The sequence below is a fragment of the Pongo abelii genome, chromosome 17 (assembly GCF_028885655.2).
Source record: "Pongo abelii isolate AG06213 chromosome 17, NHGRI_mPonAbe1-v2.0_pri, whole genome shotgun sequence".
Classification (NCBI taxonomy): domain Eukaryota; kingdom Metazoa; phylum Chordata; class Mammalia; order Primates; family Hominidae; genus Pongo; species Pongo abelii.
The window spans coordinates 52,102,547-52,236,792 of NC_072002.2; the positions used below are offsets into that span (position 1 = coordinate 52,102,547).

The 134,246-nt window shown below is 41.5% G+C and overlaps 2 long non-coding RNA genes across 2 annotated transcripts; both read left to right on the forward strand.

Annotated features, from left to right (window-relative positions):
* Nucleotides 1-4,338: 4,338 nt before the first annotated feature.
* On the forward strand, nucleotides 4,339-61,022 carry LOC129051546 (uncharacterized). The gene is made up of 3 exons (XR_008515907.2): nucleotides 4,339-4,433; nucleotides 4,593-4,728; nucleotides 60,804-61,022. It is a non-coding gene; the product is annotated as an uncharacterized LOC129051546 (long non-coding RNA).
* A 52,928-nt stretch (nucleotides 61,023-113,950) lies between these two features.
* Nucleotides 113,951-115,021, forward strand: LOC129051547 (uncharacterized). Its single transcript, XR_008515908.2, has 3 exons — nucleotides 113,951-114,230; nucleotides 114,499-114,615; nucleotides 114,921-115,021. It is a non-coding gene; the product is annotated as an uncharacterized LOC129051547 (long non-coding RNA).
* Nucleotides 115,022-134,246: the final 19,225 nt, after the last annotated feature.

The window sequence follows — 134,246 nt, forward strand, 5'->3', positions numbered from 1 at the left end:
TGAGCACAGGCTGTTGTGTTCATACTTGTTGCCTCTGACCTTTGTAACAACAAGCATCTTGAGCCCTCCATCATGGAGCTAACCAAACACAGCTAGAGGAGCCAGTGGAACTAAGGAGAACCAAGGGAAGGGAGAGAACTTGCTCCATGCCAATGAAGTAAATAAACAGTTCAGCTATAATATGTGTGAGCTACAAAATGGCTACTGCTTCATTTCTGCCTCCCTATTCTCCAAATTCTCCGAAGAATTTCATTTGTGGCCCCACAATTAGAAACATACAATAAAGAACATTATGAAAAATGTAGTTCATCCTACCAAATCAAAACATAACGAAGCCATCAAACATATGCTTCAGTTACACCAACTGCACTTTCCTTATCATACTTTATATAACTGCGCTTTCCTTATCATGCTTTGTATAACTGTACTCTTTTCCTGGACTACCTCCCTTCTGCCTCCTATGTCTGCCCCAATCTGTGCCCCAGCACTAAGAGCCAGTCTTCTGTGAGCTAGTCCCAATATGTCTCCATAATACCTGATACTTTCATCACAGCAACAGTCACAAGATATGATTTTTGTTTATGTGTCTATCTTCCCCACTGAAGTCTATGCTCCTTAAAGTAATGGCCCGTATTTTCTCTTACATCCCCTGAAGTTAATGCCTAGCAGATAGTAGGTGCTTAGTGCTTAATAAGTTTAGATGAATGAAGTAAGTCACAATGTCTCTAATCCCTAGTGTGTTTTGCATGAAATGGCCTTGTAACTCATGAGGCCATTGTAACCATGAACTGTGATGGTGCATGTGCAAGTGCCCAGTTCTTGGTAGGTTATTACAGAAACTCCAGAACTTCCTGCTTGAACTTGGCCCTGTGGTGTGGCAGATGGCCTCTGGAGGCCCCTCCACCTTCAATACTTGCCCTGACAATGTCTTCATTCTGGAACCACCTAGGTCACAGAAATGGCAAAATCTTTAAGAGTGCTGTATATTTTTCAAATTCAGGGAAGAGATACACTGGTGAAATTCTCTCTTTGAGGAAAGAGATACATTCCTTGCACACACGGATTCCCCAGTCCGCTGGAGATAAACTGATCTTGACCTTGGAGGAACCATGGTCATAGGGATATGCTGTCTGTGTGCCTGAAGAGTTTGTGTGTCACTTAATCTAGATCATGCTCAGCGTAGTCAGCAGGTCAGGCTCAGATCCAGATAAGCAAGATGTTGTCTGGCTTTCTGTCATTTGTTTATTCAACACATGTATTGTGGACCCACAGTTTTCCTAGTGCTGTATTAATTGCTGAGAATACAGAGGAGTTAATACATGTAAAATGTTTAGAATAGTGCTTGGTGTCTATAAACCCAGTAAATATTTACTATTCTTCTTATTAAGTGATACATACAGTTCTCAGTTTCTGCTTGATCTTTGTAGATATGCAGGTGTTATCTGTTCTCTCTCTTTCTGTCTCTGAGCACTTGGTTGGTTTCCATGAAGTATCATTTGAACTGATCATCCAGCAGATGCTTGAGAAATTGTTATAATTTATTTTGTACTTATGTGCCAGGAACTGTGCTACATAAATTTTACAAGAGTTAAGATTTGTTTCAGCTGCATTTAACAGAAAAACACATTTGGTTTCTTTCAGTCTTCTAAAGGATGCCTAGAGGTAGTAGCCAGGGCTAGCATGGCGGTTCTACAATGCCATAATTTCATTACATACAATGCCAAGACTTTTTCTGTTTTTTTGTTTCGCTAGTTGCAAGGAAGACTGGGAAATGTAGTATATAGCTGGAGACATCATTGCCCTAAATAAAAATAGGACTCTATTACCAAGAAGGGAGAGGAGAATGGATATTGGGTGGCATCACAATCTCTCACACCTGAGCATCTGATTCTGTCAGAAGTTAAATGATGACCTCTCCTGTGGATCCCTGGGTTCTTATGAAGCATGAGTATAATACAAGATGTCAACAGGTATGGCAAAGGTAAAATCCTTGCTAAAAAATGGCTTAGTGGAGAGGCTAAGGGTGGCTTGCACATTGGTGTGCTGATTCAGGAATGGATTTAGATGATTGACTCATAGAAATCTCAGGTGTCCAGAGACAAAATATTGGCCAGACCTAATATTTCAGTTTACCTCTGCTCCAGCCATTGAGGGAGAAAATTTCTGCTCTGCATCAAAAGGGAGACAGATGTCAGTTTGCAAAGGAAAGAAACAGAGGGCCGGTAGGCACCTCTTGCTAGGACCTAATTCGCACTCAGGGAACATTTGATCCACTGGGCTCTGAGGGAAGTTTAATTGAAATGCAAAAACCAAAGGTCAAAACCATGTAAAATTTAAAGGCCATTTTTACTATTTGACAAGGTACAAATTGTAACTTTATATTGCTTTTAGATGCAATTTTGTTCAGTGAAATTAGATTATACTCAACTAAAGCACCTTCTTTAGAGCTTTTAGATTAAATATTAGAACTTATTAGCAGGACCTTGATTTCGTCAGTAAATACCAATGAAAATATTTGGTGGGAAATGCAGCTGCCTAATCTGCATTAATACAAACGAGAACTATTAAGCTTAGCTGATTAGCATATTCATATGTACTGTAGTCCCCATGTATTTAAAATAGATTCTGCTAGATTCTGATTACAAACTCAGTGTATGTATAACGCTGTGAACCACAGCCATGGCAATAGCGTGCCACTGATGAAGGGTGAGGAGCCCCAGCAGGAGGGAATTTTTGAGCAGAAAAATCTCAGAGTTGTTTCCATAACCAGCCTTGTCTCAAAGTCTCTGAGAAGCAGATGAACTGACAGACAGTAACCCAAGATAGAGCCTAGGTTCCTGGGGAACAAGATAGATAGGTCAGAACAAATGTGTGTGGTGTGTGTGTGTGTGTGTGTGTGTGTGTGTGTATGTTTAATTCATTTATTTGTTCATTTCTTCATTTGCACACCACATGTTTATTATTTACATATAATAAATGTATATTATGTATATTGTTTATATGTATATTCTATAATAATACATGCATATTATAGTAATACATATATAGTACAGAAATATATTTTTATGTTTATCTTGAGCCCATGATATTGCAGGCACTGGGGTGATGCTGGTGACTGGTGAGAATAAGGGCCACCCTGAGAACAGGGTTCGTCTCCTCAAGGAGCTGGAGGAAGGGAATCCTGGCTTGCCACATCTGGGGCTGATTTTTCTTTTTTTTTTTTTTTTTTATTATTATTATTATTATTATTATTATTATACTTTAGGTTTTATGGTACATGTGCGCAATGTGCAGGTAAGTTACATATGTATACATGTGCCATGCTGGTGCGCTGCACCCACCAACTGGGTGCTGGGAAAACTGGCTAGCCATATGTAGAAAGCTGAAACTGGATCCCTTCCTTACACCTTATACAAAAATCAATTCAAGATGGATTAAAGACTTAAATGTTAGACCTAAAACCATAAAAACCCTAGAAGAAAACCTAGGCATTACCATTCAGGACATAGGCATGGGCAAGGACTTCATGTCTGAAACACCAAAAGCAATGGCAACAAAAGCCAAAATTGACAAATGGGATCTCATTAAACTAAAGAGCTTCTGCACAGCAAAAGAAACTACCATCAGAGTGAACAGGCAACCTACACAATGGGAGAAAATTTTCGCAACCTACTCATCTGACAAAGGGCTAATATCCAGAATCTACAATGGGGCTGATTTTTCAAATTCCCGCCTGATTCCCTGACCTAGTCCTTTCATGGCTGGGAGTGCTGCTCCCATGGAAGGTTCCTCTCAATGTGGAGAGCCAGGGGCAGGGAATGGGGGACAGGGAAGAGCTGCCTGGCTGCTCCTGCCCTCATGGAGCCCACAGATGACCATAGGAAGGGCACTTTGTGTTCCCTGCTCTCCGCAAGTGCATTTCTTCTGAGTTTCCTGTTTCCAGTGACACAGCTTGAGGTAACTGTAGTTGATCAGTGAGGGGCTAATGTGCTTGGATGGGATGATGCAGATTGCTTACAGATAAGGTAGCTGTGCCTTTATATTTGAAGGTCAGTGTCCTCTGGGACGACAGCACTCTAAAGAACATGGTTACTTCCTTGTGCATGTGTCTGTCCAGGTCCCAGAGCATCCAGAGCAGGCCTGTGTTGAGGAAGTACCTTTTGGGATGGTGGGTGACGCTGGGGGTCCGGAGGACAGCAGGAAGGCAGTAAAGTATTCATTCTCCTGGCAACCCAGTTTATTTACTCTGCTCTTTTGTGCTGTCGTCTTTCTGTTGCCCAACATGTGGAATTCCAGAATTCTGGTGCTGAAAACAATTGTAGACATTATTCTATTCTGAAGACTAAGAAACTGAGGTTCAGGGGAGTCCTGAGACAGGCGGAAGTGATGCAGTCCAAACCAAATGCCATGTTTTCTGAACCTCAGACCAGCAGGTGAACTCCTGACAATGATTCCTAACATTTATTTAGTTTCCATTGATCCAAGCTGCCCTCTGCGTGCATTGTAACTAGATGTAACAGGTTTTTAAGCTTTCAGAACTCCACGTTTTGTGACTTTTCCTGAACCTGGCCATTCATTCATTCTTTCAACAGATACTTATGGAGCACCCCCATGTTTGAGGAGCTGTGCGAGGCCTTGGAGTTGAAGCCGTGAGTAGAAAGACAAAGGCTCTGAGCTCAGGAGATTATGTTCTAGTGAGAAGAGTGACAATGAAGATGCAGCTGCCAGGTAGGGATACCTGCTCTGAGAAAGGGTGTGGCAGGGTCAGGGGATGGAGAGTGACCACGCTGTTTGTCCTGAGAGTGGGTGTGGGGTAGCTTTATTTATTGAGCAGATAAGGTGACATTTGAGCAGCTGAAGGAAATAAGTAATGAGACATAGACTGTCTGGGGAGAGCATGTTTCATATAGAGGCACGGAGCCCAGCCTGTTGGGGAGGAAGGTGTTTACAATGTGGTACAAGGGAGGAGACAGCAGTAGAGAGCATGGAGAGGAATGAGGATCAGACTGGACATGTGCATGTTGTGGGGGACAGCATGCAGTTTATTATCCAGTCGGGGCCCTAGATAGTGAAAGGAGGTGCTGTTAGTAATTGCACTAGGATAGACGTGAGTGCCAGGGTCTAAGGCAGGCCAGGGTGTGTAGCCACCTGACAGGAAGGCCAGTATGAGGCGTTGGCTCTTTTTTTTTTTCATTTTTTAAAAAAATTATTATTATACTTTAAGTTTTAGGGTACGTGTGCACAACGTGCAGGTTAGTTACATATGTATACATGTGCCATGCTGGTGTGCTGCACCCATTAACTCGTCATTTAGCATTAGGTATATCTCCTAAAGCTATCCCTCCCCCCACCCCACAACAGTCCCCAGAGTGTGATGTTCCCCTTCCTGTGTCCATGTGTTCTCATTGTTCAATTCCCACCTATGAGTGAGAATATGCGGTGTTTGGTTTTTTGTTCTTGCGAGAGTTTACTGAGAATGATGATTTCCAATTTCATCCATGTCCCTACAAAGGACATGAACTCATCATTTTTTATGGCTGCATAGTATTCCATGGTGTATATGTGCCACATTTTCTTAATCCAGTCTATCATTGTTGGACATTTGGGTTGGTTCCAAGTCTTTGCTATTGTGAATAGTGCTGCAATAAACATACGTGTTGGCTCTTAACTCCAGGTGGGTGAGGAGCCTTGGAGGCTGTCAGCAGAGGGCAGGAGTGGTTGGATGTTAGGTCCGTATTGACTGGGAAGCTATCAGGTTTACTGGCAGATTGGATGGGGGCTGCGAGAGAAAAGGAGGGTTAAACATGACTCCACAGTCTGAGCAACCGGAAGACGGAGTTGCCTCTATGGAAGTGCCAGGAGACTGCTGGAAAATAATATCTGAGGAGAATTGGAAGAGTTTGGTTGTTCGTTACCTTTGATGCATGTTACCTTTGATGTTCTTATTTGACATTTGAGTGAAGGTGTCATATTTAGTTAGAAGCAGGAGTCTTCAGGAGATATCCATCTATCTATCTATTTTACTATCTATCTATCTATCTATCAGTCTATCTATCTGGTATTGGAAGCCCTCAGAGTAGGGTGAGATCTCTGAGAGAGTGAGTACAGAGAAGAGAGCAAGGACTGAGCACTGGGCCCTGCAAAATTTACAGATTAGAAGGACCAGCCCCAGAAAATAAGGCTGAGAAGAAACAGGCAGAGAGGTGGGAAGGAGGCAAATGGCATGATGTCCTAAGCCAAGTGAGAAAATATTTCCAGGATCTACCACAACCTGTACAGGATGTTTTGGGACAGCGATTTGGAGCAGCATTTGGTGGGAGAGGAGGGAAGCTGTGAGACGTCAGCTCTGAGCCCTGAGTCCAGGGCTGGTCCTGTGGAGACAGGGGTTGCTATGTCATGAGCAGTGTGTGTGTGAGTGTGAGGTGTGGGGGGAAAGTTAGTAAGAAGCTGAGAAAATGCCCCAAGCTGACCTCTCCCAAGGGAGTTGGAGCCATGAGTACCTGGGCAACCTGAGGTGAACACTCCTTGCTCTGTGGGTCACTAGTATCTAACAATAAGACCCCACCTGCACCTATTGATACACCCTGTCCTCAGGGTGAGAGGCAAAGAAACACCACTGGGAAACTACAGATACGCAATCAGGACTTTTTTCTAAAGTAAGGAGAACTTAGGGTCAGGATTCGAGGATCAAATCTAGCTTCCTTGTTTGGCATCTCTGAGTCTTTGTCCCTTTGCCTCTAAAATTGAGTATTTCCTTGCCTTATCTGAGCTTATGTAAGGGCTAAATGGGACATGCTGTACCAAAAACAATTTATGGAGACCCAGTTCATTATAAGAGTACAATGCATTCATCTTCTTCATCTTTGTAATTTTTGCTACTCCTTTCTGTTTAAATTGAAACAGATGTGGAGGCTTGTTTTCTAGAGGAACAACAATGAAAAAAACAAGCAACAGGGAAAGTAGTCTTTGGTTAGTGAGTATTCAGGAAATTTCAGGGCAAAACAAGGAAGGTGATTGGAACCTAATAAGATTGCTTCCAGCATAAGGATGACAGTGATGGCAGAGAGGAGACTTCATACTTGGACATAGCTTTGTGAGCTCCTAAAGAAGCCCAGCTCATAGTCTACCCTTCCAGATAGCCTGCTGAAGGAACAGTGAAGTCTGGAGCTGAAACAGCTTCCTGAGCAGAAATCTAGTTCATTTCCCCATGCTCAGGAGAGTGGCTTAGAAGCCACCATCTCTGCCTTTTTTTCCTCATGCTGTCTGTGGCTGACTGTGGCAGGTGGGAAGCTCTGGGAGCTCCAGCCCTGTCCTCTGTCCTTGCAGACACCCAGGGTGGGTGACCACAGCCTATGAAGTAAGCCAGTCCTTAATCCATGGAGCACATGCCCAGATACAGGGACATGGTGCCATAATGGACACTCCAAAATGCCTACTCCCCATGGTTGGACCACGTCCAGATGACTTTTTTGTTGTTGTTGTTGTTGTTTGTTTGTTTGTTTGTTTTTGAGACAGAGTTTCACTGTTGTCACCTAGGCTGGAGTGCAATGGCAAGATCTTGGCTCACTGCAACCTCCATCTCCTGGGTTCAAGTGATTCTCCTGCCTCAGCCTCCCGGGTAGCTGGGATTACAGGCACATGCCACCATGCTGGCTAATTTTTGTATTTTTAGTAGAGACGGGGTTTCACCATGTTGGCCAGGCTGGTCTCGAACTCCCGACTTCAGGTGATCTGCCCGCCTCAGCCTCCCAAAGTGCTGGGATTACAGGCATGAACCTCCGCGCGCGGCAGAGGTGACTTGTTTTTGATTAAAGGATGCTGCCTGTTCCTCTGCGATGAACCCACCCTCCAATCCTCATAGTCTCCACTTGACATCAGCAGGGTCACGAACGACTCAGATGACCAAGAGGGGGCTCTTCCTTGAGAAGGTGCAAGTAGAGGTATCACCTGCCTAAAGGTCCTGCCCAGGGATAGGTGCTTGCCGGGTGAGGGGACAGGGCAGGGGCGTTTCATTGTGGGAAGCAGGGAAGAGGGCTTGGTGGGGGACATGGCCTCTGGAGTTGGGGCAGCCTACCGCCTGAATGGTCCGAAGGTCAGGCTTGTAGCACGGGGTTCCTGGGGTGGGAGGAGGGTGGGGGCTGAGTTTGGTTTTTACTAACGTCCACTTTAGCCTGTGCCAGTCTTGCCCATGGCAGAGCCCCTGTTCGTGCCCTAAGTTTAGACATTTTCCAGAGCCAGCCTCAGGGCAGTGTTTCTCATGAGCACAGAGTTCTGGTTCAGCCTTCAGGTCCTTCAAGCTGAAGGACTGCTGAGAGCCTGCAGTGTGCTCCCTCAGGGCTGGCATTTTAACCACTTTTAGTGCTTAATTCTGCACAGCTTCCTACATTATCTCATGGGTCAAACTCCTCTCTTCAAGCTCCAGAAGCAACAGGTGTGTCTCCCACCCCCTCCCCCAGCCCTTCCCTTTCCCCTATTGACCTGCTCCAAGAAGAGCCTGGCCCAGGGGTCAGGAAGCACCAAAGGTGTTTCAGTGGTGATGCTCCACAGTGACAGTTCAGGCACCAGCAACCAAGTGACGGTGGTGGGGAGGTGCATCCCAGGCCCCATAGCCTCAAAAGTCAGCTCGCGTGGCCACCTCCCTTCTGCACCTGAGGCCTTGCGGCTGGCGCTGTCTCTGCTCAGGGGCCTGAATAAAGCCGAAAAAGGAAGGAGAGGCTGTTCGCCTTCCCAGATGGGACCACCAGGGGGCAGTGGAGCACACTCGCAGGCTGCAGGCTGCCGGCCGCCTCAGGACTAGGAAAAGGCGGCGGGAGCTGCTGTGGCAGGGGAAACAGGCGACCCTGGGGTCAGAAATCATCTTCAGAGCACCGGGTCTCCTCTCAGAGAATGACAGAACTGTGCATTGGCTTCAAACCAGCCAGCTTTTATCGTCACTCAGAAGCTGCCCAACCCTAACAACCCCATCATCATTTTGTTCTGAATCATCACCCTTATTTTACTGGCATGAAGAGCCCAGAGAGGTTGAGTAACTGCACTGAAGCCACACAGCCATGAAAGTGGTCGAGCACTGGATTTTCACAGTGGGATTTTTTTAACGCCAAGGATCTTCCTCATTGCTTCACAACGGTTAGTCCAGTTCTCACCTGGGAAGAAGATGCCCAGGCCCCCTTCACACCATTATCAGAATCTCTTGGAGGAGGGAAGGGTCTTGCCTGAATCTCAGGTTTTAACAACTTTCCCAGGTGATTCTGGCACGCATGTGGAATGGGAATCCTGCACTTGTAGCAACACCTGACCTGAACCCTACTGTAAAGGAAGCGCATTTTTCCCTTAGTCTCCTTCCCACCCACTCCCCACTCATGCTGAGCTTCCAGTCCCCCATCCCAGTCCCCAGCCCCAGCCCCAGCCCCAGCCCATGTCAATCATGCACCTCTGAAATCTCCCTCCCACCAAGGACTTGTCTGCATCCCTCCTGGCTTCCCCTCCTCGCCCTCTGACAGACACTGACACTGAGCTACCCTTTACCGCCATACCTTCCAAAGTGACAACAAGTTAATCTGATTAAAAAAATCAATTCTGGTGGGATTAAGATAGAAAGTTGCCCCAACAACCAGCCAATCCCAGGTATCATGGGAATTTAAAGCCGGACTTTATGGACATAAAATTGCAGTCTGAGCTTTTCATCCGGAAATGCTACAACGAGGGTGGGAATTTCAGGAAGAAGGGGGAGAAGCATTTGGAAAGATGGAGATCCTTGACTTTGGGGTCAGGGATTGAGGGGTGTTTTATCTATACTGTGAAGGTGACAAATGCCAGCCTCAGGTTTTTGTTTTATTGAAAGGAACACGTATTGGTTTTTCCATTATGGAGACAATAGATATGCATGCAAAATATCCAAGCAATATAGAAAATTGTAAAGGGAAATGAAAAGCACAATGATTCCTACCATCTAGCTGAGTTAAGATGCCAGATAACATCTGTTCTGACACTACTCTATGAGTATGATGAACAATTGCTAAACTTTATTGAACACCTACTATGTGTCAGACACAGTGCTGTGTGCTTCTCATAAACTCTGCCCTCTAATTCTCACATGTCCCTTAGGAAGAAGGAGATGGAGATTTTATAAATAAGGAAACTAGAGCTAGAGAAGTTGAATAGCTTGTCCAGAGTGAAATACTATGTGATAGAGCAGGAATCCAATTCAGGTTCATCTCACTCAGAACCGAAGTTCTTACTCAGCTTCTGATACTGGCTACGTGTGCAGACACAAATACAACTTGAAGACATACACACAGAATGCATGCACATACACCACCCCACAAAGCTCTCATATGCACCCCCAGACACACAGAACTCACATACATACACCACCCCGCAGAGTTCACACATGCACCCACAGACACACACACACAACTCACACACACCACCCCGCAGAGTTCACACATGCACCCCACAGACACATAGAACTTACACACACCACTCTGCAGAGTTCACACATGCATCCCACAGACACACAGAACTCACATACACCACCCCACAGAGTTCACACATGCACCCCACAGACACACACATAGAACTCACACACATATACCACCCCACAGAGTTCACACATACACCCCACAGACACACGCACAGAACTCACACACACCATCCCTCAGAGTTCACACGTGCACCCCACAGACACACAGAACTCACACACATACACAATCCCGCAGAGTTCACACATACACCCCACAGACACACACACAGAACTCACAAACATACACCACCCCACAAAGCTCTCACGTGCACCCCCAGACACACACACAGAACTCACACACACACACTACCCCGCAGAGTTCACACATGCACCCCACAGACACACACACATAACTCACACACATACACCACCCCGCAGAGTTCACACATGCACCCCCCCCACACACAGAACTCACACACATACACCACCCCGCAGAGTTCACACATGCACCCCCCCCACACACAGAACTCACACACATACACCACCCCGCAGAGTTCACACATGCACCCCCCCCACACACACAGAACTCACACACACACACCACCCTGCAGAGTTCACACATGCACCCCACAGACACACAGAACTCACACACATACACCACCCCGCAGAGTTCACACAGGCACCCCCCCACACACACAGAACTCACACACACACACACCACCCCACAGAGTTCACACATGCACCCTACAGACACACAGAACTCACACACATACACCACCTCGCAGAGTTCACACATGCACCCCACAGACACACACGGAACTCACGGAACTCATACATATACACCAGCCCACAGATCTCACACATGCACCCCCAGACACACACACAGAACTCACACACACTGCCTCACAGAGCTCACACATGTACCCCCAGACACACAGAACTCAACACACATACACTACCCCACAGAGTTCACACATGCACCCCACAGACACACAGAACTCACAAACATACACCACCCCACGGAGTTCACACATGTACCCCCAGACACACAGAACTCACACACATACACCACCCTGCAGAGTTCACACATGGACCCCCAGACACACACACGAAACTCATACACACACACCACCCCGCAGAGTTCACACATGCACCCCACAGACACACACACATAACTCACACACATACACCACCCCGCAGAGTTCACACATGCACCCCACAGACACACACACAGAACTCACACACATACACCACCCCGCAGAGTTCACACATGCACCCCACAGACACACACACAGAACTCACACAGACATACACTGCCCCACAGAGCTCACACACTCACCCCACAGACACACACACAGAGCTCACACACACACACACACCACCCCACAGAACTCAGACATTCATACGCTGCCCCACAGAGCTCACACATGCACCAAACAGACATACACAGAGCTCACGCACACATACACCACCCCGCAGAGCTCACACATGTACCCCACAGACACACACAGAACTCATACACATATACACTACCCCACAGTGCTCTCACATGCTCACTGCAGACACACAGAACTAACACACACATACACCCCCTGGCAGAGCTCACACATGCACCCCACAGACACACACACACACACATACACCACCCAACAGAGCTCACACATGCACCCCACAGACACACACACAGAGCTCACACATACATACACCACCCCACAGGGCTCACATACACCACTACACAGAACTCACCCATGCACCCCACAGACACCCACACACACACCACAACACAGAGCTCACACATGCACCCCACAGACACACACACATACACCACCCCACAGGGCTCACACACGCACCCCACAGACACACACACACACACACACATACACCACCCACAGAGCTCATACACATACCCCACAGACACACACAGAACTCACACGTACACTACCCACAGAGCTCACACATGCACTCCACAGATGCACAGAGCTCACACACACATACACCGCTCTGCAGAGCTCATATATGCCCCCCACAGACACACACACAGAACTCACATGCAAATACATCCCTCCACAGAACTCACAATGCACCCTATAGACACACATACACACACACAGAACTCCCACATAAATACACCATTACACAGAACTCACACACAAATATACCACACATGCACATAGAACTCACATGCAAATACATTCCCCCAGAAAGAACTCGCAGTGCACCCTGTAGAGACACACACACATATACACACACAGAACTCCCATATAAATATACCACACATGCAGAACTTATACCACACATGAACCTAGAACGCACATGCAAATATACCACACATACACAGAACTCATATGCATACATTGCGGACAGACAACCCACAGACACTCACAGAATGCACACACATACACTACTCCCATGTACTTCATATGCATTACCACTGACACACAGATCTCTTGCACACACATTGAAGGTATACACACAAAGCTCACACATATGCACACACTGCAGACAAACACAGAGAACCCACATGGACACACAAACCTCATAGATTTACACACAGGACTCACATTACATATGTACACACTAGACAGTGCACACCCACAACCATACAGACACATACACACATAAAGTCTGTCTTAGTTCATTTTCTGTTGCTACACAGAAACTTATGAAGAGGAGAAGTTTATTAAACTCAGGGTTCTGGAGAATGGGAAATCTAACAGCATGGCATCGGCGTCTGTGGAGGGCCTTTGTGCTGTGTTATGACACGGTGGAAGGTATGACATAGCAAGAATGAGGGAGCGTACATGCATGCATGCGTGTCCACTGAGGCCTCTTTCTCTTCTTATAAAACCCCCAGTTCCATCATGGGGTCTCCACTCTGATGATTTATCTAATCTTAATTACTTCCCAAAGGTCACACCTCCAGTCAATGTGTTAATTTTGGGATTCAGTTCCTAACGCGTGAAATTAAGGAGACACATTCAAAGCATAGCAGAAAAATAGACCCACACATACGTGCATGATCTGATTTTTTTCTTTTGATTCAATATGTACATAGAAGTTTTATTTTTTAAAAGCTTGCATAGGCCTGTGCAGTGGTTCACACCTGTAATCCCAGTGCTTTGGGAGGCTGAGGAGAGAGAATTGCTTGAATGCAAGAGTCTGAGACAAGCCTGGGAAACAGAAAGACTCTGTCTGTACAAAAAAATGAAAAAATAAAATTAGCCAGGCATGGTGGTGCATGCCTGTACTCTCAGTTACTCAGGAGGCAGAGGTGGGAGGATCGCTTGAGCCCAGAACTTTGAGGCTGCAGTGAGCCATGATTGCACCACTGCACTCCAGCCTGGTGACAGAGCGAGACCCTGTCTTAAAAAAAAAGAAAAGAAATAGAAAGCTTGTGTAGTATTCGATTGTGTAGATCAATCACATTGTAGCTAATCAAATCCTACTGGTGGTAATATGAGTTTATTTAAAATATTTGAATTAAAATAACAAAAAAGGAAAGCTATTGGTTTTTCATGATGTACCAGGCTACATGTATTACATAACTTAATCTTTACATCAACTCTGTAAGCAGAAACCGAAGTTCAAAGAATTTTAGAGCTTGTAAGTGCCAGAGCCAGGAACCAGAGCTAGGAAATCTGTCTCCAGACTTACCCTCAATATGGGTTGGCTTTCAATGAACATCCCTATAGATATATGTTGCTGTGGGAAAAACTCCTTGAAGAGGAATTCCAAGTTCAGGAGCATATACATTCTCTACTTTATACTCATTGCTGACCTGGTCTTTAGAGAAATGGACCAATGAGTGCATTTCTTATTTTCCTTCATTTTTGCCAGGACTGGGTATTTTTATCTTTGCTATTTGTTAGGTAAAAAAGTCATATCTAAGTATTAGACAATGCCCTTTAGGAAATCAAGTTTTGACTGGCATGGTTAGAGAAGGCTTTGTGGTGGAAGAAAACATCAACTTTGAAGGATAATTGGCTTTCCAGTAGCAGAGGATATCTTTCTTGAAGACAGGAACAGTGGCATTAGCCAATGTCCTGGGATTCTTAGTGGTCTTGGGGCTTCAAACCTACTGAATTGCATGGGGAAGTCTCTCAAAACTTGTTTGTCACAATGACACTTGGTCCTGAGGCTCAGCATTTGGAAGATTTGCCTCCTGTAGACATAGACACAGTTTAGTTTTAGGAGGTGGAGGAGAGAGTGTGCATGGTGCTGAGGAGTCTGCCTTCAACTGTGACACTGTACTAGGACTAGCTTTTGGAAACGGGCCACCTTAGAAATACAATGGTGGCAGATTTGGGACTCTGTGTGTGGATTATTTACCCTTGGTGGCTTCTCAGGCTTCCCATGCAAAGCAGGCATTATCAGAGCAGCTCTGTGGTGTCAGCTGCTTTTACCTTCCAGCCTGAGCTGGTCACTGCTAGAGGATTCAGTCTTGCTGTGTGTTTTAGGCCTAGATCTCACACAGGTAGCTGCTTGCTGCCTTACAAACCATGGCTCTTCCAGGTCCATGTTTTATTGGATCATGATAGAATGATGCAGGCATCTCTGGAGGTAAAACTGGGTCTGTGCCATATCCCCAGCCTGCTCCTTGCCTCCTCATCAGAGCTGCCTACAGCAGTCCTGCCCTGTCTCCATCACCACCTGCCAACAGCTCAGAGCCCGTAGAGCCAGGCAGTACCAGGCAGCTCCCGGAGTTCACTCAGCCGTTGCAGATTTGACACATGATCAAAACTGCAGCTATTCCTTTCTCAAATTCCACCTTCCTGAGTTATTTTAAAATCCAGCTTTTTCTTGCCTGAGAGATTGGATTTCCAGCTTCTGTTGTAAATTTGCTTCTAAGTGGGCTCCTTTCATATGGTGGAAAGGAGAACAAGAAAGAAAAAACCAACCAACAAACAAACAAAAACCACCACAGGGGAACTGCTCCTTCCAGAGCTAATGTGGCCTGAAGACTTTTGTTTCTACAGAGAAGTTTTTGTCCCAAGAGCTGGGGCTGAATAGAATAGAATAGGATAGAATAGAAGCTGAGTTATAGCCAGGAGAGAAAGGTGGATGGGCTCTTTCTCCAAGTCTGAAAAATCTGTCAGGGCCTAAAGAAAAGCAGGCAGCAGGAATACATAAAAGTAGTTGGCTTTATTTTCGCCTAGCACCTAATTTATAGGTGTCTCTGTGTCTGTTTACTCCTGGAGCCTTATCAGGGTTTCCCCTTGCCTAGCCTGTGCGCAAGGACCAACCTGTGGGCCGGAAGCCTGTCTGACTTCTCTTCTGGTCCAGTGAACTTCCGGCCACCCTGGTAGTTCCATACAGATCGGGAGACCAGAAAGGATGGAGTTAATTATGTTTGCCAAATACAACAGACACTGCTTATTTGCATGAATATTGTTCCCAATTTCTCTTTTATATCTTCTGTATTATTTTTATCATACATTTTACTTTTACATGTGTTGTAAACACAATACATTGCTGCTATTTTTGTGTTAGTTATCTTTTAGTGCTGTTAAAAATAAGAATGAAAGAAATTTTATTTTTCCTTCATTAATTCTGTTTTCATCCCTCTTAATTTTATTTTATGCTGATCTTAGTCTCTGATTTATCTTGTTATCATATTCTTTCTGCCTTTAAAACTTTAATATTTTGTATAATGTAGGTCTTCCGACAATGAGTTTTCACAGTTTTTTTTTCTTTTTTTGCTTGAAAAGTATTTATTTCTCCTTTGTTTCTTAAAGGCATTCCTTTTTTTTTCTGAGTATAGAGTTCTGAATATACATTTTTTTCCACCATTTCATTTTCTTCATTTGTATGGTTTCTGATGAGAAACTTACTATAATTCTTCTTTATTTTTCCCCTAAGTAAGGTATCATTTTTCTCGGGCTTCTCAAGATTTTTCTTTGTCTTTGGTTTCAAGTTGTTTGAATATGACATGCTTAGTTTGTTTCATTTTTTTCCGTTTAGTGTCATAACAATCATTAATTTTGAAAAATTCTCAGCCCTTATTTTTCCAAGTATTTCTTCAGACCTATAGTCTCTCTTTTCACCTTTTGAGAGCCTTATACATATGCTATACTTTTTGACAGTGTCCCATAGCTCTTGTGTGTTCAGTTCTTTTACTACTACTGCTATTACTACTACCACTATTTTCTTTTCTTTCTGTTTCGGTTTGGATCATTTGTCTTAATCTATTTTCAAGTTCATTACTTCTTTCCACAGCTGTGTCGTGTCTACTGTTGAGTCCATAAAAGGCTTTCTCCATGTCTGTTACTGTTTTCATTTATAGCATTTCCATTTGATTCTTTTATAGTTTCCATTTCTCTGCGGAAATTACCCATCTGATACTGCATAGTATCCATCCTTTCATTAGTGCCTTTAACATGTTAATTATAGTTATTTTAAATTCCTTGTCTGATAGTTCCAACATCTGTGTCATAAGTATCTGGTTCTGTTGATGGCATTGTCTCTTGACAGTGTTTTTTTTTTTTTTGTAAGTTTTTGTGGAAAGACACACAGCTTGTGTAGGACCTCTGAAGCTGAGGTAAATAGTTAATATGCTTGAAGATAGGCATGGCTTTCCTTCTGATGAAACTTTGGGAATTTGCATCAATTTACTTAGGAATTAAGCTGAATTTAAGATCAATTGTTGCCATGGTTACTAGCAATGCATCACCTGCTTCAAATTGCTCAAACACTACCTTGTCTTTAAGCTGGAGTTTCTTTTGCCATGCAGTTTTTCTCCATGTCTAGTTCACTCTTAGCTTTAGGTGTTCTATTTATACTATGATTTAGAGAGATTTTCTTTGTCTTTATTTTTATTATTTTTCATATTTTAAATTTCTATTTTTTGTGTGTTTATTGTACTTCAATTTCAATGTAAGAGATTTTTGAGGGTGTTTTGATTTAGAATATCATCTCTATAATAAGTTATTACTCTACTGTGAAGATAGAATGGGAGAAATGTTTCCCCTCAACTGTAATGGACAGTTTGGAGGAGCAAACACATAAAAGTGTCCCTATCCTTTTCCTTTTTTTTGATTTACAATGTTTAAGTTCAGGGGTACATGTTCAGGATGTGTAGGTTTGTTACATAGGTAAATGTGTGCCATGGTGGTTTTCTGCACAGATCATCCCATCACCTAGGTATTAAGCTTAGCATAGATTAGATATTCTTCCTGATGCTCTCCCTCCTCTCACCTGCCACCCTCCAACAGGCCCCAATGTGTGTTGTTCCCCTCCATGTGACCATATGTTCTCATCATTCAGCTCCCGCTTATAAGTGAGAACATGCAGTATTTGGTTTTCTGTTCCTGTGCTAGTTTGCTAAGGATAATGGATTTCAGTTCCATCCTTGTCCCTGCAAAGGACATGATCTCCTTACTTTTTATGGCTGCATAGGATTCCATGGTGTATATGTACCACATTTTCTTTATCCAGTCTATCACTGATAGTCATTTAGGTTGATTCCATGTATTTGCAATTGTGGATAGTACTGCAATGAACATATATGTACATGTATCATTGTAATAGAATAATGTATATTCCTTTGTTACATACCCAATAATGGGATTGCTGGGTCAAATGGTATTTCTGCCTCTAGATCTTTGAGGATTTCCCACACTGTCTTCCACTATGGTTGAACTACATTACACTCCCACAAACAGTGTAAAAGCATTCCTTTTTCTCCACACCCTCACCAGTATCTGTTGTTGTTGTTGTTGTTGTTGTTTTTGACTTTTTAGTAATAGCCATTCTGACTGGTGTGAGATGGTATCTTATTGTGGTTTTAATTTGCATTTCTCTAATGATCAGTGATGTTGAGCTTTTGTTCATGTTTGCTGGTCACATATATGTCTTCTTTTATGTCCTTTGCCCAGTTTTTTTAATGGGATTGTTTGTTTTTTTCTTATAAACTTGTTTCAGTTTCTTGTAGATGCTGGATATTAGACCTTTGTCAGATGGATAGATTGCAAAATTTTTCTCCCATTCTATAGGTTGTCTGTTCACTCTGATCATAGTTTCTTTGGCTATGCAGAAGTAGACAGAGGTTTTTTTTTTCATGCACTTGTCCCTGTCTTAGCAGAATTCCATTATTACTTGTTACTCAATGTTTCTTAGCCTTGTGGTGAGGAGCAGGTGTATTCTCTATTCTTCTAATTAAGCATCAGCCTTATATAGGCACTGTGCCTGGGCTTCAGGACTGTGGTCTTCTCAGTGTTCCTGTGCTTCTGCTGGGCATAATTCTGAGCCCGATTATATATTCCTGCACCTTCCCTAGAGCAGTTTTTTTTTTTTCTGTTCTCTTACCCTAGATGCAGTAGGCTTTCACTATTGCCTTGAATATGACAGTGCTTGTTGGCTTTCCTCCAGCAGTTTTGGCCTTATTATGAAGAGGAAAAAGGCAAGGAGAATCTGGGTGGGGTTTTATGCCTCTCCTGACACAGCCACTGTTCTTTTCCTTCAGGCTTGCATTGCAAGGGGATACTTCTTCAGGATTCTCATCAATCTGTTTTGTGATCACTGGTGAGTTGCATGTAGAAAAGGCTGTGAATGGGTGCAAGTTTTTCTTATATCTGCACCCTCAGGAGTACTTTGTTCTCCTGAGATCCATTGCTTGGCCTTAACAGTTCAATAACAATTTTAGCTAAATTCTTACCAGCATCTGGCAGCATCTGTCCTGGGTAATTGAGTGCTCATGTTCTATCTCTCCTTGCAGACACTTGCAAATACTTAGATTTCAGATTAGCTGTTTTTTTTTTTTTTCTGTAAACTCAGATCTCTGATGGGTTCGAGTAAAATTATAAATTTGTGGATTGTTTGGCATTTTTGTTGCAAGAGTTGAAGTGATGCTTTTTCTAGTTTTCTACATCTTAAGCAATAGCCAGAAGTAGCACTATTCTTAATACCCCAAACTGGAAACTGCCATAATGTCTATTAACAGTCAAATGGTTAAATATATTGTGGTATATTTATCCAAAGGACTACTATATAGCCATGAGAATGAGGGCACTTTAGCTATATAAAACAATATGGATATAACTCATAAATATAATGCTGAGCTAAGGAAGCCAGTCATGAATGAGTACGTGCTAGATAATCCCATTTACATAAAATGCAAAACTAATCAATGCTTTTGAAAATTAAGGAAGCAATGATCATTGGAAAGCCAGAGACTGGAATGGAGAACAAGAGGGGCTTCTGAGATACCAGCCATGTTCTGTTTGTTGATATGTTTGTTATTTCTATAACTTTGTATTTCTGAAAACAGAAATACATGTATAATTTACACTTTTCTGTACGTATATTATGATTCATCAAAAATATTTTAAAAATATCTATTAATAAAAGCATGGATTCATAACTTTTCAAATAGCTAACTAAATGCAGCTAAAACATAATCCAGCAAAAGAGAAAATCAAGGGAATGGCAAGAAAGCTGAGAAAATAAAGTGCTAAAGCCTAAGGACATGAATTATGGCAATAAATATAAATGCTTAACATTTTTCCCCATTAAAAGATAATAAAATACAATAAAACTCATATATGTTTTTAATGATGTACAAATGCAAAAGGACTATAGGTGAGCCCTTTCCCAAATAATTTCCTTTTTTTCTTCTTGAATTATATTTGTGCTATCACAATTATCTCCTTGAAACAATGTACCTAATCTATCCAGTGGTATTTGGGGCAAGAATATTTTGAAGACAGGTAGCAAAAGACAGGTCAGGGAGGGTAATAATTTGAGACATACAAAGGAAAAATGTATTTCCTGCAGATTAAAGTGGTTTTGAGCTGGACTATTCTCAGATAACTAAGGAAAATTGTTTATATTAATTTAGTATTAATCTCCAAACCTTAACCTCAGCTCATACACCCAGAACATTACCTGCATGACTTCAGAAAATTCTAGCTTCATGCATGAAGCTTGGCATCAGAGGACAATGCCACCCCGTCCTAGACCCCGGAAAGGAAGCACTTCATAGTGTGGCCACTATGTAAGAGAAGAGATGGAGAAATCAGGCCTGGGGGATTTGGCTGAAGGAGAATGGAGGCTTTGTATGGGAATTAAATAGAAGAGCTTGAAAATATTTTATTTTGAAAGCTTTGAGACATAAATATTTGATATTTTAAGATCTGGTATTTTAAGAATTGAACATATTTAATATATGCATTTTGATGGATTTGGATGTATGTATACACCATATTTAAGATAGTAAACATATCCATCACCTCCGAAAATTTCCTCATATTCCTTTGTGGGTTTTTTTTGTGTTCACATAGCTGAAAGGAGTCTATGGAAGTAGAAATAACAACTATTTCCATCAGGAATCTTTCCTTGAAGACAATGTGGGTTTGGGATATGTTGTCTTACAGGAATTCAAATAAATCTGAGAAAATGGAGACCTGTGGGTGAGGCTTTGATTAATAAATGGATCTTAAAATTTAACTACTCCTGGCTGGGGGTGGTGGCTCACATCTGTAATCCTAGCACTTTGGGAGGGCAAGGCAGATGAATCACTTGAGGTCAGAAGTTCGAGACCAGCCTGGCCAACACAGTGAAAACCCGTCTCTACTAAAAGTACAAAAATTAGCTGAGTGCATCTGTAATCCCAGCTACTCAAGAGGCTGAGGCAGGAGAACTGCTTGAACCCAGGAGGCGGAGGTTGCAGCCAAGATGGTGCCACTGCACTCCAACATGGGTGACAGAGCAAGATTCCGTCTCAATGACTCCATTTTGAAAATAGAAATAATTTGGAGAAAAATTTTCAAGACTTTAAAAAGATCTTACCTCACTATAGCTCATTATAACTTTCTAGAAAACTTCACATTTTTTATCTAATTGAAATTACATGAATTCTCTGTTTAAAGATGCCCAAATTGATGTGCATCTAAGATTTTATCTAGATTAAATTATCATATTATTATTCAACACATACATTTGAGACCCCAACTATGTGTTATATGCTATGTAAAGCCCAGAATAACAAGGTTCAATTTCTATTGTCACAAAGTTCAACATCTAATGACAGAGATAGACAGTTATAAGGTTAACAGGAACTCAGTGTTATAAAAACTATGATCACAGAATGTTCAGTGTGTTGGCAGATACTTCTCTATGGGTCTCTCAAGTTTCTGCACATCTAAGTGATGCACTAATTATCCCTTGTTTTAGACTGTCTTTTCAAAGATGTTATGTAACAGAAAATCTTGAAAGACAAAGATAATCTATTTTTCAGGAGCAAAAGTCAGGTGTGTTTACTACCCATTACAAAAGATTAGGCTTCTGTAAGCTCAGAATTCCTCTCCTATAACATGGTTCACAGTGTTTGTAGATGTCTTTTAGGCCCCTTCAAGTTATCCTATAGGAATTGGGAACTGGAACAAATGCTGATGCTCTGGCTCCTGCAATGCTATGAGGAATAAATTGTCTGTCTTCTCTGATTCAGTAGTCTTATATCTTCTACAAGCATCCATGAAACTATGGCAGGCTAGTCTCAGACCCTTCAAAGTTCTTGAAACTTGGGAATATGAAGAAGGCATACTTATGTAAGCAAATATAATAGCAATGGTATTGTGAGGTATGAAGAATCTAGGAAAATTGGGTCTGTGAGGATGTGGGGTGAGAAAAGACAGAAGTAAATGAGGAAAAAAATGAAGACACAGGTAGAGGGGATAGCATGAGCAAGGATGGGGTTGTGGAGATAGAGATGGTGAAGAATGTTTTAATATCACCCAAGAACATTAATGCTTTTATTAAGGCAATGCAGTTGAGGGCTACTAAGTAGAGGATGATATAATCAGATATAAGTTTTAGACATGTCAGTTTGGTAATAGTGGAAAATGACTTGAAATACAAGGATGGGAGGCAGGGAGCTCCAAAGACCAGCTAGGAACCATGGGAGCAATCCAGATGATGCATGATAAAAGTCTGAAATAGAGAAAGAAGATAGAGAAGCAAGACTTCACAACGTATTATGAAAGAAGGATCAAGTGGTTGTGTTGAAAAAATAGATTCTGGGGCTTCTATAGGCTGAATCCCAGTTTTTCTGTCTTTGATACCTGAGTAAATAAAGGTAACATCTATCATTATAGATGGTGGAAAAATAAGGAACCATAGCATATATAGGGGTGCTTGGACTTCACATACGTATGTAGGTATTTGGTTTAGAAAGAATGATCACTCTAGGTGGGCAGGATGTGTATTACTCTTGTTTGACAATTAATCCTAAGGATTAAGTGTATTGCTGAGGGTAATATGGTTAGTGAGTTAATAATGGAACTTGAATAAAATGACTGGTCCAGTGGCCTTTTTATTTTGCTTACTAGAGCCAATTTTCAGCACCAGTCATAGATCTCTTATCCACTCTCAAAGGATCTTGGTATCACCTGGGAGATGAAGGAAGCAGAAGGGAGAGGAAATTAGGGAGCTATATGTGCTTTTTTTATTTGAAAAATGTACCATACCTGTTAGTTCACTACTAAAAGAAAAGGAACCGAGGATTTATGTTTGACAATGTGAGTCTTCCTTGTTAATAAAATAGCTCAAAAATGTATATTCTTAGAGGCGTTTATCTTAGATGACTCAAGAAGAAATATGTTCTGCCGTAAGGTGGATGCTCATCTTTGAATCTCCAATCATTAGTCTAAACTTGTTCACAATAGCACAAGGCTAGAGCACTGACTTTGTGTCTATATAATCCTAAAACATCCCATCAGCCAGTTCAGTGAAAACCATGAAAAGCCATGTAAGTCAGTTTTCTTGTTTGATTTTTGCTGTTATAGAGAGAGGTTTTATCATTGGTTCCCAAATCAATTTTTGGTATGGTCTCAGAAACTGTCAGTTTTCTGCCTGGGCCTCAGTTTGGTGTCTGCAACACAGTATGTTCTCACATAATGTCCATGGAATCATAAGATCTTTTACCATCCTAATGATCTAAGAGTGTTTGAGAGTTTCAGGAAAGAGTATGAAAAGAATAGAGAGGACAAGTGAGGTCAGAATATTAAAGAAATCTACATTTAGGGACTAAAAAAAGGGCTAAAAAAAAAAAGAACTAGGGAAAGAGCCAGGGAAGAAATATTTTTAAAAAAATGTATTTCTGTCTGTCTTTTTCTAAAGGAAATCTCTATCTTAGGAATTAGTGAACTTTATGAGTTAGTTGGTGATGAGTTAGTTAGTTCTATGCTTGTACAGGGCCCTGTGAAGGAAAATTAAGGCATGAGAAATCTGAGTTGGGTATAAAAAATTTAAATTTCTGTTTAATATAAGGACAATGGGAAATCTTACTGTAAATTATCTGCAATATCTGTTGTAATATAGATACCTTTGAAATCCTTCAGTCCTGGTTGTGCCCATTACTCATTATCTATATTTTCATTACCATGTGTCTTGTCTCTTCAATGGATATGTCAGTTTCTTAGGAGCAGAGTGTCAGCACACATTGGATGAGCAATACATGTATTTTAATTTATTAGTTTAGAATAGTGTCAGTCTTCAGAGACTGACAGAGTCAAACCTGGAGTTGAAGACTCAAGAAGAGGGGAAATGTTTAGAGTTCTCTTGGCTAAAGGTGAGGTGCTTTCCAGGTCCTTCAGGCTCTGAGAGCATCTGAAATGTCTTAAGTGGACCTGAGAATCCAGAGTCTCAGCTTGTGCCCAAACTGCCCATCACCCTCTTGTCCTCTTTGCACCCATAATTCTGAGAAAGGCAGTTTGTTTTTTCACCTTGTAGGAAACACAGTCTCAGAAAACAGCTGCATTCAACTGTTGGATCCTAATGGTAAATATCACACTTGGTCTTTGGCAGGGGATGTCCTTGGCTCCCAATATAACCAACCTTAACCACAGGGTTAAGATTTCCCACAATTGAAGAGTACTGAGAGAATCAAATGCAAGAGAGTTGATAGACATTTAATCCCATTGTGCTCAACAATTTGGCTTTCCCTTGCAGTCACATTAGTGATGGCTACCAAAGCTTAACCTCTTAGGATCCAGGGTGATGAGGAGTCACGTAGAGACCTGCAACTTTGTGAGATATCTTGGCAAGTGAGGGAGAGTGGTCACATGCAGGATCACTGAGCCCAGTCTTTTAATTTGATTCATAAAATACAGCTATAGATAGTGCTGTCTTATACTTGGTCTGTTCCAACACATCAACCCACAGGGTTAACTGGAGAAAGACTTAGAATCAGTGAATATCTTTAAAGTTTTTGGTTTGCTGCTCTTAGATTACTTTCTGACACATTCCTCTATCTCTTCCTGGATATTTGGTGACTTACACTGTTTTTCCCTATAGTAAGCCGAAAGCGTTAGTCATTGCCCTAAGTGCTTCCGAACCCATTACCAACAAATCTGTGTGGGTTTAAAATCTTATTTATAAATTTTTAAATCTATGTGGATTTATCCTATTCCTTATCATTAGAAACATTCATTGTCTGTACTGTACCTATTTGCATTTCTTTATTTTCAATTCAGTGGTCATGCATTGTGGTGATGGTTAAGTGGATGCACAAATTTGTCAAAACTCACTGACTTGTACACCAAAAATGTTTGTAATTATAGGTAAATTATACCTTAATAAAAAGTTGATTTAAGGAGTGGAGGTAATCCTTTCTTCAGTTGAAGCTGACCTGTCAAGGACCAGGAGATTGTTTCCTTTTGACAATCAGCCCACCTATCACCGAGGTGGGGGCCATGCACATCCTGATTTGGCAATGAGGTACAGAATTTTACAAAATAGACCTCCACCTGAGAAACCTTAGCATCAACCTGGATGTGAAAAAACCTTCAGGTCAAACATTTGCAATGTGCAATTGTTAACAAAATCATGTACTTGTTTATGATAATAGAATTATTTTAGTTTATAATGTGAACTCTATATTGTATGTAACAATTAAAGTTCAACCACTTTATTTCATTTAAGCAAGGCAATTAAATATAAATCATGTGTTTTACTGAGTATAATTAAAATTATCAAAATAATTTTTTATTATAGTATATGAATCCCCACATTCTCACCATTGTATGTACCAACATTTGAAATTCAAATTATATTTCTATATACAAAGTCTCAGTCCAGAAGAATCCTAACTATTAGAACTCTGACTGATATCTCTGTTCCCTGGTCTGTGCCATTCTCACCGGGGTCGGCCATCCCAGAGGCTGCCCAGGGCCAGTCTGGAGCCACAGCATCTGTGAGGTGCCTCTGCTGCCTGTGCTATCCTCCTCAGGGAGTGCCTGCCACCCATCAGCTGACTTGCTGGATGCAATGAGTCTGCTATTGTCCACCTCCAGGCTTCTCAAAGACTTCTTGTCCAAATTCTGTGTGGTTGCTCCCTTCTACACGGTAAGCCCCAGCTGCCTGCCCATTGTGGTATATCTTTCCCACTTTCCTAATTTTCCTTCCCAGCTTGTTCCCAAACTTTCAATAACCCGACTGATCCCTTACTTAAAATAACGCATCATCTTCCTAATTCTGTTGACTACAGACGTTTTCTTGTAAAAAAACAATGCCAGTACTGTTGTCTGTCAGCCATGTGGATGTAAGTGAATTACCTAACCTCACTGGTGATTATATTAGCTCTTTATCTAAAGTTCTTGTGAGGATGAAATGGGTTGATCTTTGTAAAGCAGTTAGAATGGTGCCTGGCACCTAGGAAGTGGTAGATAAGTGTGCTGCTATTATCAGTATTAGAAAGCAAAGGCAAAACATACAGCTCCCTGCTGGGATGATGAATGAAAAATGGGTTGCATTAGGTAACCTTTTGATGCCTATCTGAGGTTGGCCACATGAAGGTTTTGGGAGTCCTTCAGAGACACAAGGGAGGAGGTGAATTTGGAGGGTAGAGCCCTAGAGAAGGGATGCAGGAAGGGGGTGATGCCACAGGAGAGGGAGGGGCATGAAAGTTTTGTGATTTTGTTTAGGGTCTTAACTTCAGTTATTTCTTATGTGTCACCAAGACTAATTTTTTCTTGTCACCTTCTGCCTTTGGGATAAATAGTTCTGATGCCTCCTCTGCTTTTATTAAAATTTCTTCTCACCAAATTCTGTCCTTGGCCCTGTAGGGCAGGTCCCCAAGCTGGGCCTGATTCATGACCACAACAGCAAGAAGATGTTATAGGAAGGAAATAAAGGAATCAGCCTTTGGTTGGCATGAGCAGAGTCATGTATGATATATTAAAACACAAATGGAGCCCTCAATGAAAAACCACAGTGCAAGATGTCCTGGGGAAGAGGAGGCAAGTGCTGTGAGCAACCTGCTGGGCCATGTTTATTGCATCTTTAGAGGAGGATGCATGTATTTGTGTGTCACTCAGCTAGTGAGTTGTGGTGTGTGACTCATGATGCTTCTCAGCTACCAGCAGTCCCTGCGGAAAGAAAAGTAAAGGCAACTTTCTGCAGGCAAGATACTTGGATACAGTTCAATGAACTGGTATTTAATAATGACTATCTGGGTAGAGCTTGGGCTTTAGCACTGAAGAGAAGGAGAAAGCAAGGTTTCTGCCCCCTTGGAGCCATCATTCTGTTGGAGATTCAAGATTTCCACATGTAAGCAAGTGTAGAATGACAGAACCTAGTGGGCATTTGGTGATTAGGAATCCACAGGTCCCAGGGAGAGAAATTAAGTTCAAGGCATAGTCATATACTGCATAATGATGTTTCCATCAATGATAGACCACATATATGATGGTGGTTCCATAAGATTATATCATATTTTTATGGCGCCTTTTCTATACTTAGGTATATTTAGATGTACTATTACCTTGTGTTACATTTGCCTACAGTAGTCAGTACAGTAACATACTGACTATACAGGTTTGTAGCCTAGGAGCAATAGGCTATACCATGCAGCCTAGGAGTAGGCTATACCATCTAGGTTTGTTCAGTATACTCTATAATGTTCACAACAAAATTGTCTAACAATATGTATTCCAACATTAAGTGATGCATGACTGTAGCTTAAGTGTAGAAGCTTAATTTATTGGCTACATAACTGAGAAAAACAGGAGTGCTTGTCCTTGGGGACTCCTGAGGTACATACAGCTCTCTGCCTCCTCATGTGTTGTCTTCATTCTATTCTGATTACATGAGCTGCTTCCGTGCAGTGGGAGTGGCCACTACTGCAGTTTCAGATTTGTATTTTGCCACCTTCATGTCATCAGAGGAAAGAGAAAGCTTCTCTTTTCAGAGAATGACCTAGATTGGAGCAGCTTGGGTCATGTGCTCATCCCTGGCCAATAACTGTAGTCAGAGGGCTGAGCTACTATGATGAGCAGCCTGGGGTATGTGACCACTCTTATGAACTAGAAAGGGGGGTTCTGCCTCACTACAGCCACATGGAGTGGGATGAAGACAATTCCCTGCAATTGGACTCTGGCCAGAGGGAGGGTCAAAGAGATCTGGGACATCTTGAAACAGCAGGTGTTCCATCTATAGGCCAGGGCTGCTTGGTGAGGCCCAGAATGGAAAGATGTAAAGGCTCAGCAAAGGAGCTGCACTGTGGGCTAGCCAGAGAAGGATGGCTCCCTGGGAAAAGCAGGACCTGAATGAAAGGTGTTTTGGAGAGGAAACTGCATCCTTCCTCTGTGCATGGAAAACAGAGGAAGAGCAGGAAACCGGGCTATGCTTGCTTCTGCAGGGTCCTCACTGTGAATGAGTGGTGGTTATCTAATAGGGGTCCCTGCCGAAGCCACTTAGCAGCACTCATGCTAAGGGGTGGTGATCTCCAACCCCAGAACTGGGGCGCTCTGGCAAAGGCAGCCCGTAACCACCCAGAGTGTAATTTGTCAGAGACATTAAGGTTAACATTTTTCTTCACAAAAACTATCTTTAATGGCCATCAGCAGTCAGGACCTCCGATTTCTGTCTCATTTGAAAGCTTTTAATGCTTTCAAAGGGATAGATGGGGTGACCTAATAGGACTTTTCCATCTCTGATTTTCTATGATTAATGAAGTTCAATTGTGCAGAATAAAATGGTGAGTTTCTCGGTGTCAGTTCAGCTGTATTCCTTTTCCCTCCCTCTTTCTTTCCTCATTTTTTTTTTTTTAGACAGGTGATAATCACGCACATTTTCTCTTAATGCTTCAGGGAAAAAAGGGACTTTTTCTTCTGAGCCAGGCTTTGAAAATATCAAGGTGGGTGTATTTATCTGTAGTGTAAATTGTTGCCAAATGTCGCTCCTCACTCCCCACCCCCAGGATAGATTGGGTGTCTGCATTAAAGGCAATATGAACATTGAAAATGTGGAGACAATCTCTGTTTATAGAGCTTATTAGACTTTTTTCCAAGTACCTTCATAAGAGACATTTGTTTAATCATGTCCTGACTTACTGTCTTCTGGGGTAGACATGAGGACTGTCTAACCTTCTTTTGTCTGAAGGGCAACTGAGGCCCAGGGAAGTTATGGGAAGTTATGGGATGTGTTCTGGGCTCCCTAGCCAGGTGAGGGGCAAGCCACCTGCAGGGCTTGTTGGATCCACTCTGCTCCATCTGGGATTACAGTGCAATTTTTAAGGTATCTCATGGGAAAATTCTAGAGGAATTCCGTTTCTCCTCTTGTTAGCCTGAAGTTTTTCCTAGGCTAAAAGTTCTGGGAATTACGAAGAAGCCAGGCCTCTAAAGAAGCGTCTTAGGAGCAGGAGGTTTTTCACTCTTATGCACTCTTTGCATTTGGAAGAAAGGCTGCAAGGATAGGATTTCCATGGGTTTGTGTGTTTAACCTCTTTTCTGGTTAAAGGACATAGATTATGCTTCTCTGAATTTCTGGATATATCGCTCAGCATGGAAGACAGTCAAAAGGGGGTCAGACAAAATTCCCTTTCAGGAGGAGCAAAGACTGTCAGTTTGACAATTCTGCTGCCTTGGAGTCCTGGGACAGTTCTTCAGAGAGACTACATGTTGATCCGTAAAAAGTCTAATCAATCCATTGAAATCCCCAAGTGACTGAATTTAGACTGCTTCTGTATTTCCAAGATCCTGGAAATTCACAAGAGAAAAAATAACTTCCAACATTGTCATCGGTAAAGGTCCTCTGGCCTGGATTATTGCAGATTCAAGTACATAGAGCACATACCCTGACTTTTAATTGACTCTCTTAAGTAATCCACGTGTGCTAGATACGTGCTAATAAGGGGCAATGGGGGCTGGCCCTGCAGCTGGCTTATGGCCTGGCAATTTCACCTATCTCCCTAGATGAGGGTAAAAAGCCTCTTCTGGGACCATATCGTGGAAGTAGTCATATTCTCTGCTCCCAAATCTCAGTCTTATGTTTTGTGATTTTGGAGTCACCCCTGTGTGAGCTATGTACCAGTGAAAGCTGCTCTCCATGGCCCCGCCCTTTCGAGGATTGGATTACAAAGGAAGCAGGTGTTGCTCCTTGAAGTTGAGCAGTAGGGTGGGTCTCATTTTAAGTTAGAAACAGACTCAATGGTGCTTGAGTGGGTTGGGTAAGGTCTAGTGAATGGAGCCCAGGATCCATGTAAATCCTCAGTGAACACTTTCTAACTGGAGATTTGGCAGCTGGTAAAACATGAAGGCCTGGTCTAGGGAAACAGGTACATTGGGAGGATTTTCTTATCCATATTGTAAGGCCTAGTTCAAGGGGAAGTTCAAATCTGCTACTTCTGTGAACCCTGCCTACAGTCTACACTTGCCTCTCCTCTCTGATCTATATTAGTAAGAATAGAGTTTCTCTGAATGAGTTCCTAGGACCATAGGCATTGCTATGGTTTGAATGTGTCCCCTTCAAAATTCAGGTGTTGCCAATGTGGTAGTATTAAGTGGTGGGGCCTTTAAGAGGTGGTTAGGCCATGAGGGTTCCTCTCTTGTGAATTGGATTGGTGCCCTCACAAAAGTATTTGATGGTGGGAGTTTATCCCTTTTCACCGTTTTGCCTTGCATCATGTGAGGACACAGCATTCCTCCTGTCCATAGGACACAGACTTCAAGATGTCAACTTGGAAGCAGAGACTGGACCTTCACCAGACACAAAACCTACTGTTGCCTTGATCTTATACTTCCTTCCCAGCCTCCAGAACTATGAGAAAATAAGTTTCTCTTTTTCATAAATTACCCAGTCTCAGGTATTCTGTTATAGGTGTGCAAAACAGACTAAGATGGGCGTTTTAATCAACTTGAGCTTCCTGAGACTCAGGATAGAGTGGCAGAGCTAGAATCCCTGGAGGTGAAACTCCAGGATCTGCATTTAGTCTGCCCACCTCTCCAAGGAACATTGCACACCCAGGTTTGGGAATAATGGCCAGGACTTTTTTGATTTTCTTTTTTTTTTTTTTTTTTTTAACTCTAAGTTCTGGGATACATGTGCAGAACGTGCAGTTTTGTTACATAGGTATACGTGTGCCATGGTGGTTTGCTGTCCCTTATCAACCTGTCATTTAGATTTTAAGCCCTGCATACATTAGCTATTTGTCCTGACACTCTCCCTCCCCTCAACCCCACCTCCTGACAGGCCCTGGGGTGTGTTTTTCCCCTCCCTATGTCCATGTGTTCTCACTGTTCAGGTCCCGCTTATGGGTGAGAACATGTGGTGTTTGGTTTTGGTTTTCTGTTCCTGTGTTAGTTTGCTGAGGATGATGGCTTCCAGCTTCATGTATGTCCCTGCAAAGGACATGATCTCATTCCTTTTTATGGCTGCATAGTATTCCATGATGTATATGTACCACATTTTCGTTTTTTGTTGTTGTTGTTGTTGTTTTGTTTTTCTGAGATGGAGTCTTGCTCTGTCACCCAGGCTGGAGTGCAGTGGTGTGATCTCAGCTCACTGCAACCTCCGCCTCCTGGGTTCAAGCGATTCTCCTGCCTCAGCCTCCTGAGTAGCTGGGATTACAAGTGCCCGCCACCATACCTGGTGAATTTTTGTATTTTTGGTAGAGATAGGGTTTCACCACATTGGCCAGGCTGGTCTCAAACTCCTGACCTCAAGTAATCCACCCTCCTCGACCTCCCAAAGTGCTGGGATTACAGGCATGAGCCACTGCACCTGCCCTCACATTTTCTTTATCCAGTCTATTACTGATGGGCATTTGAGTTGGTTCCATGTCTTTGCTATTGTAAACAGTGCTGCAATAAACATATGTGTGCATGTGTCTTTATAGTAGAATGATTATATTCCTTTGGGTATATACCCAGTAACAGGATTGCTGGGTCAAATGGTATTTTTGGTTCTAGATCCTTGGGGAATTGCCACACTGTCTTCCACAATGGTTGAACTAATTTGCGTTCCCACAACAGTGTAAAAGCATTCCTATTTCTCCACAGCCTCACCAACATCTATTGTTTCTTGACTTTTTAATAATCGCCATTCTGACTGGTGTGAGATGGTATCTTATTGTGGTTTTGATTTGCATTTCTCTAATGATCAGTGATATTGAGCTTTTTTTCATATGTTTGCTGGCCACATAAATGTCTTCTTTTGAGAAGTGTCTGTTCATATCCTTTGCCCACTTTTTGATGGGGTGGTTTATTTCTTATAAATTTGTTTAAGTTCCTTGTAGATTCTGAATATTAGACCTTTGTCAGATGGGTAGATTGCAAAAATTTTCTCCCATTCTGTAGATTGCCCATTCACTCTGATGATAATTTCTTTTGCTGTGCAGAAACTGTTTAGTTTAATTAGATCCCATTTGTCAATTTTAGCTTTTGTTGCAATTGCTTTTGGCTTTTTTGTCATGAAATCTTTGCCCATGCCTATATCCTGAATGGGATTGCCTAGGTTTTCTTCTAGGGTTTTTATGATTTTGGGCTTTACATTCAAGTCTTTAATCCATCATAAGTTAATTTTTGTATAAGTTGTAAGGAAGGGGTCCAGTTTCAGTTTTCTGCACATTGCTAGCCAGTTTTCCCATCACCATTTATTAAATAGGGAATCCTTTCCCCATTACTTGTTTTTGTCAGGTTTGTTGAAGATCAGATGGTTGTAAATGTATGGTGTTATTTCTGAAGTCTCTGTTCTGTTCTGTTGGTCTATATGTCTGTTTTTGTACCAGTACCATGCTGTTTTGGTTACTGTAGCCTTGTAGTATAGCTTGAAGTCAGGTAGCATGATGCATCCAGCTTTATTCTTTTTGCTTAGAATTGTCTTGGCTATACAGGCTATTTTTTGGTTATATATGAAATTTAAAGTAGTTTTTTCTAATTTTGTGAAGAATGTCAATGGTAGTTTGATGGGAATCTACAAATTACTTTGGGCAGTATGGCCATTTTCACAATATTGATTCTTCCTATCCATAAGGGTGGAATGTTTTTCCATTTGTTTGTGTCTTCTCTTATTTTCTTGAGCAGTGGTTTGTAGCTCTCCTTGAAGAGGTCCTTCAATTCCCTTGTTAGCTGTATTTCTAGATTATTTTATTCTGTTTGTAGCAATTGTGAATGGAGTAATGGAGTTCATTTGTGACTCAGCTCTTTGCATGTCTGTTTTTGGTGTATAGGAAAGCTCATGATTTTTGCACATTGATTTTGTATCCTGAGACTTTGCTGAAGTTTCTCATCAGCTTAAGGAGTTTTGGACTGAGACAATGGGGTTTTCTAAATATAGAATTATGTTGTTTTCAAACAGAGACAATTTGACTTCCTCCCTTCCTATTTGAATACCCTTTATTCCTTTCTCTTGCCTGATTGCCCTGGCCAGAACTTCCAATATTATGTTGAATAGGAGTGGTGAGAGAGGGAATCCTTGTCTTGTGCTGGTTTTCAAAAGGAATGCTTCCAGCTTTTGCCCAGTCAGTATGATATTGGCTGTGGGTTTGTCATAAATAGCTCTTATTATTTTGGGATATGTTCCATCAATACCCAGTTTATTGAGAGTTTTTAACATTACTTTTATTGAAGGAATGTTGAGTTTTATCGAAGGCCTTTTCTGCATCTATGGAGATAACCATGTGGTTCTTGTTATTGGTTCTGTTTATGTGATGGATTATGTTTATTGATTTGATTTATATATGTTGAATCAGCCTTGCATCCCAGGTATGAAGCTGACTTGATCATGGTGGATAAGCTTTTTGATGTGCTGCTGGATTCGGTTTGCCAGTATTTTATTGAGGATTTTCACATTGACATTCATCAGGGATACTGGCCTGAAGTTTTATTTTTGTTGTGTCTTTGACAGGTTTTGGTATCAGGATGATGCTGGCCTCATAAAATGAGTTAGGGAGGAGTCCCTCCTTTTCAATTGTTTGGAATAGTTTCAGAAGGAATGGTACCAACTCCTCTTTGTACTTCTGGTAGAATTTGGCTGTGAATCCATCTGGTCCTGGGCTTTTTTTGGTTGGTAGGCTATTAATTACTGCCTCAACTTCAGAACTCGTTATTGGTCTATTCAGGGATTGACTTCTTCCTGGTTTAGTCTTTGGAGGGTGTATGTGTCCAGGAATTTACCCATTTCTTCTAGATTTTCAAGTTTATTTGCATAGAGGTATTTATAGTATTATCTGATGGCAGTTTGTATTTCTGTGGAGTCAGTGGTGATATCCCCTTTATCATTTTTTATTGTGTCTATTAGATTCTTCTCTCTTTATTAGTCTAGCTAATAAATAGATAAAATAGATAGCAGTGTATCTATTTGTTAATTTTTTCAAAAAATCAGCTCCTGGAATCATTAATGTTTTTGAAGGGTTTTTGTGTCTCTATCTCCTTCAGTTCTGCTCTTAGTTATTTCTTGTCTTCTGCTGGCTTTTGGATTTGTTTGCTCTTGCTTCTCTAGCTCTTTTAATTGTGGTATTAGGGTGTTGATTTGAGATCTTTCTAGCTTTCTGATATGGGCATTTAGTGCTATAAATTTCCCTCTTAACACTGCTTTAGCTGTGTCCCAGAGATTCTGGTACATTGTCTCTTTGTTCTCAATGGTTTCAAAGAAGTTCTTAATTTCAGCCTTAATTTCACTATTTACCCAGGAGTCATTCAGGAGCAGGTTGTTCGATTTCCATGTAGTTGTGTGGTTTTGAGTGGGTTTCTTAATCCTGAGTTCTAGTTTGATTGCACTGTGGTCTGAGAGACTGTTATGATTTCAGCTCTTTCACATTTGCTGAGGAGTGCTTTACTTCCAATTATGTGATCAATTTTAGAACAAGTGCCATATGGCACTGAGAAGAATGTATATTCTGTTGATTTGGGGTGGAGAGTTCTGTAGATGTCTACTAGATCCACTGATCCAGAGCCTAGTTCACATCCTGAATATCCTTGTTAATTTTCTGTCTTGATAATCTGTCTAATATGACAGTGAGGTGTTAAAGTCTCCCACTATTATTGTGTAGAAGTCTAAGTCTCTTTGTAGGTCTCTAAGAACTTGTTTTATGAATCTGGGTGCTCCTCTATTGGGCATATATATATTTAGGATAGTTAGCTCTTCTTGTTGAATTGATCCCTTTACCATTATGTAATGCCTGTCTTTGTTTTTTTTTTGATCTTTGTTGGTTTAAAGTCTGTTTTCTCAGAGACTAGTATTGGAACCCCTGCTTATTTATTTATATATTTTTTTGCTTTCCATTTTCTTGGTAAATTTTTCTCCATCCCTTTATTTTGAGCCTGTTTGTGTCTTTGCATGTAAGATGGATCTCCTGAATACAGTACACCGATAGGTCTTGACTCCTTATCCAATTTGCCAGTTCGTGTCTTTGAATTGGGGCATTTAGCCCATTTACATTTAAGGTTAATGTTATTATGTGTGAATTTGATCCTGTTATCATGATACTATCTGGTTATTTTGCATACTAGTTCATGCAATTTCTTCATAGTGTCATTGGTCTTTATATTTTGGTGTGTTTTGTAGTGGCTGGTACTGGTTTTTTCTTTCCATATTTAGTGCTTCCTTCAGGAGCTCTCTTGTAAGGCAGGCCTGGTGGTGACGAAATCCCTCAGCATTTGCTTGTCTGAAAGGATTTTATTTCTCCTTCACTTATAAAGCTTAGTTTGGCTGGGTATAAAATTCTGGGTTGAAAATTTTTTTCTTTAAGAATGTTGAGGCCAGGCGTGGTGGCTCATGCCTGTAATCCCAGTGCTTTGGGAGGCCAAGGTGGGTGGATCACCTGAAGTCAGGAGTTCAAGACCAGCCTGGCCAACATGGTGAAACCCAGTCTCTACTAAATATACAAAAATTAGCTGGGCGTGGTGGTGCATGCTTGTAATCCCAGCTACTCGGGAGGCTGAGGCAGGAGAATCATCACTAGAACCTAGGAGGCAGAGGCTGCAGTGACCCGAGATCGCACCATTGCACTCCAGCCTGGGTGACAGAGTGAGACTCCGTCTCAAAAAAGAAAAAAAAATGTTGAATATTGGCCCGCAGTCTCTTCTGGCTTGTAGGGTTCCTGCCGAGAGACCTGCTGTTAGTCTATGGGCTTCCTTTTGTAGGTGACCTGGCCTTTTTCTCTGGCTGCCCTTAACACTTTTTCCTTCATTTTGACCTTGGAGAATCTGATGATTATGTGTCTTGCAGTTGATCTTCTCATGGAGTATCTTTGTGGTGTTCTCTGTATTTCCTGAATTTGAATGTTGACCTGTTTTGCTAGGTTGGGGAAGTTCTCCTGGATTACATCCCGGAGTGTATTTTCCAAGTTGGTTCCATTCTCCCTGTCTCTTTCAGGTTCTCCAATCAATCATAGGTTCGGTCTTTTTACATAGTCCCATATTTTTTGGAGGTTTTGTTTGTTCCTTTTCATTCTTTTTTCTTTAATCTTGTCTGCCTGCCTTATTTCAGCAAAATGGTCTTCAAACTCTGATGTCCTTTCTTCTGCTTGATTGATTTGGCTATTGATACTTGTGTATGCTTCACGAAGTTCTTGTGCTGTGTTTTCAGCTCCATCAGGTCATTTATGACCTCTAAACTGGCTATTCTAGTTAGCAACTCCTATAACCTTTTATGAAAGTTCTTAGCTTATTTGCATTGGATTAGAACATGCTCCTTTAGCTCAACGGAGTTTGTTATTACCCACCTTCTGAAGTCTACTTCTGTTAATTTGTCCATCTCACCCTCCATCCAGTTCTGCACCCTTGCTGGAGAGGCGTTGTGATCATTTGGAGGAGGAGAGGCACTCTGGCCTTTTGGGTTTTCAGTGTTTTTTCACTGATTCATTCTCATCTTCATGAGTTTGTCTAGTTTTGATCTTTGAGGTTGCTGACCCTTGGATGAGGTTTTTATGGGGACTTTTTTGTTGATGCTGTTGTTGCTTTCTGTTTGTTTTTTTTTTTTTCAATGGTCAGGTCCCTCTTCTGTAGGGCTGCTGCAGTTTTTTTTTGGGTTAACTTCAGGCCCTATTCATCTGGTTCACTCCCATGCCTGGAGATGTCACTCGAGGAGGCTGGAGAACAGCAAAGATGGGTGCCTGCTCCTTCCTCTGGGATCTCTGACCTCAAGGGGCACTGACCTGATGCCAGTAGAAATATTCCTATATAGGGTGTCTGACAACCCCTGTTGGAGGATCTCACCCAGCTGGGTGGCATGGAGAGCAGGACTCATTTAACAAAGCACTTTGGCTGTCCCTTGGTGGCAGGGGTTTGCTGTGCTAGGGGGAAACCCACTCATCTGGGTTGCCAGGATCCTTGTGGGTTGCCAGGATCCCTCAGAACTAGCAGGAGGAAAGACTAAGTCTGCTTGTCCGTGGAGACTATGGCCACTCCTCCCCCTAAGGTTCAGGCCCAGGGAGATCAGAGTTCTGTCCACGAGCCCCTGGCTGGAGTTGTTGGAGTTCCTGCAGTGAGGTCCCACCCAGTGAGGAGGTATGGGTCAGGGTCAGGCCTGGAGAGGCACTCTGGCTGCAGTATGCCACAGTTGGTATGTTAGGCTGTGGGGAATACCTCTTGGGACCAAGCCTTCCATCCTCCATGGCTCCAGCAGGAGAAAAGCGGGGCCTGGAGCTATAGAGATGGCTGCTACTTTTCCCTGCCCCTGGGAGCTTGGTGTGTTAGGCAGCTAGCAGTCACAGTGTTGGCTGCCACCTCTCTCCCAAGGAGCTCAAACGGCTTAGACAGCAGGCAGATGCAGCTGTGGTGCTGGCTGCCCCTCCCACTGGAAATTTGGCAGTCTTAAGAAGATTCTAGCTGAGTGGCTGTTGAGAATTGGCATGGTTCAGTGGTTGGGACCCTAGGCCCTGGTGGCGTGGGCTCATGAGTGGGATCTTCCAATGCATGGAATGCATAGTTCCATGGAAAAAGCACAGTTTCCCAGGCTGGGTAGCACGCTCACTCACTGCTTCCCTCGGCTGGGGAGTGGGGACTCCCCTGCCCCCTGTGGCTCTCAGGTGGGCCGCTGCACCACACTGCTCTTCCTTCCTCTCCATGGGTCACACCAGCCACCTAGTCAGTCCTGATGACAGGACCTGGATACCTCAGTTGCTGGTGCAGGATTCATACACTGTTAATGGTTCTTTTCCATGGGAGCCTCTGATTGCTGCTGCTTCTAGTTGACCATCTTAGACCTGCCTCTGATTGTTTTTTTAATTGTATTTTTTATTGTGGCAAAATATACATATTATAAATTAACTATTTTAACTATTTTTAAGTGTACACTTCAGTGGCATGAAGTATATTCATATTGTTCTACCACTTTCACCATTGTCATGTATTTCCAGAACTTTTTCATTTTCCTAAACTGAAACTCTGTATGCATTAATACTGACTCTATTTTCTTCCTCCTCTCAGTCCCTGGAACCCACCAATCTCCTGTCTCTATAAATTTGATCACTGTAGGAACCTCACATAAATAGAATCATACAATATTTATCCTTTTGTGACTAGCTGATTTCACTTAATGTCTCCAAGACTCATCCATGATGTAGCATGTGTCAGACATATTTTTTAAGGCTGAGAAATATTTCATGGTAGGTATATACCATATTTCAATTATCCATTCATCCATCCACAGACACTTGGGTTGATCCCACCTTTTGGCTCTTATGAATAATGCTGCCATGAACATAGGTGTACAAATATCCATTTGAGTCCCTGCCTTTAATTCTTTTGGGTATATACCAGAAGTGGGATTGCTGGATTATATGATAATTCTGTTTAATGTTTTGAAGAACCACCATACTGTTTTCTACAGTAGCTGTACCATTTAGTAATACCACCAGCAATGCACAGTATTCTAATTTCTTCATATCCTCATGAACACGTGTATTTTCTGCTATTTTGATAGTAGCTATCATAACAGTGTAAAGTTATGTCTCATTACAGTTTTGATTTGCATTTTTCTAATGATTAGTGATGTTTAACATCTTTTCATATGCTTATTGGGATGGCAGGGAGTTTTGACCACACACTCTAGCTCAACGGTTCTCAAAATTGTTTGCATGTTAGAATCTCTCTTGGGACTTTTAAAAAATGATGATGCCTGGGATCCAGTAACTAATTTGGAATCTTGGAAATTGAAGTCCAGGCATTTTTCCGCAAGTAGAATTGGGGTGCTCCAGTTCTTAAAATCTCAGGACTTAGATGGAGTCCTGATGTATTACTTGGCATTGTCCTGGTTTGGATGAACATACTTTTTTACCATCTGTGATAATAAGAAATATATATTCGGGCTTTGTGTCTGACACAGAGCTTATAAAACCTTTAGAATTTCCTGAGTGGTAGAGGTGATGGGAACATTTTTGTTATGCATAAGAGGCCTGATATGGTTTGGCTTTGTCCCCACCCAAATCTCATTTTGAATTATAATCTCCAATGTTGGAGGAGGCACCTGGTGGGAGGTGATTGGATCATGGGGATGAATTTCCCCCCTGCCGTTCTCATGATACTGAGTGAGTTCTCATGAGACCTGGTTGTTTGAAAGTGTGTAGCACTTCTCACTTCACTCCCTCTCTCTCCTGCTCTGGCATGGTAAGATGTGCTTGCTTCCCCTTTACCTTCCGCCATGATTGTAAGTTTTCTGAGGCCTCCCAGACATACTTCCTTTATAGCCTGAAGAACTGTGAGTCAATTAAACCTCTTTTATTCATAAATTACCCCATTTCAGGTAGTTCTTTATAGCAGTGTGAGAATGAACTAATACAAGGCCCCATTAAACCATATGTGAGTTTATGCCAATGAGGTAACTATTGAAGGGCCCCTAGATAACAGTTAGGATGGAGCTGGTTGCCAGAGGAATCAACCATGTGATTAGAGGGTTGAAACTTTTAGCCCCATTCCTTAACCTGGGAAGTGAGAAGGAAAGAGAGGCTGTAGGTTGAGTTCAGTCACCAGTGGTCAATATTTTAATCAATCATGCTAATGTAATAGAACTTTTATAAAATCCCTAAATCATGAGCATCTGAGTTGGTGAACACAGTGAGGTTCTGGGAGGGTGGCATGTCCAGAAAGGGCAAAGAAGCTCCACATTATTTCCCCCATACCTTGCCCTATACATTTCTTCCATTTGGCTGTTTCTGAGTTGTATCCTTTATAATAAACTAATAATAAAAAGTAAAAACACTATTTTTTGTTCTGTGAGCTGTTCTTGTAAATTATCAACCATAAGAAAGGGGTTGTAGGAACCTCCAATTTATAACCAATTTGTCAGAATTACAGGTGAAAACCTGTGACTTGTACCTGGTGCTAAGTGAGTCAGTCTTGTGAGACTTAGCCCTTAACCTGTGGGGTCTGCACAAACTCAGAGTAGTTAGTGTCAGAACTGAGTTGAATTGTAGGACACCTAGTTGGTGACTAGAGATCTGGAAAATTGTTTGGTGTGGGGAAAAAAATCCACACATTTGGCCAGAAATGTTGTGAATAAAAACAGTTCATATCTTTTTTTATCATAAAATTGGAATAATAATATCTACCTGGCAGCATGATTTTGAGGTTTGAATGAAATAATGTGACATAATAAAGAACGTTACTGTTAGCAGGTGCCTATCATGGAAGAAAAGGGAAGAGGCATCTGGGCCGTTCTCTGTGATTTGATAATAAACATGAGAGACATGCTCACTCTGGAACAGAGGGCAAGGCATGATGAAAAGGACCAAGAGCAGTGGCTGTCAGCCCTGGCTACTCATTAAAGTCATCTGGGATTTTAAACTCACCTGGGGAGTTGCCCATCTACCTACTTCCCACAGAAGGTTCATGGTTCAGGGCTCTGGGATCGGCTGGTCTTCACCTCCCAGGCCTGAAGAGGGAGAATTCATATTCTCTGCTGTCATAGGAGGTAGGTCATTGTAGAGTCACAGGAGGCAAAGGCTGCTTCAACCTTCACAGACCTCAACTCTAATCATAGCCTGAAAATAATAGGAAGGAAAAACAGTGCTGGGTGCCCTCTAAATCTCGTGGGCTTTAATGTGTGTTAGTAATAAAGCAGGTAAGTCATTGATTTAAACATATGATTTCTCACTTGATACAATGTTCCTTTAATTTCTAATCCCTACCCTGCAATGCTGGCTCATACGATTGGGATAATACCATCATTGTGTTCTTTCATCTTTTAGTATAACAGAGAATCAAATGCATGATTTTAATAAAAAAAATTAAGTTAAGGTTCTTTTCTCTGTTGCATGCATCCAGGAAGAAATTCCTTTGATATAATAAGACAATTTATTGGGCTTTAATTAAGTGATGGGTGATCATGAGAGCCATGATTTTTGAAGGGTTTTTTTTTAACTTCAGTTTCATAAAGCTTAAAAAATCTAAAATGCTTTTTGGCAAGCGCTATAATTTATATTCAACCAATAGAGAAACTCTTTCAAATATATTTTTTGGAATGCTAATCAGCATTAATCAAGCAGAAGCATGTTTTGAACTATCTTCTTCTGTAGCCCTATTTTTCTCTTTTCTGTGTTCAGTTTCTTTTGATTAAAAAAAAAAAAGTCTGTGCACATAGACTTGGATCAGACAGATCCTGGGGATGGAAGCTGTGCCCAGGAACAACTCTTGGTAAAATTGGAAAATGGGCTCTGTTGGCCTTCATCAAATACAACTAAACTCAACCTCCTGCACACTCCCTCATTCCTTGTTACCCACTCCCTGCAAGCCCGTAAAGCCCTAATCAGTGGTTTTCTTGTAGAACATTGCTTTTTAAAGCTCCAGTTTATAGTATTTACCTTTTTCCGTAGTTAAATACTTACACAGTGACTGATTGCAAGCTACCAACTTGAAGTCTCATTGAAGCAGGGAAGGAATATGCAAATTGAACTCCTGCAATCTGATCCAGTAGAAGCTAGCTCCTGCACATCACTTCCTCAATGCTGTCAGCTTCTCCTGCCATCTATGTCAAAACTCACCATCTGAACAGGATTGTATATCAGTCCCTTACACCTTTGTGAATTCCAGCCCCTGAGCTCCCTGCCTCAGAGAATGTGTCTTTCCATTTTGGAAAAGAAAACAGGCCTTTTCATGTCAAAATGAGCAGGGAGAGAAGATACTCCAGGGAAGAAGAGAAGACTGACTTCCAAAAGCACATATTCGTGTCATGAGAAGAACGTGGGAGAAGAAGGCATGAGGGCTGGGTTTTTGTCCTGAGCCTCTCACCTGTGTGACCTTGGGCAAGGCATACATACCTCTTCTCTGGTCCTTGGATTTTGCATGATAGGGTGAGCCAGCTGGCCTCCCCAAGCTCTCTCAGCCCTGATATGTTACCACTCCATGTGGCATCTGATGCCAACCATGCTTAATCACAAAACTAGGAGCAGGGATGAAGTGTGGCAATGAGGACCAACGAAATTGTTTTATCATGTTTGTCCAACCAATTGATATTAAAAAAGTGAAGAAGAATATGAAGGAGTTAATGAACCGCCTTAAGTGACAGAGACTCCACAAACTTTGGAATAGTTTTAGCCTTTCACCAGCATGTGTTAAAATTCAGAGCATCTATTCCTTGTAATAAAGTGGTATGTATTTATCATACAATCGTTACCTTATTAAGCTATAATAAATGCCCAGTGAAGTGCATATAGGCCATTTCTGTTGCAATTTAATTACCAGCACAGTTAATTAGGCAATATACTCCATCACCATTTTTATTTAAATGGTGTCTTGACTTTATTAAACAGTTTTGAGGAGGGATGGATGGACCCAAAGCCCTTGATCAGGATAGAGAGTGAAAACCATTAAGCATTACCGCCATTTATTGAGTGCCTACTATGTACTAGTACTTTACAAAAACCATCTCTGTATCCTCATGATGACTCATTTAAGGACCTCAGACATGGAAAATACTGACTAGAGTACTCATGGCCAGAGGGCCAGTGACACTTGCATCTTTCCAGTCCCCGGCAGCAGGTATGCTTGGGAACCACAGGGACAAGAGTTAGGTGCTCTGCACCTAATAGGTATCAGTGCCTCAGAGCTGCAGCCAGAAAGCCCTCACAAAGCTTTTTAGGAGTCCATTCCAGTGCCAAATTTACCTGAGGGGTGATTTTAGGAACCACTGAGAAAGCTCAAATTCATGAACATTTCTCATGTGGCTAGAGAAAAAACAGATAAAATTCCATCATTAAAATTTCTGGCCCTAGCTTAAAATTCTGAAAGATGTTCAATACACCTTCTCATAGGAAGCTTTGAATTTTCAGTGGTTGTTGATCCCTTGTACTTCAGACAGAATAGAAGACCTCAGGGAATAGATATTGGTTGATAGGGGAAAGGAATGAGGGTGGTGGGAGATTGGGTGTGGTGGGCAGAGAAAAATTTCCAGACTTGGGACTTGTGACTGTTCTGATAGAGCTTGGCAGAAAGGACATGTGAGAACTAGAAAATTTGTGGCAGGGGTTTTTCAGGAGACTAATAGAAGATATAAGATTTGGAATGTGATTATCATGTATTTGAATCTTCACTAGATTGCTAAAAGTGAAGGGATTATCTTCTGATACTTTGTTACCTCATTGTGAAATGAGGCTAGGAATGCCTTCTTCTTATGTCAGCAGTGAGGGGTAAATGAATCAATGTATACTTAGTGTACAGTATCTAAATTCTCCCTCCCAGCCCCAAGGCAGGTGCTCAGTAAACACAGGATAGATGTTAGTAGCATGTTCTCTGATTTGTTATTTTATAATGCATGTGACTTGGTGCTGTGTAGTTGGTTGCAAGGCCAGCAAGCAAAGGGGTGGCACCTTAACATTTTAAAATACTTAGAAGAGGACCCTACACACATATGAGCCGTTTATTAAATATATTGTTTGATGTGGTTTGGCTGTGTTCCCACCCAAATCTCATCTTGAATTGCAGCTCCCATACTTCTCACTTGTCATGGGTGGGATCTGGTGGGAGGTAATTGAATCATGGGGGCAGGTCTTTCCCCTGCTGTTCTCGTGATAGTGAGTAAGTCTCATGAGAGCTGATGGTTTTATAAAGGGGAGTGCCCCTGCACATGCTGTCTTGTCTGCCGCCATGTAAGACCTGACTTTGCTCTTCCTATGCCTTCCACCATAATTGTGAGTCCTCTCCAGGCATGTGGAATTGTGAGTTGATTAAACCTCTTTCCTTTATAAATTACCCAGTCTCAGGTATGTCTGTTAGCATCATGAGAACAGACTAATATACTGTACTTGAATTTGCTGATGGAATCGTAGGAGCCATCTTGATCACTTCATAATATGATCCATTATGTGCCATTTATAAACATTTTATTTTCTTTTTTTACTCAACAGCAATTTATTTCTGAACCATATTTATTTTACTTGTTAATTTTTTGGGGGAAGGAGGTGTCTGTCTACTCACTGGGCATTGGAGTAGGAATCTTGTATAACTTGCTGGACATTGTATCTTAAGTATCTCAACGCAATATCTGACACACAGTAGACATTCAATGAATATTTGTTAAATAAACGTACCTTTTTTTTCCTGGACTGACAAGTATGTAAAGGTCATGGGGTTTGTAGCTAATGGGAGAAAGAATGTACATATTTAAACATCTAACTTGAAGCCAAACTGACGAGATGGAGCATGCAAAGGGATTAGGTGCTGCCATTGTCCACCATGTACCAGGTGTGCTCTCTGCCCTGGGGACAGAGCAATGAATGAGCAAAAATGAAAAGCAAAAATCCCTGAGATGACAATATGTGGTAAATACGTAGAGAAGAAATAATGAGGTGTGACGATTAATTTTAGGTGTCAACTTGACCTACGGTAAGGGATACCCAGATAGCTTGTAAAGCATTATTCCTGAGTATATTTGTGAGAATGTTTCTGGAAGAGATTAGGATTTGAATCAGCTGACTAAGTAAGGAAGATCCACCCTCATTCAAAATAAGCAGGCACCATCCAATCAGTGGAAGGCCCAGATAGAAGAAAAAGACAGACAAAAAACAAATTCACACTCTCTTCTGGGACTCCCTTCTTCTCCTGACCTTAGACATCAGAACTCCAGGTTTTCTGGCCTTTGGACTCTGGGACTTGGGACTTGCACCAGCACTTCCTGCCTCCTCAGGTTCTCAGGCTTTCAGCCTTGAACTGAGAGTTACATTATCAGCTTCCTTGGGCCTCAGGTCTTCAGACTCGGACTGAGCTATGGCACTGGGCTCCCTGATTCTCCAGCTTGACAATGGCATACTGTGAGACTTCTCAGCCTCCATAATTGCATAAAGAAATTCCCATAATAAATGCCTCTTTATCTATCTATCTATCTATCTATCTATCATCTATCTATCTATCCATCCATCCATCCATCCATCCATCCATGCATCCTACTGGTTCTGTTTCTCTGGAGAATCCTAACACAGGAGGGGAAAAAAAATAAAGATGGATGAGAATGTGTGGGAGTGGGGATTACAATTATAGATAGGGTATCCAGGAAAGACCTCACCGAGAAGGGGACTTTTGAACAAATACCTGAAGGAAGTAAGAAAGTGAGCCATGAGGATATCTGGGAAAAGAGCACTTCTAATAGAATGAAGAGCAAGTGGAAAGACCCAGGGATAGAAACATGCCAGGCACATTGAGGAAACAGTGAGACAGCCAATGAACATGAAATGGAAGGAGTAAGGGGAAGAGTCGTAAGAGATGGGGGTCACAGAGATAACAGGAAACCAAGTCACATGGGGCCTCATAGGTCATTATAGGGACTTTGGGTTTTACCTTGAGTAAGATGGGGAAACAACTGAATTCTGAGGAGATGAATGATATACCTGACTTCCAGTTTAACAGGATCACTTGGACATAAGAATTGAGAACAGACAGGAGGGTAGATGGGTTTGGAAATTACAACCACAGTGAGAGATGATAATTCTAAGGTGGTAGCAGTGAAGATGGTGAGAAGTGGTGATAGGCTGGATATTCTTTCTTTCTTTTTTTTTTTTTGAGACGGAATTTCACTCTTGTTGCCTAGGCTGGAGTGCAATGGCGTGATCTCAGTTCACCGCAACCTCCGCCTCCCAGGTTCAAGTGATTATCCTGCCTTAGCCTCCCAAGTAGCTGGGATTACAGGGGTGTGCCGCCACCCCAGCTAATTTTGTATTTTTAGTAGAGACGGGGTTTCTCCATGTTGGTCAGGCTGGTCTTGAACTCCTGACCTCAGGTGATCCACCTGCCTCGGCCTCCCAAAGTGCTGGGATTACAGGCATGAGCCACTGTGCCCGGCGGCTAGATATTCTTTGAAGGCAGAGTAAATAGGATTCTCTGATTATGTGGTGTGTGAGTGAAAGAGAGGGGAAAAATGAGCCTAAGATTTCTGACTTGAACAATAAGAAGGATGAAGTTGCCATTTACTGAGATGGGGAAAATTGTAGAAGTACGCACATTTTGGATGATTGGGGAATTAAGAGTTCAGTTTTTATCTTAAATTTAAAATGCCATTTTAGTATCAAAGTGAAGATGTCAAGCAGGTAGTTGAGGGTATGAAATTGGAATCCAGTGAAGAGCTCTGGACTGGAGATATAAATTAGGAATTGAGCCATGAGGAAAGGTGAAGTCACCAAGGGTATTATTATAAACAGGCAAGGGAAGTAATCCAAAGACTGAACCCTGGGACCTATGAAAGCTGAGGAGAAATCAGGAAAAAGGACTGCAAAAGAAAATCAAGTATTGTAGGAGGAAATCTATAAGAAGTCCGTTCAAAGAAAATACTTCAGGAGGTAGGAGGGATCAACTGTGTCCAGTGCCGCTGATGGGTCGAGTAAGATGAGGACTGAGAATTAATCATTATATTCACTGTATTTAGCAAAGTAGATATCATTGGTATCCTTGTTAAGAGCATTTTTACAGAAACAGTGTGAAGAAAATCTTGATTGGTGTATGCTTAAAAAATGGGAAAGAAGATTTAAGAACAGAAAATTTTCAAGATATATTGCTGTAAGGGAGAGCAGAGAAATCAGGCTATCATGTAGATGGATGTGGTGTCAATGGCATTTTTTAAAGATGAGAGAAATAATAGCGTGTTTGTGTCCTAATAAACATGATCCAATAAAAATAAAGCAAATGAGTCAGGGGAGAGAGGGGAGAGTTAATGGAGAAGAATTATAGAGGAGAAGTGAAGGGATGGGTCCAGTGGACAAGCACATATAGAAGTGAAATATCTGACAACAAATGCACAGAGGGCAGAAGGATGATAATTGGAAATATACTTTCTTATGTTTTTTCATAAAGTAGGATAATGTTTTATAAAGATAAACTGTGATCAGTAAGAGATGAATAATAAATCTCCAGAACAACCCCTAAAACACACAAATATACCCAAAGAGGCCTAACTAAAATATCAATACAGGAAATAAAATGGAATTCTAAAATATATTAAATTAACCCAAAAGAAAATAATAAAGGAACTGATGAACAAAGATCAAGTGGCACAAATAGAAAATAAGTGCTCTTTGGGAGGCCGAGGCGGGCAGATCACAAGGTCAGGGGTTCGAGACCAGCCTGGCCAACATGGTGAAACCCTGTCTCTACTAAGGATACAAAAAATTAGCCAGGTGTGGTGGTGCACGCCTATAATCCCAGCTACTTGGGAAGCTGAGGCAGGAGAATCACTTGAATCTGGGAGGCAGAGATCACAGTAAGCCCAGATCGCATCAATGGACTCCAGCCTGGATGACAGGGTGAGACTCTCTCTCAAAAAAAACAAAAGGAAAACAAGCGCTGAGAAGGTGGAATTGAACCCAAATATAATATTACACTAAGCCCACATATAAAAATTACAATAATTACATTAATAAATTACATTTACTAAATGTAAATGGACTAATCACTCTTAGTGAAAGTGCAGAGATTGCCATACTAGATTACTAAAAATGATCTAGCTACATGCTGTTTATAATAAGCACACTTTAAACATCCAGCCACAAATGGTTAAAAGTAAAAGCATGAAAGAATATATACCATAAAAAAAGCTGGCTTGGCCATCTTAGTATCAGGTAAATTGTAGATACACTCTTAATCCAGATTTTATTCACAAATAGACTTTCAGATGAAGAGTATTATACCAGAAATAAAGAAGGACATTTCGTAATTATAAATAGATCAATTCATCAGGGAGACATAACCATCTCATATGTGTATACATTTAACAACAAAACTGTATAACACATGAAGCAAAAATGGACAGAACAAGGTTGATAAATAGACAAATCCACAATCAGGATAATTGATACAACAAATAAAAAGAAATCACTAAGGATATAATTTGAATAAAATTGTCAAACACTTGGCCAGATTTACATTGTATAGAACCCTAAACCCAACAACAATAAACATTCTTCTCAATCACACATGAATCATATGCCAAAACAGACCATATGCTTCGTAATTAAATAAGTCTCAATAAATTTCAAAGAAGTGAAATCATGTAGAATATATTTCCTAAAGACACATTAAATTATAAATCAATAACACAAAGATAGCTAGGTGTACAAATGTTTGGTAATTAAAAAACACACTTCTAAATAATTCATGGGCTAAAAAATAAACCTCAAAAATTTTACAAATATTTTGAACCTAATGGAGATCCAATATATCAAAATGTGTGCCCTATGGCTAAAACAGTACTAAGGAAAAGTTATAGCTTCAAATGCTTATATTATAGACAAAGAAAGTTATAAAAAGCAGTGATTTCTCCTTCCATATTAAGAAACTAAAAAAAGAAGAGCAAATCACAACCAGTCATTAGAAGAAAGGAAATAAAGATGACTGAATATTAACATAGTACAAAATGAACAAAAAATAGAGAAAATGAACAAACTTGGTTTCATAAAAGGATGGATAAACTTTATAATCCTCTAGCAAGATTATTCAAGGACAATGGAAAATAGAAATTATCAATATTAGGAATAAGTGAGAATTACTAAAAGTCTCACAGATATTAAAAGGATATTTTAAAAAGGCACAGTTTAAACTATATTATGTCAAAATAGTTGACAGTTTAGATATATTCAATGAAAAACCATAACTTTCAAAACTGATACAACAAAAACTTGAAAATCTATTTTCATTAGAGATATTTAATTTATAAATAAAAACCTTCTCACATCAAGAGAATGAGAAGGCAATCACAGACTGGGAGAAAATATTTGCAAAAGGCATTTCTGATAAAAGGCTATTATCCAACATAATAAATACATCTTAAAACTCAACATTAAGAAAACAAACAGCCTGATCAAAAGATGGGCCAATGGTCTTGACAGATACTCACCAAAGAAGTTATACAAATGACAAATAAACATATAAAAAATGCTCCAGCATCATATGTTGCTAGAGAAATGCAAATTAAAACAATACAAAGTACTACTACACATCTATTAGAATGTCCAAAATTCAGAACACTCACATGTTCAGTGTTCAGTGTCCAAAATTCAGAACACCAAATGTTGGTGAGGATGTGAAGCAACAGCAACTCTCATTCATTGTTGATAGGAATGCAAAATGGTACAACCACTTTAGACAATAGATTGGCAGTATCTTGCAAAACTAAACATATTCTTACCATGTGATCCAACAATTATGCTCCTTGGTATTTACCCAAAAGAGTTGAAAACTTATGTCCACACAGAAACCTGTGCACAGATGTTTATAGCAACTTAATTCATAATTGACAAAACTTAGAAGCAATCAAGATGTCCTTCAGTAAGTTAATGGATAAACTGTGGCACATCGAGACAATAGAATATTAAAATTTAGCACTAAAAGGAAATCAGCTTTCAAGCCATAAAAAGACATGGAGGAAGCCAAAGTGTTTATTACTGAGTGAAAGAATCCAATCAGAAAAGGCTACATACTATATGATTCCAACTATATGACATTCTCTAAATAACCATGGAGAGAGTAAAGTGATGAGGGATTGCTAGGGGATAGGCAGAAGGGAAGGATGAATAGGCAGCACAGAGGGTTTTTAGGGCAGTGAAACTACTCTGTATAATAATACTATAATGACAGATACATGCCATTATACAATCATTTAAACCCATAAAATGTAAAAACACCAAGAATGAACACTAATGTAAACTATGAAATTTTGGTGATGATGATATTTTAATGCAGGTTCACCAGTTGTAACAAAGGTACCAATTGTTAGGGCTACTGGTAATGGGAGAGGCTATGCATGTGTTGGCACAGGAAACATGAGAAATTATTGTACCTTCCTCCCATAAAATATAAAGCATAAAATTGTCCTTAAAGCCTATGTAAAAAAGAACAAACAAAGTAAACAAAAAAACCTTCCTTCAAATAAAATTCAGGGTTTAGATGTCTTGTTTAAATGAACTGTATCATACTTTGAAAGTATTTTACAAACTCTTTCAGAAGATAGAGAAGGGGACACGTCCTAATTCATTTCATGAGGTCAGTGTAACTCTGCTAACAAAACCAGTCAAGGACATTATGAAAAATGAAAATTACAAACCAATATTCTTAATGAATATAGACACAAAAATTGTTGACCAAATATTAGCAAATAGAATACAACAAAATATATAAAGAATAATCTTTTATGACCAAGTGAGTTTATCCCAGGAATGAAAGTTTGTTTAACATAAAAGCATCAACCAAAATAATTACATATATTAGCATTTCAAGGAGAGAAATCACATGATCTTTTAAATAATTCCAGATAAAGCATTTGATGCAAATTAATACCAATTTATTATTAAAAAAACTCTCAGTAGAATATAGCAGAAGGTAGCAAGAAAATGAAAAGAAACTTCCCACCAAAAGGCTGCTACAAAAAAAGACAAAAATATGAATGATACAACTGAACTCAAACTTACCAGTAATTACATAAACACGGGTTTAAATAATCAATTATAAGATGGAAACAAGCAGGGAGTGTACTGATCTGTGTAATGTGTCCTGAAATACACCAAACAGTAAGATGCACAGATAGTTATATAGAGGAATGAATCAAATAGATATATGATAAAATAAGTATGTTTAAATATTAAAAGTAGAGTATAGATGGTGATTATAAGGGCTTTCAATGCAAAATTCTTTCAGATTTGCTGTTTGAACGTTGTCATGATAAAATGTTGGCGGGAAAGGGAAAAATAAAGTTTACATTTATATAGCTGTTAATCATCAAAAAATAATAGCAACAACTGGATTTAATAGAAAGAAACAAAATTCTGAGAATACCTGCCTCTAAGTAACAAAAATGTATATTTTGTTTAAATATAAATAAAACAAAGAATTTTAAAATTAAGCAATGCAAAAGGACATTTTAAGCAAATACTAAGCAATTCTAATTCTTAAGCAGATTAAACATATACTAATTTTAGACCTTTATAGAGACAGTTAGAGATTTTATCTAAAGAAAATAGAAGGCCCAAATGAATGCAGAGGTATACTATGTTCTTAGGGGGAAGAGTCTGTTTCATAAAGGTGTCAATATACTCTTCAATACTCTGTAATTAAAACCATTTCAGTTGCAATCTTGACAGTGTTTTTCATGGAACTTGACAAGGTGCTCTTAAAATTCACATGGAAATAATCAAGGATATTTTAAGAATAATAAGTGAATCTTGCCCTTCAGCTATTAGGAATTAGTAGGAAGTTACAGTAATTAAAATAATGTGGTTTTGGCACAGAGATAAAAAAATACATCAAATGATAACCACAGCCTAGAAACAGACCCAAGTGTCTAACAAAGCTCTGTATATGATATTATAAAGCAACTGGGAAAGGGTACACTATTTAATAAATTGCACTGCCAGGAATGATTTTCCATGTGGAAATAAATTGGATCCCAATTTCATACCAAAAAGAAACAAAAATTCGTGTGGATTACAAACATAATAGGAAAAGCAAACTTTATTGCTTATAGAAGAGAGTATAGAAGCATATCTTTATAATATAGATGTTGGCAAAGATTCTTTAAACGAGACATACAAAGTAGAAATCAAAAAGAAAACATTCTATATTTTTCTCAAATTGAATCTTTTTTTTTTTATACTTTAAGTTTTAGGGTACATGTGCACAACGTGCAGGTTAGTTACATATGTATACATGTGCCATGTTGGTGTGCTGCACCCATTAATTCATCATTTAACATTAGGTATATCTCCTAATGCTATCCCTCCCCCCTCCCACCACCCCACAACAGGCCCCGGTGTGTGATGTTCCCCTTCCTGTGTCCATGTGTTCTCATTGTTCAATTCCCACCTATGAGTGAGAACATGCGGTATTTGTTTTTTTGTCCTTGCGATAGTTTGCTGAGAATGATGGTTTCCAGCTTCATCCATGTCCCTACAAAGGACATGAACTCATCATTTTTTATGGCTGCATAGTGTTCCATGGTGTATATGTGCCACATTTTCTTATTCCAGTCTATCATTGTTGGACATTTGGCTTGGTTCCAAGTCTTTGCTATTGTGAATAGTGCTGCAATAAACATACGTGTGCATGTGTCTTTATAGCAGCATGATTTATAATCCTTTGGGTATATACCCAGTAATGGGATGGCTGGGTCAAATGGTATTTCTAGTTCTAGGTCCCTGCAGAATCGCCACACTGACTTCCACAATGGTTGAACTAGTTTACAGTCCCACCAACAGTGTAAAAGTGTTCCTATTTCTCCACATCCTCTCCAGCACCTGTGGTTTCCTGACATTTTAATGATCGCCATACTAACTGGTATGAGATGGTATCTCATTGTGGTTTTGATTTGCACTTCTCTGATGGCCAGTGATGATGAACATTTTTTCATGTGTCTTTTGGCTGCATAAATATCTTCTTTTGAGAAGTGTCTGTTCATATCCTTCGCCCACTTTTTGATGGTGTTATTTGTTTTTTTCTTGTAAATTTGTTTGAGTTCATTGTAGATTCTGGATATTACCCCTTTGTCAGATGAGTAGATTGCAAAAATTTTCTCCCATTGTGTAGGTTGCCTGTTCACTCTGATGGTAGTTTCTTTTGCTGTGCAGAAGCTCTTTAGTTTAATTAGATCTCATTTGTCAATTTTGGCTTTTGTTTGCCATTGCTTTTGGTGTTTTAGACATGAAGTCCTTGCCCATGCCTATGTCCTGAATGGTATTGCCTAGGTTTTCTTCTAGGGTTTTTATGGTTTTAGGTCTAACATTTAAGTCTTTAATCCATCTTGAATTAATTTTTGTATAAGGTGTAAGGAAGGGATCCAGTTTCAGCTTTCTACATATGGCTAGCCAGTTTTCCCAGCACCATTTATTAAATAGAGAATTGTTTCCCCATTTCTTGTTTTTGTCAGGTTTGTCAAAGATCAGATGGTTGTAGATATGCGGCATTATTTCTGAGGGCTCTGTTCTATTCCATTGATCTATATCTCTGTTTTGGTACCAGTACCATGCTGTTTTGGTTACTGTAGCCTTGTAGTATAGTTTGAAGTCAGGTAGCATGATGCCCTTCAGCATTGTTCTCTTGGCTTAGGACTGATTTGGCAATGCGGGCTCTTTTTTGGTTCCATATGAACTTTAAAGTAGTTTTTTCCAATTCTGTGAAGAAAGTCATTGGTAGCACCCATTAACTCATCATGTAGCCTTAGGTATATCTCCTAATGGGTGCAGCACACCAACATGGCACAGGTATACATATGTAACAAACCTGCACGTTGTGCACACGTACCCTAAAACTTAAAGTAGAATAATAATAAAATTAAAAAAAAAAGAAAGTCATTGGTAGCTTGATGGGGATGGCATTGAATCTATGAATTACCTCAGGCAGTATGGCCATTTTCACGATATTGATTCTTCCTATCCATGAGCATGGAATGTTCTTCCATTTGTTTGTATCCTCTTTTATTTCACTGAGCAGTGGTTTGTTGTTCTCCTTGAAGAGATCCTTCACATCCCTTGTAAGTTGGATTCCTAGGTATTTTATTCTCTTTGAAGCAATTGTGAATGGGAGTTCACTCATGATTTGGCTCTCTGTTTGTCTGTTATTGGTGTATAAGAATGCTTGCGATTTTTGCACACTGATTTTGTATCCTGAGACTTTGCTGAAGTTGCCTATCAGCTTAAGGAGATTTTGGGCTGAGACGATGGGGTTTTCTAGATATACAATCATGTCATCTGCAAACAGGGACAATTTGACTTCCTCTTTTCCTAATTGAATACCCTTTATTTCCTTCTCCTGCCTAATTGCCCTGGCCAGAACTTCCAACACAATGTTGAATAGGAGTGGTGAGAGAAGGCATCCTTGTCTTGTGCCAGTTTTCAAAGGGAATGCTTCCAGTTTTTGCCCATTCAGTATGATATTGGCTGTGGGTTTGTCATAGATAGCTGTTATTATTTTGAGATACATCCCATCAATACCTAATTTATTGAGAGTTTTTAGCATGAAGGGTTGTTGAAGTTTGTCAAAGGCCTTTTCTGCATCTATTGAGATAATCATATGGTTTTTGTCATTGGTTCTGTTTACATGCTGGATTACGTTTATTGATTTGCGTATATTGAACCAGCCTTGCATCCCAGGGATGAAGCCCACTTGATCATTGTGGATAAGCTTTTTGATGCGCTGCTGGATTCAGTTTGCCAGTATTTTATTGAGGATTTTTGCATCGATGTTCATCAGGGATATTGGTCTAAAATTCTCTTTTTTTGTTGTGTCTCTGCCAGGCTTTGGTATCAGGATGATGCTGGCCTCATAAAATGAGTTAGGGAGGATTCCCTCTTTTTCTATTGATTGGAATAGTTTCAGAAGGAATGGACCGGCTCCTCCTTGTGTCTTTGGTAGAATTTGGCTGTAAATCCATCTGGTCCTGGACTTTTTTTGATTGGTAAGCTATTAATTATTGCCTCAATTTCAGAGCCTGTTATTGGTCTATTCAGAGATTCAACTTCATCCTGGTTTAGTCTTGGGAGGATATATGTGTTGAGGAATTTATCCGTTTCTTCTAGATTTTCTAGTTTATTTGCATAGAGATGTTTATAGTATTCTCTGATGGTAGTTTGTATTTCTGTGGTATTGGTGATGATATCCCCTTTATCATTTTTTATTGCGTCTGTTTGATTCTTCTCTCTTTTCTTCTTTATTAGTCTTGCTACCGGTCTATCAATTTTGTTGATCTTTTCAAAAAACCAGCTCCTGGATTCATTGGTTTTTTGAAAGGTTTTTTGTGTCTCTATTTCCTTCAGTTCTGCTCTGATCTTAGTTATTTCTTGCCTTCTGCTAGCTTTTGAATGTGCTCTTGTTTCTCTAGTTCTTTTAATTGTGATGTTAGGGTGTCAATTTTAGATCTTTCCTGCTTTCTCTTGTGGGTATTTAGTGCTATAAATTTTCCTCTACACACTGCTTTGAATGCATCCCAGAGATTCTGGTATGTTGTGTCTTTGTTCTCGTTGGTTTCAAAGAACATCTTTATTTCTGCCTTCATTTCATTATGTACCCAGTAGTTACTCAGGAGCAGGTTGTTCAGTTTCCATGTAGTTGAGTGGTTTTGAGTGAGTTTCTTAATCCTGAGTTCTAGTTTGATTGCACTGTGGTCTGAGAGACAGTTTGTTATAATTTCTGTTCTTTTACATTTGCTGAGGAGTGCTTTACTTCCAACTATGTGGTCAATTTAGGAATAGGTGTGGTGTGGTGCTGAAAAGAGTGTATATTCTGTTGATTTTGGGGTGGAGAGTTCTGTAGATGTCTATTAGGTCCGCTTGGTGCAGAGCTGAGTTCAATTCCTGGATATCCTTGTTAACTTTCTGTCTCGTTGATCATCTAATGTTGACAGTGGGGTGTTAAAGTCTCCCATTATTATTGTGTGGGAGTCTAAGTCTCTTTGTAGGTCTCTAAGGACTTGCTTTATGAATCTGGGTGCTCCTGTATTGGGTGCATATGTATTTAGGGTAGTTAGCTCTTCTTGTTGAATTGATCCCTTTACCATTATGTAATGGCCTTCTTTGTCTCTTTTGATCTTTGTTGGTTTAAAGTCTGTTTTATCCCAGACTAGGATTGCAACCCCTGCCTTTTTTTGTTTTCCATTTGCTTGGTAGATCTTCCTCCATCCCTTTATTTTGAGCCTATATGTGTCTCTGCACTTGAGATGGGTTTTCTGAATACAGCACACTGATGGGTCTTGAGTCTTTATCCAATTTGCCAGTCTGTGTCTTTTAATTGGAGCATTTAGCCCATTTACCTTTAAGGTTAATATTGTTATGTGTGAATTCGATTCTATCATTATGATGTTAGCTGGTTATTTTGCTCGTTAGTTGATGCAGTTTCTTCCTAGCATCAATGGTCTTTACAGTTTGGCATGTTTTTGCAGTGGCTGGTATTGATTGTTCCTTTCCATGTTTAGTACTTCCTTCAGGAACTCTTTTAGGGCAGGCCTGGTGATGACAAAATCTCTCAGCATTTGCTTGTCTGTAAAGGATTTTATTTCTCTTTCACTTATGAAGCTTAGTTTGGCTGGATATGAAATTCTAGGTTGAAAATTCTTTTCTTTAAGAATGTTGAATATTGGCCCCCACTCTCTTCTGGCTTGTAGAGTTTCTGCCGAGAGATCCACTGTTAGTCTGATGGGCTTCCCTTTGTGTGTAACCCGACCTTTCTCTCTGGCTGCCCTTAACATTTTTTCCTTCATTTCAACTTTCGTGAATCTCACAATTATGTGTCTTGGAGTTGTTCTTCTCAAGGAGTATCTTTGCGGTATTCTCTGCATTTCCTGAATTTGAATGTTGGCCTGCCTTGCTAGATTGGGGAAGTTCTCCTGGATAATATCCTGCAGAGTGTTTTCCAACTTGGTTCCATTCTGCCCGTCACTTTCAGGTACACCAATCAGACGTAGATTTGGTCTTTTCACATAGTCCCATATTTCTTGGAGGCTTTGCTCGTTTCTTTTTATTCTTTTTTCTCTAAACTTCTCTTCTCGCTTCATTTCATTCATTTCATCTTCCATCACTGATATCCTTTCTTCCAGTTGATTGAATGGGCTACTGAGGCTTGTGCATTCTTCATGTAGTTCTCGTGCCTTGGTTTTCAGCTCCATCAGGTCCATTAAGGACTTCTCTGCATTGGTTTTTCTAGTTAGCCATTCGTCTAAATTTTTTTCAAGGTTTTTGGCTTCTTTGCCATGGGTTCAAACTTCCTCCTTTAGCTCAGAGTAGTTTGATCGTCTAAAGCCTTCTTCTCTCAACTCGTCAAAGTCATTCTCCATCCAGCTTTGTTCTGCTGCTAGTGAGGAGCTGCGTTCCTTTGGAGGAGGAGAGGCACTCTGATTTTTAGAGTTTCCAGTTTTTCTGCTCTGTTTTTTCCCCATGTTTGTGGTTTTATCTACTTTTGGTCTTTGATGATGGTGATGTACAGATGGGGTTTTGGTGTGGATGTCCTTTCTGTTTGTTAGTTTTCCTTCTAACAGTCAGGACCCTCAGCTGCAGGTCTGTTGGAGTTTGCTGGAGGTCCACTCCAGACCCTGTTTGCCTGGGTATCAGCAGCGGAGGCTGCAGAACAGCGGATATTGGTGAACAGCAAATGTTGCTGCCTGATCATTCCTCTGGAAGTTTTGTCTCAGAGGAGTACCCGGCTGTGTGAGGTATCAGTCTGCCCCTACTGGGGGGTGCCTCCCAGTTAGGCTACTTGGGGAGGCAGTCTGTCTCTTCTCAGATCTCCACCTGCATGCTGAGAGAACCACTACTCTCTTCAAAGCTGTCAGACAGGGACATTTAAGTCTGCAGAGGATTCTGCTGCCTTTTGTTTGGATATGCCCTGCCCCCAGAGGTGGAGTCTACAGAGGCAGGCAGGCCTCCTTGAGCTGTGGTGGGCTCTACCCAGTTCGAGCTTCCCAGCCGCTTTGTTTACCTACTCAAGCCTCGGCAATGGCGGGCGCCCCTTCCCCAGCCTCACTGCCGACTTGCAGTTTGATCTCAGACTGCTGTGTTAGCAATGAGTGAGGCTCCGTGGGGATAGGACCCTCTGAGCCAGGCATGGGATATAATCTCCTGGTGTGCTGTTTGCTAAGACTGTTGGAAAGGCACAGTATTAGGGTGAGAGTGACCCAATTTTCCAGGTGCCGTCTGTCACCCCTTTCTTTGACTAGGAAAGGGAATTCCCTGACCCCTTGTGCTTCCCGGGTGAGACAATGCCTTGCTCTGCTTCGGCTCATGCTTGGTGCACTGCACCCACTGTCCTGTACCCACTTTCCAACACTCCCCAGTGAGATGAACCCGGTACCTCAGTTGGAAATGCAGAAATCATCCATCTTCTGTGTCACTCACGCTGGCAGCTGTAGATTGGAGCTGTTCCTATTCGGCCATCTTGGCTCCACCCTCTGAATCTTAAATCTTTTGTATGACTGAAGACACCATACACAAAATTCACAGCCAAGCCACATAGCCACACATACGGAGATGTTTCCAGTACCTTTAGTCAGCAAAGGAATGGTAACCAGAATATGTATGTAAATAAGTCTTACAAACCAATAAGAAAAGCTAAAGAATATAATGGGAACCTGAGCTAAGGAAAATAACCTGTCAATTCATTGAGAAGAAAACTCAGCCAGTAAACATTTGAATAGAAGTGCAAATGCATCAGTGATTAATAAGAAGCATTTGAAAACAAATTCCTTTTTACACATCAGGTAAAAAGTTTAATAATTCCAAGTCTTGGTGAAGCTTCAGAGAGACAGGGATTTTTGTACACTGTTGATACACGAATAAGTAGGTAACAGTGATTTTGGGGAGCAATTTAGCAATGTGCACTAAAGTCAAAGATGCTAATGCTTTATGACCTTAGAATTCTACTATTTGGTGTATATATACTAAAGATACTCAGACCCAGGTGCTGAACTGAGATCCCCACAAGGAAGTCTTTTTCAGCATGGTTTGTTGTAGCAAATTGAAAACAATATACATGTCTATCAATATGAGAGTGGATAAATAAATTGTATATTATAAATTGTATGTTCACCTGATACACCTGCACAGCTATTACAATGAATGAACTAGGAGTCCTGCACACATGTGGAGCATTTGAAAACCTTAATCTCATGTAAAGTGTGCAGTGCAGACAGCTGAAAAGCTTGCAAACAATGTCTATGTTTTTATGGCTATGCACATGTAGTAAAAGTAAAGTCACAGGAAGTGAGGTGGTTATACCTGGGGATAGATGCAGGTGAATGGGATTTGAAGGATTTATGAAAGGAACTTCAGCTGTTTCCATCTGCAACCATCTATTTTCTCAGAGAAAGTGTGATTTGAAGAAAACATGTCAAAATATTAATGTCTATTAGATCTAGATGGTGGGGAATACAAATGATTTTTTTCCCCTCAGGATATATCACAATTTGGATAAAGATGTGGTGAGTGAATAAGTTATAGGAATTTTAAAAAGAAAAAAATAGTGAAGAGTAGTAAGGGGCATTTAACAGCTAGACACCTCAGCCCTTATTCGTTCTTTCTCACAAATGAATGAATTTGCTGTCCCTGTGGGCTGCCGGGCAACTAAAAACCCTTTATCACAGATGCCAAAGCAGGGATTCTTGCTTTGGGTGAGCTTCTTTTAGACAACTTAGAACTTTAATTTTTTTACAGATTTAATGTGCTAGTGAATCTTTGACCAAAAATATTTGTCAGCATTCCAGGTGTGAATATGATAGTGGCCTTCGGAATGATTGTCTAGGTCAGTGGACCACAACCTTTTTGGCAGCAGGGACCACTTTCATGGAAGACAATTTTTCCAACAGGGTTTTGAGCTCCTATGGAAATCTAATGCCACCACTGATCTGACAGAAGGCAGAGCTCAGGCAGTAATGCTCTCTTGCCTGCTGCTCACTTCTTGCTGTGCCGCCTGGTTCCTAGCAGGCCACAGACCAGTACCACTCTGTGACCTGGGATTTGGGGACCCTGCTCTAGGGTGTTTTGAGGGTAGCAGTTGGCCTGGAGCAGGCATATGTGGAGTGCTGTCAGAATGAATGGGGCAACTTAGAAGAAAAGGCTTTGCTCTGGTCCTCTCCTTTCCCCTTGGTGGTCAGAGCCACTGCCTGGTGTGTTTCCTGCCACAATAAGTTCTGCTGACTGCCGTCCTCCCTGGGCACTCTGCATTGTCCAGTCTGCTATTTTCAGGTGCCTGGTGTATAGATCTTCATATTATCCTCCTTCAGGACTGTGTATCATTGTGTAAGGGGACTAAAGGCAGCTAAGTTAGAGACTGGAAACTCTTGAGTTACTGAATTCATCAGGACTCTTTGGTTGTAAATGACAGAAAACCAATTTAAACCAGCTTAAGTCAACAATAACATATGTGTATGGCAGGGGAGAGTTCTGTCTCTTTTGGCTTACATCATGAAATCCCAAGGAAAAGCAGGCCCGGAATAGAGCCTGCCTCAGGGTTGTGGGGTCAGACCTCACTGGGGCTCCCCATCTCTTCTCTAATTTTGGGGTGACAGCCCAACCAACCTTTTCTTAAGGCAAGAACTATGGCTGCAGGCAAATCCTGGCTTACATCCTTCCAAACTCACTACCAGAGAAAAAGGAGGACAGTGCAAATGGTCCCAAATGGCACTTCATTGGGCAGTGCAACCTTCACAAATTTACTTTCCCTGATTAAGTCTGGAAAAATCACAAGAAATTATTTCGATCAGCCTGGCTTAGGGTGCATCCGCACTCTAGCTGTGGGACCTTGACTTAATTTACCTAATTTCTCTTTGTTTTAATTTCCTTTACAAAGGAATAACAATAGAATAATTCTAAGAATAGAATATCCCTCATAAGGTTGTAGGGATGATCCATGCAAAGCATTTAGTACTGTGCTGGGCTCAGAGTAAACGATAAACACGGTACCAAACAAGCCTTAGGCTGATGTCACCAGGCTGGTGAAGAGCTATGAATGCCTAAGCCTGTCTGAAGATGCCTCGCCTAGTGCCAGGGGCTATGACCTGTTTGACAAGGATGCTAGGCAGAGCCAAAGGATGGGCACCCTGGTACTTACTCTGGGTTTTCCACTTCTGCTGCTGCAGATGCCCCCTTGGTTCTTGAAGAATGTTCAGGGCTCCAATGCCTCTCTTTCCTCTGATATCTGTGTGCTTAGCATTAGTTTTGTTTTGTTTGTTTGTTTTTTGGCAGGCCTTCAGGGGGTCTGATGCACTATTGTCCTGAACTCTACTGCTTCGCATGCATGGCTTGGTGGGTTATAGCTCCTTATCTGCTCCTTGAAGTGAGTGATAGCTACAAATGGTCCCTGGATTCAGGCATCCCTGGCCCATACATCTCTCCACCTAACCCTTAACCTCAGCTCCTAAGGCTTGACTGCTGAATGAATGTTCTGTCAACTGGATACCTCTGGTAAGATGAAACAAGGGGTGGAAGGGCATTCCTTTTGTCAAGGCACCCTGGGTAGACAAGTGTTTACTCACTTAACCAGAGAAGTATAGGCATTTATACGTATCTGTGCTGGAAAAGATTGCAGAAAGTTAAAGGTGTCAATTAAAAGTAAAATTTTAAGCCTCTCAATTACTGAACAGACCATCTCTTGGCCGAAGGGATGGCAGAGTAACCTTGAAAACTGAATTCTTTACCATGGGGGATGGGGAATCAGACATGCCTCATTATACCTCCTCCCTTGCTAACCATCATGAGTCTTTCTTCCCTAAGGGTTAAACAGAAACCGGCCCTTTCAAAAGACTCCACCACTGGTATCAATCAACTGCCTGATTCTGCCCCTCCTTTTTTGCCAGATAAGAGACCACTGGCCAGAGAGTGGTTTAGGCCAGTCTAAGGAGAATGCAAAGTAAGGCTTTTTATGACCCATGCCTCACCTATTGATGTCAGAGGGCCAAAAACTCTACCCTCAGATCATGAAAATGCTGCCATTTTTTGAACATGGGTCCCGTGGAGGGGCATGAAGCTGAATTGCACATGCACACATTTCTCCTTTTGTAAATATTAATGACTCCTCCTATAGCTTATTGAATACGTATTTTTGGCCACTGCTCTTAGCATAAATTCCTGTTCCCTTTGCCTCTTCCTTGAAGTGTCTGCTTTCGGCTTCTGGCCAGAGGCTATGCTTCCCAGCCTGTCAGAATGGCCAGCCTACAGCCTGCAACCCTTTATGAGAAATAAAGCTCTCATTTCCAAATTTATGAGCCTAATTCTCCAGTTGACAAAGGAAAAATCTGAAGCAGGAACAAAGAAACCTTTAGTGATTGTTTTTACTGCACTCCCACATCATCTTATTTAACTTTACAAAGAGCCTACAATGACAGTATGTATATTCTCATTTGTTGATGGAGAAATTAAGGCTCAGAGAAGATAACTTGCTCAAGGTTGCACACACTTTGCAGAAGAAAGGAAAAGAAAAAGAATGAGGATGAGGAAGTGTGGTTGTGGCAGCATGGTATACTTGACTTCAATTAGTTTTTCAATTATTTTCACTTACCTTTCAATTATTTATGTACTGTTCTCTGTGTGCTAACTATATGCTCAGCCCTGTGCCAGGTCATATGGAATAAGCAAACATTTTTCTGGTTCAGAAAACTGAAAGTCTATTGTGAAGACAGTTTGCAAAATCAAAAGAGAGGCCAGGCGCGGTGGCTCACGCCTGTTTGGGAGGCCAAGGTGGGTGGATCACGAGGTCAGGAGATCGAGACCATCCTGACCAATGTGGTGAAACCCTGTCTCTACTAAAAATACAAAAATTAGCTGGGCATGATGGCACGTGCCTGTAATCCCAGCTATTCCAGAGGCTGAGGCAGGAGAACCCCTTGAACCAGGGAGTCAGAGGTTGCAGTGAGCCGAGATTGTTTCACTGCACTCCAGCCTGGTGATAGAGCGAGACTCCATTTCAAAACAAAACATAACAGAAAACAAAATCAAAAGAGATGAGGGTAAGTTTAAAGTAATAGATAAAATGGGATCTACTATAGACAGGATGTTAGAACACCGGGCATTGGTCTCATGAGCTGGACAACAGCCAGGTGAGGCCTGGAGGGAGAAGGCTAGACCCTGGGTCACACATGTTGACGTAAGTGGAAAATAAAAAAAAAAAAAAAAAAAAAAGGAGGCAGCTCTATACAGACAGTTTATTGGGACCAAGTTTGAGAATTGTAACTCAGGAGCATAAATTCGAGTTGTCCTGAATATAGCCATAGTTACAAGTGGGTTTCTAAAGGTAAAGAAGAAGCAGTTTCTAAATTGCTTGCCAACAATTTACATAAAAATAACATAAGCTATTGATTGGCTATACATTGTTCTTTGTATCATAAATTCCAGGAACATGAAGATAAGCTAGTCAGGAACAAAATGCCTTTAAACAATTGTCCCGAGGCATGAGTGGGGAAGTGTGACTGAAGTCCCATACTCAGGTCTCCCTGGGCCTAATAAATTTTGCATACCTCACAGAGTTCAGACTGCCATGAGCTATTTTTATTTTCTCACACAAAACATACAGGTGGATATCCACTCTATTGAACCATTTGGTTTTGCAGAGGAAACCTCTCCTCTGCTTCTCTTAAATGTCCCTCTGGATGCAGCCCCCAGGCTATAAGCCTATCTAGTATTATCAATCCCAGGAAAGAGAGAGGAGATGGTATAGACATTCCATTTTTCATTGAGCTTCAAACTTCTGTTTTGCAAAAATGAAGGGCAACTTCCGTGGACCAAAAACTATTATTTTGCTGAGAAAGTGGTTTTTAAGACTAAAAATGCTGACTTTCCATGGGGGAAAAAAAAAGCCAAATTCATGCCTGCAAGCAAATTTGCAGAAAATATGTGTTTGTGTTGCCAAAGCAGAATTTTTTTTTCATCTCACCTTCCACCTTTTTATTTTCCCCCCATTTTCACCATAACATAACATATTATTTGGAGGGAAAATGATGTAACTAATCCCAGATCCAGTAAATAAAAGATTGAAAGTGACTCATCATTTTGAGTTGGTGATATGTTTCTCTGATTCTCTTAATGTACCCATGTAATCATGCATAGCACATGACCACTGTGGGGGTTAGGAGAATAGATTCCATGTACATTGCTAATTAGCTGTCAATTTGTGTGAGTCACTTTTATTTTCTGGGCCCTTTGCCTCACTGTGTCCCAATATGCAAAGTGGCTCTCTGGTTTTCAAACTCGGCTCTTCAGAGCCTTATTAGGGGTCACCCTGAGAGACAGGCAAGATGCAGGGGGTTAAGTACATGAGCCTCTAGACTCCTTCACTTCTAATCACTGCTTCAGACTAGATGCACTTTTATTCGTTTGAAAAATTTATACCTTCTGGTAAAATTTCAATGAAGAAAGCCTTTTGCTGATTGGTTTCATTCTAACACCCATGGCTTTAGGTCTTCAAACTGAGTGTCTCTAACACATTGGGACTTGCTGCTGCTCTGAAACAGATGCTGTTTTTTCTTCAACTGAATTCATCATCAAAGGCTAGGTTGGGGCTACCTATTTGGGCTTCAGAAAAGGGATGGAGTCTCAATATTTGGTGTAGTCCTAGCCTTATGGGAGAGGTAGAGATGTAACTGTAGGAGGTAATTTGTTAACACAAGTTAAATTCCTGCCATGGCAAGCTTAATCACAAGTGTAGCCTTGGTGGTGCTATGTGATGGATTTCAGGGAGTCCACACTGCCTCAGCAAGCTATCACCCTGCCCACCTGCCCGATTAATGATATTCTACCAGCAACATCCACCTTCAATGTCAATGGGAGTTGAGCTTTTAGGTTTAGGCTTTAACCCCCTTGGTCGAGTTAACAGCCTTGGGAGTGAGTCCCTAGACAGTGAAGCAGACACATGTTCTTTTTTACCTATTCAATAACTGAGAACATAGTTTTTCAGGGGTGCTTGAGCCAGTAAGATATCATGGGATCTGGGGGAGAACTGAAAGAAAAAAATGCCAAAAATGGATCTTTCCCCAGTTTTCTGGTTCCCGCTATATAGCCAAACTGCAGCTGTCAGAAAGTCATGGAATATCCAACAGAAAGACTTCTTGAGGCATGGACTCCAATTTCTGACCAGCACAGAAGTTTTTTCTACACTATCCAGACACATAGTGACCCTGATTTTGCATGCCCTCTTGATGGAAGTTGTTGAAAGATACAATTTTGACAAATTTAGTTTAAAGATCTCCTTGGCCTTTATTAGCATTTTATGAATGGAAGCAGCATCTTATTCTATAAAATAGAATAGGTGCTCCTACAAGCTAAGCAAAGGAAGTGGACTTTATGGCAGAAAAGGGCTGAAGAAAGCAGAAATTGGTAACAAAAGGAGGACTGATTGTTTCAGAGTTACTTTCAATATAGGGTTATAACAGAGGGGAATTCCTTATCAAGAGGATTCTTGTAAACTGGGCTTCTTCTGATTGACTGCAGTGAGTCTCTCTCTCTCTTTTTTTTTTTTTTAACTGGGCCATTTCAAGTTCAATTTGATTGGTGGCACATAGCATGAGTGACGATATTCTGGTTTGGTCTAGTATGTTGGGGCCTAGTATGGAGCTTAGGTCAAAACAATAGCTTCCCATACATTTTTGTTTAACAAAGAGAACTCATTGTTTCACAATCAAGACTAGTCCAGGTATGCTGCATCCTGGCTAAGAGGAAAGTTTTTCCTTATAATGACTTAAAACTCTGAGCATCTCAGTAATTTCCAGCCTTTATCCTGGGAGCTCTGCAGGATTAATCTGTTACTTCTCCGAAAACAGTCTCTCCAGGGGTTGAAATGGTAATATCTCTCATGTCCCCTGTTGATTACTCACCTATCACCATGTGGCTTTTCTCCTCTGGTTAAACATTTCACTTTTCTTCTTTCTTCTCTCATGACCGGGCTTCTAAGCCTCTCACCTCTCTGGCCTCACATCTGGATGCATCATGGTGACCCGTCCAGGTCCCTTTTAAGGTTCCAAGCCCAGAACGTAACACAATCACAATGAGCACAGGAAAATGGGACTGCTCCTCCACTGGCATGGACAGAGGGTTATACTTGCTATGTTAAAATTATCTCAGCTTTTCTAGTGTCTGCATCCAGCTGTTGATAGGTTTGTACTCAAGAAACATTTCTCAGTCCTTCTTCATGTGAATGGCTCTTGAATCCCTTTTCTCCAATCCTGCTCCCAAGGAGTTGATTTTTATTTTTATTTTTATTTTTTTTTGAGACAGAGTCTCACTCTGTCAACCAGGCTGGAGTGCAGTGGCGTGATCTTGGCTCACTGCAACTTTTGCCTCCCAGGTTCAAGCAATTCTCTGCCTCAGCCTCCCGAGTAGCTGGGATTACAGGCACCTGCCACCACGCCTAGCTAATTTTTGTATTTTTAGTAGAGATAGGGTTTCATCATGTTGGCCAGGATGGTCTTGAACTCCTGACCTCAGGATCCACCTGCCTCAGCGTTGCAAAGTGCTGGGATTACAGGCATGAGCCACCATGCCCGGCCCCCAAGGAGTTGATTTTTAAAACTTAGATGGAAGCCTGTACATTCTTCCTTGGTAATCTCAGTATTGTTAATCATTGGTCGATGTCTTCAGTTTAGGATTTGTTGCTTATCCTGTTCGCCACGTCTCTGGGTTCATTTCAGGAAGACACCTGAGGAGATCACTTGCTGGAACTCACTCTGCTTGCTGGAACATGGGTCCTGAGGCCCCAGGAGTAGTGCTTGGGCAGGGCAAGCCCTAAGCAAGTAATTGAATGAATGAATGAATGAATGACTAAGGTGAAGTAGAGCCTTTGTGGCCCACCCCAACGTTCTGTGGGGGTAGTCAACACATTTAGGCATAAATCTGCTTTCTGCATCCTTGGACTATATGTCATCCCATAGTTCTCTATCTCCTCTTCATACCGTAAGCTATTTTGTCAAATCACTTACAAAAATTAAGATACGTTTTATCTAAGAAGAAAATGAGACTATTTTTCCTTTTTGTGGCTAACTCACGCGTGATTTCTGTGACTGCTTTCTGATGTAAGAGATTCCAATCACTTTCTCCTCCCTGGGGTAGAGTTTTAGTTGGAGCCCAAAGACTTGAACTAATTTAAAGGGACTACATATTACAATTCTAATTAAATACACACACATACACAGGCACACACAGACTAATGGAGTGTTAGAGAAAATATGAGTAGTATTTAATAATGTTCAGCACTGAACATTATGGTTTGTGGCTGTTTGTAGAGGTTTATTTATTTCTTCTCTCTGCCTTTCACTTTTTTTCCAATTGGTTTACCATGTATATGAATTACCCATTTTATAATCAGACATAGAGATTTTTAAAAAGTGGATGTGTGTTTTGCCACCATCCTTTCAATTATATTGGGCTTTAATTTCATCTTAGCCATGTTATTCTGCTGTTCCAGTTAAAGTTCATTAACATTGTCAGAGGAAACAGAGCAAAATAAGAAGGGAGGAACTGAGATTTCACACTATTATCTCTTAACCTGATATTATCTTCAAAGACCGATAGGCTTATCCCTCCCCTAATGTCTTTACAATCACAGTTGTACTTCTTGTAAAAATCTTTAACGGCTTAAATCTCTTCCAAGCTGTAGCCTCCCTGATACCGTTTATATAAGTTCATGGGATGTATGAGGTATGTATGTGTTATATGTGCATATATATATATATAAAAAATATGTGTGTATACATATATAGTTGGAATGTGTATGTGTGTGTGTATATATGTATATTTATATGCACACATATATATGTATATATACACACACATACACACATATAAAAACAAAACTGATCAGGGTAAATAGTTATGGAGCATATGATCTGCTAAGCTTCAGGCTTATAGATGATTTAGGAAAAGAAAAGCTGTGGTCTCTGACCTCAGGAAGCATCCATTTTAATTGAGTGGTAGGACTTTCATATAGGGAGCTAGCATAGGCCATCCAACAGTGTGAGATTATATAAAGGAAGCTATAAATTTTCTCCAAAAACCATGATAAAGGGCACAGAAGGAAATATTAAATCCCAAGGCTAACATGAGCAAATTTTGGAGAGGGTTATGAATCTTTTCCTAACATCCTGATGTGAAAGAAGGCATAGCTTTGATTATTCTGATTCATTATATGAAGAAACTGAGACACAGAGAAAATATCTTAGTTGGTCAGTAATTATACACTGGCACATGTGGAACTAGAATTCAAGATTTTCAGCATAGGCTATTGCTGCCTCTCTCCTCTCTCTGTCTCTGAAGCACACACACATTCACACACAGTCTCTACCCCACACCCAATTCTGCTTCTTCACCTTCAAGTTCTGTGTCCTCTTGCCAGATGTTGTCACCTGTCTTTTCTCAGAAGGCCTTGGTAAAGTTACACAGCTGAGCCCAGCAGGCGCCTGCCCCAGGCAAAACAAACAAACAGAAGAGAAATCTTTCAGGCTGGACACCAGGGAAAAGTGATCTTGATGCCGTCCGTGGCATGAGCCGAGGCAATTGATGACTTGGCATTCTGTCCCCGAGTCATCAATCATACAGAATCAATCTCGGCTCCCTCAGGAGCTAGCCCCCGGCTCACATAATTCTCTCCCTGCCACCAACCTGAACAGTCTTATCCCAGTGGTGGGAACTGTTTTGTTCTGCGTTCAGCATTGATTCACTTGGCCTTCAGTAGTATTTTCTATATTCCCTAGAAATGTCACTTAATTTATCCTCTCAGAGGTGGCTAAGTTGCCTGGGCCTCACTGCATCAAATGGAGCATGCAAGCAAAGAAACGTGCTTGGCTTCTCACATCAAAGGCATGGGACTGAGGGCCCCTAGACCTGAAAATCAGTCTTAGGTTCCTCTGCTCAACACTGAGGATGGAGCAGGTGTTTAGCACAGAGGTCCAGGGCAAGGACTGTCAGTCAGAAGGCCCTGCTTCATTTCCATGACTTGGCTACTTCCTGGCTGTGTGATTTTGAATACGGTACCTAGTCACTGTCACTTAGTGCCTCAGCTTCCTCATCAGGTAAGTAGTGATAATAGTAGCACTTACCTCTTGGAGTTGTAGGATTGTATTAAATGAAGATATGAACCAAAAATAAAATCCCAAGCCCCCCCGGCCAACTGAATGGACCCCATCTGGGCCAAGAAAACCTGAAAAACTAAATTTCCAGTCATGTCAAGAAGGGAGGTCAGACACGCCTCGTTATATCCCCTTCCTTTTGGAGTTTAGGCACAGCTGACCAGCATTAACAATAACATAAAGATCCTAACACTCACAACAGACTCTTTGTGACAATAGACACCAAATTCCAACGGGACTCTGGGATAGCATTGCATGACAGATACAGGCCCTGAAGGCCATAAAAATATTTTACCCTCAAATATATTTCTTCGACATATTTTGAAATGGTCTTTCCAAGCTGTCTTGTGGGGGAAATTTATATCTGTTGAGAAACCCCTTCCCTTTCTAGATCTTTTGCAGATCCAGAAGATATTTAATTTTTTTTTTTTTTTTTTTTTGAGACAGGGTCTCCTTTTGTCACCCAGGCTGGAGTGCAGTGTCACGATCATAGCTCACCGCAGCCTCAGCCTCCTTGGCTCAAGCGATCATCCTGCCTCAGCCTCCGGAGTAGCTGGGACCATAGGTTTATGCCACCAGGAGAGATTTAACTGAGAGTCTGACACATTTTGAGGTCTGAGAAGAGAAATTAACCATCTATTCTCTCTGAAGCCTGCTACTAGGAGAGGCCTCTTTTACATAACAAGAACCTTGGCTTCCACAACCCCCCTTAACTCAAAACCTCTTTCTACTGACTTCAAGTCTTTATACAAAGCTTAACTCTTTTAACTAATTGCCAACCGGAAAATCTTTGAATCCACCTATGACCTGTAAGCCCCACACTTTGAGACATCCTGCCTTTCCAATCAAAACCAACGTATACCTTCCATATATTGACTTATGTCTTTGGCTGTAACTTCTGTCCCTCTAAAAATGTATGAAACTAAGTTGTAACCTGACCATCTGACCACTGCAGGCACACTTTTTCAGGACCTCTTTTTTTTTTTTTGAGGCAGGATCTCACTCTGTCACCCGGACTGGAGTGCAGTGGTGCGATCTTGGCTCACTGCAACCTCTGCCTCCCAGGCTCAAGCCATTCTCCTGCCTCAGCCTCCTGAGTAGCTGGGATTACAGGCACACCACTACTGCCCAGCTAATTTTTGTATTTTTAGTAGAGATGGGGTTTCACCATGTTGGCCATGCTGGCCTTGAACTCCTGATTTCAAATGATCCAGTCGCCTTGGTCTCCCAAAGTGCTGGGATTACAGGTGTGAGCCACTGCGCTCGGACTCAGGACCTCTTGAGACTATACCTCAGGCCATGGCCACTCTTACTGGCTCAGAATAAACCTCTTGAAATATTTTACAGAGTTTGTTTGTTTGTTTTTTATCAACAAGAGACATAAATGCTTCACACAGCTGTACAGAGGGCAAACATGTTCAATAAGTATGTTATTAATATTGCTATTGTTAGAACACACTTAGGATTTGTAGGGTTGACTATACATGTAATACAGTTGGTGGCCATGAGAGAAAAGGTTTTCAGAAATTGGCCTGTCCAGAAAGAACTAATTCTTTTTTTTTTCTTTTTGTTTTGAGACACAGTCTCACTTTGTCACCCAGGCTGGAGTGCAGTGGCACAATCTTGGCTCACTGTAACCTCTGCCTCCCGGGTTCAAGCAATTCTCTGCCTCAGCCCCTGAGTAGCTGGAATTACAGGTGCCCACCACCATGCCCCACTAATTTTTTGTATTTTTAGTAGAGATGGGGCTTCACCATCTTAGCCAGGCTGGTCTTGAACTCCTGACCTCATGATCCACCCACCTTAGCAGAACTATTCTTCTAACTTGTCTCAGAATCCAATAACTGACCAGTACTTAATCACTTCCATATCTGAAAACATAAGCCTTTCCTTCCCATACAATAGGAAGTGGGCCCCAAAGAAACTGGCTCTGCAGAGAGTGGTATGTGGGGGACGGAAGAGAAGGAGGAGATGGAGGAGGTTAAGATGCAACTTTGTGAACTCGATCAGTTTTCTGAAGGCCAGCTCAGAGGGATGTGCACAGATGAAGGGAGAGTCCTCATATCTTCCATGCAAAGACCTTCTCTTTATTCCATTTTGTAAAAGGAGCCTTTCTGATACGTGATACGGACTTGCTGGGACCAAGCAGGGAAAAGAGGAAAGGAAAGACAAAGGGCTCAGGAGTGAGTCAGGCTGCAATCTCTGGGAGGAAGCACTGCCCAGAGGGGTGTGGGATCCTGACAGGGAGCAGCCATGGAATTCATGGAACTTCCCTCCCAATCTAGATGTTGGGTGTCTCCACATCTGTCTGTCCCTCTCTCCTAGCAACTGGAATTGTCTTTTCCAAGAGATTTGGAGGGCTGCTTTATTTGTTATGAGACAAGAAGGCACTAATAAATTCCTCTGTGTGAGGTATTTAATTACATAATAATGTGTACACTAATCAGGGTAAATGTGTTTGTGAAAACACCTTGATATGGGAACAGTTAATCACCCAAGGCATTGCTTCTTAACACACCTTGGAAGTTAACTTAATTAAATTAATTAGAACAATGAAAAAATTGAACCGTTTATTGGTCCACAATGGCCTGAAGAAATGCTCCCCTCAAATGCAGGAACATCTCCCACACTGCAAACTACTTTTCCCCAAACCCTCAGACCTTATGGTTATGGTCACACCCCAGGAGCTTGCAGACGGCAAAGACTTCCCCTGTGCCTTACCCTGGAGTCATTTCCTGTTGGAGACATAAGACAATCAGTCTATGTGCCTGCCTGCATGCGTGCACACACACATACTCACATACACGCCCCTTTTGTGCACTTTACCAGAAGCTCAGGGAAACTGAATAAGTTTTTACCCAGGATTCCACAAGTGTGCAGTTTGTAGGAACCACTGTGAGGGCCAGCTTGTATATTCTAAAGGGAGGAGGGGAAGAATGATTTTTGAGAGATTTTTATAATTACCGTCACTGTCATTACCACATCATTGTTGTCTGTTAATAATGATGATGTTAATAATCTGAATTTGCCTATTGCTTTAAAAAAAATCCCACTATTTCTTAACCCCACTTCCCTCTCCACTTGGGCCTTGTAAAAAGTGATAGAAAAGGCAAGATGTCTGCCCCTGGGGGGTCTACAGACTGTGTTATCCAGCCCTGACAAGAACAAACGTAAAAGCCATTCTGACAACTGAACATTGAACAGTGTGCACGTTAAATCAATCATTGTCTTAGTCTGATGCTATAACAGAATACCACAGACTGTGTAATTTATAAAGCAAAGAGATTTATTTGGCTTATGCTTCTGAAGGCTGGAAAGTCCAAGATCAAGACGTTGCATCTGGTTAGGGCCTTCTTTTTGCATCATAACATGGTGGAGGGCATCCCATGTTGAGAAAGGGTGCTTTTGAGACAGAGCAAAAAATGGGCCTCATCCTTTTATCAGAAATCCACTCCCTTGCTAAGTAACCCACTCCAACTATAACAACATTAATCCATTTATAAGGGCAGGACTCTCACGACATAATCACCTCTTAAAGGTACTGCCTCTCAACACTGTTACAATGGTAATTAAATTTCAACATAAGTTTCAGAGGGGACTTTCAAATCATAGCAATCATTGAAGAGTGAGCTTCTTGCACAGTATAGAATCTGAGGACCCCGGGGGGAGAGAGTCTTTTTGGGAGAGGAGTGCTCAGGGTAATGAGGGTAATAGGACCCTAGAGATTGTCCCTCAAATCCAGGAACAGAAGGGCTCAACTATGTAGTGAGTTGCATACACCATTGTCAGCTTCTCCCTTAGGAAGCATTAGGTCAGCAACTTTCTTGACTTTGACAACCCCACAAAAGGACCTTCCTAAACACCTTGTAGCAAAACCACCTCCCTGATGGCAGCAAATAAGCACAAAGCTGCTTCTATAACCTGAAATTCCTGCTGCAAAAATAAGACTGGGTGATCTATAACCGGGAATTACATGTGCACTCTTTTTCTTTATTTCAAAAAATGAGAACAAGAATAAGTGAAAAAAACTCTCATGGGCTCAGCATAAACCTCCCTTTCTGAAGTTCCTATTAGCTCCAAAGTAAGAACATGGACCAGGGCAGAGTGCAGAGAAGAGGCCTCCTCCCACAATGTGCTGAAGGGCAGGGCCTGAGTTTGCCTTCTCTGAGATTTTTTGCTGTGCTTATCCTAAAGGTATGGATGCAGCTTTTCGAGTTGATTTGATTAGTCAAGATGGAAACTTAGGATTCTGAGCAAGTCCACAGGAGCAGGTCTTCAACTGACCCAAATACCCAAGTATCCCAGCATAACTTGGAGCCATCTCAGAGATAAGGCTGATCTTGGCTCTGGGAATATAAGTAGAAAAGTGATCATCCTGTTTCTCCCTGGGCATTTCTTTGGTCAGTGGGACCTTGTGTCATTCAGGGTCCTTGTAGGAAACGGGAATAGGAAACACCCAAAAGGGTAAGGGCTTGGCAGCATGAAGAAAAACCAACAAAAGCTGTCAAAGTGCCCCAAGGCAGGCAAGAGCAAGGGGGCATTACCAGCCTAGTGCCTGATGGAGCAAGGCATTGCTGGATCTGGAGAGACACATAGCTGAAGTTGCAGAAGAGGAGGCTTTGGTGGAGAAACAAAGGTCCTGCAAACCCACCGTCCTATAGGAAAGGAGCTGAGGGGCCAATGCCTTGACCACTCTCTCCTCTCACCCCCTAACCTCCTGCCAGGGCCTAGGGAAGCCAGTGGTCTATAGATTCTGGATAATTCTGTCCGTGAAAGTCAGCCTGGAGCAAAATAGCAAGAAAGAAGGTGGAGAGTGGAGCTGGAGGGATAAATGGAAAAAGTCCAGCTGAGACCAACTGATTCTAGCCCAAGAAAAATATTCTACTAAAGGAAAACAAATACAAAATACATCATGAATTTCATTTGGATGAATCCTTTGGCATTGGGATGATAACATTTATGTTCTATATTATTTAAAATCTCCATATATTGAAGCAGAGACTCCTGTTTAAGCTACTGCTAGGCCATGACTTCAGCTTTTACAACTTCCTTTGAAATTCTTCTCTCTTTGGGTTTGCATGGGAGTGTGTGTTAGGGAGAAACTTGCAGGTGGAGATTGTCATTGAATCTAGTAAGAAGGTTGGAATGTGGCCTGTGTTCAGCCTACAAAAGACACGTAAAAATGGGAGAAACTCATATGCGCCGCACAGCCATGCACTGGAGGGATTGGAATTGGACTTCACATTGCCAGGTTTTCACGTTTCTTATCTGTAAGATTTGCCAGGGGCGGTCAGACTTCCACCTACCAGGCAGTCCAAACATATCCCATCACTCATGAATAAATTAATCAACTAACCTGCACTAAATTTCTAATATGGGTGAGGTGCATTTTAGATCAGGCAAGTAAATAACACCAGCACAAGGCAATATATAATGCATGCCTTGAAAGGCATGAAGGCAACAGATTACCAGAGTTAAGAGGAAATGGAAGACACAGCTTATTTGCAGTGAAAGCTCCATGGATAAAGGGTGCGCAATAGGGGGTCTCAAAGGATGGAGGCTGCCAAAGGCATTTGTTCCCAGTGCCCCGTTCCCCTTGCCATGGTCACTTCAGTTTCTGGGACTTTGTTCTGTCATCACATTACCTGGAAGGCCCTGATCCATGTCTTTCTTTAAAAGGCATGTCTTCAAGACACAGATGAAATACTAGCTGTTCCAGGGAGTTTGTCCCCACTGAGCCAAGCCCCACTGGCTTCCAGGTTTTTGGACCCTCAGAAGCTGGGCCTCCCCCTTTACTATCACTTAGTCTTCATTGGGGTGAGATGTGTTTCTTCTGTCCACACTATGGGTGGGAACTAGGCCTTATTCATAAAGAGCTTCCACACTGCCTATGTGTCTTCTGAAGAGAGCACTTTCCAAAGAGGCCTTGGGGACAAATACTGCAGATTGCTGTTGTTTTGCTCAGAGAACTGCCCGAGTACCTCGAGAAGTGCACACACGGGGCAGTTGGATTTTCTGATGGTGGGGTGGTTCTGGATAAACTTAGCCCAGTTGCAGAGACTCCACACACACCAAGCAGATGATCTGAGGTTTTGGAGCCATTTACCCATCTCTAAGTTAATGTTTTTCTCAAAGATGATTATGGAGGAAAGATGCGAACGTAAGCAGAAAAGGTCCTCTGTGCCTCATCAGCTCAATCCCCCTGTAATTACAGCCCCATCAGATGGGAAGGACAAAGTGTTCCTGGAAGGGGATTTCTCAGCACTCCTCATTCATCATGGGCACTACTTAGCCTCCTGCCTTTCCCCTGCAGCCCCTCCTTCTCACTTCTGGCCGCCATTTGCTTCCTTTCCTGCTTTGTCTGGGACCTGCCACCAGGGCTGGAAGCCCCCAGCCCTGCCATGTGGCCATGGTGGGAATCTGAGTGCTGCTTATCCAGATTCAGGGAATCTGATGTTCTTTCTGTGTTATCACCATCATTTTATTCATGAATTCTTTTTTTTGTGATGGAGTCTCGCTCTGTCGCCAGGCTGGAGTGCAGTGGTGCCATCTCAGCTCACTGCACCCTCCGCCTCCCGGGTTCAAGAGATTCTCCTGACTCAGCCTCCTGAGTAGCTGGAACTACAGGCATGTGCCACCACACCTGGCTGATTTTTGTATTTTTAGTAGAGACGGGATTTCACCATGTTGACCAGGATGGTCTCGATTTCCTGACATTGTGATCTGCCCCCCTCAGCCTCCCAAAATGCTGGGATTACAGGTGTTATTAATGAATTCTTATTGCATTATGCCCCTCAAGAACCCCAAAAGGCCAAAAAAAAAGAGAAGAAAAATATCAAAAATATCTTCCATTTCTTCCATGCAGTTGGATACCTTCCATGGTAGAGTTCATACATAAAACCGTGAATAGCATGTGGGGCAGGGAGACACATTCCCAGAGGGAGCCACAGGCCAGTGCAGGAGGGGCTGACTCCTGGGACCCTAGATGGTTTATGTGGCAGTCACACACCTTTGCACGCCTTCTATGATGACACAAATTGTTGGAGAACTCGGATGTGTCTATGCAATTCTATGGCTCCAATCGGGCCAAAGCAGATCTAAAAGTCTGGGTGGAAGTTCCCATCTATTTAGGTGCATTTGGCTCACGTCTGTTCACTTGTCCATCTTGCAATTCAGTTCTGTTCATTTCATTTGATCTTATTAAATTCAAATGTATATTGAAGTCTGAGATCTGACCTTAAGAATCTTCATGTTCGTTTGCCCAATAGTTTCAGTGCCCCAAAGAAATAAAGCAGAAGGGCAGCTTGCTGCAACACAACCTGGTGCTTTCCTTTAATTCTGGGCAGATCTTGAGTCCTGAGTTCCTGCCTTTATTCCTAAGCTAGAAAAGTAGCTGAACAAACAGAGGAGAACTAGGATCCCTTTTACTTGGCCTTTCTATGGAAAGGCTGCACCTGAGACAGGTCCAGAATTCATTCATCCAGTTTGGAAATTCACTAATTGATTAGTCATTGCCTTATGGATCCAGGCAGTTCACTTTTATTGGTGGCAGTCACTGTGCTTAAGTGCTAAGGGTATCACATGAATGTGAGAAGGTTGTAATTTATAGAATTGGGGAAAATCCATGGATTTCTCTCTTTTCAACCAACTCTCCCCCTCCACCTGCCAAGGGACTTGCCGATCAGCCCCAACTTTTCAGCTCCTCCAGCTCACCTGGTTTTTAACTTCCTTATTTCTACCTGAAGTTGCATGCCATGCTCAGGTGTGTGGAATATGCCCTTAAGTGGAGGGGCAGGCCATAGTTTTTCCTCCCCCTAACTGAAGATACAGTTTTCTATCTTTAAGTCTTAGTTGATTGACAGCCACATAAAGCATCTTTTCCCTTTCGGAGTTGGCTCCTTCTACCCTCTCCCTCTTTGTATGCCCTCTGTTCTTCCAAGATTGCACTGCATGGAAGTCCAGGGAGTTAGTGATGCTCTCTTTGGGCTCACATTTACTTTTTACTGAGTATGTCTTACACCAAGAGCCAAGGGGGTAGAAGACTTGAGGATTAATAAGATCTAGAGTCTACTTCCAAGAAGCTTATAATTTAGGTGGAGGAAACACCTATACCCCAAGTAATTTTTAAAACAAAAAAGGAAATTAGTAACATAAAGAGTATACTTGACATTCTTTTTTAGTTTAGGATAAGTGGTGAGGCTTTTAAGGAATTTAGAGAGCTAGAATTTGCTCAGACCTTGAAGGATGCTTACCATCTAAGGAGAGAACACCTCCATCTTTCCATTCTTCTTCCTGTCAGGCATGCCTGCCTCCACTCATCTCTTCTTAGCTTCCTCTCTACCCCAACAAGGAAGAAGGATTAGCCCAATTGCATTAATTGAGTCTGGCATAATTGATTGGGTTGGGTTTACTGGTGGGCAGGGTCTCAGAGTTAAAAGGCATAGATCCTCGTGCAGCTGTTGATCTTTTTCTCAATACAAGGCTGGGTGGACTTGCTAGGCAAGTCAGGCCCTGGCCACTGCCTGGCTTGCCTTTCCTATCTCAATGGTGAATGGAGCCAGGATTAGCTGTGTCTCCACTCACCCTGCAGACCTAAACTTCATTCTTCCACTCTTTCTTCAAGTGACTTCCACTACATTTCCATCCAGGGAGTGACAAGATTCACCTCATATTATACTGGCATTATTTGGTGGGGGATGGGGGCAGTGGTTAACAGGCCCAATAGGTCTCCAGGCCAGAGCTATTTGCTTCACTGTGGGTTCGTAGGCACGTTACATTGGTGTATGCATATGTTATATACTGCCTGGTTTTGTAGACATTTGTGAAAAATCCTTTTACCCTCACCCCTGAAATGTGATTAGGATAATGTTTCATATTTTGTTTTGTTTACTTGTGTGTGTTTTTTTTTTTTTTTAAGCAAATGAGTGGAGCATTCAAGTATTGATCTATGGCCCCTGTTTCTCAGCATATGTGTGGATGCCCTCTGTACATGCACTCTTTGGGACCTCAGTAAATTGAAGTATATTTGTATCAGTTCACCATGCTCCCAGTTCTCCAGGCTTGATCTTGCTAGGTCACAGCAAACTACCTTCTTCTCTCACACTCCATACAGGGTTGGTCTCTAAGTTTGCCGAGTCTCTCTCCTCTTCCCATCTTGGTATGTCTGAATGTTGCAAAAGCCCTCATTCAAGCTGTCTACCTTAAGGCCTCCACTCCAAGCAGTCATGTCCAGCCCATGGCCTCCAGGTTAAATCCTCTTAATGCAATATGTTCACATTTGTACTCTTGGACTCCTCATTTTCGATAGTATTCTCCTAGTTTCTCCAGAATATGAATTTATTATTCTTATCGAAGTTTACTTTTCATTTTCCTCAGTATAAATGGCCAATTCTGTTCAACTTGGTCACAAACATTCTGCTAAAATCAGTGTATCTGTTGCTGTGAAAAATCTTCAAAAGTTTTTTTTTTTTAATTTTATTATTATTATACTTTAAGTTTTAGGGTACATGTGCACAATGTGCAGGTTAGTTACATATGTATACATGTGCCATGCTGGTGTGCTGCACCCATTAACTCGTCATTTAGCATTAGATATATCTCCTAAAGCTATCCCTCCCCCTACCCCACAACAGTCCCCAGAGTGTGATGTTCCCCTTCCTGTGTCCATGTGTTCTCATTGTTCAATTCCCACCTATGAGTGAGAATATGCGGTGTTTGGTTTTTTGTTCTTGCGATAGTTTACTGAGAATGATGATTTCCAGTTTCATCCATGTCCCTACAAAGGACATGAACTCATCATTTTTTATGGCTGCATAGTATTCCATGGTGTATATGTGCCACATTTTCTTAATCCAGTCTATCATTGTTGGACATTTGGGTTGGTTCCAAGTCTTTGCTATTGTGAATAGTGCCGCAATAAACATACGTGTACATGTGTCTTTATAGCAGCATGATTTATAGTCCTTTGGGTATATACCCAGAAATGGGATGGCTGGGTCAAATGGTATTTCTAGTTCTAGATCCCTGAGGAATCGCCACACTGACTTCCACAATGGTTGAACTAGTTTACAGTCCCACCAACAGTGTCAAAGTGTTCCTATTTCTCCACATCCTCTCCAGCACCTGTTGTTTCCTGACTTTTTAGTGATTGCCATTCTAACTGGTGTGAGATGGTATCTCATTGTGGTTTTGATTTGCATTTCTCTGATGGCCAGTGATGGTGAGCATTTTTTCATGTGTTTTTTGGCTGCATAAATATCTTCTTTTGAGAAGTGTCTGTTCATATCCTTTGCCCACTTTTTGATGGGGTTATTTGTTTTTTTCTTGTAAATTTGTTTGAGTTCATTGTAGATTCTGGATATTAGCCCTTTGTCAGATGAGTAGGTTGCGAAAATTTTCTCCCATTGTGTAGGTTGCCTGTTCACTCTGATGGTAGTTTCTTTTGCTGTGCAGAAGCTCTTGAGTTTAATGAGATCCCATTTGTCAATTTTGGCTTTTGTTGCCATTGCTTTTGGTGTTTCAGACATGAAGTCCTTGCCCATGCCTATGTCCTGAATGGTAATGCCTAGGTTTTCTTCTAGGGTTTTTATGGTTTTAGGTCTAACATTTAAGTCTTTAATCCATCTTGAATTAATTTTTGTATAAGGTGTAAGGAAGGGATCCAGTTTCAGCTTTCTACATATGGCTAGCCAGTTTTCCCAGCACCATTTATTAAATAGGGAATGCTTTCCCTATTGCTTGTTTTTCTTAGGTTTGTCAAAGATCAGATAGTTGTAGATATGTGGCATTATTTCTGAGGGCTCTGTTCTGTTCCCTTGATCTATATCTCTGTTTTGGTACCAGTACCATGCTGTTTTGGTTACTGTAGCCTTGTAGTATAGTTTGAAGTCAGGTAGGGTGATGCCTCCAGCTTTGTTCTTTTGGCTTAGGATTGACTTGGCGATGCGGGCTCTTTGTTGATTCCATATGAACTTTAAAGTAGTTTTTTCCAATTCTGTGAAGAAAGTCACTGGTAGCTTGATGGGGATGGCATTGAATCTATAAATTACCTTGGGCAGTATGGCCATTTTCACGATATTGATTCTTCCTACCCATGAGCATGGAATGTTCTTCCCTTTCTTTGTATCCTCTTTTATTTCATTGAGCACTGGTTTGTAGTTCTCCTTGAAGAGGTCCTTCACATCCCTTGTAAGTTGGATTCCTAGGTATTTTATTCCCTTTGAAGCAATTGTGAATGGGAGTTCACTCATGATTTGGCTCTCTGTTTGTCTGTTACTGGTGTATAAGAATGCTTGTGATTTTTGTACATTGATTTTGTATCTTGAGACTTTGCTGAAGTTGCTTATCAGCTTAAGGAGATTTTGGGCTGAGACGATGGGGTTTTCTAGATATACAATCATGTCATCTGCAAACAGGGACAATTTGACTTCCTCTTTTCCTAATTGAATACCCTTTATTTCCTTCTCTTGCCTAATTGCCCTGGCCAGAACTTCTAACACTATGTTGAATAGGAGTGGTGAGAGAGGGCATCCCTGTCTTGTGCCAGTTTTCAAAGGGAATGCTTCCAGTTTTTGGCCATTCAGTATGATATTGGCTGTGGGTTTGCCATAGATAGCTGTTATTATTTTGAGATACATCCCATCAATACCTAATTTATTGAGAGTTTTTAGCATGAAGGGTTGTTGAAGTTTGTCAAAGGCCTTTTCTGCATCTATTGAGATAATCATGTGATTTTTGTCTTTGGTTCTGTTTATATGCTGGATTACATTTATTGATTTGCTGCATCCCAGCATGGTGGATAAGCTTTTTGATGCACTGCTGGATTCAGTTTGCCAGTATTTTATTGAGGATTTTTGCGTCGATGTTCATCAGGGATATTGGTCTAAAATTCTCTTTTTTTGTTGTGTCTCTGCCAGGCTTTGGTATCAGGATGATGCTGGCCTCATAAAATGAGTTAGGGAGGATTCCCTCTTTTTCTATTGATTGGAATAGTTTCAGAAGGAATGGTACCAGTTCCTCCTTGTACCTCTGGTGGAATTCGGCTGTGAATCCATCTGGTCCTGGACTTTTTTTGGTTGGTAAGCTATTGATTATTGCCACAATTTCAGAGCCTATTATTGGTCTATTCAGAGATTCAACTTCTTCCTGGTTTAGTCTTGGGAGGGTGTATGTGTCGAGGAATTTATCCATTTCTTCTAGATTTTCTAGTTTATTTGCATAGAGGTGTTTGTAGTGTTCTCTGATGGTAGTTTGTATTCCTGTGGGATCGGTGGTGATATCCCCTTTATCATTTTTTATTGCGTCTATTTGATTCTTCTCTCTTTTCTTCTTTATTAGTCTTGCTAGCAGTCTATCAATTTTGTTGATCTTTTCAAAAAACCAGCTCCTGGATTCATTAATTTTTTGAAAGGTTTTTTGTGTCTCTATTTCCTTCAGTTCTGCTCTGATCTTAGTTATTTCTTGCCTTCTGCTAGCTTTTGAATGTGTTTGCTCTTGTTTCTCTAGTTCTTTTAATTGTGATGTTAGGGTGTCAATTTTAGATCTTTCCTGCTTTCTCTTGTGGGCATTTAGTGCTATAAATTTCCCTCTACACACTGCTTTGAATGTGTCCCAGAGATTCTGGTATGTTGTGTCTTTGTTCTTGTTGGTTTCAAAGAACATCTTTATTTCTGCCTTCATTTTGTTATGTACCCAGTAGTCATTCAGGAGCAGGTTGTTCAGTTTCCATGTAGTTGAGCGGTTTTGAGTGAGTTTCTTAATCCTGAGTTCTAGTTTGATTGCACTGTGGTCTGAGAGACAGTTTGTTATAATTTCTGATCTTTTACATTTGCTGAGGAGAGCTTTACTTCCAACTATGTGGTCAATTTTGGAATAGGTGTGGTGTGGTGCTGAAAAAAATGTATATTCTGTTGATTTGGGGTGGAGAGTTCTGTAGATGTCTATTAGGTCCGCTTGGTGCAGAGCTGAGTTCAATTCCTGGGTATCCTTGTTGACTTTCTGTCTCGTTGATCTGTCTAATGTTGACAGTGTGGTGTTAAAGTCTCCCATTATTATTGTGTGGGAGTCTAAGTCTCTTTGTAGGTCACTCAGGACTTGCTTTATGAATCTGGGTGCTCCTGTATTGGGTGCATATATATTTAGGATAGTTAGCTCTTCTTGTTGAATTGATCCCTTTACCATTATGTAATGGCCTTCTTTGTCTCTTTTGATCTTTGTTGGTTTAAAGTCTGTTTTATCAGAGACCAGGATTGCAACCCCTGCCATTTTTTGTTTTCCATTTTCTTGGTAGATCTTCCTCCATCCTTTTGTTTTGAGCCTATATGTGTCTCTGCACGTGAGATGGGTTTCCTGAATACAGCACACTGATGGGTCTTGAGTCTTTATCCAATTTGCCAGTCTGTGTCTTTTAATTGGAGCATTTAGCCCATTTACATTTAAAGTTAATATTGTTATGTGTGAATTTGATCCTGTCATTATGATGTTAGCTGGTTATTTTGCTCGTTAGTTGATGCAGTTTCTTCCTAGCCTCGACGTCTTTACAATTTGGCATGATTTTGCAGTGGCTGGTACCCGTTTTTCCTTTCCATGTTTAGTGCTTCCTTCAGGAGCTCTTTTAGGGCAGGCCTGGTGGTGACAAAATCTCTCAGCATTTGCTTGTCTGTAAAGTATTTTATTTCTCCTTCACTTATGAAGCTTAGTTTGTCTGGATATGAAATTCTGGGTTGAAAATTCTTTTCTTTAAGAGTGTTGAATATTGGCCCCCACTCTCTTCTGGCTTGTAGAGTTTCTGCTGAGAGATCCGCTGATAGTCTGATGGGCTTCCCTTTGTGTGTAACCCGACCTTTCTCTCTGGCTGCCCTTAACATTTTTTCCTTCATTTCAACTTTGGTGAATCTGACAATTATGTGTCTTGGAGTTGCTCTTCTCGAGGAGTATCTTTCTGGTGTTCTCTGTATTTCTTGAATCTGAATGTTGGCCTGCCTTGCTAGATTGTGGAAGTTCTCCTGGATAATATCCTGCAGAGTGTTTTCCAACTTGGTTCCATTCTCCCCATCACTTTCAGGTACACCAATCAGACGCAGATTTGGTCTTTTCACATAGTCCCATGTTTCTTGGAGGCTTTGTTCATTTCTTTTTCTTCTTTTTTCTCTAAACTCCCCTTCTCGCTTCATTTCATTCATTTCATCTTCCATCACTGATACCCTTTCTTCTAGTTGATTGCATCGGCTCCTGAGGCTTCTGCATTCTTCACGTAGTTCTCGAGCCTTGGCTTTCAGTTCCATCAGCTCCTTTAAGCACTTCTCTGTATTGGTTATTCTAGTTATACATTTGTCTAAATTTTTTTTAAAGTTTTCAACTTCTTTCCTTTTGTTTGAATTTCCTCTTGTAGCTCGGAGTAGTTTGATCCTCTGAAGCCTTCTTCTCTCAACTCGTCAAAGTCATTCTCCGTTCAGTTTTGTTCCGTTGCTTGTGAGGAACTGCGTTCCTTTGGAGGAGGAGAGGAGCTGTGCTTTTTAGAGTTTCCAGTTTTTCTGCTTTGTTTTTTCCCCATCTTTGTGGTATTATCTACTTTTGGTCTTTGATGATGGTGATGTACAGATGGGTTTTTGGTGTGGATGTCCTTTCTGTTTGTTAGTTTTCCTTCTAACAGACAGGACCCTCAGCTGCAAGTCTGTTGGAGTTTGCTGGAGGTCCACTCCAGACTCTGTTTGCCTGAGTACCAGCAGCGGTGGCTGCAGAACAGCGGATTTTTGTGAACCGCAAATGCTGCTGTCTGATTGTTCCTCTGGAAGTTTTGTCTCAGAGGAGTACCCAGCCGTGTGAGGTGTCAGTCTGCCCCTACTGGGGGGTGCCTCCCAGTTAGGCTGCTCGGGGGTCAGGGGTCAGGGACCCACTTGAGGAGGCAGTCTGCCCATTCTCAGATCTCCAGCTGCATGCTGGGAGAACCACTTCTCTCTTCAAAGCTGTCAGACAGGGACATTTAAGTCTGCAGAGGTTACTGCTGTCTTTTTGTTTGTCTGTGCCCTGCCCCCAGAGGTGGAGCCTACAGAGGCAGGCCAGCCTCCTTGAGCTGTGGTGGGCTCCACCCAGTTCGAACATCCCAGCTGTTTTGTTTACCTAAGCAAGCCTGGGCAATGGCGGGCGCCCCTCCCCCAGCCTCGCTGCAACCTTGCAGTTTGATCTCAGACTGCTGTGCTAGCAATCAGCGAGACTCCCTGGGCGTGGGACCCTCCGAGCTAGGTGTGGGATATAATCTCCTGGTGCACTGTTTTTTAAGCCCATTGGAAAAGCGCAGTATTAGGGTGGGAATGACCAGATTTTCCTGGTGCCATCTGTCACCCCTTTCTCTGACTAGGAAAGGGAACTCCCTGACCCCTTGCACTTCCCGAGTGAGGCAATGCCTCGCCCTGCTTCGGCTCCCACACGGTGCGCTGCACCCACTATCCTTCGCCCACTGTCTGGCACTCCCTTGTGAGATGAACCCGGTACCTCGGATGGAAATGCAGAAATCACCCGTCTTCTGCGTTGCTCACGCTGGGAGCTGTAGACCGGAGTTGTTCCTATTCAGCCATCTTGGCTCCAGCCGCCCAAAAGTTTTCATACAAAACGTGATTCTATCACAAAGACTTGATACTCTCTTATATTAGGTCAGTGCAAAAGTAATTGCCATCATCACATGGAAAAGAAGAGCGACTGGGTATTTTTAAATATTATTTAATTTTTTTTTCTTGCAGATTAAAAAAAATTTAGAACACTTGAGGGATGTTCTAAAGGGCTGTGGGAGTACTTGTATGAATCCTAGCTGTCTGAAAACAGCTTGGGCTATTGTTCAAAGATCATGTTGCCTGACATGGATTGTGGAAGCTGAGGTTTTATGATGTCTTACGGGGCTTTGGAAGGGCACTAGAGTACTAGAGGGGAGATTGGAATTCTAGAGTTTTAAGTCCTTCCTCAACTCCTGAGTTCACCATTATCAGCATTTTTAATGTGTCTTTCACTTTCGTGGTTGTGCCCAATACTGAAATAAGCATATAATAATAGTTTAAAACTATTGACTGATACTAGGTACTCAATACAATTTCAGTTGAATGAATGGCTATTACTCTGTATAAAATAAAAGAAAATTGCAAAATAAGTAATCTTTCAGTAAAATCATGCAATTCAGGCCAGATCCCAGAATAAATGACCTTTGATTTATCCATTCTTATTGGACGTGCCAGAATATACCTTTACTGTGTGTGCTGTTTATTGAGAGGGTTGGTATGTACTGAAGCACTTCTATGTGATTTTGTATGAGTTGATATTTTGCTGGTTTGTGAAATTGTCCGAACCCTGATCATGATGTTGTGCTGCCACACATGGCGAGGTTTGTGTTTCAGCTGAGATAATGCATTGGGCCCATATGCCCCACAATTATATGTGCTGTGTAAAAAAGTTTTAAAAAACACACTGAAAGAAACAGAGTGGGGAGATGGTGATGTCATTGATGCAGGGCCCTTGGATGCTGACCTTTGTAGGGCTTTCAGCTGAGAGCTAGGAGAGGTATACCCAGAGACCTTGTAACTGTTAGCTTCCCTCCTATGCAGGTGGACAGAACAACTGCCTCAGAAAGATCCAGCGTCTATTTCATCCATGAGGGAAAGTGTGGCTGTGACAACATTGATGGCATGTGGTTGGGCACAATGAGAGAGAACAAGAGGCAAAAAGACACAAGGCTACCTTTTGAAGGGGCCTCATGTCTAGTTCACTCTCGGCAGGTGAGATAATGAATCTCTGTCTCAGCCTGAGCCTAAAGCCATAGCCATATTTATAATATCTCTGCAAAATGTGCTGAAGATTAAGGAAATTGCTCTTTTGTTGGTCCCTGATGTGCTCAGGTTGGCCCTTGGCAAAATCCATCACACTCACCTCCTCCCTGCTTCCTCTTTCAGGCCTTCTCTGCCCCAGATTAAATGTGAGGACCTCATGGGGATGCCTCTGATTGCCCGGGTGGCACATCATTAGTCCTCTGCCACCCCCAGAGCACCGGAGCATTTTGCTTGCATCTTTCTTATGGAGGTGACACAAATTCCTCTCTGTGGGGGCCAGTCCTCCTCCTGGAGCTTTCTGGCCTCATGACTAATGAGAATTGCCTCCTCCCCAGGCCACTGGTTACCTAAGGAGAACATGTTACCTCTTCCCTTGTATTTGCCTTCGAAGGAAATTTCTCTGGGGAACTAAGGAGCCTTGTAGACCTTTTAGAATAAACTTCTAATGATAGAATTAACAGGAGGAAATTTTTTTTTAAAAAAAACAAGGGTAAAAACTTCAATACGTAGCTTGTAAAGGATTTCCTCCCCTTGTCCCCAAACCAAAAAGCCTAGTTGGCTACTTGGCCCTGACCCTTTCCATATTCCTCTGATTAAAAAACCCCTTGAGTGGCACCACATTCCCCCAGTGACTCTGCTTCCCATCTTGGAATCAGTATTAACTGCTTTCCCAATTAACCAGTCATCGAAAAGCACTTTCAGTTTTACTTCTTTGGTAACTGTACTTTCCTTCCCAACCTGGGTGGTATCCCTCCCTTCAGCCCACCACTGCAGGCTCACTCTTTTTCCCGGATCTGATCTCTCCTTCTGCTGAAGTGCCACACAAGCTAATGCTATCCTCCTCTTCTGCAAGGCTGACATGCTTGTGCCCTTCCCTGCCTAATAAGTTGCTCCAATCTCCCCAAATACTGCGGAATGAACCCTTATGTTTGTGAGTCATGTCCATGTGGGGGTTTCCCTAGTCTAAAGCAGAGAAATGGGAAGTGAAGTTGAAATGTCCAGTTTTCCATTTTTCTGCTTTATATGTACAAACACATACACATTATACAAACACATGTGTGCACATAACCATATACCAGTCACACTCACACACACATACTCACATGCATCCAGACATACATATACTACAGACATAAATTCACTCTCTTCTAACTAGTCTTTAAACTGCACTCTTTATACATACTGTCTTCTCAGCTTTTCTCAGTCCATTCCTTCCTCCTGAAGCACCTCTTATCCCCATTTTTTCTGGATCCCTGACTGTGGAAGTTCAGTTTATGTTCCTACTTCATGAAGCCCCCACTGATTCTCTTCCAAAATGGTGCAACCCCATTTCCTAAACTCTAAGGGAGGGTCAGAGATGGATGGGTTACTATTTATTGGATATTTGCTTGAAAATATACTTTGTATGTTTTATATACATTTAAAAATTTATTTTGACAATAATCTAAGAAGGTACTACTGTCTTCTTGCAGATGAGCAAGAAGACTCCAAGCAGTTAGTCCAATTTTTTTGTTTTTAAACATCACTGAGCCTGTGAATGGCAGAAACAAACTTAGAATCTTATCTTTTCTGAAACCGAGCCCCTGTTATTTCCCCTTTTTCATGACATCTTGCTAAAGCCCTTCTGAAAGATTTGTAACAATGCATTTTTCTTATGAAATATGCATCTTTTCCTTTGTCTTACCTCGCTTCAATCTCCTTGTGTGTAAGATCAGTGACTTGCCCACAGTGTAGTCATGCATCCACGCTCTTGAGAAGCAATTCAAGTTCACACAGCATTTCATTTTGGTTCCACATTTTCAAAATGGAGTTAAAATATAGATATTTCTGGCCTGCACTAAGGATTGTTGTGAGGAATACCTAAAATTTCCTGAGATGATGAACACAGAGCATTTTATTTTTATTTTTTGTTTTTTGTGAGTATTGTAGGTATATGTATTTATGGGGTACATGAGATGTTTTGATACAAGCATGCAGTGCATAATAATCACATCATGGAGAATGAAGTATCCATCCCCTCAAGCATTTATCCTTTGTGTTATAAACAGTCCAATTACTTTTTTAGTTATTTTTAAATGTACAATTAAATTATTATTGACTATAGTTACCCTGTTGTGCTATCAAATACTAGGCGTTACTTTTTCTAACTACTTTTTTGTACTCATTAAACATCCCTACCTTTCCCCAACCCCCCTCCTACCTATCCCAGCCTCTGGAAACCATCCGTCTACTCTCTATGTCCATGAGTTCAATTGTTTTGATTTTTAAACTCTGCAAATAAGTGAAAACATACAATGTTTGTCTTTCTGTGCTGGGCTTAATTCACTTAACGTAATGATCTTCAGTTCCATATATGATGTTGCAAATGACTGGATCTCATTCTTTTTTATAGCTGAATAGTACTCCACTGTGTATATGTACCACATTTCTTCATACATTCATCTGTTAATGGGCACTTAGATTACTTCCAAATTATGGCTATTGTGAATAGTGCTGCAGCAAACATAGGAGTGCAGACATGTCTTCAATATACTAATTTCCTTTCTTCAGGGTATATATCCAGCAGTGGGATTTCTGGATCATATGGTAGTTCTATTTTTAGTTTTTTGAGGAATCACCAAACTGATTGCCATAGTGATTGTACTAATTTACATTTCCACCAATAGTGAACAAGGGTCCTTTTTTCTCTATATCCTCACCAGCATTTGTTATTTCCTGCCTTTTGGATATAAGCCATTTTCACTGGGGGTGAGATAATACCTCATTGTAGGTTTGATTTGCATTTCTATGATGATCAATGATGTTGAGTACCTTTTCATTTGCCTGATTGCAATTTGCATGCCTTAATTTTGAGAAGTGTCTATCCAAATTTTTTGCCCATTGTTTGATCAAATTATTAGATTGTTTTCTATAGAGTTGTTTGGGCTCCTTACATATTCTGGTTATCAATCCCTTGTCAGATGCGTAGTTTGAAAATTTTTTCTTCCAATTTGTTGTCTCTTCAATTTGTTGATTGTTTCATTTGCTGTGCAGAAACATTTAAACTTCATGTGATTCCATTTGTCTAGTTTTGCTTTGGTTGCCTGTGATTATGGGGTATTGCTCAAGAAATTTTTGCTCAAATCAAAGTTCTCAAGATTTTCCCCAACGTTTTCTTGTAGTAGATTCATAGGTTCAGGTTTTAGATTTAAGTCTTTAATCAATTTTGAACTGATTTTTGTATATGGTGAGAGATAGGGGTCTAGTTTTATTCTTCTGCATATGGATATCCAGTTTTCCTGGCATCTTTTAATGAAAAGACTGTCTTTTCCCCAGTGTATGTTTTGATACCTTTGTCAAAAATGAGTTCAGTGCAGATGTATGGGTTTGTTTCTGGATTTTCTATTCTGTTCCATTGGTCTATGTTTCTGTTTTTAAGACAGTACCATCCTGTTTTGGTTACTATAGCTCTGTAGTATAATTTGAAGTAAGGTAATGTGATTGCTCCAGTTTTGTTCTTTTTGCTAAAAATAGCTTTGGCTATTCTTGGTCTTTTGTAGTTACATATAAAGTTTACAATTGTCTTTTCTATTTCTCTCAAGAATGCCATTGATATTTTGATAGAGGTGGCATTGAATCTATAGATTGCTTTGAGTAGTGTGGACATTTTAACAATATTGTTTCTTCCAACTCCTGAACATGGAATATCTTTTCATTTATTGGTGTTCTCTTCAATTTCTTTCATCAGTGTTTTATAGTTTTCATTATAGAGATCTTTCACTTTTTTGGTTAATTCCTAGGTATTTCATTTTATTTGTGGCTATTGTAAGTGGGATTCTTTTTAAATTTCTTTTTCAGATTATTTACTGTTGACATATAGAAATGCTACTAATTTTTTAATGTTAATTTTGTATCCTGCAAATTCACTGAATTTGTTTATCAATTCTAATAGTTTTTTGGTAGCCTCTTTAGGTTTTTCCAAATATAAAATCATGTCATCTGCAAATAAAGATAATTTGACTTCTTCCATTCCAATTTGGATGACCTCTATTTCTTTTTCTTGTGTGATTGCTCTAGCTAGGACTTCCAGTACTATCTTGAACAACAGTGGTGAAAGTGAGCACCCTTGTTGTGTGAGAGGAAAGGCTTTCAGTTTTTCCTCATTCAGTACGATACCAGCTGTAAGTCTGTTATATATAGCTTTTATTATTTTGAGATATGTTTCTTCTATATTCAATTCTCTAGGGTTTTTATCATGAAGGGATGTGGAATTTTATCAAATGCTTTTACCACATTGATTGAAATGATCATATGGTTTTTAACCTTCATTCTTTTGATATGATGTATCGCACTGATTGATTTGCATGTGTTGAATGATCCGTGCATCTCAGGGATAAATCCTACGTGGTTGCAATGAATAATCTTTCTAATGTATTGTTGAATTCAGTTTGGTATTATTTTGTTCACAATTTTCGCATCAAAAATTCTTCAGAGACATTGGCCTGTAGCTTGCTTGCTTGCTTGCTTGCTTTCTCTCTCTCTTTCTTTCTTTTTCCTCCCTCCCTCCCTCCCTTCCTTCTTTCCCTCCTTCCTTCCTTCCTTCCCTCCTTCCTTCTCTCTTTCTCTCTTCTCTCTTTTGTGTGTTTGTCCAGTTTTGGTATCAGGGTAATACTGGCCTCATAGAATGAGTTTGGAAGTATTCCCTCCTCTTTTGTGTTTTTGGAAAAGTTTGAGTAAGATTGGTATTAAATTCTAAAACTGGCATTAAATACTTAAAACTTCTTTAAATGTTTGGTAGAATTCTGCAGTGAAGCCACTGGGTCCTGGGCTTTTCTTTCCTGGGAGACTTTTTATTATGGCTTCAATCTTGTTACTTGTTATTGGTCTACTCAGGTTTTGGATTTCTTCCTGGTTCAATCTTGTTAGGTTGTATTTGTCTAGGAATTTGTCCATTTCTTCTAGATTTTTCAATTTATTGGCATATAGTTGTTCCTAATAGACACAAATGATGCTTTGAATTTCTGCAGTATCAGCTATAATGTCTCCTTTTTCATTTCTGATTTTATTTATTTAAATAGTCTCTTTTTTTTCTTAGCTTGGCTAAAGGTTTGACACTTTTGTTTAACTTTTCACAAAACCAACTTTTTGTTTCATTGATCTTTTCTATTGTTTTCTTCATTTTAATTGTATTTATTTATGCTCTGATCTTTTTATTTCTTTTCTTCTACTAATTTTGGGTTGATTTGCTCTTGCTTTTCTAGTTTTTTCAGATACATCATTAATTGAAGTTTTCCCTCTGTTTTGATGTAGGCAGTTATAGCTACACACATTCCTCTTAGTACTGCTTTTGGGTGTATCCCATAGGTTTTCCTCTCAGTACTGCTTTTGGGTGTATCCCATAGGTTTGTTATGTTGTGTTTCCATTAGTATTTGTTTCAAAAAATGTTTTAATTTCCTTCCTAATTTTTTCATTGACCCACTGGTCATTCAGAAGCATATTGTTCAATTTCTATGTATTTGTTTAGTTTCCAAAATTACTCGTTATTGATTTCTAGTTTTATTCCATTCTGGTCAGAGAAAATGCTTGATATTATTTAATTTTTTTTGAATGTTTTAAGACTTGTTTTGTGACCTAACATATGGTTTATCCTTGAGAATAATCCATGTGCTGAGGAAAAGAATGTGGATCCTGCAGCCATTGAATGAAATGTTCTGCAAATATCTATTAGATCTATTGGGTCTATAGTGCAGATTAAGTCTAATGTTTCTTTGTTGATTTTCTGTCTGGAAGATCTGTCCAATGCTGCAAGTGGGGTGTTGAAGTATTGGAAGCTATCTCCCTCTTTAGCTTTAAATATTTACTTTATATATCTGGGTGCTCCAGTGTTGGGTGAATATATATTTAAAATTGTTATAACCCCTTGCTGAATTAACTCCTTTATCCTTATATAGTGACATTTTTGTCTCTTCTTATAGTTTTTGTCTTGAAATCTATTTTGTCTGATATAATTATAGCTATTCCTGCTTTTTCTTAGTTTCTGTTAGCATGAAATATCTTTTTCCACCCTTTTATTTTAGTCTATGTGTTTATACGTGAAGTGTGTTTTTTTGTAGGCAACAGATTGGTGGATATTGTTTCTTCATCCATTCGACCACTCTAGATCTTTTGATGAAGGAGTTTAGTCCATTTACATTCAATGTTATTATTGATAAGTAAAAACTTATGCCTGCCTTTTTTTATTTGTTTTCTGGTTGTTTTTTGGTCTCTATTTCTTGTTTTTTTCCTGTATTCCTTTAGTCAAGGTGATTTTCTCTGTTGATATGATTTACTTTCTTGCTTTTTATTTCTTATGTGTCCATTGTGTATTTTTTGGTTTGAGGTTACCATGAGGCTTACAAATACTATCTTATAACCTATTATTTTGAGCTAATAACAATACTATTTGCATGAACAAATAAGCAGAAAAACTAACAGAAGCTCTACATCTTAACTTTTTCCCCTTGCTTTTTTAACTTTTTATTGTTTCTATTTTATCTTATTGTACTGTTTACGTCTTGAAAATTTGTTGTAGTTATTATTTTTTGTTGGTTCATTTCATCATTTAGTCTTTCTATTTAGGGTAAGGATAGTTTATACACCGCAGTTACACAGAGCTCTGGAACACAGGGCATCTTATAAACTACAAGGCAACACACACTTGGTTCAACACACATTTATTAGACTTCTAATATTACCAGAAGTATGAAAAGGAGATGTGATCCCTATTGTTAATGGGATTGTTTTCCAGGAAAAGTCTGATATTCAAAAAGAAAATAATCTCAATGTAATAGCAAGCATATGGCCATTACAGAATGACTAACCAAGATAGGTGAATGGAGTCAGCAGGAGATCCTACCATAGGGATCAGGGAAAGTATGTCTGCTGCTGGAAGACAGGCTGGACTGAAGACAAAACATTGTAGGATAAGATGGAAGGCAGATACTCCAGGCAATGGGTCAGTACAGAGATGATTCTTATTTATTAAATGAATAAATGAATTAATGCCTGAAAGGGCTCTGTCCCATATAAGGCAGTCCCTAAAGTAACCACACAGGCCCTTTGATGACTTTCAAAGTTCAATTATGAACCATCTTTTAAAACTCTTCATTGACTTTGTTCACCTACATCCTACTTCACTAGAATTTATGTAGAACTTTTGGCATTCACTACACAACTTTGTTTTTTCTTTTAAAAAGTTAACTATTATAAATACTTATCATTTATCATATTTTATTTCAACAACCTTACAAAGTGGATATTACCATTCTTATTTTAGAGACCAAAACAGCTGAGGTTCAGAATGGTTAAACAACTGTATCAAAGTAAAATGGCCTATGGGTGCTACCACAGGGATTTGAACTCCTGGACCTGCTCACATAAGAATGAATTTTCTCAGCCTGTGTGTTCAAGTGTGTCACTAGTAGGAATTCCAGGGACAATGGGAGTGGTGGCTCAGTCAGCCCTTGTCTTAAGATAACCTGTGTTATCATTGGAAAGGTCAGACAGTTTTCCAAAGGGAAAGCATCACTTCTTTCATTTCCAGGTAATGGTTTCTAATGTCAGAAAGGAGTGTTTATGCCTCATCAACTTTTTGAATGCTCCCTGCAAGTTTCATCATTCCCCACCCTCACTTCCTACCCTGCAGTCACAGTGCAGCTTTCAAAAGAGTGAAGCTTGACTTTCGGCTTAACAGTAAGTCAAAGGCATGGATTCATGTCTGATTTCTTTTAGATTCCTATTGGCCTTAGCATAGTGTTGTGACGTACTAGAGGGTCAATTAAAATTTGATAAACTGATAGATGAGTAAATGAGTGAACTTTAGGTCTCAGCAGCACAGTTGATTTGCTATGAATGCACCCTTGCTGTAGCTGCAGCCACATGTACCACAGCGTAGCAAAGATCCAGTATAACCAAGAGTTTCACCTCCCAGACCACCGCCTCTGTTAAGGCTTTCCTGGTCGGCCTCAGACTGTCTCTTATCTTTCCAGTCTTATTTCTTACCATTCCTTTCTTGGAGCCTTTCCCTCCTCATCATCCTCCTTCAGTTCCCTTTAAACACCTTGTTTGAGTCCTACTGAACTACTATAAGCTTTCTATGAGCTCTTTGGGGTTCTCTTTTCTTGGACTGGAATACTCTGCTCACTTCCTCTCCTTTGGTCCATGTCTCTGTCTCTCTCTCTTCCCTTTTCACCAGGTAAGTTCTACTTTTCCTTCAAGTTTTAATCTAAAATCCTTCCCTGACTTATCTTCTTGTCCCACATCTGCAATAGATGTTCCTTTCCCAAACATCTAGGATTCAAGGACTTCCCTGACCCTAATTGCCTATTTGTTTTATTCATTTTTCACATTAAACTGTCAGTACCTTCAGAGCAGGAAACTTAATTTATCCATGGTTAGAGTCCTAGTAACTAGGGCAATGCCTGTTTCATCCTCAGAGCTCAAAATCTACCTTTTGAAGTAATGAATGAATAAATAAACGGATTAATGCAACCAAACCATGTATGTGTGTGAGTGGGTAATACCTTGTCACAGAAGTGCTACTCTCAAGACGTGAAAGTGACTGAGTAAGAAGTTGTGAAAGATGCTTATGAGGCTTCTATGTAATTTTAATAGGCCATTTAGGTATCCTACTTCATTAATAAAGGAAGAATGGAGTGCTCCAGCATCTTTTTATCTCCCATCTGTATTTAAATACAACAGAATCCCTCTCAATAAAATTTCAGGGTAAATTAATGATTTTCATTTTCTCAGAAAACCCATTTTTCCCTGAAAGGATAGACTGCTGTCCCAATGCATATGTGTGATTTCCTGCTTAATAAGAGGACTGGCTGACAGCACTGTAAAATGACTGCTGGTCTTGTCATGAACCTGTGAGCTTTGGGGAAATTGGGGTCATCCTCCCATAAGGGCAGATGTGGGGCAAGGATGCAGGTGCTCCTGGTCTGAGGTTACCCCTCCCATCTCTCAGTCAGTTCTTGAGAACTGGCTTTGACATTTCTCAGTCAGCACATGTGGCTGTAGGCTCGGCTTGAGCTGTTGGATGACTCTCTTCTCTGCTGTCTCTCAGCTGTGGGTGGCTCAGTCTTGACACAGAGGAAGCCTTGGGAGCTTTACTGTGTAGGTTTTTATAAGAGTTTAAATATCCTTCATAGCTGTTGTGGAATGTATGTTAGTATGACTCTAAAATGCATATATTAAAATCCTAACCCTAATCTTAACCCCCAGTGTGATGGTATTAAGAGGTGGGGCCTTTGAAAAATGATTAGATGGGCCGAGCGCGGTGGCTTACACCTGTAATCCCAGAGCTTTGGGAAGCCGAGGCTGGTGGATCACAAGGTCAGGAGATCGAGACCATCCTGGCTAACATGGTGAAATCCCGTCTCTACTAAAAATACAAAAAATTAGCTGGGTGTGGTGGCAAGTGCCTGTAGTCCCAGCTACTCAGAAGGCTGAGGCAGGAGAATAGCTTGAACCCAGGAGGCAGAGGTTGCAGTGAGCTGAGATCAAGCCACTGCACTCCAGCCTGGGTGACAGAGTGAGACTCCGTCTCAAAAAAAAAAAAAAAAAAAAAAGAGAAAAGAAAAGTGATTAGATCATGAGGGTGGATCCTCTCTGGCCCTCATTTTGCCAAGGGAGGATAGAGCAGGATGTCAGCAGTCTAAAACTAAGGAGAAGGCCCTCACCAGAGCCCAAACATGCTGACACCCTGATCTCAGACTTCCAGCCTCCAGAACTGTGAGAAAAAACTTCTCTTATTTATAAGCCACTCAATCTATGATATTTTGTTATAGCAGACTGAAATAACCAAAATAGCAACTATTAAGTTTAATGAATGTGCTTCTGGAAGACACAGAGAAAAAGGAGAAGTAGATGGAGGGCAGGACTGGGCACACACACCTATGAGAGAAGGGAGGGAAAGTGCTGCCAAGTGAGTGCTGGATTCTCTGGAGCCCAGATCAGGAAGTACTTTCCCTGTATAGATATAGGAGATGTGGATTTGTGAGTGCCCCACAGGGAAATACAACAAAACTCAGGGTTCCTGGAGGTAGTCTTTGGCCAGAAGTGGAGCCTTAGCAGGGGCTGTGGAATAGAACAGGAGCCTCTCTAAATGCTGCACTGGGTCCTGCCTCCTTCTACCTTGACTTCACAACTGCATTCAGTGAAGTAGAGGAATAGGGACCTATGGCCAAGAAGGGTCTACAAACCAAACCAACCTGTGGCCAAGTAATTCCACTGTTGTTAATACTCATCAGTTAACATGTTTCTATGGGCCAGTTTTACACAAGTTCCAGCTGGAATAAATGAAACTAATTATAGGGTCTACTTACAGAAGCGTGGGCAGGATGTAGGAAAACAAAACAAGGTAGTGCAATATTTCAGGGTGTAGTAATAGTTAGGGAGTTACCTTCTTTAACCTGAAGAAGCACAACTTGGGGGCAATCACTGAAACTTGGAAGGAGATAGCTGTGTGGAAGGTACATTTTGACAGTTGTTGTGACCTTTGGTATATAGCTAGCCTGAAGTCACTCTGGAGGGAGAGGGCTAGGGCAGTAATACGCCTTAGATCTCTGTCCCACTTGTCCCATTGGCTAGACCCAATTAGAAGCCATAGGGCAAGGGTCCCAAATAATATAGTTGAGGCAGGTCAGTCTCTTGGGGTATAAACCAAGAAAAGCAGAAAAGGATGCAGGGCAGATCTCAAGGGGAAATGAGAAATTGCTCACATGCATGCAGTATCTCATCTGATTTTCACAGAACCCTCATCGGGAGAGTATTATACTTACTTACAGATGAGGAAACCATGGCATAGAGAAATTAAATAACTTACACTAATATACACAGTAAATGGTGGACCAGGCTTTGAACACAGGCAGAGCTCTGGGATTTGACCATTTAGCCACTACCCTAAGATAAGAAATCAACCCATTGAAAATATTCTGTTCGGAGTGATACAATGTGTGTTGCTATATCAGAATACCTGAGATTGGGTAATTTGTAAGGAAAAGAGGTCTATTTGGCTTATGATTCTGGTGGATGGGAAGTTTGAGATTGGGCAGCTGCATCTTCTGAAAGCTTCATATCGCTTCAATTTGTAGCAGAAAGTGGAAAGGAAGTGGGCATGTGCAGAGATCACATGGTGAGAGAGGAAGCAAGAATGAAACTGATGAAGCAGACTCTTTTTAACAACCACTCTCTCTCTCACAGGGAGAGTAAATTAATTCCCATGAGAGTAAGAACTCAGCTCCATTAGCAGGATATTAATCTATTCTTGAGGGATCTGCCCTCATTACCCAAACACATCCCATGATTCACCACCTCCCTGCACTGCCACATTGGGGGTCAAATTTCAACAAGAGTTTTGGCAGGGAGAAACCACATCTAAACCATAACACGATGTTTTATTTTCTCTTCAATTCTCTGTAACATTGCTTTTAAATGTGCCAGCCATGTATTGAAGAAGTTTGAGTTTGCCTTTTTCTGGGCCTGGCTCTGCAGGGCTTGAAGGTGGACAAGTATGAGTGTGGGTGTACAGGTATGAGTGTAGGGACTGCCCTCTTGGCTTAGAATCCTGGTGAGAACTTGGGCTCTATATTATTCCTATTGGTGCACATGGTTAGAATAGATATCACAGGTGAGAATCAAGTGGAGTGAAGAGAACTTGCAATTATGCCCTAGGGTTTCTCTAACTCTGAAGCTCATAGATTGACAGTAACTGGTTATAATGGATTCTATGGTGTACTAATATTACCTCTTCAGGTTTGTGGGACACAAGGGCCTCAATCCTACAACTATGATGATCTGAATTCTTCCAACCATCTGAGTGAGCTTGGAAGCAAAGCCTTCCTGGAGCTTTCAGATAAGAATGTAGCCCAACAGATGCCTTAATTTCAGCCTTATAAGATTTTAAGCAGAGAACCAAGCCAATCCCAACCAGAATTCTGAATTATGAACTGTGACCTCGCAAGTATACACTCTCTAAGCATCCAAATTTGTGCTCCACTAACTTCTTATGCATCAATAGAAAACTAATACAGTGTCCAAGCTGCTCATTCCCCGAACCGCCTGGAGTGCTCAGAACCACGTCTCACTCCAAAAATCATCCTGGACTGAAGGAAGCTGCCTTGGCCAAGTTATGTGCCCTTACTTGATGGCAGCCTACATCTAATGACAGATTGATACAGGAATACAAAGTATTGATCCCCTTCCCCCAAATTATGACAACTCTGAAGGGTCATCCTAGCATTTGTGCTGCTTGTAAGATGGTCCAATGCCTCTGCTACATCGCAGTTTAACTTCTATCTCTGTTTCTTCCTATTTCCCTAACTCCTTCACAGGGGAGGGATCATGCTCTTGAGAGCATGTCCCAGTGAAATTTCTGCATGCAAATCTTCACTGCAGAATATTTGCCCATGGAACCAGATGGAAGACAATATGCTTGATGGAGGTGGAGTGTTGATGGAGAAGAAAGATGAATCTTATCCCATGGGACCCCAGCCAGGAAGAGCAGACTCTTACAAGGAACAGTACAATGATAAGACTAGGCACCACACAACAAAGGGCCAACTTTATAGCTCAGACTTAGAGTGACCATATATCAGAGTTGTCCCAGGACAGGCTCTGTTACAGCTGTTGTCCTGATGGTTATGATTAAGTATTCCAGTTTGTATATCAAATTGCATGGTCAGCTTTCCCAGATTCTATGGGTTATAAGGATGTAGATGACAGGCCAATGTGGGCTGCAGCAGAGTGAGTAGAGAAGACTATGTAGGGTGCCCTCAGAGCTGGACTTTGAGAGATGTGCAAGAATTGTGTTACATGTCAGTGTCTAGGTATCACTGTGGGTAGAAGTGAAAAAGCGTGGACAGAGCATGAAAGGTAGAAATATATATGTGTGGGGGAGGGGGAAAGCAGTAGCATCAGGAGGAGGAGAAGGAGAGAGAGAAAAGGGAGGAGGAGGAGGAGGAGGAGACTCATTATTGGAATGGCATAAGGAGTTTGTTAATGGGTGTCATTTTATGAATATATAAAGCAAGAAAATCGACACACTGGTCATAGAGGAGACAAGTGCCCACAGAAAGAATCATGCGACACATCCTTATATGTCTTGGGAAAAATAAAATGGAGAAAGTGAACAGATGGCTCGCCTCCCACTGTCTGAGGCCAGACCATTTTGCTTCTCTGGGCAACACTATCCTTTCGTCTCTAACTCAGTTTGCTTATTTATCCTGTAAAGACGCCTTTGTGGATTGATGATGAAAATCACGATACTGACGCAGATGACCACTCCTTACATTTGCAGCCCTTGATGCTTTCCAGAGTTGTTTCACACTCATAAGATACAAGATTCTCTTTTTATTACCATTCTATGTAAAAGGCAAGGTAGGTTGTGTTTTTCTTATTTAACCAAAGAGATAAAGTCATTGGTTAAAAGAATTCTTAAGGAGAATAGCTTTGGAGCCCAGACTAGAACCTGGGTGTGTAACATTGGTCTGTAACATTCGTCTTCTCATTATATTGCAAGAAGGTAATGGCGGATCTTTGTCTACCAGTGGCCTAATAATCCTGTCACTGCATTGCTCCTTCCTTTGGTTTTCCTTCCTGGATTTTGGATGCCCATCAGATCCTTCACTCAATGGTGCCACCTACCCTCACAGATGCACGCAAGAGAGTTTACTGAGTTGTACACTGAACAACTTTGTGGAGCTGCATGGAGACTCTCTTTGGAGTAAACAATATTATTTCATTCCAGCTGGGATAGGAGTACTAAAGTGGGAAGAGTTTTACTGAGTGCCTGCTATATACTTTACCTCCCATTTTTACAAATCTACAAAGGAACCAGTGAGGGTTGCATAAAGGAATTGGATTTAGAGTGATAAAATCCCTTGCCTGGGGCCACAGATGATAATGGTTAAGCCAGGGTTTGAACCCAATTCTGCTTGTCTCTATATTTAACATCTTTTCTACTGAGCCACTTTGGCATTCTGGAGTCTAGTGATCTCAGTGGGAGTCAAGGTAAGGATCTCTAGAGCAGTGACTCTTTTTGCAGACCCAGAGCTCTTTGAGGATGTGATATTTCAGCCATAGACCTTCTACCTGGAAAAATGCACATTTACCCAATATTTTGCATGAAATTTCAAGGGCTAGTGGACTGCAGAAGCTGCTCTGTAGTCTCCAGATTGGGAACTCCTGCCCTAGGGGAGGGTAAAATTCAGGAAAACAGGGGCAGAGAAGTTTCAGTAGCTCACCATGGCCACCTGGAGGGTCTCATTTTTAAAGCTCATCTCTGCTGGGGCTTAAAGGGTATGGGGGTTTGTCTTAATAAAAAAGGTTATTACCTAAAAGCCTGTTAAAACAGCAGGAGAGAAGGCTGAGCCAGCTGCTGGGCAGAGTGGCAATCTACTGTCCTCTCCAGCAAATCCAGGCTCTGAAGAAGTACCAATCAGGGGCACTAAAGTTTTGTTATTTCAGAGTATAAAATTTTTGGCAATAATGAGTCTTGGAGGTTTTATATGACTCATGCACCTTCTCCTATCCCCCATTTTAGATTGGGTGTCTGAAAGTAGTCACCTTAATGTCCAGTTTTTCCTGTATGAGGCTTATGTCCCAAGGCTGTGTCAAGATGATGAAATATATCAAGTCAAAAAAAAAAAAAAAACTGTGGAGAGAGCTTTTTAGGACATCTTCACATCTGACTTGGATCAATTTTTAAGATGGCCAAGAAAAAATATATCTGACTATAAAGAGTCTACTGAGTCTAGACACAATTTCAGAAACAGATTTTAAATATGAATAAATTAGGTATTTCTATAGGGACTTCCAATTACCTCTTTCTATAGTAGTATGTGGTTGCATCTTATTCATCCCAGCTTTCCCACTCTACTGTATCTCCCACTGCTGTTGGGCAAGTAGCCTCAGTTTTATTCAGGTCCATTTTTCTACTCTGTCTCTGAAAAGGCCATCCCCCAATGAGCCAGCACTCCCTTGCCCTTCTGCCAATCAACCCACATCCATCCAGCATTGGGAGGCAGGACAGGCAGGAGCAACCTGTAGATTTGCTGTGTTTTCTCCTGTCTACCTCCCTGAGCTTTATTTACAATAGGAGATGATACTTCTTACCATGTAGAGTTATTAGAATTAAAGGAGATAATAGATGTAAAACAACTAGCATTAATAGCTGCTCTCAGCTTTTTCCTCAAGGCCAGAGCCAGTACTGCCTCCTTCAGAAGATCTTCCTGGAAGCTTAGCCCATAATTCTAGTTCTTCTTCTGCCTTCTTCTGTTTGGACTACCATAACAAAATACCATACACTCGGTGGGTTAAGTAACAGAAATTCATTAAAAAAATTTTTTTTGGAGGCTAGAAGTACCAGATTAAAATCCAGCATTGTTGGTTCCTGGTGAGGGCTCTCTTCCTAGCTTGCAGGCAGCTGCCTTCTTGCTGTGTCCTCACAAGGCTTTTCCTGAGTTCCTGCACACAGAAAGAAAGTGCCAGCCCTCTGCAGTCTCTTCTTATAAAGACACTAATCCTATCAGTTCAGGGTCACACCTTTATGACCTCATTTTATCTTAATTACTTCCTTACTCCAAATACAGACATACTGGGGGTTAGGGCTTCAATATAGAAATTTTTTGGGATGGGGTACATACATTCAGTCTATGACACTCTCCAATGTATGAATTCCTTGGCACTTATAGCAAACACCCTCTCACATTTTTATATTGAAATATCTCCCTATGTCTCCCTGCATGAAAAATATATTTCCAGCTAGGACAGTAAGCCCCTGAACACAGAGATCTGTTTTTCTTTTATACGCCTGATGAGCATGAGACAGGGCACTTTTTCCGCATAGTAAAACTAGTTAATAAACTGGCTGGTTGCCTTACTGATATGAAGCCAATCAATTTGACCTTTGTTTTATGAAATTGTGGGGATGTCATGAGGGGATGTATTATTCAGGATTGGCCAGAATATACATCAGTAACAAATAATTCCTAAATCTCAGTAATTTAACAGAACACAGTGTTATTTCCCCTCATGCTACATGGTCATCCTAGGTCATTGGAGGGAGGAGGGGTTATTCCTTGTAGTCATTCAGGCACCCAGGAAGCCACCATCTGTTGGTTGCTGTGCTGGAGAGAAAAGAGAGCGCCGTAAGCCTGACATCAGTAATTGAATGTTCACTGGCCACAACTGATTGGCCAGAACTAGCTCCACAATCCTGTCTAACCATTAGGGAGGAACAGGAAGGGCAATCCTACCATGTTTCCAGAAGGCAGAGAGCTGTAAATATTTGGTGACTATCAATGATGACCACCACAGTTGAGAAAGAGATGATCAGTTTTTTAGGAAGTGGATAAGTTGACAATCATTTCATAATATTTATCTTTTCTACCACCAGCAGACTGGCTTCAAACTCTTTCTATTCCTTTTCCATGCAGAATCATCCAAGGTAGCAGTCCCCAACCTTTTGGGCACCAGAGAGCAGCTTCATGGAAGAAAATTTTTCCATGGACTGGGGGCAGGGAGGATGGTTTCAGGATGATTCAAGTGAATTACATTTTTGTGCACTTTATTTCTATTATTATTACATTGTAATATATAATGAAATAATTATACAACTCACCATAATGTAAAATCAATGGGAGCCCTGAGCTTGTTTTTTTTGCAATTAGATAGTCCCATCTGGGGGTGATGGGAGACAGTGGCAGATCATTAGGCATTAGATTTTTGTTAAGGAGGGCACAACCAAGATCCTTTGCATGTGCAGTTCACAGTAGGGTTCACGCTACTACAAGAATCTAATGCTGGCACTGATCTGACAGGAGGCAGAGCGAAAGCGCTAATACGAGCGATGGGTAATGTTTGTACATACAGACGAAACTTTGCTCACTCACCCGCCACTCATCTCCTGCTGTGCGGCCCAGTTCCTAATAGGCCACAGACAAGTACTGGTCCATGGTCCAGGGATTGGAACTAATCCAATTTATTGAAGTCAAATAAAATATAGAGATGAATCTCTAAATTTAAAATGTTTATCTTATTCTCCAGAATGTATGTGTGTGGTTGAAATGCTTACTAAATTTGGAGATGTAAATAATAATGGCTGATAGTTTTATTGTTCCCTATATGGTAGGTACTGTATTTCAGTTGATCCTTACAAACATTCTGTAAGAGAAATCTTATTATTATTTATTTTGAGATGGAGTCTTGCTCTGTCACCCAGGCTGGAGTGCAGTGGCACAATCTCCACTCACTGCAACCTCCACCTTCCAGGTTCAAGTGATTCTCCTGCTTTGGCAGGCGCCCACCACTGTGCCCGGCTAATTTTTTGTGTTTTTAGTAGAGACAGGGTTTCAACATGTTGGCCAGGCTGGTCTCAAACTCTTGACCTGAAGTGATCCGCTCTTCTCAGCCTCCCAAAGTGCCGGGATTGCAGGCGTGAACCACCGTGCCCAGCCTTATTTTTTATTAAATGTGAGAAAACTGAAACTCAGCTGGGTTAACTGGGTTACTCAAGATTATACAACCAGTAAGTGGTAAGGCTAAGGGTAGACCCCTACTTGACTAGACCCCAAGTACCTTGGCTTTAACCAATAGTCCAGAGTACTTTTTATGGAAGGTAGTAGTTCTCCCTGAAATCAGAGACTGAGAAAGAAAATAGAAGGATCCAAGAAGTTTCACATCATCTGTGAAGTCTATGTTGGTAAGCCAGAGTTACAGCTTGTTGGGTTTGGAGGGGACCTTACTTTCCGTCTGATCCAGGGACTTGTACAGTGACCCTGAGACTATCCTAGGACAGGTTCTCTAGGGATAACTCCAGGAGGGCTATAGGAAGGGCTTTGGTCAGAGTGGACAAGGACCTGGATCCCCCCTTTGTTTCCTCTCTCTCTGACTTATGTGTAGGGCTTCTTTGCAATATTTATTTTAGAAAACTTATATTATGCTACAGAAAGATTCTGAAAATCCTTAATGTGTCTAACCATATAGACAGGCCATTGATGACTCTACCACATTGTTTCCAAAACCCAAAGCCAGGCTTTATGGCTGAATTGATACCTGCCTGTGGATGGTGTGGTCCAGCCTCTCCCTTTCCACTTGAGGACTCTCCCCATGGCTCTTGATAGCTGCTGTGATAGCTGGATTTAGGACGCTACCCCTGCCTGTGGGACTGTTTGAACCATCTTGTGGGCAGTCTGCTTTCTGATCCAGCTGTGAAGCTACCCAGTTGCATCAAGAACAGAAGTGCCCCCTTCTCTGCTTGTGAGTCCAATCCTTGGTTTGTTTGAATCAATATATTATCCAAAGTAAACGAGGAAAAATTGGAATATTTTGATCTACTGTGTCTTCAAGGAGGAATTAGAATAATTTGTCTACTGTGTCTCCAAAATCATAGAGTCCAAAAATGCTTAGGGTCCTTTTCAAGTTGTTTTCCTTTTGTTCCTTAAAAAAAAAAAAAAAAATCCTCTTTCTGTGCAGACCAAGGACTGATGAGCTGTCCCCAAACTGCAGCACGGACTACATGCAAATGTGGGACAATGACAAAGACCTTGATTACAGCTTCATTTGCTTTATGCAAGACTCCAGCAGCCAGTTAAAACCACTGTAAACGTGAGTAATAGACTCCAGCAAGAGGTGGTGGGGCCAGTGGGGCTGGAGCAGGCTGGCTGTGTGATCTCACTCCTCCTTCCATTGAGCATCACTGGCTCCAGGCTGGGAAAGGAGCCCTCAGTGGCTCCATGGATGTTCTGTCCCCACACAGAACCTCTTTCCTTCCTGCTGCTTGGGGTCTTAATCACTAAGGTTGATGTTTCATCCCTTAGGTTTTATTTATTTTTTCAAATTGACAGATAAAATTGTATGTATTTACTGTGTACAACATAATATTCTGAAGTATATACACATTCATCTCTTAGGTTTTGAGTTCAGTCCTTGTTGAACTGCCTGTCTCACCAGGAGGGCTCCAGGGTCAAGCTATCGTCATGTGTCATCTCTTCTGTGAGAGTGACGGTGTGAAAGCAGGTGTCCCCATGTAAGAAGCAGGAAGAGGGAGCGAGGAAACTAAGGGGTCAGGGCACGGGATAAGGATGAGGGCATGGAATGGGTGGGCTACGCGGGGTTAACTCCAAAAGTAGAAACTGATGAAAACTCTTTACTTGGGATCATCAGGTTCCACTCTTTCTTTCTTGCAGTGGGAGAACAGCAAGTAAGTCCCAACTCTTTTGTCACAATCTATTTGTTCTAAAAATAGGAACCTTCCTGAGTGAAGCCTGAGGGGGTAAAGAACAAGAAGGGCATATGCTCCTGAAATCCTCACCACCAAAGACGTTAATTCATTAATTTAATTAAACACATGACCAAACAGCAGCCATACCACATATATCTTTCCTAATGAAAGTATCCAAAACCCACTGCAAATTCTCCTGATTTATTAAATCAAATTATGCAATTCAATTGGTAGAGGCAAAAGCCCCTGAACAGGGAGGAGGGGCACTTCAGCTTTAAGACTAGACCAGTCCAACTATGAAAATTTAAAAACTGGTTTGTTAAGCTTAAAGTCAGAAAGACAGGGAACTAGGCAAGAGCCTAGGGCTGAGGGCTGCACCAGCTTGCTGGTTACAGCTCCAGCCTGTTGACATAGCTGGCATAATACAGAAACTGGGAATGTTTTGTGTGTGTGTGTGTGTGTGTAAAGTATATACATTAATATGCACAAGTGAGTGGTGATAATGACAGTGGGGTGGCATGGTGTCAAAGGCTCCCTGACCCCCAAACACTGCCTCTTTTGTTTTTTTTTAGCCACAGGCTTTACCAGTAAGCTTTCTAAGTTTGCCAGAAATAGAATTTAAGAAAACGGTTGAGATTTATTTGCTATTCTGCTATCCAAATAGCAAGCCTAGTGACTACAAGAAACTGTTGGGTACATAGGGGGTTCTTGACAAATATTTCCAAGATGAGTGGTTTACCTAGTATCATCAATTAACACATCACAGGTATTTCTTTGTCAATAGCTTGTCACTGATAAAAGCAAATTTATGGACTTGGAGTCTAGGTGGGGTGTTTTGAGAAAGAATAGGAGAGGGAGAACCTGTGCCACTTGCAAAAGAAACTTAGGTAAGGAGTCTGAGGCCAGGTGGCATAAGGGGAGAGCTGTGGCCTCAGAAAAGAGGGCCTGGAGACCTCATAAGCCTCCTTCCTTCAGTGCATCTCACAGCTTCTGCAGCTTGGAATTCAGGAGTGGGCAGACCATCTGGTTTTTCCCTGGTTCCCTCTCCCTCTGGACCATGGGGACATCTGTATTTTTGTATTAAATTTCAACAAGAAGCTGGCCTCTCTAACATGTCATGAATGCCTGCAGCCCCAAGTGCTGTGGGGTTTATAGAACTTTCTGAGCCATGGGATAACTGGGTGGCTGTGTCACAGGGCCCTGAAGCAGCTTCCTTGGCCTCTTCCAGCCCATACCTGATGTGGATTAACAATGCAATTCACAAGTCACAGTCAGTTCCCCCACTGGGTCCAGAGCAAATACTTCAGTTACAGCTCCAACTTACAAATGTTCAAGTTAGCTCAAAATAATTATAAAATAATTATTCCTACAGCCTTATTATTATTATTGGAGACAGGGTCTCACTCTGTCTCCCAGGCTGGAGTGCAGTGGCATGATCTTGGCTCACTGCAGCCTCCGCCTCCCAGGTTCAAGTGATTCTCTCACCTCAGCCTCTTGAGTAGCTGGGACTATGGGCGTGCACCACCAGGCTCATGCCACCAGGCCCAGCTAATTTTTGTATTTTTTGGTAGAGACAGTGTTTCACCATGTTGGCTAAGCTGGTCTCGAACTCCTGACCTCAAGTGATCCACCTGCCTTGGCCTCCCAAAGTGCTGGGATTACAGGAGTGAGCCCCGTGCCTGGCTGCCTTTTTATTATTTCACAGTTGAGGCACTGAATATTTCTGGAGTCCTGCTTACTGAGTACGTCCATCTGTGAAAACTTTCTTAAACACACCCTAGCTCTTTACTCCTAAACTTGTATTTCTGAGATCCATGTTTCTGAAAGAAGCATTTACTGGGGGAGGGAGTATGTTCTGGCAACTCTATATGGTACAATTGATTGTGCTTTTATGCTCACATCTTCTCAAGACCATGATTAGCCTTTTCTTCCTGACTTATCTTTCTCCTCAGATACCCTTCATATTCCAAACATGATAAGAATTGAGAAACATCTGTTTCCCACACTTCCAAATCAGTCACAACACTAAGATTGGGCTTAGAGACCTAGAGCTTTCCATTATCTCTGTAAACTCTACATAAGGTTACTGCCAATTCAAATAAATTTTAAGTGAACACAGTTTTCTTGTGAGGCAATTGGAACTTCAAAATAGGACTCTGTAGTTTTTACTTCTAACTGGATTGCAACCCCCAACCCTTACTGTGGTTTCTGTTACCGTTCATTACGTTTCTTTATGGGTTTTGATGATATGCAAGATTATTCCTTCAAAAGATTATGACTATGTCCTTCAAAAGATGTGAGCATTTTCACTTGGATGAGGCTTTCTTTCTGTTTGATATTTCTGATACATAAACAGGGATTGATTTTCTTTATAAATATTAGCAGGCATGCAACATAGAGCAGGCTCTAGGGGAGCAGACTTGGGACATGCACAGATGATAGGATGGGAGAGGGAGAAGGGAAAGGTGCTAAAGCAAGATGAGGTTATTTATAGCAGGAGTCTGCAAGAGGCTTGAAGGAAGGTTTAGCAGGGGATTCTGAGTGTCCACAGCAGGATCAACAGAAGGCCAAGGCTAGCACACTCTGGTGTCAGGGACTGAGCTTCATTAAGGGGTCTGCTGGGTTCTGCTGAGAATTCCCAGATGAGCAAGATGAGGTAAAACAGAATCAGGAAGTTTCAGAGATGATAGACATCTTAGAGTTCACTTAGTCCTGAATCACACCACAACAACCAATGTCTAGTGATGGTCCAGGCTTTTCTCCAGTACTTCCCAGCATGTGGAAGGCTTTTCAGGGAGAATTCACCAATTCCATTTTTGAACAATTTAGCATGGTAGAATCTCCATCCCTGTATTTTTCCAGAAGAAACAGCTTCCCCATCCGCAGTAGTGGCAACATCCCCTCCCCAAGCCATGCTGCCATCAGCCTTTCTACCTTTATCTGAGGAGATAAACCCTGCATTGCCTGAGGCAACAGTGATGGCCTCCCATAAGGCAGTTGCCATGATGTGACTCCATGTGACTTCCATCCAGAGGCTCTTGTTCTGCCTTTGGAACTGTACCCAGTATGCCTGTGACCCTTCCCACAGGCGATGTCTTCAAGTATTTTAATAAAAGCTCTTATTTCTCCAGGAAAATGGCCTGGATCTTCTTGCCAGCCTGAGTTCTGCCTGCACACCCTCCAGTCTTTCCCTGTCCCTCAGAATGGTAGTGAATTTTAATCAGCAGTTTCGTGGGGGGTAAAATGGGGTCTCTTCTTATTTTAGCATATTTATGTCCTAGCAGTTTAAACAAAATGAAGTCATATATTCTCATATTCTGGTGTAGAGCAATGTCTCTCTTAGATCCCATCTTTTCCTTATTGTTCAAATATCAAGAACTTCCTTTAGAAATGTGTTACACTACTCATTCATTCATTCATTTAACAAATACTGTTTGAGCAACAATTAGGTGTCAGGCACTTTTATAAGGGCTGAGTATGTGGCAGTGAATGCAAACTTTCCCTCTTGAAGCTTACATTCAAGTTACGGGAGAGAGATGCTTGATGAGTAAGCAAGCAATGCATGGATGAAATAAAACATGATAGAGCTGGGTGAGATGGATTTTCTTACAAAGTATGTTGCTATTTCATATACTGTGTATCTCAGCCTCCATATTTTCTCCACACTTTGTGTCATCCACAACCATGGGGAAACAATTTTGTTTGATGATGATAGCAACTATGACCAGTGCCAGGACTGCCACTGTTCCCGCCACCAGCACCATGCACTGATGTCACCAATCACACAAGACAGAGGTTCTGGAAAGATGATGAGATCCATATGGCCAGCTCAATTGGGTCTAAAAGCACTTCTTAGCTGTGTAACTTGACCACAGTTTCTTGACATTGAGCCTCAGTTACTTGTAAAACAGGGACAAAAATAACACTTCTTAAAGTTGTAGTGAGGATAAGATGGCAAGTGCATGTAAGGCAAGATGTAGCTCACAGTAAATAGGAGGTATTCAGCAAATGTTAGCTCCCTTTTCTGTGTCTCCAGCCCTTATGCTGATAAAAATATCTAATTGGAAAAGGCCGAGAATCAAACCACTACAAATCTGTCTCATAGAGATGTTACTCAATAATTTAGGGTCTTTGGACACTGCAGGCAGGCTTGAAGTTCATTCAAGTATAGTACCAATCTCTCCATGTTTACATGTCTTTTTTCATAAGCACACCAGCTCAGGAAGGTCACTGAGATGATTGTTATGTATGGGATAGGTTTGTTTGGTAAGGATATATAGGTTTCAGATTGAATTAGATTTCAAAATATGGGATAATATAGAACAAAATAGTTGTAATCTGAATAGAATATAAATTGTAAGCTGTAAGATGAGTTGGAATGGAATAGAGTGGGTGTGATGGTTAATACTGAGTGTCACCTTGATTGGATTGAAGGATGCAAAGTATTGATCCTGGATGTGTCTGTGAGGGTGTTGCCAAAGGAGATTAACATTTGAGTCAGTGGGCTGGGAAAGGCAGACCCACCCTTAATATGGGTGGGCACTGTCTCATCAGCTGCCAGCATGACTAGAATATAAAGCAGGCAGAAAAATGTGAAAAGACTAGACTGGCCTAGCTTCCCAGCCTACCTCCTTTTCCCGTGCTGGATACTTACTGCCCTCGAACGTCTGACTCCAAGTTCTTCAGTTTTGGAACTCCGACTGGCTTTCCTTGCTCCTTAGCTGCTTGCAGATGGCCTATTGTGGGATTTTGTGATAGTGTCTGTCTATCTATCTATGTATCTATCTATCTCCTATTAGTTCTGTCCCTCTAGAGAACCCTGACTAATACAGATTTTGGTACCAGAAGTGGTTCCAGAGTAAAAGAATATTAAGGATGGAGTTATTTCCTTGGTTTTAGGGGTTCTGGAGTTGCTGCTTAATATGATTAGACCCCAAAATGCTAAGGACTCCACTTCTAATAGTATGGAGAACACTGATAGCCCTTGGCATGAACTGTTTAGAGGTTTATGCAAAATAAATGCATTTGACACTCCTGATTTACCGCTTGTGAGAGGCAAGGAGTTTAGTGACTCTATACGTAATACCTTTGACCATATATGGAGAACCAAGGAACGTAATGAAGCTCCTAAGTTCAGTGGACAAAGTGATGAAAGAAAATGATGAACTCAGGGATTCTATCTCCTGGCTTCAGAAGCAGATATTGAGCTTCAAATGTGCTAAGATTGCCCTGAGAGAGTCTTATCTCCCGAAGAGAAAGAAATTGTGGGAAAACATACACAAGCTCTTATCATGTGAGTGGCTGACCTGCAATGAAAGGTACATGCACAGCCTTGCCAGATGTCTACAGTTAAAGTGAGGGCATTGATTGAAAAAGAATGGGACCCTGGAACTTAGAATGGGGATGTGGGAAAACCCTGATGAAGCTGGGGACACTGAGTTTGTAAACTCTGATGAACCTATTTTGCCAGAAGAAACAGCTTCCCCATCCACAGTAGTGGCAACATCCCCTCCCCAGCCCATGCTGCCATCAGCCTTTCTACCTTTGTCTCAGGAGATAAATCCTGAATTGCCTGAGGCAACTGTGATGGCCTCCCCTGAGGCAGTTGCCAGGCAAGATAATGTTGATTCTCCTGAGGAGCCACCCCCAAGACCCCTGTTTGCTTCTAAACCTATAACTAGACTAAAGTCCCAGCAGACCCCTAGAGGTGAGGTTGAGAGTGGGACCCATGAGAAGGTGCTCTACACTAGAAAAAAACTTGAGTTTTCTAATTTATATAAGCAGAAATCTGGAGAACAGTCATGGTAATGGATATTAAGGGTGTGGGATAATGGTGGAGGGAACATAGAGTTGGATCAGGCTGAATTTATTGATTTAGGCCCACTAAGTAAGGACTCTGCATTTAATGTTGCGGCTTTGGGAGTTGAAAAAGGTTCTAATAGTTTACTTGCTTGGTTAGCTGAAACATGGATTAAAAGATGGCCCACTCTGAGCGAGCTGGAAATGCATGATCTTCCTTGCTTTAATGTACAGGAAGAGATCCAAAGGCTGAGGGAGGTTGGAATGGTGGAATGGATTAGTCACTTTCAACCTACTCATCCCAGCTGGGAGGGTCCAGAAGACATACCCTTGACCAATGCCATATGAAATAGATTAGGGAGGGCAGCACCTGTATCTTTGAAGGGCCCTATAATTGCTTTTCTGTGTACATCAGATCTAACAGTGGGAACTGCAGTGACTCAACTACAAAATTTAAATACAATGGGAATAATTGGATCCCTAGGTGGCAGAGGCCAAGTGGCAGCACTCAACCATCAAAGGCAAGGTGGGCATAGCTACCGTAACGGACAGCAGAGGCAAAGTGGCAATCAGAATAGTCTGACTCGTGTAGAGCTCTAGCATTGGCTAATCATTGTGTTCCTAGATAGAAAATTGATAGGAAGCCTACTGAATTTCTACTTAATTTTTATAAGCAGAAAACTTCTAGATCAAATGGACAAAAGACTAATTTGAATTATAAAAACAGAGAATCAGCCCCTCAATCAATTTCCAGACTTGAGCTAGTTCACAGACCCAGAACCCCTTGAATGAAGGGGAGGCTGAGTCCCCTTGAGGAAGGACCCTACTACACTACCGACAATTTATACTGTTAATCTTTCTCCTGTCCTTCCTCAAGGAGACCTCCAGCCTTTTACCAGGGTAACTGTGCACTGGGGAAAGGGAAATGATCAGACATTTCAGGGAAAACTGGACACTGGCTCTGAGCTGACGTTGATTCCAGGGGACCCAAAACATTATTGTGGTCCTCCAGTTAAAGTAGAGGTTTATGGAGGTCAGGTAATTAATGGAGTTTTAGCTCAGGTCCCACTTACAGTTGGTCTAGTGGGTCTCTGGACTCATCCTGTGGTCATTTCTCCAGTGCCAGAATGCATAGTTGGCATAGACATACTTAGCAGCTGGCAGAACCCCCACATTGGCTCCCTGACTGGTAGGGTAAGAGCTATTATGGTGGGAAAGGCCAAATGGAAGCCACTAGAGCTGCCTCTACCTAGAAAAATAGTAAATCAAAAACAATATCACATCCCTGGAGGGATTACAGAGATTTGTGCCCCCATCAAGGACTTGAAGGATGCAGGGGTGGTGATTCCCACCACATCCGCATTCAACTCTTCTATGTGGCCTGTACAGAAGAAAGATGGATCTTGGAGAATGACAGTGCATTATTGTAAGCTTAACCAAGTGGTGACTCCAATTGCAGCTGCTGTACCAGATGTGGTTTCATTGCTTGAGCAAATTAGCACATCTCCTGTTACCTGGTATGAAGCCATTGACTTGGCAAATGCCTTTTTCTCTACTCCTGTCCATAATGCCCACCAGAGGCAATTTGCCTTCATCTGGCAAGGCCAGCAATATACCTTTACTGTCCTACCTCAGGGGTATATCAACTCTCTAGTTTTGTGTCATAATCTTATTTGGAGGGAACTTGATCGCTTTTTGCTTCCTCAAAATATCATACTGGTCCATTACATTGATGACAGTATGCTGACTTGTCCTCACTGGAATAGACATTTACTCTGGATATGGTTTTGCCTAATCTGCATGCAATGCTTCTGGCAAGACTACCATCTGTGAACTCATGGAATACCTTATCCACTGTCATGGTATTCCATACAGCATTGCCTCTGACCAAGGCACCCACCTTATGACTAAAGAAGTGTGGGAATGGGCTCATGCTTATGGAATTCACTGGTCTTACCATGTTCCCCATCATTCTGAAGCAGCTAGATTGATAGAATGGTCGAACGGCCCTTTGAAGTCACAGTTACAATGCCAACTAGGTGACAATACTTTCAGGGCTGAGGCAAAGTTCTCCAGAAGGCTGTGTATGCTCTGAATCAGAGTCCAATATATGGTACTCTTTATTCCATAACCAGGATTCACAGGTCCCTGAATCAAGGGGTGGAAGTAGAATTGGCCCCACTTGTCATCACCCCTAGTGATCCACTAGCAAAATGTTTGCTTCCTGTTTCTGCAACATTATTTTCTGCTGACTTGGAGGCCTTAGTGTCAGAGGGAGAAATACTGCCTCCAACCTTAATTGGAAGTTAAGATTGCCACCTGGACACTTTGGGCTCCTCCTACCTTTTTTTTTTTTTTTTTTTTTGAGACGGAGTCTCGCTCTTTTGCCCAGGCCGGACTGCAGTGGCGCTATCTCAGCTCACTGCAAGCTCCGCCTCCCAGTTCACACCATTCTCCTGCCTCAGCCTCCCGAGTAGCTGGGACTACCGGTGCCCGCCACCACACCTGGCTAATTTTTTGTATTTTTAGTAGAGATGGGGTTTCACCGTGTTAGCCATGATGGTCTCAATCTCCTGACCTCATGATCCGCCTGCCTCGGCCTCCCAAAGTGCTGGGATTACAGGCGTGAGCCACCGTGCCCAGCCTGCTCCTCCTACCTTTAAGTAAAAAGGCTTAGAAGGGAGTTACAATGTTGGCTGGGTTGACTGACCTGGACTATCAAGATGAAATCGGTCTACTACTACACAATGGAGGTAAGGAAGAGTATGCATGGAATACAGGAGATCCATTAGGGCGTCTCTTAGTAGTACCATGCCCTATGATTGAGGTCAATGGGAAACTACAACAGCCCAATCCAGGCAGGACTACAAATGGCCCAGACCTTTCAGGAATGAAGGTTTGTGTTACTCCACCAGGAACAAAAAACAGGACCTGCTGAGGTGCTTGTTGAAGGCAGAGGGAATACAGAATGGGTAGTAGAAGAAGGTAGTCATCAATACCACCTACGGCCATGTGACCAGCTGCAGAAATGAGAACTGTAATTGTCATGAGTATTTCCTTCTTCTGTTAAAAACATGTTTATGCATGTATACACTTGTACTAAGAAAATATCTTCATTTTATTTCCTGTTTCATTTGTCATGTGACACAAGATTTATTGACTTCATATCAGCATTTAAGTATTGTTAGATTTATATTATAGTATTTGGGTTGGGGATTGGTGTGTTTCCAGTTGTAAAAGGACAGTTGTATTATGTTAGGTATAATTATGACATTATTATTGTCTTTATTTGAAGATTATGTATGATCCCAGGAGATGTGTAAGAGTTCAAGTTGACAAGGGATGGACTTGTGATGGTTAATACTGAGTGTCAACTTGACTGGATTGAAGGATGCAAAGTATTGATCCTGGGTGTGTCTATGAGGGTTTTGCCAGAGGAGATTAACATTTGAGTCAGTGGGCTGGGAAAGGCAGACTCCTCCTTAATCTGGGTGGGAGCCATCTAATCAGCTGCCAGTGGAGCTAGAATGTGAAGCAGGCAGAAAAACATGAAAAGACTAGATTGGCCTAGCCTCTCAGACTACGTTCTTCTCTCGTGCTGCATGCTTCCTGCCCTCAAACACTGGACTCCAGTTCTTCAGTTTTGAGACTCCTACTGATTTTCCTTGCTCCTCACCTTGCAGATGGCCTATTGTGGAACCTTGTGATCAAGTGAGTTAATACTTAACAAACTCCCCTTCATATATACAAATATATATATGCTATTAGTTCTGTCTCTCTAGAGAACCCTGACTAATTCAGTGGGAGAGGGTGACATGGGGTGGGATGATTAGAATAAAACAGGATCAAGGGAACTTGGGAGCAGAATGGTATAGAAGATAATTGCATGGAAACCAGGTGGACATGTACAACAATCAAAGAACAGAGACATTTCTTAGTTTCTTTACTTTCTGTGTCTTTTTTTTTTTTTTTTCTGCAGAGAATCTGAACATAACTGCAGTGAGCATCTTGGATCTCCATGTGTTTTGTGCAACTCGATGCCAGTGTTGACACAGACTTAATGCTGCCACTGAGGGATTTGTGCTGCTGCTTTAATGTAACTCTTCTGCAGTGGCTTTATGGCCCTGCTGTCCAACTTAATATCCTTGGCTTGTTGTTTGGCACATGGGTCTCTCTTTGCCCTAAATGCACAAAGAATGGGAAGAATGTTAAGACCATCTGTGTAAGACAACTATGTCTGTTTCTGGGGAGTGCCTGGTTAGGGCCTAAAGGCCATGTCACCCTTAGATTTTTAACAACTTCCTGACCCCAGTAGGGTAGTTTTCTCAAGGGAATGCTCTGTGCAGTGTCTATACAAACTAAAAGAACTGTGATGTCTTGAGTGTACAACTTCTCTTGTAGACGTTCTGACTCTCTGAAAGTTGATATATTCAGACCTACTGCTCCTGTACCCCCGTCTAGCTCCAGCAGGGTTTACATCATGGCCAAGTTTCTCCTGACATGTGAGTATTATGTGGCACCTCCAGGAGTAGTTCTGGCTGACAGTTATTTGGTCATTGTTATTCTCCTGCTCTACCTTACCTGAGCATCATCTGGGCTTGTGGTTAGAATGCAGTTGGGAGTAAAGATTCCTAGGCCTGGGTTTGCCTGGGAATCCTTTCTCCCCCTGGGATCCTAAGGGGAACATTGCGAATGCTGAAATGTTGGCCTTGCATAATGTGAGTGTGGTGTAAGAGAAAGAATATGGGTGTTGAAGGCAGACAGCCTTGTGAGCAGGGCCAGGACTTGAGTGAGGCAAGATATTCACTTTCACATTTGTTTAGATGCAGAGTCAGCATTTGTTTAGATGCAGAGTCAGCCCCAGAGAGTCGAGACCTCCTGCAACTTTGCACCTTAGGCACTTCACTTTGCACCTTAGGCACTTTGCACCTTAGGCACTTCCAGCAGGGATGAGGTGAGGTATCACAAATAGGACATGAAGTAGAGGAGATGCTTAGAGAACATCTCTCTACCTCTAGCATACACTTCCTCCCTGAAATGAATAAATAAACAACAAAAGAAAACAATTAGATGACAACAAAGACCTTAATGCAGTGGCTAAGGGCTATAGTTAGTTTTCTCATGGAGACTGACTATAAGTCCCAAGAGATCTCTCAGATTGGAGCAGATCTGTCGCATGTAGTAGGAGCCAAAGGGCCAAACTTGAACATAGGATCAAATCTCATGGTTTTAATGCCTTGCTATAGCTTCAGGACAAATCCTTACCTCTCTTACCATAATGGGCAAACAAGGGCACAATCATAGGAAGCAGATTGTGTCTGTGATGCTGACAGTTTCACCTCTAAGTTGTCATAGCTAAAGGCATGATTGCTGATGAGTTCCAAAAGGTATCTAAAGCCATCCCATACACAGGTCTATGTCTGATAAAAATTATTCACAGTAAGGTTAAGGGGAGCCTTCTTATGACTCTTACCCTACCTGCCATGCCCCCCCATCCCACTCCTTCCAAATCCTACCTTCTCCTTGAAGTCCACCTCATGCCCCATCATCTTTGAAGTTCTTCTAGCTACTCCAGCTCACTTTTGTTTCTTTTCCCACTCTGCTTTGGAGATAGTAATTTCAAGTCCTTCTGGGGTTCAGGTTAGAATAAAGTTGGGAGCTAAGATGGTGGTACCAACTGTGTGTCAGGCACTGTACTAGGCTCTGATCTCTGCTTCCCTTGATATCACTGAGGGTGTTATGAACTTCTCCTGAAGCTGGGGATCACCTAATGGAAGCAAAGGGCATCAGAACCAGGGCAGATCTTTGGCAGCAAGTGATACCCAAGGTCACACGGTGGCTTAATGACAAAATCTAGGCTGGATTCTAGCCCTTTTAAACCAAGTCTTCTTGCCACAATAACTCCATAATTTTCACTTAATTATGTGCTGCTGCCCTGTAAATACCCACTGCATGGCCAGGTAACTAAAGACCTTCAACTAGCCAGATAGTGATGTACTGAAAGGAGGAAATGAAACTTGATCAATGTTGTATCCCTATGATGCCCAGCACAACATCTAGTACACAGGAGAAGATCTTAAAAAGATTGCAAACAAAACCCCAAGTCCACAAATACCTTGCTGACTTGGTTTCACCTGTACTAGAGGCATTCACACTCCCAAAACAATTTCTTCATGGGCAAGAATGGTGTTATCTAATGAGATTGATTTCCAGTGTTAGCCACTACAGGAGTCCAACTGGGCATAATCTTTTGGGGCTACAAAAAATATTCCTTTCATATCCCATATCATAAACAGCTACCCAGTCCCCAGTGTTGGAGTCTGATGGAATTTAGGTGACTGAGAAAAATATGATTAATATGGTCTTAATTATGGCAGTAATAATATCTACCTCCATCATGAAAATGTAGGATATTAAGTTAATGATACTAAATTTCTCAAGGGTAATAAGACCCTTTAAGATGAGTTAATTTGAAAGTTACTAATATGATTAGAGAATAGAAATAGACATATTTAAAAGATTCCCAAGGGGCAAACAAACATCAATATATAAGTAAACTGCGTAGTCAATCAGTCAACAACCTAAAAAATAATGTTAGGTGCTGGCTGTAGAAAAGTAGAAGGTGGTACCCTTGTTTTTGTACCATATGTAATGAGACACAACAAGCAAAATATGTCTCTTTGCCCCCAATTTACATTACAAATACATTAGTACAGAGATCTCTCCTTCTTTCCACTTCTTACCATTCATCCTACATTGCTTGTTTCAACCTTGCATTGTTCTGCTCCTCAGTCAGATTTGTAGACCTTTGAAGGTAAGAGCTTATCTCATATCTCTTTGTATTTTCAACTCCTAGCATAGTATTGGCATCTAATTGGTACCCAGTAAGCATTTCTTACAGCTGGAGATTAATTACCGAAAGAGTCATAACTGTGAGCCCCATTACGTTGGAAGGCTTTCACAAAGAAAGTGGGACTTGACAAAGGATAGTGCTTGTAGGAGAGAAATAAAAACTAAGGATAAGTAAGTAGAATTGGCTTCTTTAGGGTATTCACCAATAGGCTCAGGAGTTTAGAGTTTATTGTTCAGCAATGGGGAAGCATTGTTGATAATGAATGCATTGGTGGTGGGAGTTCTGTGTTCTAGGAATATTGCTCTGAACATAGTATTAAAATACATAATAGGTTTTCTCTAGGTGGTTCTGTGTCAGCTACCAGGTGGGTCCACACATTTTCCCCACTACTAGATCAGCTCAGCTCAGTTTTCCAGGAAATTTCAGACTAAGGCAGGCAATATATTTGTAGTTTCCCTGAGGTGTCTTTCTAGTGTGCTTTAGAATTAGCTTATCCATCTATACCTGGAATTGTGTTATGATATATGTTGTTACCAGAACATCTTTTATTAGTAACATTCTGTATTTACTGCATCAATGATATCCCCGTATTCCAGCGCTGTCCCCGAGTTGCAAGCTATTCCTAATTTTGTCTTCTTCTAAATCCTTCCTCCTCCAGTCTTAACCTGAACATTTCTTTTGCTTCCATGTTGTAATGTGAGGTCTGAAATTAACATGCAATGTTAAATGCTGGCATCACATCTTTGAGTCTCGTAGAGCTCCAAAGGCCTAACCACAAATTCCCCTGCTCTCATCAGATATGACCCCCACTTAGTGGGAAAACCTTTCTACTCAGTTCCCTAATTAGCAGGACCAGCTGTACACCACCAGGTCAACCCATGAAATCATTCAAACAAGCCAATTACATCCACTTGTGGAAACTGGGGGCCACTTCATCCTTTTGTTACTACAAAAATTGTCTCCAGGAGCCCCTGCTTGTTCCCTCTACTCCTGAGTGTAATGCCTGTGTGGTCCTTCATGGGGTGAGGTGTCCTGCTCCCCGAGGCTGTGAGTAAACGTGACTAATGAACTGCTGTCCGGCTCATCTGTCCCCTGTAGATGTTGTGTTGCCGTATCATATTACTGAGTACAAGAGATTCCCCTCCCACCAATAAGAGTGAATAGGTGGTGATCAGGACATATGCCTTTTTCCATCCAGTTACTTTACACATCAATTGCTGACCCTCCTGATTTTTCTTCATTCAGTGGCTGAAGAAAAGATGGTGGGACTTCTCTTTGGTCCTGTTATCCTTTCCCAGCTGGTAGGGCTCTTGTGTAGATGATTACTGCTGAGTGTTAGTCTTCTGAGAACTGACCAGTGTTTAAATTTCTTGACACTGGGGTTTAGTGTCTAAATGGAGATAGATAGTTTACCCTGTACATTTATGTCATTTATTCAATCACCGGCCTTTATTGAGCATTTATGAAGACTGCATCCTGAACATACAAAGAAGTATAAAATAGCATGGCCTCAAGACACCCACATTCTGGTTAGGAGACAGACAATAATATCAGTAATTTTGACATAGACAGATATATGCTCTAATAATGAAATATCTCTAGTATTATGAAAATTCAGAGGGAGAGAAAGTAAAAGAACCTCTGAATTTAGCCAAGGATAAGAGGTTTGAGAAGATTTCCAAGAGAGTAGAATGTTTTTGAAAGTCGAGTGAGGCTGCCACCTGGATGGTTTGGGAAGAACATTCCAGGCCAGGGGGACGTTATGTGCTAACATTCAGACCACTTCTTACCACCTTTGTTGTTATAAGTCTTGTTTTGCCTACCATCATGTCTTGCCCAGGTCACGGCACTACTTTCCTGGCTCCCTGTTCCTGTCATTGTCTGCATATAGCCTATTTCATTCCAGTGGCCAGAGTGGTTTTTTTTTTTTTTTTTTTTTTTTTTAATGTAAATTACATCGGGTCACTCCCTACGAGGGTTCCCTACTTCACTCAGGGTAAGCCAAAGTCCTCACAATATCCAAGGCCTTACAGTACCTGGCCCCCTTAACCTTTCTAGCCTCCTCTGTTATTACCTTCCCCCTTTGCTGACTCTGCTCCAGTCACAGCTGGCCTTCTTTGAGGCTCTTTGGGGCCTATTCCTACTGTAGGGCATAATCATTTGCACGATCTGTTCCTTTTACCTAGGACACTCTTCTCCCAGATGGCAGGATGGCTCCCTTCCTTAACTCCTTCATGTCTTTGCTCAAGTCTTCCCTTCTTAATGAGCCTCACTCTGAGCCTGCCATTTAATTGTAAACCACAAAATTTCTCATGACTCCTCTTTACCCTACTTTTCTTTTCTGTTTGTTTCATCCTCTTCTTTTATGATTTACTATTAGTTTTCATTTGTTGTCTGCCTTTCTATCTTTGGCAGGTTGAAAGGTCAAAGGTAATGAGATTTTTTGCTGTTTTTGTTTTTTGTTTTTTTTCCCATGGATATAGCCCAAGGTACCCAGAACAGAGCCAGGCACATAGTAGGCACTCAATAGATAATTACCTGTCAAATGAATGACTGGATGAACCATAGACTGTGATGTACTGGGGTTTTGCAATCTGACTGCAACATCTGAATGGTTTCAACAGGCACCATTGAAGACCAGTGTACCGGTAGACAAGAGCCAGGTCACAGAGGACTTTATATGCCCTGGAGGAAAATTTCCAACTTTATCATGAGGGAACTAGGGAGCCCCTCAGGAATTTTGAACGAGGGAATGGCATCTAGGAGGTACCTATACAAAAGTTGGGAGTTACCTAGTAAGAAGTCAGAGGACAAGAGGGCAAAGGGTGTAGCTTAGGGACTGCCATTTGGGTGTGGGGGTTAGGCATATACCCCACTTGCTGAGAGGTGCCTGTGGGGGGTCTGCACTTCCCCTACAGTATTCCTATAATGGAGAGAGCAAGATATTAAATAGTAAATACAAATACTTGGAAAAATGGGAAAGGTCTTTCTTCTGCTGTTTGAGCAAGGAGAACTGCATTTTCATTTTTCTACCAGGCCCCACAAATTCTGTAGCCTGCCCTAGGAAGGAGCATCTCCTGGAGAAGCAAGGGGGCTGCAGGGCAACCCGTAAGGGTCAGCTGGATTTGAGCTTACACATTCCTGGTGGGCCCATCAGCCCAGAAAGAATGTAGGAAGTAGGGGGCAATTAACTGAGGGATGGGCGTGACCAGGTGAGAATGGTGGAACTTTGCAGGTGCAAAGAAACTACTGGTGTTAGCAAAAGAAAAATTCAAATGATCACAGCTTAGATTGGATAGAAAAAGAATTCAAATCAAAATGAAAAATGTGAAGATGCAGGATGAGAAATAGATTTAGAAGGAGCAAGGCACAGAGGAATGTAATATCATGGAAGATCTGACCAGAAAAAGGAATTTGAGAGTTCGGTTCATTATTTTTTTCCAAAGTAGAATATTTCCAAAGGAAGTTTCCTTACATCTCATTAGTAAAGTTTTTAATTTGCCTTTTTTTTACCCTGCATTTGCAAACAAAACATTGCTCTCAGATTCAAGATTTAGACTTCTGAATCATAGTACAACTCATTTTTTTTTTGTATAAGTAACATATGTTTGGTGTCTTTAAACACAATTACTTTTGTATAATAAAAGTGTTGATTTGATGATGCGACATTTTCTGCAAGTGTGTTTAAGAGAGTTTATGTTTTCATAAGTTGCAATGAAACTCAATTATGTATGTGTAATAAGGCTTCTGATTGTTACACTTAGACTTTTCTGTATAATGAAGCCAGCAATTAGAATTTGCTTGCTCTATGGCTTACGAAAACACACTTGTTTTGGAGACAAAAGCCTCTTAATGAGCCCCCTTTTTTGTTAATTTTTTTTGTTGTTAAAAACTAGTCTATAACTCAAACATATAATTAGATTTCTTAAAGGTTTGAATTTTTGTTGTTATTTTTTTCTCTCTAAACACAAAACAAAGCAAAAAGCAATAACTTTAAGGCACACATCATTTCAAAGCTGTGAATGCTGCTAAGATCCGCAGTTTCACCTTAGAGGAACCCCCAGTGCATACTGAGGTCATGTTTTGCTAAGGAGGTAGAGACCAGGGCATAACGCTAACTTAAGAAAGAAATGTTCTTTCTAAGCATTGCGTAGGAGTTGGCCTGGACACTGCAGAGTTGGGCACTGGTGTTCTCTATGATCTCAGCCTCAGGGGTAACCTGGAGCCTTGGCTCAGAAACAGAATCCCACCTCTGCTCCCTAGTGGCTACTGCTTGCCTCAGAGGCCTGCTAGTGCTACAATGGATGAGCCATTCTTGGACCAACCCAGTGAGTGAGGACAGAGTTTTCTCAGTGGGTCATAGAACCTTCCTTGCCTTCTCCCTTTCCATCTTATAACCTGCAGTCCCTGTGGCAGCTGCTCATGGTGCCCTGTTCGATGTTGGCCGTTCATTTTATGGCTGGCCATTCATGTCGTTTTTGCAGATGGCTATTTCTGTCCTGCTTGATCAATATGTGAGGAAGAACCTGTGGGCCTAAACATCCCTCATCATGTGTCAGTTTGAAGGAAACCCTTCTACCTTCGGAACTATTTTCATTTAAGCCTACGATTAAAAAGGCCTTACTCTTAGAAGTGCTAAACTTTTTATTATTAATCATTAATAGCATAAAAAGCTTATTTCTATAATACTATACTAATTGAGAGAAGGTTTTCAGTGGTATATCAGTTAGTATCCAGTGATGAAAACACAGAAAACTCTAGGTATTTCAAGCAGATGAGGATTTAATACAGGCACTTGGGTTGCACGTGTGTTGGAATGGCTGAAGGAGAACAATGACAATGTGGTTTTGCCCAGCACTCAGGAAGCAGCACTTGCTGGCTGGAGCTCCACAGCAGGTAGATATTGCTGCCATTGAAATCACTGTCCTTTGCTGCCAGAAGAAAACCACAAACTTAAGCCCTGATGCTGAAATCTCCAGTGATATAGCCAGAGCCTTCCATTGCCCGCAGTTCCCTGTGGTTGTTGACAGAGTTAGGATAAGCGTCACATCTCCCTACCTTCTGCCTTCCAATCTCCAGTGAGTGCCTCTCCACAGCAGTCTACTCTGGCCAAGGATTCTGGGTGGCAGTTTCCAGGCTTTCAGCCTCAGGAATAGAGGGAAGCAAGCAGGGTAGAATTGGGTCTGAATATCAGTACACACTATCTGGCACACTGAGTGCATATGATGTGGTTGGGAGATGGATCTCCTCCTGAAATCCTAAATCTCATTATCTTGCCTGCAGGTCTGGGTTGGGCAGTCTGGATCCCATGGAAGTAATCACTGCTGACAACTCCCAGAAAACCCCAACCACAGCTGTGGATTTCATGTTCAGTCAACTCTCTGAGCAGTGGAGGAGGGAAAACATAGCGCATTCTGTTGGGAGTTATCAATATGATGAAAGACAGGCCAAGTCTGACCGCTGGAATTAACAATCTCCAAACTCAAGAAGTGTTCTATCCAGTCTCTTCTCAGAGGCAGACTTTTAAATCTTAAACAAAGGATCCAATTAAATTTGATCCAATTTAAATCCATTCAGCTCAGAAACCTTTATTAAATATCTACGATGGATTGTGCCCTGGGCTAGAGAGTGCAGGTTTCCACATTTGTAGCTGGCAGGTCGACACTGTGCTGGCACTTGTAGATTCAAGTTGGAATAGATTCCTGGTCCCCTGAACCCTTGGTTTTGGTTTCTTTGTTATTTAATTGCATAGACTGCATATCCTTTTGGGAGAGGCACCGTAACCCCCATTTCACATAAAAGATGATTTATGTTGAGAATTTCTTCTGTGGTAGGCACTGAGCTGTGCACTAGAAAAGCCCATCTCATTAAATTTTACCACAACCCTGGAATTAGGCTTACCCTTTAACATTTTTTTTTGTTTTGTTTTTCCCAGTAGATGAAGAAATTCAAGCTCTGATAAGCTGAAGTGAACAAGGTAGCCACCAGGCTGTTGTAAGAAACACATAGTCTTTAAGACCTATGGTTGCAACACTAAGATGCACTGTTTCTGGCATAAGACTGAGAATCAGCAAACTAGTCCAAGGTGTTGTGGCACTGTCCAGCTTAAAGGCTTCTTCCACTTGCTTGCACAGACCTGGAACTTAGGGGATCTCATTTTTATCCCAGCTTTGCCATTCCCAAGCCACATTCCCATCCTTGGCCTCCATTATCTCATATGAAGAATCAAAGATGGAATAAGAGATGGCCTCCACAGAAGCTAGGCTTGCATAGGGGTATTCTGTAGCTTGGATTTTCCCTGTCTCATTCCAAGTCTAATTTTCCCACCCATCAAATCTATCTTCTTATCACCTATTTCACAAGTCATTCTTGTTTTATAATCTCATCAATTGATTGCATTATTGCCCTGCCTGTGATATTTCCTCTTTCCTTTCTCTTTGCCCAGATTAAACTTATCCTCCAAACCTTGCTCCCTCCAGGTCACCTCCAGCCTAACCACCAGAATGCCCAGTGCTCTCATCCTCCTTGGATCTCTTTTAGCACATATTTTTGTTTTTGTTTTTATTTTGGGGAGACAGGGCCTCACTTTGTCACCCAGGCTGGAGAGGAGTGGTGTGATCATGGCTCACTGAAGCCCCCACCTCCCTGGCTTAAGCATCCTCCCACCTCAGCCTCTCGAGTAGCTGGGACTACAGGCATGTGCCACCACATCTGGCTACTTTATCTATTTATTTTGTTATTTTGTAGAGATGGGATCTTGCAATGTTGCATAGGCTGTCTTGAACCCCTGTGCTCAAGCAGTCCTCCTGCCTTGGCCTCCCAAAGGGCTGGGATTACAGATGTGAGCCATTTTGCTTTGCCTAGCACATATTTTTGTCTGAACTTCCCACCTGACACGTTTAAGTGACAGGGCATTTTATTAGCTTTTCATGTGAGCAATCCTTGTTTCACCAGTATTTGACCTTTCAATCCATGGGCTATGTATGTGCCATACTTTAAAAATATCCCCACAGTGCCTACTATGTAAGTCAGCACATGGTAGGTATTACTAATTGCCAATTAGTGAAGGACCTGGGGAATGACCTATATATGTGTTACTAGTTCAAGGAGGGAGAGGCCAATGTGACCTATAATAGTTAGGAAGGGTTCTTCTAAGGAGGTGGACCTTTAGAGTAGAGCTTTGAAGTTTGGAGAAAATTGAGAAGACAGAGTGATTCAGGAGGGAGAGTATAAATGGCACAGCACAAATAAAGAGCATGCAGGAAAAACAACATGATGTTGGGGGAGGCTGCAGGGAGAACTGGCTAGCTGAAACATATCAGCAGATTAGGCTGTGAGGAGCTGGCTTCAGGATGTGGAGCCCATGAGAATAGACTGGCATAAGAGGGTGGTTAATTTAAATCAGAGGGGTCCTCAGCATGTCCTATGTACTGGGGAGATAAAGTTAAGGAAGATATGACCTCTCTTGGTTATACAAGAGTTTATAATCAAGGCAGAGGATGAAGACAAGACCACAAAGAGCTTTCATACTCAGAAGAATATAATCCATGTCAGCAGGAGAGAAATGCTTCTGGGGCTTAGGGGTAGGCTCGATGAACGCTGGAGTGTGGGGCTTCCAGGCCTGGATCCTGGAGACAGAGGCCTGGGCTTAAATCTCAGCTGTAGCACTTACTGTCTGCCTTGTTATGTGCAAATCCCTTGTTTCTCTGGCCTGTGTTTCATCATCCATAAAATTGGATTAATAGTAGAGCCTAATCATAGGGCTATTGTGAGGATTAACTGAGACTGTGGATATGAAGTAAAGCATAGTCTAGGGCCCTTGTATGTATGCCATAGATGTTAGTGATTATTAAATATTGAAAAGAGGAGAAGATGACTCATGATTCAGAGGAGCCATTATGGACCTCATGAAGGTGCCATCTGGGGTGGACTTTAAGCAAAGGGTGACGCTTAGCAGGTGGAGACTCGAAGCCAGGGACAGTAGACAGCCTGGGAAACTGTGGAATTGAGGATGTGGCTGACCCTTATTGGGATGAATACATAGCCCTGTTTTCTGGAAGCGAAGGATGAGTTACAAGGAGAAGATGTGATAATTTGGAAAGACAGGTAAGGGCTATGCAGGTCCTTACATGACAGTTTGATATGTTTATGCAAGTGATTAAGTGACTCCAGGAATATGAGCCTGGCATTACTATGGACAGAACCAGGTGACACTAAGCATGGGCCCGGGATGGAACCCAGAGTAGGACAAAGGCCAGAGGGGCTCTATCCCCCAGGCCTGCAGTGGTTAACCTGTTGAGGCAAATTCACTTTTTTTCAAAGTCAGTCTCAGAGAGAGAAAACCACATGAATCCAAATATCTGGACAGCAATCCCCAGCGGCGTCAAAGGTAATGAAACATTGGTATCTGCTGCTCCTATCTGTTATTGCTGATATTCAGATAATGATGCCAATACCCAGCTTGGGAGAGAGGAAGAAATGCTGCTGGGGCAGCTTGTTCGGCTCATCTCCTGGAGGGTTGAAAGGAGGGGGGAAGAGACAGGCAAAGAAGAAGGTGACCCTAGAAAACCAAACCCTCTTCCTCAATCTGGCAAAATAAGTCACTCACTATTTCAAGGAGCCATCTGAGAATGCCTGATGACTCCCACCCCTCCAGCTGGCTGCGGTACCTGGACTAATAGCAGTTCCTTGTCATATGTGAATAGTGTTTTATCATTTCAAAGTGCTTTTGCATCTAATATCTCATTCAGTGTTCATCATGAGAAAACCTGCACTCAGGAGGTAATAAGACTCATGCAGGGGACTTGCCCTAGCCTCATTTTGTCATCTCTAGCTCACATAGCAGCTCTTGAAGGGATTAGGTCAAAGTGGGGAAGGTAGAAGACGAGGATGCTCTCCTGGAGCTGTCTGGTGGATTCAGGATCAGAGCTGGAGGAGGAGGGGCCGAGTGGCAAGCCTGTCTCTCCTGTCCCATCCACACCTATGCAGGCCTTGACAGGGGATCGTACAGGCTTTTCTCTGAGTCTAGACACAGCCTCAGGGTCTCTTAAAACAATGCTGAGAGTCCACTACTAATTGATCAGAGCTGGCACTTGGGACAAAATCTATTTGCTCTCCCTGCATTAAGGTATTGTCCAGAGTTTCTCTTTGTTAAAATGCCAATACTTGTGGAATGTTAATGTATTAAGCCATTATCAGCCCCTGGCACCTTCATATGAATTCATTTGTCAGATTGCTCTGTGCAGGCTCTCAGAGGAACTGAGCTGGGATAGAAGAGCTCGTTTCCTAAGGAATGCCAGGCCTGATGGGAGCATGGAATGACTAGCAGTGGTTCCTCTATCAGATATTCAGATTGCTTAGCAATCTCTTAAGATGTATTGTCTGTACTCAAGAGATACAGTATGGAACCTTGGGCAAATCACTTAACCCCGTTAGGTTCCATTTCTTAATCTGAAAAATGAAAATAATGACATCTACTCCACCCACTTATAGAAGAACTTTGAGAGTGAAAGGCCTCTGAAATGTGTTTTGTATTTTACAAAGTATTATACAAATGCAAGGTCTGAGCATTTAGCTATGTTAGGAAGAGACAAGCTTTCACTCCTCAAGTCGAATGCACATGAAGGGTAAAAGAAAGAGAGGGAGAAAAAATTAATATTTATGAGGTTCCTGATTGCCATTAATCTTAAATATATTATCCCATTTAATTTCCACATCCACCCCATGAGGTTGATGGTATTGAGCCTATAGTCTTACAGATTACATAGCCAGTGTTTTTTAGAGATAAGGTTTGAACCCAGATGTCTCTAAGCACTCTTTGGCACATCAAAATCCAAGGCCTAACCTGGGCACACTCTTGCTTTCTTCTTTCCTAAATTCTTCCCCATGAAATGAGTTAGGGTTCATGGGTCAGAAAGAGACAAGTCAGGATCAAGCAGGTGCCCTGGGACTAGAACGCCTGCAGATGGCAAGGCTGCATAGGGATTTGGAGACATACAGGAAATGATTACGAAGTCACAGTGGAAAATCAGAAACCTGTTCATCAGGTGCATGTGCAGGATAAGAGGTACAGACAGCCAGCCTGGGGCTGAAACCTCAAGGAGATATTTGCACTAGTACACTATCCTCAGGGGAGAAAGACCAAGTCATGGAGGGGCAAGGCTGGATTTCAGGTGCAAGTAGCATATGTTGTTGTCAGTGGTCTGAATATAAATTCTGAGTTCAAATTCTCCAGATATTCTGAAAACATTGTGGATATCTTATCATCTATTCAAGTTATTGGCTGTCATTGTATAAAAAGAATTATGCAGTGTGGGTACGTATGACCCAAATGATGTGCATTCATTTAAACACTGAGCAGTGCAGTGGTACAAATACATGCTGATTATCTTGCGTCCTTTTAGTTGGCTTTCCTGTGTCTGAAAAGTTGCCTGGAGTTTGGAACACTGTGATAAAGCAATCACACACATTCTCTGTGCACCTTGGGTATGGCTATGTGAGTTTGATAGTTTGGGGATAAGTGACCCAAGCCAATAACTCCTTCATCCTTTCAATGTCCCTCAAGGAAACTGTGGCACAAAAGACAATTTCATTGTTAACAACTGATATTCTTTCATGCTCTTGTACCTAATACCTCAAATTAAATATATTTGGCATACTGGACCAAAGAACATGGAACACTTTTTAAGTACATATATATGCTAGTTAAGCACAGTTTCTACCAAATGCCAAAGCTGGCATTAGATGAATAAAATGGAATGCTATAACCAGTGGCATGGAGCTAGCCCACGTCCACTGCCCTGTGGTTTTGCTTCATGTGGAAGAGAAAGCCAAGAGTAGTTATGTGAGGAGAAGAGGCAATGGGTCCACTTGTCCATTTGTAGCAAGAAGGAGGAATCTGCAGAAAAAGGGTCTCTTCCAGCTCTTTTATTGATGTGCAAATCTGTAGAGTTGTGCTTCTGGGAAGCTGAAATAAAGAAACTTTGAGGATGCAGGAGGAACAAAGGAAAAACAGCAGTAGAAACAAGAAAAGCCTATAGGAGCAGGCCTAGTTTGTAGACTGTAACTCAGCCTCCAGGTTCAGAAGATGTTATATGTACATGGATGTAGACTTAAAATAATAGCTGTGGCTTCTCCAGCAGTTCAGTAGAGTTCCAAAATGACATTCAAAGCTAGCCCAAAGCCCTGGTCCTGGCAGAATCAGGCCAAGGCTACACTGGGAAGACATTCTGGCTCTTTTATGGATGAAATGACAAATCATAAAAAAAAGGGTTTAATTTGGTTTGTGAAGTCCTAAGGAATAGAAGCAGAACACAGCAATGATCATTGAGAGATGCATTTTGGCTCATTATATGATAACATCAAAGCAGAGTGATCCAAAGATGGAGTATTTTGCCTTAGGCTCTTATGTCCCTGTGCCTGGGATGAGTTTACTTAGGGTGTTAAAATAATTGGTTCCCAAACCAGACTGAATGTTAGGGTTACCTGGGGAATTTCTTGAAAAATACAGATTCCTAGCCTCCACCACTGGAGATTAGCTTCAGCAGGTGAAGGGGGGAGAACTAGGAACTTAAAGTTTTGAACAAGATTCCTGAGTAACTCTTGTTTATGGAGCATCTGGGAAATGATTTTATAGAGAGTATTAAACCGTTGTTTGGGTTGTTGTATTCAATGTTCTACAAACCCATTCCCTACCTGAACCCTAACCAATTCGAATCCCAGCCTCAAATCCACCCTGATTCTCCTCTAGCTCTTCCATCCTGAGCAAGTCAGGTTCTTCTGTGGCTCTCTGATTGTATTCAGTGCTCCTCTTGGAGGTTCTGCCTTCTGCTAGACTTGATCCCATGGCTCTCACCCCTCCCCAGATCTCTGTCTGTCACTTTTCCTTCAAGAGAAAGAACTTGATCACAGCAACAGTAGTTCCCAGTCTAGATGAACCACGAGATTATTCAGGATTTTATGTAAACAACACTAATAGTTTATCAGGAAGCACTCATGTAGAAAGTAATTAATAACTTTATTATTTTTATTACTATTGATAATTATTATTTCTCAAGACTTTAATGAAGTTTTTTTTAATGAAAGTACTGGGGGTCTTTATCAGGTTTCTGTCAGTCACCCCCTCCATCACCCATATGTCATTTTACCTTGCGTGTATTTGATGAGAGGAGGGTCAACTGAATCTTTTTGTTATCTTATGCATTTGGATACAAAATAAATAGCAGGAAAAGGAAATGGTCACCTTACAATCCAGTCATGTTAGAAATTTCTCTCCTCCCTTGGTCTGTAGGAGTGACTCTTCGCAATGTGACTCTGACACTTGCATGGGAAAATATACAGGTTTGGGCAGCACCTCCCACCCCTGGAGGGCCTCTGTGTGCCCCAGGCAGCCAAGGCCATTCTTAGTATCAGGGCTTATTTGAGGTCCCTTGGCCACACCATTTAGGGATCAGACATGTGAAGACATAACCTGTGGATGGGGGTATTGCCTGATATAAGTCAACAACAGAGAGGACAAAAAGAGCCCGTCAGGGAGAAGGACATCCGTCTGGGTGGTGTGGAACAGCAGTCTGGTGGTGTGAAGCTGCACTTGAACCTATCCTGACCCAGTGCTTCTGAAGGATTGATGCTCACTGGGAAGGAGACAGCACCGGACTGCTGTCGGGAACCTTCCGCAAGGTCTGGCCATGAGAAAAAGGGAGAGAGAGAGTTCCAGAGTTGGGCTCCAAAGCTTGGCGCCTCACCACTGGAAGCAGCAGCAGTGATGACCACCAAGGATCTGGATGCTGAAGGCAAATGGAAAGCCACCCATGAACTGCAGGGAGCCCCACAGCTGGAAGTAGGAGGCTACACAAATACAAAAAGCAACAAACAGAGGGATTCAGTGACAGCCCTACACAATGTGAGAAATGCTCCCTTCCCATATGTGGGGACACATGGAGGGAGAGCAGAGCCAAGATCCCCTCTCAAAAGGTGAATATATTGATTCTGTGACTTTAAGGACAAGTTGCAGTACAATGACCCATCTAGGGACCAGTGAGTGAGCAGCCATAGGGGACATTCAAGGTACACTTATGATTTACTCACATCATTGCAGGTGGAACTGGGAAAGTCATCATGACAGGGAGAGAGATATGGTTTGATCTGAGAAATGAAATGGAGTTAGAAGAAAAAACAGATTACACCACAGTCAAATAATAATATCCTCTGTCCCTCCCTTCCTTATTGGGAACTCTATAGATTCAAGATCAAATCTGTTGTACTTATTGATGCAGACACCTTTAAGTAAAATGGAAAATTTAAAAAAGCTAAGGATCCAGGTATTGTAAACTGATTAAATTAAGCCTCATATTTTTAAGTTCCAGTGCTGATCTGTTCTCACACCCTCTCCCTTTTCTGGATCTTCTTGTTATTGCACTTATCACTTTCTGGTTTGTATCATAACTGATATTTACTGAGGGTGCCTTGAGGGAAAGTGGGGTATTTGATTTATTTTTTATACCTCCCCTAGCTATGCCCATGCTCTGCATACTGCCTTTCTCGTTTTGGACAATGTGTAACTTTTTTCATATATGCCTTATGCTGAGCACTGCATCGGGCACTGGCACTACTTTGAGGAAAAAGACAGAGTCACCGCTCTATTATCTCGTTAGTAAATGAGCAGTACATTTTCCAGACTGGCTAATATCACTAGTATTAATAGCAGCAAAATACTATTCACTCTCTTTTGACATGACGTGCAAGTAACTTAGGGGTTAGTTGGAGAAACAAAACTTAAATATGTTAGACAAGAAAATGTTTAAGCAGGACGTCAGAGAAGGTGGAGTTTAGAGACTTCATGATGGAGGCAAGGAATGAGCTGGCTTTGGAAGGGTCAACTGGATTTGTATAAACAAGCCAGCAGGTATTGGCTGGGAGGAATCCCAGCCTTGACTTGGGCTCTAGTGGTTCAATACGTGAGTTCTAACTCAGTCATATGTGGCTGGAATTTTGGCTCCATTACTATTCAGGAGCATTGGTGTTTTTCAATGAAGTTGTGTGACCTGGGGCAAGTGAGTTAATCCTCTAATTCTCAGTTTTCTCATCTGTAAATGGGGATAATATTATTTAACTGACCTTGTTGAAAAAATTCAGCTAGGTAATATATACCTAGCACAGAAGCAGGTATTTAGGAAGCACTCAACACGGCCACCCAGACTTAATAGGAGAAGTGTCATATTACTAGTGTTGTTTTTTCATTTGCATGGGTTGAACATTTAATCTCCTAGAGGTCACTACGATGCCTCTTTTTCTTGTGAATTTCCTTGCAACCAACACTTAGGTCTAGTAATTTCCTGTTGAACTGCCTCTCTTGGTTTTTCTTATACATTGCAGTGTATTACCTTGCTTCTTGCTATGCAGTTCTGATACAGATCCTTACATACTCCCCCATGTTTTGTGGGAATAAATTGTAGCAATGAATCTAGTCATAGCATTAATTACACATGGTTCATGCAGTGACTGAAGTGAGTGAGTGAGGAAGGAGATTTTGATTAGTCCAGGGCATCAAGGCCTTTCAACCAATAATAATTTACTGTCTCTACTAAGTACCTCTGGATGCTGTCTGTGGAGGGGATACAGTATTTTATACACAAACAACATAATCCATTCCTATGAGATCATGTGGTCAGGGAGTCAAATGTCTGCCACACTGAGTGGAGGGAGGGCGAGGTTTTCTTTTCCCAATAAGGTCACAGTTTTATTTTTCCTCTTCCTGAGTGTGAGGCAGGGCACAAGGGAGGCAGTGTTACTCTATGAGGTCACAAAGACAGGGTGCGTATTGAAGCCAGAGACTATTGGCTAAAGGCATAGAGCCTGGAGACCCAAGCTAACTTTCTGAGGTTCAGAATGTCAGAGAAAGATTGTGCAGGCAGATGTGCATGTGCATGTGTGCATGCTTGTGGGTGTGAGTGCATGTGCTTACCTGCTGCTTGTATGTGCCTCTGTGTGAGCCTGCATGCATAAGTGTGCATTCATGTGTGTGCATGACTAAGCATGTGTTTGCATGTGAGTGTCCTGTGTTCATGTCCTCTGTTGCCTAGTCCTCTGTCCCTTTCTCTTCTGCTGGGTTATTGTTAGTCTTTATCTATCTACCTATTTATTATCTATTTTTATTTAACAGCCGAACTTTATTGAAAATACTATATGGCAAAACACCTAGTTAAATGTTTCTACACAACAATCCTCTGAGATTGCCTTTATAACCCCAGGTTACTTTGAAGAACCAAGATTTAGGGAACTAAATAATTTGCCCAAGGTCAGTCCACTTGTGAGTGGCCCAGCAGGGGATCAAATTCAAGCAGACACAGCTCTCTACGTACAGTCTGCTTTTAAAGATTCTGCCTTAGGGCCAGTGTGTGTTCACTCTAATGTTTTTCAGTATCCCATTTAAAGCATTGCATCTACAACCCCAGCCATGATGCTCCTGGAGAAGTCTGTCCAGCAAGTGTCCAGGCCTACAGTCAGACCACCTTCCTTCTTCCAATGCAGTGCAGACAACATATTTAATACCTACTTCTAAGCAGTGAGCTTCTATTTTGCTGCCCTAGTACAGAGCTCACTGCTTTTCCAATCTGGGCCCTTGGGCATTTCCAAAACTAGCTTACAAAACTGAAGATCAGTCCTGGGTCACAGAAGGTGGCCAGAGGGAAGTGCTAACCATCTGTTAAACAGAGGAAAGGGGTAAACAAGTTTATGTGACACTGGGCATCCTGAGTGCTTCAGGATCATCTTGAGGTTAAAAACAGGCCTAGCACTCCTAGGAAGATCCTCTGATCACACAGAGAGCAGTCCAGCCCCTCCAAAACCACAGGTGGAGAACCTGTGGTAGGACTTTTGGAGTTGAGAGGATTTCAGAAGACAATGGGAATTTCATTTGCAGGATTCTACCCACTGGGTCTGGTGTGAATGTCAGATTCCCACTCTAAAATAAAATGCTATTTAAAGGGACTTACACAGCAAATAATGACTAGCTATTTGCACCTTAAGATGGAGTACTTTACCAGACTAGCCTTTGAAGGAAGCAGTGACATGAGAGGCTAAAACTGAAGACTGGCAAGACTCTACTGTTGAGCTGTCCAATATGGTATAATATGCCATATGCACTACTGAGCATTTGAAATGTCTGAGTTGATATGTAAGTGTAAAATGCATAGTAGATTTTGAAAACTTAGTATGAAAAAATGAATGCCACGTGTCATTGATAATTGCTTTATATTGATTACATGTTGAAATGATAATATTTTGGATATATTCCATTGAAGTCTATTAAAATTAATTTTACCTGTTTCTTCTTTTTAAAAATGTGGCCAACAGAAAGTTTAAAATTACATGTGTAGCTTGCATTTGTAGCTTTCCTTGTTTCTATTGAAGTATTGCCGATAGAAGTACCATCCAGTAACGGTCTTTGAACTGCAGAGAGGGCTTTGGAATCATGGGATTGCTACATGCAGAGTTAATTGTTGGTGCTGGAAGTACCCACGTTCTGGACTCTCTTGGGCAGAACCTGCCTGAATTAGCTTCTGAGAGGGATCTCTGCTGGTTAAACAAATGTGTATCATATAGATGCATGACTTGGCACTTTCTTTCCCGATTGACCAAATCAGTTATTTGGCTTCTAAATCTAAAGCATCTCTCTAGGGGATCCATATTCTGTATCAAACTTGTATTTCTAACCAGGTCTGCTTCAACAAGGCTGATCTTCTTCCTATTGCCCCCATTGCATGTTTATGCTAGTATCCCGCTCTCTTTCTCTCGCTCTCCTCTTTCTAAAAACTCCTATTTTCTCACTTGTTTCTAGTCACACAGCACTATTCAAGGCTTATGAAATTTTCCCT